This window comes from Desmodus rotundus, chromosome 5, assembly GCF_022682495.2.
Source record: "Desmodus rotundus isolate HL8 chromosome 5, HLdesRot8A.1, whole genome shotgun sequence".
Classification (NCBI taxonomy): domain Eukaryota; kingdom Metazoa; phylum Chordata; class Mammalia; order Chiroptera; family Phyllostomidae; genus Desmodus; species Desmodus rotundus.
The window spans coordinates 116,592,120-116,704,255 of record NC_071391.1 but is presented as its reverse complement, the minus strand read 5'-3'; the positions used below and the strand labels follow the sequence as shown (position 1 = coordinate 116,704,255).

At 43.8% G+C, this 112,136-nt stretch overlaps 4 protein-coding genes across 7 annotated transcripts in view; 3 read left to right on the top strand and 1 right to left on the bottom strand.

Annotated features, from left to right (window-relative positions):
* The window catches only part of LOC128780915 (uncharacterized), a 4,773-nt gene extending 4,112 nt beyond the window's left edge, over positions 1–661 (bottom strand). The window contains exon 1 of the mRNA XM_053924471.1: positions 217–661. Coding sequence (XP_053780446.1) covers positions 217–615 — 399 coding nt within the window. The 5' untranslated portion in view covers positions 616–661. The remainder of the gene's footprint in view (positions 1–216) is intronic.
* Positions 200–24,688, top strand: STAMBP (STAM binding protein). 3 transcript variants are annotated; one of them, XR_011651237.1, is made up of 11 exons: positions 200–293; positions 2,116–2,333; positions 11,483–11,558; positions 11,812–11,907; positions 13,024–13,390; positions 15,567–15,691; positions 16,577–16,714; positions 21,508–21,620; positions 22,172–22,271; positions 23,746–23,912; positions 24,412–24,688. XR_011651237.1 is itself a non-coding variant. In XM_024558445.4 (10 exons), exons 2-10 carry the CDS (start codon positions 2,131–2,133, stop codon positions 23,800–23,802), a joined length of 1,275 nt encoding a protein of 424 aa, XP_024414213.1. In that variant the 5' UTR covers positions 257–293; positions 2,116–2,130; the 3' UTR covers positions 23,803–24,688. The 3 variants fall into 3 exon arrangements, 2 of the variants coding, with proteins under 2 accessions (XP_024414213.1, XP_045049752.1); XM_024558445.4 differs by having other exon boundaries at positions 257–293; positions 23,746–24,688; XM_045193817.2 differs by having other exon boundaries at positions 268–364; positions 23,746–24,688.
* A 22,820-nt stretch (positions 24,689–47,508) lies between these two features.
* On the top strand, positions 47,509–71,058 carry ACTG2 (actin gamma 2, smooth muscle). The gene is made up of 9 exons (XM_024558433.3): positions 47,509–47,632; positions 56,699–56,860; positions 57,779–57,907; positions 62,896–63,006; positions 63,271–63,355; positions 64,967–65,128; positions 66,188–66,379; positions 68,145–68,326; positions 70,839–71,058. The coding sequence occupies exons 2-9, from the start codon at positions 56,735–56,737 to the stop codon at positions 70,980–70,982; spliced, it is 1,131 nt and encodes a 376-aa protein (XP_024414201.1). The 5' UTR covers positions 47,509–47,632; positions 56,699–56,734; the 3' UTR covers positions 70,983–71,058.
* An 8,476-nt stretch (positions 71,059–79,534) lies between these two features.
* Positions 79,535–111,288, top strand: DGUOK (deoxyguanosine kinase). 2 transcript variants are annotated; one of them, XM_024558479.4, is made up of 7 exons: positions 79,535–79,741; positions 92,152–92,264; positions 100,729–100,916; positions 104,039–104,186; positions 109,498–109,613; positions 110,537–110,636; positions 111,067–111,288. In XM_024558479.4, the coding sequence occupies exons 1-7, from the start codon at positions 79,600–79,602 to the stop codon at positions 111,091–111,093; spliced, it is 834 nt and encodes a 277-aa protein (XP_024414247.1). In that variant the 5' UTR covers positions 79,535–79,599; the 3' UTR covers positions 111,094–111,288. The 2 variants fall into 2 exon arrangements, with proteins under 2 accessions (XP_024414247.1, XP_071077638.1); XM_071221537.1 differs by lacking the exon at positions 92,152–92,264 and having other exon boundaries at positions 79,569–79,741.
* Positions 111,289–112,136: the final 848 nt, after the last annotated feature.

Below are 112,136 nucleotides of genomic sequence, written 5' to 3'. Positions count from 1 at the left end.
TCTCTCTCAACAACAACAACGGAGGAGGAGGAAAAGAGAGAGATCTCTCTCTCAACAACAACAACGGAGGAGGAGGAAAAGAGAGAGATCTCTCTCAACAACAACAACGGAGGAGGAGGAAAAGAGAGAGATCTCTCTCAACAACAACAACGGAGGAGGAGGAAAAGAGAGAGATCCCTGGCCCCTGGGTCCTAAATTTTTGGGAATGTAACTTACCCAGGTCAGCGGGAGTGGACAGGGCGGGCGCCGGATGTGACGTTTGCGGAAGCTCCGAGTGTCGTCCACAGGGACAGGTGGGGAAGGGTCCCGGTATGTGGTGGGCCCCGGGCTCTGAGCGTGGTCGGACTCAAGGGGAGCAGCCGCCGTGAGTGTGGGGCTTAGCGCCTGCGCCTCCCCAGGGTCCCCAGCCCGGCCCGCCGCGCGCGAAGGCCCTGCCGGCTCCCGGCTCCCGGCCCCAGCCAGGCCCAGCGCGTCCCCGCCATTCCCACTCGAAAAACCCGAAGACTCTGGATGATTTTTGCCCCGGTTGGATTTTGGGCTTGAGTGCCTCCAAAGAGGGGGCCTCAGGCGGTTGTCAGGAGGCCCCTGTCCGCTGCATACGCCCCCTCCGGTCATTCGTGCTGCTGCTTCTCTCCTCCTCTTCGTCTTTCCCCCTCAGTCCGTTACGACCCCTTCCCCCTTGTTTACGGATGCCGATTTCCTTTCTGGAGAGTTGCTTGGCCCTGGAGTGCCGGGCACCGCTTGCTGCCCAGAGGAGAGGGTTGCAGTCGCGACCCAAAACATCCTCTCCCGAGAGGTACTGAGGTACAACAAGCATCCTCCGCTTCAGTTAGCTTTAAATGGGCCCTGGACAGAGTACTAATTAGGCAAGTCGGGGAGATTTTAGATTTGCTTAGGCTTTCTGAGGTCTTAAAAAGGCTTTGTTAGAGATGGAATGCCTTGCATCCCTGGCAGCAACCACAGCTTTTGTACTATTAGTGAGGGTGTTTTGAAAGGAAGCTTAGTGGAGGAAATGTGACCCAGAGAGAGAGAGAATTGGCCGGGAGAGAACTATCTCTGAGGGAGGGGCTGGAGTGGGAAACAACCACAGTGGGTGAACAAGTGCAGCTGAAATGTGAGGACTTCTGGGCAGATCAGAATCCTGACTGAAGCAAATGATCTCCTTTGGGAAGGGGTAAGGTTTAAGATTAAAAAGACAACATAGGGCCAGGTGACAGAGGGCCTTGAATTCCAAAATGAATTCTACCATAGCTTATATATTCTAGAGCATGCTGGTTAGGGTGTGCTGCAATTCAGTACATATCAAATACCCATTCTTTTTGGACATGATGTAGAGTGATACCTGACTGGAAGCTGAATCTGATTCCGACAACAATATCTACAAAACCGTAGAATTATTGCAGTTTGAGACCCAGGGAGGGAAAGCGCCCAGGTTTTTTGCTGCCAGGTTACCTTTGTGCCCTTTGGTTATTCAGAGAGTCCTTGGTCTGTGAAGATACATGGGAGTGAATTGTTTACAAGATCTAAATTCCTTGCACTGGTATGATGAATGATGTAGATTGACTGGAATAGTGGTTTAGTGAGCAAGTTAGGATTATGAGCATTCATTCCCAGACCAGTTTCCCTAACTAACACCATAGGAAAATGTCCGTTACTCTCAAACTAAATAAAAATAATCAGACTGGAAGTGCATTAACAATCACCATGAAAGTTCATTGAGTGTACTCTGCCAGGTACTGGGGTAGGTAGAATGGGTAGCTGGGAGGAGAAACAATGCCAGAAGTACAAGAAGCTCTCCCTCCTTTTACATAGTGCTGAGAGCAGGGCTACCTGATGACGGAAAAATTAGCATGAAAGGTAGAACTAAACCCCTGTGGCCCAGTATAGTTATATTCCTTGTACCACCTAATTATGGCACAGGGACTGGGTTTTTGAGTCTGCCAATCTTCATCACTGTGGTAGGGGCTTCCGTGTGGCGCTCAGCCGTCTTGTAGGAAAGAGACATTATTTGCTACGAGCCACAGCATGTGGTATTTTCCTCACAGTGTGCTGGGTTGTGCTGGGATGATGTGGGCCATGATGCTCATGCCGTCTTTTTTCTGTTTCCTGCCTCAGAACTTCTTGGCCCTGATGTCTGATCATGGAGATGTGAGCCTTCCTCCCGAAGACCGGGTGAGGGCTCTCTCCCAGATAGGTAGCGCGGTGGAGATAAATGAAGACATTCCACCCCGACGGTACTTCCGCTCTGGAGTCGAGATTATCCGAATGGCATCCATTTACTCGGAGGAAGGCAACATTGAGCATGCCTTCATTCTCTATAACAAGTATATCACGTAAGACACCTCCAGTTGCTTTTTTCTCTTCCGGTGACTGATGCCTTACTCACTCTGCTTTTGTGCTCATTTATTTGTTCAGAATTGTTAAAGCTAGAGAACTTTACATCATTAGCATTAATCATTTTTGCTGGCAGCTCCTACATATTAGCTGTCCTTGATATTCAAAGACATGAGTACTGAAAGTGTTTTTCCATGACTCAGTAATTTCATGAGTCAGCGACCTAGCTCTTTGGCCTGTGCCAGCTGTTAGGCAAGAGAGTTGGTGGTTAAACTGCACATGTTTTGTATCGACGAATGCTTTTCCTCTGCTCTCTCTATTAATCATAAGAGTAATGATAAAGCTTTGCAGAACCAAAATTCCTCACCTCTGCTTATTTTGTAGCAAATTGAGTGATTCAAGAAAAAGTTTTTTAACTTTTCTTGTAACTTTTATTATGCAAGTCATCAAACAAGTATTGACCATCTGCAGTTTGTGTGGCTCCCTTTGCTTGCTTAACATCTTAGGGTTAACAGCATAAATAAAAGATTTCTGTACAATTAACAGGGAGCAGCTCCTACAGCCCCAGTGATAACAAAACCATGTGTAATTTAGGAAGGGAATAATGTTACAGGGTCTCACGTATAACTCCTAGTCTTCTTCTTTGGTAATACCAGGACCTTTTAAAGAAAATAGTAAGTATAGGGTATTCGTATGGCTTTTAATAGTTCCTAGAGCATTTTTCCTGCATTATTTCATTGTATCTTCACAGTTGTGTGTGCGTTTAGTAGAGCACATCACCCTCCCATCCTGCAAGTGTGGAAACGAGCCCAGCCTTTAGCAGTGGACTTTGTACCCTATTTTGGAGTGACAAAACCCAGCATAGATTCTGTCCTTTTTGGTTTCCTTTTGCTAATGTTGTTTTTTGAGGTCATAGTCTTGAGCCACACTGACTATTTTTAAATTATCTTTTATTATTGTTTCTGAACAGGTAACACATACATATGATGCAGAATTCAGAAGGCACAAAAGGGTATAAATATTTAAAACTTAAGTATTTAAAAACTACATCTCCTGCCACTCTTCTTCGCAGGCATTCCCTTGTAGTAGTTTCCCGTATGTCCTCCCAGAGATGATACATACTTATCAATAATGTCACAATAAGTTTTTGATCACATGCCACCCTAAAGCAGGGTATATCAACGTTGGCATCATTTCCATCTTGGGCTGAGTAATTCTCTGTTGTGGAGACTGTCCTGTTCGTTGTAGGGTGTTTATCTGTAGCCCTGGTCTTTACCCACTGGGTACTAACAGCACCTCCTCCCCTCCAAAGATGTCTCCATTTGCAACAACCAAAAATGTCTCCAGACGTTACCTAATGTTCTCTGAGGGGCGAAATTGCCTCGGCTGATAACCAGTGCTCTGAAGAACAGTGGAAGTTAAGAGGGGACAGCCTAGGGTTCATACTGTGACTCTAGAATGGAGAAAAGGGACTGCTGTTGTCCTTTTTATTTAAGTCTAGACGTAGTGCCTGTTTTCTCAAAGATCTTGAATTCCATCCACGCCAACCTGCCTTGTCATGTGGCCTCAATGTTGATAAAGTTTCATAGAATTGTGAATTGTACATTTTGGCCTCTCTTTACTGTTACAAGTTTTTCATTCCTAGGCACAGTGGGCACGAAATTTATTTTCCTGAGAAGTTTCTTTGGCTGCTAGCCCTGTCTTCATATACTCTGCTGCTGGTAGAAATAGTATTGTGTATTTTCAGTAATCTTATAGATAGTTCTCTCAGAATGGAACCCAAGGGCATAATTCCTTTGGGAGACTTCAGTAGAATCATGAAAGGCCTCTATCAGGTATTTTCTGAAGGGCCTTCCAGGTCCTGTTGTCCCACATAAAAAGTGCTTTGAGGTCAAAGACCATATTCATTCAACAAATACATATTGTGTGTACCTACCATATACTTGGCACTGTGCTAGGACCTGCATACATGGTACATAACATGGCCCCTACCTTTATCGGTGTACCTTTTTGGTTGTGGGAAAAGACAACAAACAGGTAAGCAAGTAACTGTGTAGTCACAAAATGAAAAAAATGCTATGAAAGCTACATAGAGTGCTGTGACAGAGAATAACCAATATCTAATTAAGTAGCATAGTCAGGGTAAGGTCTGTTCGAGAAGAAGAGATCTAAACCGAGACTTGAAGGATACAGTAGAATTAGCCAGTGTGTTTGGAGTGTAGCAAGGGAGGGACAAGGATGACTCCAGATGAGATCAGAGAGGCAGGCAGGACTGAATCTTGAAGAACTGTATAGGCCATGGTAATGAGTTGGCATTTTATCTGGAGAGCAATAGAAGGCCATTAAAAAGTTTTAAGTGAGGTTGTGACTTTAAATCTTATTTTACTTTATTATAAAAATACAAATTTTGGCTGCTGTGTGGTGAATAGTTGAGGGAGTATTAAGAGAAGGCAGGGAGATTAGTTAGGGAACAAAACCATTCGGGAGGGAGGCTGGTGGCTTGAAGGACCATGGTGACCTGGAAAGAAATGGATGGATTTGGTATTCTGGAGGCGGAGTCCATGGGACTTAGTTATAGTTGAGGAAAGATTATGTCAAGATTGACCTCAGCTTTCTTCCTTGAGTCATGTGGGATTGTTGGTCTGTTCACTGAGATGGAGAGAGTGGTACTGAAAGGGGGAGATTCAAGAGTTCAAGTCTGGGTTTGGATTGGGGTTTTTTTTTGACATGTTATAATGTTAAGTTCGGGATGCCTATGAGATATCCAAGTAGGGATGTCCAGTAGGAGGCTGGATGTACCCGTCAGTCTGAACTCAGAGAAGTCTGAGTTGAAAATACACATGCAGGAGTCCTCAGCACACAACGGTTCTGGAACCTTGAGAGCCACTGAGACCTTCTCACACAGAGGTTCTTAATCAAGGGTTCAGGAACCCCACAGCGATTCGTAGATGGAATTTGGAGTCCATGCTTGGTTGGGGAAAACTTTCCTTACTTTTACTAACCTCCACCTGAAATTTACCATTTCCTTCCATTTTCAATATGGACCTCAAATGACGGCAGTGTTAATCATGTAGGCGCACCTTGGAGACATTGTGGGTTCAGCTCCAGACCACTGCACTAAAGCGAATTGTGCAATACAGTGAGTCACGTGAATTTTTGTGTTTCCTAGTGCATATTAAAGTTATGTTTACACTATACTGTGGTCTGTTAAGTATGCAATAGCCTATGTCTAAAAAACACAATGTACAATAATCTAAAAATGCTTCATTGCTAAAAATGCTAACCTTCATCTGAGCCTTCAGCGAGTTGTAATCTTTTTGCTGGTAGAGGGTCTTGCCCTAATGTTGATGAAAACATCTGCAAAGCACAACAAAATGAGGTGTGCCTGTATTTGTAATTTTGTCACCAGTAGAAATCAAGATATTTTCATTTTATGGTACAATTTTTACTGATATCTCAAGGTAGCATTTATACTTATCACTACCCCATAATTATAGACAGAGTTACTAAGCCCATGACTAGGTCCTGTTTTTAATGCATTAACCATGCATTAATACATGAATTAACAATGCATTAATAAAGAGCACATTGATGAAGAAGCCCATATCACAATATTTTATATTTTGAAAACAGTATTTCGGTAGAATTGGCTTCTTTTCTAATTCTTACATTGTACCTTAAAAAGTTATTACGAGGAGGAATCTGTAGGCTTCATCAGATGCCAGAAGGATCCATGGCACAGAAAAGGATCAAGAATCCTTGATAATGAGACTGTAGAATGAGAAAAGGAGCCCGAGATGGAACTCTGAGTTTGGTAGTGAAGGGAGGCCCAGGAAAGGAGACTTTGAGGAAAATTTGAGAGGCAGGAGCAAGTCCAGGAGAGGGTGGTATCGTGAGAGCCAATAGAGGTCAGTGTTTGCCAAGAGGAGCCAGCTGGATCCGCTGGGTCAGGTCAGACGGGTGAGGATTTGGGTTTGCTGACATGATGTCATTGGTGATTTTGGTAAGTGACTCACTAGAAGGATTATAAACAAACTAGATTAGAGTGGGTTGAAAGGTGAATGCGCAGTAAGAAAGTGGAGACAGTGACTATACGCCAGCCCACTTTTTTGGTAAAGGGCCACATAGTAAATATTTTTGACTTTGCAGGCGGTTTGATCTCTGTCCCGACCTCTGCTTTGTAGTGTGAAAGCAGCCATAGATAACACATGAACGAGAGAGTGTGACTGTGTCCCAATGAAACTTTATTTACAAAAACAGACGGTGAGCTGGGTTTGACCCACTAGTGTAGTTTGCCGAGACCTGACATAGACAACGCTTTGTAGAGGTTGGATCGGAAGTAAAGTGGAAAAATGAGGAAGTAACTGAAGGGGGACGAGGAGTGCATGAAAATGGGGTATGTATTTTAAGATGGGAGATTCTGGAGCATATTTTTTGCTGATGAAAAAGATCCTGTGGAGGTGAGGCTGCTGTTAGAGAAAAGAGAGTATTTAACTGTAGCAGTAAACTCCTAAATAGGCAAGAGGGGGTTGGATTAAGAGTACACAGTGTCTTAAGGAATTGATATTTCTCTGTGACTTGGTGTTACTTTGAGTGACATAAATGTTAGCGTTAACAGCCAGACTGGTGGGCAGTCTGTCCCTGTGTATGGTTCCCATTTAATATGATGAACTAGGCCTGGAGGAGAGTTGAATGAGAAAGAAGTGGGATGTAGCAGCTCATTAACTTAATTTGTTAAATTTGGGGTTTAATTTGGGATTTGGTTGGATCGACTTGACCTGGATCAATAAATCCATAGCTACCTTCATTTTTCTTGCAGATATCTTTAAGACCCTAATTCTGATTCTGTGAACCAACAAGCCCTGAGAGTAAGAAAAAAGTTCTAGCTCAGGATTCTCATTCTGTTTTTCTAGGACATTTTACTTGGTCTATTTCTGTCAGTAACAATGGCTCACTTTGGCAGTTATTACAACTGAGGAAGGAGGAGGGCAGGCATCCACATCACCACTCCTCTGCCTCCCCCACTATTGGGAGTCATTGTTCTAGACCTTTTGTGGATCCTTCAATTCCTGAGTTTAAAAGGCATGTTTGTTCTTTTCCCTGGAGCAGTTCAGGCATCTGAATGATCTCAAGCACATTCCCCACTCAGAGACTGTCCCTGCTGTAGGAATGCTTTGCCTTTTGCAGACCCTGGTGCAGAAGAAGGGTTTTCAGCATATTAAAGCAGCACATAGTTTCGTGATGAGCACAGCCAATAATCCAGGCAGTGGATTCTCTCACAGCTTTTTATGGTCATTGACTAGGCTGCATAGAAGGTAGTTACAGAAGGCCTAAGCAATTCCTGTCTGTTCTGTGAGCCTCCTAACGCTCAAACGCACTTTCTGAAAATGGTCTGTCACCAGCACTGAAAATGCTTGCAACTGGGGCTGGGGCTTACAGAATGAAGAGGTCTTCATCTGTGATTGTGCTCACTTGGCTGATTAACTCTTTGAGACTGGGAGAAGTGAAATGAGAGTCCTTAATACTCACATGTTACATAATTTCTGCCTGACTTTCCGAATTGTTTTTATACAAAATTAATATTTGTTCAGTGACTAAAACTACTTTTTTTCCAAAACATACAGCAAGGGAAATATTACAGTGAAAAGTGTCATCTCCCAGAGGTAACACTGTTGCATTTCTTGTACATATGTACTACAAGAAAGTGTTTATGCCATGCAAGCACATGGAATCCCATGCTGATCCTTTTTTCTTAAAGCATGAATGAAATCACATTGTATATTTTGCTCTACAACTTGCTTTCTTAACAGCCTGTTTGTCTTTCCACGTCAGGACATACTGATTCATCTCACTGTCTCAGGGCTATTTTTTCTGCCTGGAACAATCTTATCCCGGATCTCTTCCTGGCTCCCTCTCTTCCCGTTTGTACTTAAATGCCACCTTACCAGTGATGCCCTTAGCTGCCCTGTCTACAGTCTCAGTCCTTACCCCCTTCACTTCCTATTTCCCTTCTCTATAATGACTTTTCCTTGCACTGATTATCTGCATACTTGTTTTATTGTCTGATCCCCCACTATAATGTACACCCTTGGGGGAGGAATTTATGACTGTGCTGTTCACTGCCAAATCCCCAGCCTTTACAATAATGCCTGACCCCATAGTAGACACTCGATAACTATTTGTTGGACAAATGGATGGATGATTATGTTGTTTATCACATTTGGATACTCCATAATTTATTAAATGATCCCCTATTATGGACATTTAGGTTTTCAGTTTTGCCTGGTTTTATGAACAATGCCATGTTGAATAAGTCCTTTATATATATATATATATATATGTATATACTTTTGTACTGTTGTGTAGGATAAATTTCTAGAAGTGGAATTGTGAGTTTAAAGAATACACACATTTTAAATGTTTAATAGTTGCCTCCCACCCCCTCACTTCCCTAAGAAAAAGGCACTATCACATTACAGTACTGCTAAGAGTGCATAAGGACACTCATTCCCTACACCTTGCCTACGCTGGTTATAATCAGCCTTTAAGCCTTTGCCAGTCTGACAGATGAAAATGATATCTCATCTTAATTTCAATTTCTTTCTTGGTAAGTAAAGTTGAATACCATTTCATATACTCATTCACCTTTTGTATTTCCTTTTCTCCTTATCTCTTTTCCCCATTGTTCTATTAGGGAGTTTGGCCTGTATTTTTGCTAGCACGTCTTTCTTTGTTTTGGTACATATCCGCTGTCTAGGCTGCAACCAGATCTAACCCCAGAGAACAGTATATGTCTGGGCCACAGCTATTCTGTGCCTGGAACGCTCCTAGTCCTGGTGTTAATGTCTTCATCTCTTCTAGCTCACAGTTTTTATTTTTTACTTATTAGTAAAAACAATTATATAAGCACATAGATGTTCGCTATATATTAGCCACTATGCTCAGAACTTTATTTGTTTATCTCTTTAAGTATCACAGTAATCCTATCCGGTGGTACTATTTTGTCTCCATTTATATAGTTTATATATATAAAGAAACAGGGATGGTGAGATTCTGTAATTTGCCTGAGGTCACAGTAAATGGCCTGGCCAAGCCAGGATTTGAGCCCAGGCAAGGTGGCTCCAGAGCCTGTCCTCCTAACCACTAAGTTCTGACTCCTCCAGTATGGGAAAGGGGTTATGTGGCCCAGTCTCTGCTCTCAAGAGACTTTTTGGCCCATATATCCCCATTCAGAAAATGGGCAACAGTTGAAACAAGGGAAGGTATTCATGTATAGGTCTGCAAGTTTTATCCTTACGTATCAACTAGATTCTATTACCTGGTTCAAAGTCTAAAGAATATAAAAAGGTTTATGGTGAAAAGTTTTATTCCCACTCTTATCCACCCTATTTCCCCTGCCTTCTACTTTTGTTAGTTACTGTATGTACTTCCTATTTTCTTTATATATCTATAAGCAGGATAAATAAATAGACATATATGTAATTTTCCCCCTTTCTTACAAAGTAGCACACACTTACTTATTGACACTTTGGTTTTTTCACTCAGCTCATCCACAGGTTTTAAGTCCATCCTATTCATCAGATATTTATTAAGTGCAGTAAATACAAGGCGCACTGCATTGGCTTTATGGGAATATACAAAGAAGCATGAGACAGAAATCTCTGGCCTCGGGGCCTTTACAGTCTCTTTCTTCAGGTTGAGCCATAAGCAAATGTAAAGCCCGGCCCCTACCACCTGGTCCTTTCCTGGCTGACTCAGCACATTCGGCCTACTGAAGGTGGGGGACGGGAACCTTTGTCTTTAGGGCTAGAGCGAGAGACTTCCTGAATTCTAAGTCTCTTGAACACAAGAACTGTGTCTCGTTTATCTTAATATCCTGGTAGAACTTTATGACTGAACAAATAAATTTGTACTTGTTTTAGACTTCAAGGAAACTGTTTTATATCTTTTCCATAAACCCAAAGGGAAGATTTTTAGAATCCTTTTGATTTTAGGATTTATCCTGGCCTGAGGGGTCTTGGATTGAAAGGAAATCTTCATGCCCAATATAGAACCGAAGGAGACGGACTCATCTGTAGAGGGTTTGTTATATTGGGGGAGGGGGGGTCTTCTTTTCCCCTTACTGAGGTTTCCTTCTCTGTTTTTCTCCCGCCCCTGGGTAGATAATGGAAAAGCCTCAGTTAATCCCAACTATAGCAGAGTATTTTAAAGCTGTGAGCAAGCTCTCCAATTTATTTGTTTTGGGTCTTGGCTTGTATTTTTTACAGATTAATTCTGTTAAAAGACTGCTCTGTTCAGAAGCCCTCCAACAGTTGTGGGCCTTCCAGGAACCATGTGGAGCAGTGTGGTATAGTAGTTAGAAGTAGATTCTGAAGCTGGCACTGAAGTTCTGAGGTTGCCACTCCAATGAGATACTGAACTTCCATTTTTTTTCACTGCCCCAAAGCAGACATTCTAAATGTTAGAAGTCTGTGAACTGAGTCAGTTTGCTTTTCCCACTGAGCTTTACAGCCAAGGACAAGAACTGAAAGAGAAAATCTAGCACTTGTATTTCTCCGAGTCCTTTTCATCAGAGTTCACAATGCATGTTATACATGTAACATGAACATATTACACACAGGTACTGTCAAATCTTCTCCATGCTTAGCATGATGCAAGGAGTATTCTTTGAAGGAATATGAATCGCAAAGGAAAAAAAACCCAAAGTCAAGTTCTAAAGTGATAGGTCACATGGGGCTAAGAGTAGAAATAGAACATGGGTTTCCCTTAGCTTCCCACTGTTGGCTGCCACACTGTTCTCAGAAGAATTACTTGTGACAGAGACCCTTTCCTTTGGAAGCCTGTTGCTGTCACAACAAAAAAAGAATGTCTTTGGAGCTATATTTTTGGGCACAGGATAGGCTTTTTCCCCCCCATATTCTTTGTTGTAGGAGTCTTGTGCTTGCTGCTGCAGGTCTGATTTGGGAGAAGAGAAACACTCTCTTGCTCTTTAGAGGGCTGGAGATGGGCGGGGGAACATGGCCTGTCTGGGTGAGCTTGTTACCCCTGCCTGCAGGGGCTGCAGGATGAGGGAGTTGCATTGCTTCGGAATCTTTTGGACATGTGCACGTTTTCTTTGTATCATAATCATTCTGATCTGTTTCCTTAGGCTCTTCATTGAGAAGCTACCAAAACACCGAGATTACAAATCAGCCGTCATTCCTGAAAAGAAAGACACAGTAAAGGTGGGTCTTCACTCTCACTGGTGCCCATCTAAAAGCTCCAGAGTGGTGCACACTGCCTTCAAAGTAAAAGCAGGAGTGTCTGCTTCTGAGCACCAAATCCTGCAGTGGGAGATGAGGCCAGTCCACCAGATACGTATGAAGGAGCAGGGGTATTTTAAATTGTTTGCAGAAATGTTGTTGCTATTGCCAATTTGACTTCTCTGTTTAATTAGCTGGGAATTATTCTAATTCTCAGTATTTTTGTGTGTCTCAGAAATTAAAGGAGATTGCATTTCCCAAAGCAGAAGAGCTAAAGGCGGAGCTGTTAAAACGATATACCAAAGAATATACAGATCATAATGAAGCAAAAGTGAGTATATAACAACAAAAAAGGGAAATTAATTTGTTTTCTTAGGCTGCTCTGGGATTGTTTCAGCAGATCCTGTGATTTTAATGTGATACTTTACTTTTTTTGGCAAAGGCCAGAACTCAGAAAAGTAGAACGCAAATGTTTAGACTAAGTATTCTAACACAGATTTAGCCTGCTTGCCCAAGAGGGTGACTTGAGGGACAGAAAATCTATTGCTCATCTGCTATCTCTGGAGCGAGAACCTAAAAACAATGAAAATTCTCACTGAAGCATAGGTTTTTAGATCAGAGAATTTGACGGGTTTGATTCACATTTTGTTATACCTGAAACAGGCTAGGCCTGTTTGAAATAATTATTTTTCAAGGCATTTCCACATAATTCTTGTTAGGAAGAGTCAATTCAAGCACGTGGAGAAACTCCAGGGCACTGTCCGTGGTGACAGATGGGAGTGCAGCCTGCAGGCACCCCACGTTGCTTTGCCCCTCTCCGCTCAGCTCTGTTCCGGACTCTGTTGGGGAACGTCAGCAGAGAGCTGAACAGCTATGAGGCATGTATTTCTAAGACACCAAGTATGTAAACACCTTAATGAAGGAGATTATTACCTAATATTTCTTGTTCATTAAAAATGTCACTCTATATTGAACTGATCACCAGAAAATTACAGAGGCTTCATTTTGGGTTAAAAATTCAATGATACCCCTAACACAGCAGGTATAAGTTTGGATTTGGTTCTGTCTTACATCCCTGCTTGGGATAGAGAATGTAGACATGAAACAGAGAATAAAACTGTCTATGATTCTAATTAGGACGTGCAGACAATAAGTCACATTGAGATTTTGTGAAGAAAATACATTAGAGTCGTTGGGAAGAGAACTAAGAGGATTAGGACTGTGACTGTCCTTGAAGAATAGGTATATGGCGGCCAGGTAGACAGCAGCGGCGGCTCTTCCATGTGTGCAGGGGTAGAGGCGCCAAGGGAAGCATCGGTCCTGTTTGGGAAATCAGGCCAGAGCAGAGGTACACTCTGGGAAATCCCCCTGCTTGCACAGCCTTGTCCTCCTGAGCTGTGAAGTCACTGAGTGTAGTGTTAGCCTAACTCCTAGTCTCTCTTTGTAGAAGAAGGAGGCGGAAGAATATGCCCGGAACATGGCCATCCAGCAGCAGATGGAAAAGGAAAGACAGAGGGTAGCACAACAGAAGCAGCAACAGCTGGAGCAGGAACAGTTCCGTGCCTTTGAGGAGATGATCCGGAACCAGGAGCTAGAAAAAGAGCGGCTGAAAATTGTGCAGGAGTTTGGGAAGGTGGACCCTGGCCTAGGCGGCCCACTGGTGCCTGACTTGGAGAAGCCCTCCCTAGATGTATCCCCCACGGCACCTGTTGCGCCCACACAGCCCTCAGACTGTAATACAACCGTAAGGCCTGCCAAGCCACCTGCGGTGGATAGGTCCTTGAAACCCGGAGCACTGAGCAACTCAGAAAGTAGTGAGTCCTTTTGCTCATGTCCTCTTCCAGCTTAGCTATAGCTAAACAGTGTGTCATTCTGGTGGATTCAGCCTAAGATTACCTCCATGATCCCACTCACTAGGCTGTAGTGCCATATTGCGTCCTATCACACTGGCTGTATTATGAGAGTGGCCTTTGCTTAAGCCATATAATTAACCTGGGCCCAGGTCAATTTTCTGAAGAATTAAGACTATGCTTGAAAGTCCCACCTTCAGCTTGTAAAGGGCTATGCAGAGATTTGAAATGTTCAGTGAACTAGAGACCACTATCGGCCTTTTGTAAAAGACACTTGAAGTTTATTACACCACTTTATAATGGAATAGCTGGTTTGGGGTAGGGCGGGTGGACTACTGAATTGTGCTGGCCCCGAGAACATTCCTAATCCTTAAGGAGCTTAGCCAGGTAAATATTAAATACAGTCTAATAATTCAGTCTAACCATAAAAACTGTCGACAGTCTTCCTCCTCCTACCGATGATTGGCCATCTGAGAAAATAATAGCTGCAAAATAAAGAGGATGCATTAATTATTAGAATAGATTTTGGGGGGTGGAAGGTGCTTTCAAGTAGTCATTTGAACAAGTCTGCTTTGCAGAGGACCCGCTAAAAGGACAATGTAAGAGTGGGCGAGGTGTGCTAGACTGTGAAGCCTGGCCGTGAGGGTTTGTTCCCCACACACTTGGCAGACTTGCTGCTCCCTACTGTTCCTTCACATATATTCTGTACTGTGGTCAAATTGAACTCACATTCCCAGAACAGTTCCTGGACTATCTTACCCAAAGAGGTTTGTTAACATTTGCCCTGAACCTAAAATCTCCTTTCTCCATCTCTGTCTTCTTGATTGTCTTGAAGTTTTTCCAGATCCCCTTCCCTTCAACCAGATTGATTCTGTTCTTAAAACTCTCGGAGCTCTTATTATCGGTAATGCAGTTGAGGTCATCACCTGATAGTGTAGTCATTTGTCAATGACTAGATTTTAACTTCTTGTAGGGCTAGGGCTTCATTGATACTCTGTTTTGTGTTTCCTGTGGGCTGAGTACAGTGTCTACTTGGTAAGTGATTATTGAGTTGAAAGGGGAGGACGGTGCCAAACCTTAATTCAGAATCCTCAGATACTGGCATCAGATTACCATGTGACTCCTTGGCTCTTGGTCTGCCATTGTCACCTCTCCAGCAGTTCAGATCTTGCTGTCGAATGTGCAAAAGCAAAATATCCTTTTTTACTTTTTTTTTTCATGAAAATTTGACTATGAGAGGTGCCTCCTGATTTTAGCCTGTTGGCTCTCTCATAGGTTTATTTCTGGTGTTCAGGGACTGGGTCTATTTTTTTAAAGATTTTATTTATTTTTAGAGAGAGGGGAAGAGAGGGAGAGAAACACTGATGGAGAGAGAAACATCGATCGGTTGCTTTTCATACACACCCCAACCGGGAGCCAAACCCACAACCCAGACGTGTTCCCTGACCAGGGATCAAACTGGTCTCCCCTTGCTTTGCAGGATGATGCCCAGCCAACTGAGCCACGCCAGTCAGGGCCTGGGCCCATTCTTGGTATTTTCAGTCAGGCTTAAAAGCTGCTTTCTTTGTGCGTGCCTTTTCTGAGGACCACAATTTTTTTTGTTGTTTTGTTTTACCATTTTAACTTTCTTCTAAATTAATAAATTCAGAATTAAGTAGTAACACAAATTACTTTCCATTATCTAGAATATATCCTGGTGTAGTTCTTTAAAGGCATACTCTTTGATATTCTTATCTTAGATCAAAGAGTTTTAAAATAGAAGTAAAAGTTTAATTGAATGAGATTTTTTTTCATCCTTTGTATTGAATGGTGACAGAGAATTCCTGAATAACTTAGAAACTTCTTTTCAGTAGTACTTTATTTTGTCTTAACTTGAATGATTAAAGCCTCTTTTCTTTTCTTGAAATAATGTAGTCACTCCCAACAGCGGTGGCCAGAGGCTGGAGAAGAGACTTGACAGCCCTGTTTCTCCTGCCATTTAGGATGAGGTTCCCACTCGCTGTCTGAAGCTGGTTGGGGAGAGGGAGTGAGGCGGGGGGGAGCAGTGATTTTGGCATTGCTCTCCCAGGGTTGCCCACTCTGAGTTGGCGTGGGGAGGCTCTGCCCGCGGTCTCAGACTTCTCCCCTTTCTCCGCTACAGCTCCTACAATCGATGGACTGCGCCATGTGGTGGTGCCCGGGAGGCTGTGCCCACAGTTTCTCCAACTAGCCAGTGCCAACACTGCGCGGGGAGTCGAGACATGTGGCATCCTCTGTGGAAAACTGGTAAAAACAAACGCTTTCCTGAGCGGAAATTGTTTCTTTCCCCTTGACGTCCTCTGACTCTCAGAGAAGACAAACAGGGTCAGTTACTCTTTGCACTGACCCCTCTGTGGAAGGGACCGCGGACAGCATAATGCAGATGGTGCTTTGATTTGGGGAACTCGGTATCTGGTTGATTTTCAGAGTCCCTTGAATTGAACTGATTATTTTAATGCTAGTAGTAAGAAATGTCTACTTCCCTACTTGGTGAGAAGATCCAGTCATGACCTGTATATCATTTTTTTCAAGCGCCTGCTCTAGGGTAGGACTTGGGGATATGAAATATGTAAGGCATGTAGCATGTGTCCACAGAAAGTACCCACGCACCTTGGAAAGGTGGGGGATATACGCCAAAAGACAAATAGCATTCTGAATAGCATGTACAATATAAGCACTAAAAACTTTGAGGAAGGAAAGATGGTTAAATGGAGGCACTTACAGAGCTCATTACTAACTGCTGAATGAAGAAACGAATGGTGTGGAAGAGACTTACACTGAGCCTTGAAGGATGAGAAGGACTTAGAGAAGCAGGAAAAGGGAAACCACACCTGAGCAGAGGAAGAGAAATGGTACTATTTGTGGAGCTTCCCGAGAACCACAAGTAGACCCATTTCACTGCAGCAGGAAACTGCCCCAGGGCTGCGGGCATCTGTAACTTTGCAGAGCGCCCCCAGGGGAACGCACAGAAGTACCAAGGTTGTGAACCGCAAGGAGGGGGCCTCGGAGGGAGATGTAGACCTGGGTGGGAAGGGCCTTTACTTACACAGATGTTTAACTTTCCACTGCTGTGGCAGAGTGGAGTTGCGTGAATGCCAGGGAGTTGTGATGGGCTGTTTTATCCTTTGACAGATGAGGAATGAATTTACCATCACCCACGTTCTCATCCCCAAGCAAAGTGCTGGGTCTGATTATTGCAACACAGAGAACGAAGAAGAGCTTTTCCTCATACAGGATCAGCAGGGCCTCATCACACTGGGCTGGATTCATGTAAGCAATTCCGGGCTCTCGGGGTCAATCTCTTCTCTCGCGATGTATGAACACACTGCTAGCTATTTTCTCTTTGAGCAAAGTGAATCGTTTTCAGATTATTTAGATGATTGTGTTTCCCTCCCTTGGATGCAGACTTGACTTCCCTAGCAGACATGACTGCTTGTACTCCAGTATTGATCTCCGGAAACTACTTAGGGCTTTTACATTTTTTTATTTAAAAAAAAACAAAACCAAAAATGTTTTAAATAACAATGAACCTTGTTTTCCTAAAGCCCCAGTTTCCTCCTGAGTGTGAATGGTGAAGGGATGCTGCCTGGACTATAAGTGGGCATGGACTAAGCCTACCTCATAATACTCTATACGTTCCTACAAGTACATAAACCAGAGTACTTTAAAGGAGCCAAGGAAGTTAATTCAGATGTTTGCATTTGGTTTTTTGTTAAAGCAGCATATACCTTCATGTAAACCAGAAGGGCCACCAATACAGGGGATTTTCAAGTGTCTGCCCATGTTGTGTAGTCTTTTGGTCATATTCAGGTAAAATATTATTCTATCCCTAAAGATTATTTCTTAATTTTCCCTCTTGTTCTTTTTCAATTCCTCATTCTCACAGACTAAGCTGCTTTTTATGTTGTGTGCCAGGGTTACATACAAACGAGTCAGCTCATTTCTGGATTTGGGAAGATCACTCACACTTGTATGTTAGAATTTGGGGAACACTGGCCTGTGAGGCGGTCCCGTGTGCCCCTGTCCTTTATTCAGTTTAATTCCATGAGTATTCGCCTTTCATTGTGAATCCCCATTAGAGAGAAAACGTGTTCCTTATCTGCAGGAGGATACACATTTGAATAAGATATGATTTTAGTCTCATGAAGGAAATTAGACATACAAACAAGTTACAACTCCTCAAATGAGGCAGAATGTGCCAAGGTCCTCAAAGAGGAGCAAAGAGCCCTGTGGAATTCAGAGGCGGGAAGGACCACACTTGGTGCGGTTTACTAGGGTGTGGACAGATGGGCCAAGGGAGAGGTCTGCACGGAGTGGGAGGCCCCGGCAGAGGCACACGGTGTTCCTGGAGCCCTGAGTGTCCAGTCTGCTGGCCTGTGTGGTCCGCCTCAGGAAGTGGTAGTAGATGCGCTTTGATGAGATTCATTGGGTGGACAGGCAGAACAGTTCTCCTTTTTAGTAAGTGGAGAACTCTTAAAGTTTGGGGGCTTCTTTTTCTGTATTTGTGACGGTTTCTTTCTTTCCCTCATTAGCAGAGTTGACATACAGTGTTGTATTGGTTGCAACATAGTGATCTGACATTTGGAGCAGAGCAATGACACATCAAAGCCATACTTAGAAAATTTAAAACAAAGGCAATTTTAAGATAAGGTGAGGCAAGGAGATCATGTAAGAGATTAGTGTGGTAATAAGATCTAATAATGAGAGCTAGGGTGCTGTCACTGTGTTTGGGCGGGAGGAGATGAGTGTAGGATTTCAGAGGATGTGGGGACCAGTAAGAGGATGATGAGGCGAAGTCAGTGATGACGTAGACTCGGGGCCTGACTCCCGGCAGTGGCAGCGATCATCTCATAAGCAGAAACAGGCTGCAGGAGGAGGACTGACTTTGGAAGTGGGGTAAATAGGGTTCACTTGTGAGCATGTTCATGGCACCGGTGAGACATTAAGTTGGTGGAGGTAGTTGTCAGACAGTTGCAAATGTGGTGGAACTTGGGAGCAAAGCAAGGCTGTAAAGAGATCTGGGAACCTCTGCATAGAGCTGACCTTGGAAACCTTGAAACTGGTGGAGAGTGGAAAGCAAGGAGAGATTCACTGGCAGCCTAGGGGAGAGGCTCCCTGGGGGAACACAGGAAGTCGGCAGTAGTGAAGCAAAGAGACATAAGAAGAAGGTGAGGGTAGTGTTAAGGCACAGAAGTCAAAGGAGGAGGAACTTTTTAAGAAGAAACTTCAGGATGTTAACTATGTCACATGCTGCAGAGAGCTCCAGAATAGCGAAGACCTGGATGAGCCTGTTGCATCGGGGAAAGTCACTAATGACCTCAGTTTAGTGAGTTTAGGCAGTGGTGGGAGTAGATTATAAGGGTTTAAGAAGTGATGGGAATTGAGGTTGTGGTGATAGTGAAATACACACTAACTTTTTGAAGAGCTCATTTCTAAAAGAAAGAGATGGAATGGTAGGTAGCTGGAGGAGTACCCAGGTTGAGAGAAGATTCACTTGATTTGTGGTTTAGTATGAAAAGCTTAAACATGTGTTTTGTTCTGATTTTGTTTGTTTTTTTTAACCTTTACATTTGAAATACAACTATAAGTATGAAAGTACATAAACTAAATTATGAATCATTTAGCAAACATCTGTGTACACAAACTACAAGAAATAGAACATTGTTCCAGAAACAGAAGGTTGCCAGAGGTGCCCCCCTCCCCACTGTCTCCTGCCCAGTCACACTTCCTCCCTGTCATTACTCTGAGACAGAATTGAAGGCAGAGTGAAATATACAGAGAGATTTTTGAGGTTATATTTAGAGGAATTGAGGGAACTCATTTTAGGCAATCGTGATTTCAGCAAGGTTGGAGTCCAGACCCACTGCCCAGTGGGAGGGAGGTGGGGGTTTCGGACCTGGAGCAAATGGGGGAAAGTGGAGTATTTACTGTTTAGACTTCAGAAAGAGCTTAACCACGAATGAATAAAAGGATTTCTAATATCAGTGAGGGCCCAGGTAGGAACAAATTGAGAGCCTAATTGATAGCACTTCAGCCTTTCTCCCCCCATGATACTTCTTTTCCATTCCTTCCTAACTTGAGATTAAAAATAAACAGAAGCAGATCATAGGTGTGCTCTGATCTTAAAGTTGGCAAGAGGAAGATGCAAAAGATCAGTTCTTCCTTCTGCACCTTGCCAGCCACAAACCAAGTTCTCCAGTCAAATGCTTTGTATGGTCATGCTTGATCGCCAGCTGTCGTGTGGCCCCCAACCCAGTATTCAAGGCGCTCCTTCACCTGGTCCCAGCCTGACTTTGCTCCTGTGGCCACTCTGCTCCTGTCCAGGTGCCCAGGCTGCGCTCAGCATCCACTCCCCCTGCTCATTTCTGTTCCTTTCGTACTTGTTTTCTCTCCATAAAAATGGCTTCCTGTCTCCAGCATGGTGGACACAGTGGACATACCTATTTTTTCAAGAAACTCAATTGTAAAGGGAAGGAGAGAGAGAGAGAGAAGGCCTAGGAGTTAGAGGGAAGCAGAGGCTCAAGGCAAGGATTTTGATTTAGTTTAACAGTTATTTATTGATCCTCTGCTATGTGTCTCTATATTGTCTTTCTAGCCAACCCAACTTCAGATCGGAGGCCTAGATCAGCTTATAGAGGCTTCATTTCTTCCCAGTTATAGTACCTGGTTCTAACCATGGGATAAAATGTGCTGTACTGGCCATTTGTCCTTAGCAGTCTATGGGACCACACTGTTGTCAGATAGAAACTGTTCCTCCCTTGTGCTCACCAGTATTCTCACCTGCCCCGTGAGGACCTCTCTGCATTTGGCTAACAGCTCCTGCCCTGCAGACCTCTTCCACAGCGAGCTGACAGCAGTGTTCTGTGGGCTGCTGCTTCTCAGACAAGGTGGCACATAAAGAACCACTTAATGAGCTTTTTAAAAAAGAGAAGCTCCTGGTATGACTCAGTGGGTTTATCGCTGGCCTACACACTGAAAGGTCGCTGGTTCGATTCCCAGTCCAGGTACATACCTGGGTTGGGGGCCGGCCAGGTCCCCAGTTGGGGGTGTGCAAGAGGCAGCCGGTTGATGTGTCTCTCGCACATTGATGCTCCTCTCCCTAAAAGTAAATAAATAAGTAAAATCTAAAATTTTTTAAAAAAAGAAAGAAGTTCCCTCTCAGGATGGATATTTGCAGGGGTGGAGCGCAGGAGCCTGTGCTTTTAACGAGCTCCTCAGGACCTTCAGCGTCTGCACAGCGGGCTTGAAAATGGTGGTTGAAATACTTACTTATTTCTGTGCTTTTCTGTCAGGGAAGGTTGGTGGTCTTTTTGAGTCATACTGGGTCTTTCTTTTTCCATTCTTGTTATCTAAAATCACACCCCCTCTAAGACGAACATACGTCATTATATATTTGTTCAACTATATAAAAAATGTACTTAGTAAAACATTAAATAATGGAAAACAAATGAGATAAACTGAATACACATTTAGATGGTGCTTTAACCAGTTACCCTCAAATTTCAGTATCTTGGTCCTTTTCCCAAACAAGACTGGGTCCCTTGTGTGATTTAACTACCCACTGAAATCCTGGAAACCCGCTGCCTCTTATGTCCTTGGATGGTGTGCTTTAACCACAGGACTGCCGTTGCCGTCTTTGCCTTGAGAACCCCAGACTCGTGCTTGACCTCACAACACCTCTGTCAGGAGCAAGAGTCACTCGTCTCACTGTGGCTTATTAAGTCCTTGACTCCCCCCATGTTGAAGTATTGTCGGGCAGCTGTACCATCTATTCCAGGAGGGATGACTCTCATTGCGTAGAGGGAACATATGTGGAGTTAAACACTTGGAGGTTATGAGTATCTTCACACACTCATGTTAGATAAGCCTTGTTTACACTGCTGGAAAGGAAGCTCATTACCTATTATGAACTTCATGCACACCCCTCACAGCTACAAATGACTTTGCACTCACTGCCAGATTGTGGCCGGCTGTTGAGAGCTCTCTGACTCCTCCTTCCTGCACGGCTGGGTTAGCTGGGTAGCCTCACTGAGGGGGTCTCTGACTGTTCTTTCTCTTCTCAGACCCATCCCACACAAACCGCCTTCCTCTCCAGTGTTGACCTGCACACGCACTGCTCCTACCAGATGATGTTGCCGGAGTCCATAGCCATTGTTTGCTCCCCTAAGTTCCAGGAGTAAGTACCTAGGACACAGTTTGAGGGGCCTTACAAGGAGACAGTTGGGGGAAAGCCTCAGAGGAAAAGGTCCATATTAAGACCTTGTTCTCTATAAAATAGATTGTAGTATTGACTGGCTGTTCTGAAAGGCTGCCTTTTAAGCCTCTTCTCCTGATAAACCTGTTATGCTTGTTTGAAAAGATATCCAAGCAACAACTTAGGTGCTTTTCTAAGAAAAGGGCATAAGAAATTTGAAGTGTTTGACTTGAAGCAGTAGGAATTTTAAGAGATGGATGTCAGATTGGAAATTTTGAATTAAACAAGTTTCTCAATGTTAACTTCTTTTTCATTTTAAATCCTGTTATTCACTGTGAATTCCCCCAGCAAAACTAGTGTGGTGGCAGTGATGAGTCATTCTCTAACTCTGATTCACTTGCCAGAGAGGAGACCTACGGCCCCCGTCCTTTGAAGCTGTCCCAAAATGAGCTCTGCCATGCAGGGGGGCGGGGGGTGTTAGAGATTGGGGGGCGCGTTTGCTTGATTCTGGGCCTGCCTTTTCTTTTTTTCAGAACCGGATTCTTTAAACTAACTGATCATGGACTAGAGGAGATTTCTTCCTGTCGCCAGAAAGGGTTTCATCCACACAGCAAGGACCCACCACTCTTCTGTGTAGGTGTCTGTGTAGAAGAAATCGGGTCTGTGCCTCAAACAGGGAGGACAGTCAGAGCTGATGAGGTGCAGTGCTCTTTCCGCCCCACAGAGGAGATCAGCCTCATCCGCCTGTCCTCTCAGATCGCCCTGATGAGGGTGGACAGGGGAGCGAGTGTGGCACAGGAGCAGATTGGAGTCAGCTCTGCCGCTCAGGGACCATGTGCCTTTGATCGGGCTACTTGACCTTCCTGGGCCTCAGTTTTCTCACTTGAAAATGGGGGTGATAATAATAATAATACCTACTTTATAGGGTTTTCAAGAGGATTAAATGAAATAATACGCAGAAAGTACCTATGCCATAAGCTGGCTTATTTATTAATGCTTAGGTTTTTTTCTTCATCAACGTCAGTTGCTAAGCCTATACTTCAATAAGAGATTTGAAATCAAAGTTAAAAAGCCACTTAAGGTAAGTAACGTATATTTGATTCTGGAATTTTATCTAGATAATAGAGATTCTTGTGGACTTCTTAGGAAGTTTTGCCCCTAAGTTGCGTTCGGTGGGTAGGAGGTCTCAGTGGCTGGTGAGATCGGTGTGTCTCGGTGTGAGATGTGATGGTGGTGCCCACTCCATGCCGCCCGTGGAGTGTCGTTTCCTTTGGGGTCACTGAACAGCGGCGCACGTGGAAGAGAGACTCAGAACCTGGTCGCACAGAAGGAGCTGGGGTTGTGCAGAAAAGAAACTCCGGGGAGAGTCTGAGCGCAGACTTTGGTGTCGGGGGGCTTGTTGTCTAGAAAGATGCGGGTGCCTTTCTGGGTAGAACTGAAACTAAGAGCTCACGGAATGACAGTCTTCAGCCGAGAATGAGGACTTTCTGACAAATCTGCTCAAAAATAGGTTAGTCTGCAGAACAGCGCACCTGAAATCTGTATGATGTGTTAACCAGGGTCACCCCAATGAAATCAATAAAAAGGGAAAAATAAATTAGGCTAAAAACTCTTAGAGGAAAGCATTAGACTAGAAAAAATGGGCTAGTCCTCCTTGAAATGTCGTAAATGGCTGGGTGCCTTGATGCTGAAACAGAGGCCGCACTGTCCCCCCCAGAACGCCCAGGTTTGCAGTTGTGAAAGCCCCTTTTACATGCCCGGGGGCAATTCCCCATGTGCCAGTAGGCGAGCTTTGTTATCTGGTTGACATAGTGACGCAAAAACTGCAACGCATTCAGTTCTTTCAGATAGATGTGTACCTTTCGGATGACTCTAGAGTGTAGACACGTTTGAAAAATCAATGAGGCTACCCGGGCCCACATGGATTCGGGGTACAGGTGGGGGCTGGGGGAAGTAGTGATTCCCAGGCCCCTTACCATAGTTGCTGGTGAAGTGGCAGTCCGGCTTCCCCACTGGGTCACTAGCCTCATGAGCACTTTAAGAAATTTTAAAGCATGACTTCAGAATTTTCCAGGACTTCCCCTTTCTTTGTTTGTGCCTGTTACAGAGCTGCAGCCACGTGACTGTTGTGGACAGAGCAGTGACCATCACGGACCTTCGCTGAGAGTTCAGCTCAAGCCCCTGTCAAGAACTATAGAACCACATCAGTGTACTGTAGCCCCTTAATTTAAACTTTGCAGAAAGCTTTGGATGCTTGATTAGACAGAATAGAAAGTGAGTATCACCTGGGGAGAACTGATTCTCTATTTCTGGCTTGAAAAGAAATAATTGAATATATTTTTTAGGCAAGTCTGGAAAATAGCACGGTCACGCTAAAGCAACTTTTCAGTTTGCCTGTAACTAAAAAGTTAAGTTGAAAGAATGGTATAAAGCGCTGGCCGGGTGGCCCAGTAGGTTGGAGCATCATCCTGTGCACCAAAAGGTGGCGGGTTTGATCCCTGGTCAGGGCACGCACCTAGGTTGCGGGTACCATCCCCAGTTGGGGCGCATACGGAAGGCAACCAATCAATGTTTCTTTCTCTCTCTCTCTCCCTACTCCCCACAACTCCACTTCTCATTCTTTCTCCCTCTCCTCCTCCTCCATTCCTCTCTCTCTAAAATCAATAAAAAGCATATCCTCAGATGAGGATAAAAAAAAGTAAAAAATGGTATAATGAACACTCCTCTGTTCTTTGTTCTAGATTCACCAACTACTAACTTTTTTTTCTTTCAGCTCTCCTAATTTCTCTGCCAAGTTGTTTATTGTTTACCTCTGGACTAATTAAGGGCATCTATGCAGAAATTTGGAAGCCATTCAGAAAATCTCTGGGTTTTCCTGTGGTTTATGGCAATATTAATGAAGTTTATCACAAGGGCCAGGGACAGCTCCCTATGCCTGACCAGATGGTGAGGCTTGAAAACCCTGAAGAATGATTTTGTCAGGAATTATTGTTATTTAACAAATATTTCGGGATATTTTTTTCCTCTACAATAAAATAACAGTTAACTTATTTGTGTACGTGTGCTCTAGAGACACCTGTTGGACCAAGCATTGTCTAAACAGACTGACTACAAGGTCTGGTGGTTTGGTGATGTGGAATTTGAGAGGGACTGCAGTGAAGGTGTGTCCCAGTTCACCTTTAATTGTCCAGTGTTTTTTGTCCACCTGTTGCCATCATGCAGGGCTATGAAGTCATCTGTTCGCTTTGGGGCTGTCTCAAGTGGGTCGTCCATTCACTTCCTCCTTATGTCCTCAAAGCTTTCAGATAAAGATAACAGAGCCTTTATTTGGAGTTCCTGGTCACGTTCCACATGAATGGTTACATTCCCGCGCCACCCTGCCCTAGCAATTTTTTGTGTTAGCTGTTCTCATCTGACTCTGGCAACGTTTAGAAAGGCATTTAAAGCTGCAGTTGATCCTGTTTTTTTCCTATGAGCTGAGCCTTGTGTTCTAAGGTGGCCTAGAAATAATGTTGCTGTTTGTGACCCCTCGGGTAGGACGCAGTAGTAAATAGCTCGGATGGGAAAGCAGAGATTTCTTTCTACATCAAAATTCTGTGGGAAAAATGTATGAAGTTTTGCTTCATTTTGAAATGTTATGTCCTAAATATGTTGTCTTTATCACTTATGTTAATAGTCCTTGAATTTTTCCCTTAAAAGCCAAGTTTTTATATTCTTGTTCTCTGGGTTCTTAACCCCCAAGGCATTGGAAATTCTGCCTAATACAATTGTAGTGCAGGCAGGAATGTGGGGCCAAGTGGGGTCAAGTCACCTGTCACTGTCCCCTTTTCCCTGCTGTGACCCCAAGGCAGCCTGGCCCCTTCTACCTTGCTCTAATGGTCCTGCCCTTGCCTGGTCCTGTACTTTCCATGAAGTTCGTCCCTTCTGTCCATCTTCAGTGCTGCCTTTCACTTGAACTATCGCAAGAGGCTTTTACCAGTTCCCTTTGTCTTCAGTATTTCTTGACTCTAGTCTGCTCTGCCCAGTACATTCGGGAGAAGCTTCCTACATTATAACCATTCTCATCTCCCCTCTCTTGCTCAAAAACCTGCAATAGCTTTCCATTGCCTAAAACCTAAATTTAGCCTTTATTCAGAAATGTGTACCTATGGTCACATAAAATTCTTACTCCTGGCTACACATTCAAATACCTGAGGAGTTTTTAAATATTGTGCTCCTCCGCACCCCCCCCCACCCAGTGAAATCCGGGGGTTCCAGAGATTGTTTGTGTTTTGTTTGTGTCTTCCTGTCAAGCTGTGAGGGTTCTCAAGCACAGCCAGGGTCAGAAGTCGTTTATACCTAAGATTTGTGTGCCTTCTTTTAAATCTCTGCAAATCAGAGGCACTCAGCAAATGTTTGTTGAACCCAGGCGAACTGAATGCATCATATGTTACAAGCACATTATTTACCAAACTGCCATATTTTCTTACCTCTGCGCCTGTGCACAGGAAAGCTCAGTGGCTGGACGAGCTCAGGAAATCAGTGCAGGTGCCCTCTGCACCTGCCGCAGTCTGGCCACGGCGGAGGCACTTTGCACAGGACAGCACGTGCCTCTCTCTTCACCCCACCTCTGTGGGAGAGACTCTTGCAGTGTCAAGCCAGCCCACAAGGAGGCAGGGAGGCTGCATAAACCGGTGAGAGAAAAGGGGCCAGAGTTGTAGGGAAAGGACGAAAGGAATGTTGCAAATAAAAGGGAATTGGACCATGACCTAAGGAAAGATTATAGTACAAGTAACAACTCCTCGGTAAAGAGACTGCCTCCTGGGCTTCCGAAAGCCTTCCCACTCTCCCCAGCCATACAGGTGCTGAGGAGAACAGAAAGGCCCTGTCTGGCTGCGGAGACACAGCCCCTCCGAAGTGCCATGGACCAGGTGCAGAGAGACTGGGGAAGCTGCTTTGCCGGGGGTGGGGGCAGGGCTGCATTTTATTTGTTTGTTTTTGATGATCACTTTCGAATACTCCTAGTTAAAGGAGGCCGAAGAGAAGGGAGAAAGGAGGGAGCTGCCTCACACACAGGGCACTTAGAAGGCAGCCTGGGGAGAAGTGGTCCCCGGTGGGGCTGGTGTCACAGTGGATATTTGTGGCTTCGAAGGCAAGGATTTTAACTCTCGTTTTGGTAGCCCAGGATTTAAAATCATAACGTCTGTCCCCTTTTGACTGTGGACTGCTTCTTCTGGGTTTGTTACCCCAGTGGAAGGGAAAATTGTTCATGCGAGGTTGAGAGGAATGGCGGTGCGAGGAGCAGAGCTAAGGGCGTGAAGGCCCAGTGCATCCTGCAGCTTTGCTCTGTTTCAAATGGATTTTGGAAACAATTTTAGGACCAGACCAGATGATGTTCTCCAGAACACAGTTTGCCTGTAGGTGTTGTACCTCCCTCCCCCTCCACCAAGCATCTTGGTGCTTTAACCCCACGTGGGTTTGGAGACCAGTTTGTCCAAAGATCTTTCAGTCCCGTGAGCCCAGAATGGTACTTCGGAGTCAAGGCTCATTTCTCTTTGTGGGGAGCTTCATTTCAGGCACTGAGGAGGCCTGTTTAGGTCAGGACCCTTGAAACATTTAAGACTTTGTTTCTAGGCCCAGCTGTTCATTCACCAGCACGTCACTTAACTTCACAAACTTTATAATCTGTAAAATGAGGTCAGTCTAACACACCTACCTAAAATAAGGGCAGACTGAAATCTACATGCAGCTGTGAGAGTTGTAAGATGATGCTATAAAGACCTAAAATACTTGTTACTTGTGTCTCAAAATGATAGAGTAGAGGTGCAGTTGCTTCCACCTACTAGACCTCTACCCCATCCAGCTTCCAGCTAGAGGACTCTTGTTTGTAATCAGCTGGCCCTCAGCGGCAAACGTCTTGCCTGGCCTGCCCTGGTATTCTGAGCTGGAAAACTGAGAACCTCAAGAACCAGGAGAAACTTTGTGAATGTCCACTCATATTCCCAAAGGCTGAGAGCAGAGCCAAGACCTGGAGATTACACCATGTCTTTTATCCTTTGGCTCCACCCCGCTCTGAATTGAACCTCTCACTATTGTTCCACCTCCTTCTTGAGATGAAAGAAGAAGAGAACTTTGACCTTCTTTACAGAAGTCTTCACGCCTTCATCCCGACTTGAATTTTTTGTTAACCTTAGTTTACTTGGTGTTAAAGTGGGGCCTTACACTTACAGGCTGTGTCCAGTATCATTCATTCTGCCAGTTAGACCCAGAATCCAGCCCAGTCAGAATCCAGCCCTGTTGTACTGCGTAACCAGGACTCAGTGTCCTTGGTGATCAGACCTGCTTCCTTTAGGGGTTGGTTCAAGTTCAGCCTCCTCCAGTGTCTGCTGGTCAGTTCTCTCCAAGGGCTTCTCCTTCTTTGAATTCCGGTGGCGTTTATAGCATGCGTCTCACAATTTTGTGTGTGTGGTTTGTTTATATATTTTTGTTTTTGTTTGTTTTGGCCGGCTTGCAGTGTTTTCTCATTATCTTCTCACACCAGTCTTGTCTCGGAGCTGTCACGTGCACTCTGTCCAGGGAGGGGCCGTGTTGCTTTCTAGCACTGTGGTGAGTGCCCTTCAGCCGAGCACTTCCTTACTGCTTTTTGCTCAGCCCTTCCTTGAAGTAGTCGCCTTGGTGTTGAATTATGTTAGGAAGCCAGTTGGACCTATGCCCTAACCTTGAGGAGCTCTACCTTTACCTTGTAGGGAGGATCTAAACGCCACAGCTCAGACATGGTATCTTGGGCCTGTGCTGCCACCCCAAGGCCACCTGTGCCTAACGTCTGAACACGAGTGTGAGCTCTCAGCAGAGAGAGCCAGTGGTTGAGCTCTACCCCCAGCTGCCAGGACAGATGGCTTTCCCACCCAACAGGTTACTTAATGGGTGGTCAAAGGAGGCATACCTGCAATGAAGACTGAAAGGGAGAGCTTGTAGAGGTGAAGGGGGACCAGGAGATAGTGACACCACTATACTGTTACAGGAACCATGGAAGACAAGAGTTTAAAGGAAGGAGGAGAGTAGTGTCACATGGCTCAGGAGAAATTTTCTGGGCTGAGGACAAAGCTGAGCCCAAGATGGGATCTGGCACTTAGCAGAGGTCTCCCCTGACATCCCCACCCAAAACACTTCCACTCCACCACCCTACGACAGCTGCTTGACTGTCTGTACAGCACTGTCATTAGCTGAAGTCATCCTGGTGGTTTGTGTCTAGCTTACGAATCTCCTTAAGTGACTCCTGGAAAACAGCAACTTTGTCTCGTTCACCCCTGCATTCTCAGCTCCCATCACAGTGCCTGCCACTGAGTAAGGTAGAACATGCATAGACTTGTCCAAAGCGACCCAGTTAGCAAGTGGGACAGCTTTGGCCGGGGGTGAGGGACAGAGCAGTAAATATGCACACATTTTGAGTAATGACTTTAAAGACTGTACAATTTAAAAATCAACAAGTTAATAATCATACAATAGGTTAACTTTTAGAAGGTAAAAGGAGAACATGAGAAAATAAATACTACATATATAGTCATTTGCCTTTATTTAGAAATGAATGATAATGCAATATCATAAGTCAAAACTTCTGAAATTTCCACAAATTGTACAGAGAAGGAAATTTAGAACTTTAAATGCTTTAATTATTTAATAAAGAATCAAAAGATATGAGCTAAGCATTTGACTCAAATTAGGAAAAAGAAGAATGAAATATACTAGGAAAGCCAAAAAGAAATATGAAAGCAGATATTACTGAATTTTAAAATGAGAGAATTGGTAGACATATTGATAGTCATTCTTTGGGGGGGGGGGAATAGTAAAATAGTCAAAGACAGAAAAAAATTAGATACAACAAATGCACATTATAAAAAGCCCTATATGGGACTTCCAGTCAAGATGGAGGTATAAGTAAACACACCTTGCCTCCTTGTACAACTTTGGCAAAAATTATAACTAGACTACAAAACAAGTATCACTCAGAAACATCAAAAAATCAAGCTGTGTGGAAAGATTAAATCCAACAAGCAAGGATTTAAAGAAACCACATTCATCCAGATGGGTAGGAGGGACAGAGATGCGCAGAGAAGCACAGAGCGGTGGAAAGGCCAGAGACAGGCACCAACTTGCAGAATGGGTGGTCCCACATCCATGTGTGGTGGATAGAGCTTGAGAGGGCTATCTTGGCAGTGAGGGATCACAGCCCCAGACCACACCACCTAGCCCAGGGTTCCAGCACCAGGAAGATAAGTTCCCATAACTTCTGGCTGTGAAAACCAGTGGGGGTTGGGGCAGTGGAAGAAACTGTGGGATTCTCAAGTCCCTGCAAAGGACTTAGGACTCACGCAGACCCAACCTCTCTGGGATTCAGCACCAGGGGCAACAGCTAGAAGGGCACCAGTGGCGTATGGAGAGAAAGTGAAGTGACTGGCAACAGGGCAAGTGCCAGGATACAGCTTCTTCCTGGGCAAAACTCTAGAGGCCAGGCAGTGGCATTGTCCCCTTGTGCGCCCTCCCCCACACAGCAACAGAGCGGTGACATGAGTTGCCCTGCCCTGGTGATTACCTAAGTCTTCACCCCATCCAGCTCACAGGTGTGATTTTCTTCAATAGGCCATGCTACTAAGACAGGGAGTCAGAGCAGCTCTACCTAATAATACGTAGAAACAAACACAGGGTGGCTGCCAAATTGAGGAGACAAAGAAATGTGGCCCAGATGAAAGAACAGAACAAAATTCCAGGAAAAGAACTAAATAAAATGGAAATAAGCAACCTATCAGATGCAGAGTTCAAAACACTACTTCTCAGGATGCTCAAGGAACTCATTGGGCACTTCAACATCATAAAAAAGACTCGGGTAGAAATGAAGGTTACATTAAGTGAAATAAAAAAAATCTACAGGGAACCAACAGTGGAGGGGATGAAGCCAAGAATCAAATCAACAATTTGGAACACAAGGAAGAATAAAACATTCAATCAGAACAGCAAGAAGAAAAAAGAATTTTAAAAAAACGAGGATAGGCTAAGGAGCCTCTGCAACATCTGCAAATGTACCAACATCCGAATCATAGGGGTACCAGAAGGAGAAGAGGAAGAGCAAGAAATTCAAAACTTATTTGAAAAAATAATGAAAGAAAACTTTCATAATTTGGTGAAGGAAATAGATATACAAGGCCAGGAAGCAGAGAGAGTCACAAAGAATATGGGCCCAAAGAGGACCACACCAAGAAATATAACTAAAATACCAAAGATTAAAGATAAATAAAGAATCTTAAAAGCAGCAAGAGAAAAGGAGACAGTTACCTACAAAGGAGTTCCCATAAGACTGTCAGCTGATTTCTCAAAAGAAACCTTGCAGGCTATAATGGACTGGCAAGAAGTATTCAAAATGATGAAAAGCAAGGACTTACAACCTAGATTGCTCTATCCAGCAAAGCTATGACTTAGAATGGAAGGGCATATAAAGTGCTTCCCAGATAAGGTAAAGTTAAAGGAGTTCATCGTCACCAAGCATTATTATATGAAATGTTAGAGGGAATTATATAAGAAAAAAGATCAAAACTATGAACATTAAATGGCAATAAATTCACAATTATCAACTATTGAATCTAAAAAACAAACCAAGCAAGCAGAACAGAAATAGAATCATAGATATGGAGATCATTTGAAGGGTTATCAGCTGGAGGGGGAAGGGAGAGAATGGGGGAAAAGGTGCGGGGATTAAGAAGTACAACTGGTAGGTACAAAATGGACAGGGGCAAGTTAAGGAAATGGAACAGTCGAACTAATATGTATGACCCATAGATATGAACTGGTGGTGGGAATTACTGGAGGGAATGAGGGTACATGGTGGAGGGGGACAAAGGGGAAAAATTAAGACAACTGTAATAGCATAATCGATTTTTTTTAATTTTAAAAGAAAGTCCTATACATAACTAGGCTAATGAATTTGCTACTCAATGAAACAGATGATTTTCTGGTTTAAAAAAATACATATGGATGAAGCCACAATTATAAGTAAAGGACTTGAAAAATCAGTATTAAATGAGGAAGTGGAAAAAAGTACTATCTCCAGGTGCTTCTATGAATGAGTTCTTCAAACTTGCAAGGAACAGATCATTCTTACGCCATTTTTATTGTTGTAAAAAAGAAATCACATAACCTAAAATTTGCCATATAAACCCTTTAGGTGTACAGTTCAGTAGTGTTAGGTATGCTCACATTATTGTGAAAGCAATCTTCCAAGCTTTTTTGTCTCGCCAAAGTGAAACTCTGCTCCTACTGAACAGCATCTCCCCTTTCCCCTTCAGATTCTGGTAACCACCCTTCTTTCGTCTGTCTCAGTGGCTTTGACTTCTTTAGATCGTACAGTATTTTTCCTTTTGTGACTTGCTTATTTTACTTAGATAATGCACTTAAGGTTCACCTATGTTGTAACATGTCAGCATTTCCTTCTTAAGGCTGAATAATGTTCTACTGTTGCATATAACACATTTTGTTTATCCGTTCATCCAACAGTTGACACTTGGGTTGCCTCCACTTCCTGGCCATTGTGAATAATGCTGCTGTGGACGTGAATGTATAAATATCTCTTGCTGTTTTAACTGTTGTAGAGCACAGGAAAATAAGAAAACCAATATAATTGATTTCTGTGACATACCTAATAAATTGTTTATACACACACACACACGCACACCATTTCCAATAATATAGATGCAAAAAATCCTAAATAAAGCCCTAACAAATTCATCAATATAGTAATGGAATAGTTTCATAACTGCGAGCATTTACTGTATAGCTCTGTTTAGAATTTGCCCGCCCATGACCCCTCAGCTAGTAAGTGGCGGAATAGAAAGGCAGCTCAGGCCTGCCTGACTCCAGAGCCCAGCATGCATTTGGTGAGTTTGTTGAGAAGGTAATAATGGACCCATAAAGGAAATCCACTGGTAAGATACATCACATAAGCAGGTCAAAGGGGAAAAAAACAGACTCAAGAGTCTCTCATAGATAATAAAGTATTTGAAGATGAAAGTCAATATTTATTATTTATTTTAAAAACTCCCCTAGTAAATTAGGGAAGAAAGAAGTTTCGTTGACATGATAAAACGTCTTCTGATACAACACCTAGCATTGTTTTTAATAAATAATGTCAGGGGCAAGACAAACCTATCCTGAGTACTATTCCTCAGTAGTGTCCTAAGAGGTTAATCTAGCCAATGTAATGAAGCAGGGTAAAGGGGTTACTACTGGAAAGGAGATACAGCTTTTGGCTGCAGACTAAGTATCTACCTAGAAATCTGAGTATAATCATAAAAAAACAGACCTAACGAGATAGCAGCAAGGATGTCCAGTAAAATATATACATAAAACTTCTAAAACAGCTTTCTAGTACAGGTAATAGTTGTGACTGGGAGAGGAAAAAGTTCATTCACCCTAGCAACCAAACTATGAACTACCTTGGAACAAAATTAACAGGAAGCGTGCAGGACTTACATGAAGAAAACTACCTACTAAGGTTTACAGAGGAACCTGAAGAAAGCAAATAGACAGGTCAGCTGTATTCCGTGAGGGAAGACTTACTGCTTAAAAGATGTTAACCCTTCTTTAATCCGTAAGCTTAAATGTAAATCTACAAAAATATTTTATCAACTCGAATATTTTTAAATTTATCTGGAATAAGTGAAATAACCATTTTTAAAAATTGAAAGAAGAAGAATGTTGGGGGAAATTTTATTATCAGATCACTCTTATAAACATGTTAGAATAATATCATACTGCTGGAGGGCTAGATTAAGAATTTGCAAACTTTATTGCTGAAGAAGGTAAGACTTAAGTTGCAGAAATCCACAAAACTAAAAGTGGTGTCAGATTTCCAAACCACATTCTTTTCTTTAAATTGTTGTTCAGTTACAGTTGTCTTCATTTTTCCCCCATGACTCCCCTGCCCTGCCCACCACCCACCTCACGCATTCAATGGTCCCCCCCCCGCCCCCACTGTTGTCTTTGTCCATGGGTCCTTTGTACAGGTTCCTTGACCTTCATTCCCCTTGTCTCCCCCCCTCTGGTCTGGTCACTACCAAACCACATTCTTAACCACAATGCAATACTGCCCTCCTAAAATATACACAGATACACCCGTGAGTAAAAAGTCTGAGAAGCAAGTTCACCAAAATATTAATACTAGTCACCTGTAGGTGGCGGAATTATGATCTTTTTTCCACTCTATGCTTTTTTTGAATTTGCCAAATATTCTACAGAGAGCATGTATTGCTTTTATAGTTGGACAGAAGAAAGGACATTTCTAATATTTTCAGAAACCAAAGCCCCACTGCCCTGTCCATGTGGGAATCCAGCCATGACCTTATCCTTGGACAGCATCAGTGAAGGGGCCCTGGGAATGCTCTCGGGCACAGCCACAGAAGCACGTCATATATGGAGGCCTTCCATGAGGATGACCTCACCGCTGGAACCCACTCAACATAAACCTCGCCTGCAAGAGCTAGTGGCGATCTTTGGACAAAAACCTGGAGGGTGAAGAGCCAAGAAGGAACTGACCCCAGGATGACCGCTGGGCTGACAACCTGAAGAAGGCCTGCGTGCCCATCTGGCCTTAGTCCCCTGTGATGAGTGCTAGGGAAGGACTACTTTTCCCCACTTCCGTGTCCTCCAGAAAAGAACCCCCACACTGGTCCAGGGTTATTCCTTTTTCCTGGGCCTGAGGAGGAGCAGAAGGTGTTATTGTCATTGGACCAGTGGCGATGGGTTACCAGTGGGTGAAAGAAGTGGGACCATCACCTAGACTGAAAGAAGAAACCATTCTAAGATAATCCTAAATCATTCTCTGTAACTGGCTTCCTCATGCCTGTCAGCCTTGTCTCTTTACCTCACTTCACCTTTTAAAAAGCCAACAGCATCCTACCCAAGCACGTTTCCATTGAGATATGGTCCGGCCATCTACAGCGCTGGCCCCTTTGCCACCTTGGACAGCTCTGAAGTCCCCGGACCCACCATACGTCAGCATCCACATCTGCAACTTCTCTCTCCCCTCATTACCCCATGAGTGCTGGGCATTGAAGGGCCGTAACAGGGCTCTAGTCAAAGACTGGCCTCACATTTATACAAACCGGGGCAGTGGGCTTGTGTCGAGTGCCACGCGGGAGGAGGCACACTGCCTAGGCGCCACCCCGTGTTCAGCTCCCCACGATCTCACCTCCCAGCGTGCAGGCTGAACCGCTGCTCCCGGAGCCCGCCCTCCTTGCTGGAGTCCCTTCTCACCGCAAGGTGCTATCAAAGTAGTCTTCTTAATACAGTGAAAAATGTTGTGTAAACTCTAACTCTCATAAGGTCCTGAGTGGTCTCCTCCTATTTTGGTTTTTCACCTTCTTCACTGGACTGGTTCAAGGGTACTTTGGCTTGCACAAGTCAAAGCCCAGGAATTCTTACACCAACTGTAGGAAAAGCGGGATCGGCATTTGCGGTAACACTTTGAAATTCAGACGGGTTCTACATGATCTGCATTGTGTTGTTATGGGAAAACCATACCTTCAGAACGTAAGTGATGCCTCTAATAGTTCTCAGCTCATACCAAGCTGCAAGTATATTTTTTCCCTCAGCATCGGGAGAGGGTGTGACGCTGAGATTTAAGAACAGGCTCTGGAGCTAGACGGACCTGGGATGATGGGTTCCTGGCTGCTTCTGGCTGTGTCACTTCAATAAGTGTCTTATCCTCCCCAGTTTCACAGTCCTCAACTCTACAAAATGTGAATAACACTAGGATTAAATAAGAACATGCACACACAGGGCTTAGTACAATGTGTAGCACAAAGACACAGCTCAATCAATGGCAACTATCGATAATAACAATAATGGTAATTAATAGCAAGGCCTAAGGCCTATAGTCTGCTCCAAATCACCCTTTGGGGACTCTTGTTCTTGCCTAGAGAGATGGGCAGAGCACCCTGACAACCAGGCTCTGCTGAGTCCCTGTGTGCTGCCTTTCCCAGGGAAGCCACAGCACCTAATCACAAAACGCTTTCACTTAAAAGCCACCCTTCTGGGGGTGCCGGCCTGAGTGTTAAGTAGAGCTTGACTTTTAAAAGAACTGTCCGGTAGGGGGGTTACCAACCTAGCTTTAAAGCTCTCCAGTCCTCCCCTGGCTGGCGTGGCTCAGCTGGTTGGAGCATTGTCCTGTAAACCAAAAGGTCATGGGTCCAGGTCAGTGCACGTGCTTAGGCTGCAAGGGATTCGGTCCCTGGTCCCCTGGTCAAGGTGTGGCCAAAAGATGTTTTTCTCTCACATCGATATTTCTCTCCCTCTCTCTCCCTTCCTTCCCATCTCTCTAAAATCAATGAGCATGTCCTCAGGTGAGGACTAGAAAATAAATAAATATAGCTACTCCTGCTGCAGGGATGAGGATAAGGATGAGGCTAGAGATGAGGACAGGGATGAGGACAGGGATGAGGACAGGGGTGAGGACAGGGATGAGGACAGGGGTGAGGACAGGGATGAGGATAGGGATGAGGATAAGGATGAGGCTAGAGATGAGGACAGGGATGAGGACAGGGATGAGGACAGGGATGAGGATAGGGATGAGGGTAGGGACATGGGGCACCACAACTCAAGGGCTTGCCAGGAAGGAGGAATGTGGGTGTCTGGGGAGAGAAATGCCTGATAATAAGTATGGAAGGAGCTGGGATCCTGGGGCACCTCCCAGGCCAGCCCACAGCTCAGGGCACTGGGAAAGCTGAGCGTAGCCTGTTTCTAGCTCCTGCAGAGTTGGGGTCATCCCATAGGGCTGGTGGGAAAAGGCGGGTGACTTTTTCCTTAGCTGTCTAATAGGTTTTAAAGTTTCCCCTTGGGCTGTTACTTCTCTGTTTGGCACTGACTCTCCGAATGCTAGCTTCTCGCAAGGGAAAATCGCTGGTGTACCATAGTTCAAACACTTTCATCCTCCCTTATTCACACCCCTCCAGTGGGACCCTGTCTTGGCTGGGGTACTGACAGGAAGGCTCCTGCCCAGCCACCTTCCCTGTGCCCATTAGACTTGTGAGGCTGCCCCAAGTTGGGAGGGGGTCAGTCGGCCCCACCCCCACTGCCTGCCCAGTCCCCCCAACCCATAGAAATGGAAGAATCCCCCCTCTCCCCACCACACTGCTCTGGGCACAGTCCGAGGACTCTGAAGGGAAGACTCAGTCTATTCTCTGTAGCTTCCTTGCACAGACACCTCGGAACGGGCCCAGCAGTTAAGCTACCCCTCGGTAAACCCTGGTGAAGCGTCGGACTCCCTTTTCAGCCTCTCCTAGAGCCTGGTGTTTGCAGCTGGGGCCATGGAGACAACTTCAGGGAAACAGAGAAATGTTCACATTTTGAACACAGATAAAATTTAATCCTGTTTTTCAAATCCTCTATCTTCTTCCTGATGTTTTTGTGCCTCCTTGCTCAATCGGTTACTGAAAAAGTTGGGTTAAAATCTCCCAGTATGGTCACAAATTTGCGTTTCTCCTTTTTGTTTAGAAAATGCTTGTTGTTTCTCTCTCTCTCTCTCAAATGTCTCTCTATCTTTAGGACAGCTCCTTGCCTCAAAACCTGCTTTGTCTGATGTTGCCATAACTTCATTTTGATTAGTGCTTCACTTTCAATCTCACACTTATAATCAATTATAAGTGCATCTCTTGGTCAATTTAATATTATTAAATATCCAGTCCAACAATCTTCATCTTTCACCTCACAATTTGCTTTCTATTGTTCCCACCTTTTTTATCTTTCTTTTTCTCTCCTTTGTTGATTTCCTTGGGATTAATTCAGGTTTTTTTAAAATTATTCTAATTATTTTCTCCTCTATTAGCTTATTAGTTACACATTCTTTTTCTTTTAAAAATTACCCTAGATATGAGATCATATGGTATTTGTCCCTCACCGCCTGGCTTATTTCACTTAGCATAATGCTCTCCAGTTCCATCCATGCTGTTGCAAAGGATATAAGCTCCTTCTTTCTCTCTGCTGCATAGAATTCCATTGTGTAAATATACCATAGTTTTTTGATCCACTCATTTGCTGATGGGCACTTAGAACATAATCAACAGAAGAAAAAAACAAACAAAATATAACCAGAGACATTGAAGTTAAGAGCAATCTAACAATAGCCAGGGGGGAGTGGAGTGGGGACAGTGGGGAGAGGGGATTACAGGAACTACTATAAAGGACACATGGACAAAATCAAGGGGGAGGGTGGAGGTGGGGGAGGGAGGTGGGTTCGTCTGGGGTGGGGTGGAGGGATGGGGAGAAAAGGCATACAACTGTAATTGAATAACAATAAAAATGTTTTTTAAAAATTACCCTAGGTATTATAACACTCATCTTTGCCTCATTAACATTTCGTGTAAAATGGTAACTTTCTCCTTCCAAGACAATGCAAGGATCTTAGAACATTTTGACTCCATTTATCTCCCCTCCTGACTTTAATGTTACCGTTATTATGCATTATAATTTTCCACATATTTTAACCCCCACAGGACATTACTTTTGTTTTATGTAGTTAATATGTATGCAATTTATGCACATATTAATCCTTTCCATTGTTCTTTATTCCTTCTCGAATTTCTGTGCTTCCTACTGGGATAATTTTTCTTCCTCCGGAAGCATTCTCCTTAAGGCAAGTTGCTGATGATGAGTTATCACAGTGTTAGACTCTCTGGAAATGTCTTTTTTCCTTTTTCAGGATATTTTCACAGGATATGTAATTACAAATTGCATCTGTTTTCATTCAGCATTTTAAAATGTTCATTCCATTGTGAAAAGTTGGCTGTAAGTCTCATTGTGATTCTTTTGAAAGAAACATTTTTGCCCTGATCCTTCAAAAATTTTCTTTTCTTTTAGTCCCGCCCCCACACCACATACCTTAGTTCCAGTAGGATGTGCCTAGGAGTGGTTTTCTTTGGATTTTTCCTACTTAGGATACAGGGTATTCTGAAACCTGTGGCTTAATGTCTTTCATTAGTTTTGGAAATTTCTTGGCCATTATTTTTCAAATATTCTTTCTGTCCCATTCTTTCTCTCTCCTCCTTCTGGGATTGCAGTTGCAAACATTTTAGACATTTTCACCACATTCCACATTTATCTTTTTGTATTTTGTTATACTTTTCCAAAATATAGATTATCTGTGGTCTATTTCTACTGTTTTCGTTTTTCTCTTTCAGTCCTATTTCCTGATATTCCTGATAACTTTTAAATTAAATGTCAAATGGTATGGGCAAAAATTTGTAAAGGCTCTTAATAGTCTTGTATTCCTCTAGAGAGGACTCACCCTGATTTTGGCAGGTAATTAGAGATCACCTCGTTCCAGTCTGGAACCGAACTTATTCAAAGCTGGGCTCATTTCCTTCTGGAGTCTGTTCTGTTTCTGGCTTGCCCTTGCTCTTGGAGCCCATTGTTTAAAGGGACCTGTATCAGTCAGGGTCGTCCAGAGAAACAAAACCAATAGAGAGAGAGAGTGTGTGTGTGTGCGTGTGCGTGTGTGTATACAGCCAGCAGGCTAGGGACCCAGGGAATAGTTCCCGTTTGAGTCCAAAGACAGTCTGTTGGCAGAATTCCCTCTTCTTCCAGGAAGGCCAGTCCTTTTCTATCAAGGCCATGTACTCATTGTATGAGACCCACACACACACAGAGGATAATCTATGTCACTCAAAGTCCACTGATTCAAATGTTAATCACGGAAACATTAATATTTGACCAAATACTTGGATACTGAGGACTAGCTAAGTGGACAATAAAATTAACCATCACAGGTCCTGGTGGGAAGCTTGGAATGTTTGCAGGGCTCCTCCTCAGAGGGCTCTGAACTCCAGTATCTTTCTGCCCAGGCCCATACATCTGCCAAAAGTGCCACGAGCTTCTTAGTCCCTTACTTACTGCTTCTCGCTCAGCTTCTTGGCTTCTGCCCTGTGCAGCATTAATATTGAAAGGTATGTCAAAAGGAAAATGGCTTAGAATGTCAGGTTACCCCAACGACTCTTCTCTCTCTAGAAACCTGGCCTCTCGCACCCTGTCTGCACTGTGGTTCTCTGGGGCCTTCCAACACTTGTTTTTTCGCATGTTATGCTGGAGGGGAGGTCACTGAGATGCTGGAAAGTCATTTCATTAAATTGAATTCCCAATGAATGACTAATAAATCTAGAATAAAATAACACTTGCTTAATGTAAAAATAATGCATGTTGTGTGGAATAATATTTAGGGGGACACACGAGATACGGCCCTCAGTGGTGTGGCGGGAGAGGACATGCCTCGGTACTATCTGTGGCACTGACAGAACAGAGTTTCTGGGTCTCGTCTCAGATTTGTGAATTAGGAGCTGAGGGTTGTAGGGGATGCGGTTAAGAATAATAATTAGAGACATTCTCGTTGAAGACAAGGATGCCAGCTATCAGGGTTAAACATCCAGCATTGTTCTAAACGTTCTCAATAGTGACATAAAAATAAGATAATAAATAAAAGGTAGAAATATTTTTAAAATAAATATTATTTCCAGATGATGTTATCTACCTAAAAAGAAAAACATCAAACTGATGAGTTAGCAAGACAACTAGATAGATATGTGTGTATAATAATGTATTATATATCGTGTGTATATAATATACATATTTTCTGTCAGTAATCAGTTAGAAAATATAACAAAAATGTTCACATAGTAGCAACAAAAAATATAAAATCCTAATTAAAAAACCAGAACTGTGCAGGATCTGCGTGATGAAAACTTTGAGATGTTACCGAGGAACATAAAGTCTTAAAAAAATGAAAAGACACGAGTGGAAAGTTGAACAATGTAAATATATGAACATTTTCTAAATTAGTATATAAATTCAAAGCAAATCCAATTAGGATCTAGATTTTCTCAGAGTAGGTGATGACAGAACTCCACATAATGATTTTAAAGTTTGCCTGGAAGAGTAAATGTGCAATAATAACCAAGAACGTTTGAAAGAGAATGATGATGCGATATTCACTTCGGCAGGTGTTAAACCTGGAGTTACATTTAAAGTGGTGAGATACTGCTGCAGAAGTGAACAGACAAATAAAGGGAGGCAGCAGAGTTTAGAAAGAGGGAATATTTCAAATCATGGACATGGTGTTGACTAATTTACAGGTAATATTGGCTAATTAACTAATGGTGTTGGGAAATAGCCCCTGAGGGAATAGAGAAGGGAGGAGAGTTCAATCCCTGTCTCATTGTTTAGAATGCATTTAAAATACATTAGAATACATTTCAGCTGGATTTCCATATAATATATTAAATTACCAAAGTGCCAGAATGACACGTAGGTGAGTACTTACAGAATTATGAGTTGAGGAATATTTTTCTAAAGGTAACTACCGTGAAGGACAGAGAGATGTTATCATAATAACAGGTAAAACTTTATCAGAGCGGTGCTCACCTGGGGAGGAGAACTGACTGGAAGAAGTCACCTGAAAACCTGGCTTAGGTCGTGGCTGTGTAGATAGAAAGACTCACTGCACAGTTAAATTTGTATACTTTTCTCCCTCAGTTTAAAAAAATAAGTAAAACTTCTGTTTGGAAAAAGATACAAGAAAATAAAATAAAAAGAAATGACAAACTAGGAATAAATGTTTGCAACATTCATAACATACAAGAGGCTAATAGAAACTAGCGCAGCACTATTTTTTATGTGTTAGATTACAAAGATTAAAAAGGTTCGATGCTCTCTAGCTGGGTTGTAAGGAACTGAACACTCCTATACCTCAGTGGGAGAATAAATTGCAGTTACTTCCTGGACATTTGGCTTAGCAAAATGATTTATAATTAAAAAGTGCATTCTACTTGATTAAGAAATTTCTCTTTTTGAAACCACCGAAGGAGATGATTCCAGATACACAGACATAAGTAAAAACATACTCATCACAGTATTATCTATAATAGTGATAAATTGGAAACCACTCACCCAGCCAATCAGTAAGGGACTGGTTCAGTTAATTGAAATATATGCAGCCAATAAAACAAATCAAGCAAACCTATACTCATGGGCACAGAAGAAAAGAACTTCTAAGACATTTAAGTGAGAAAAGTGGAGTTTATTAATTTCTTCACATAGCAGATATCTATCGAGTACCCATATGTGTGAGACCCCTGTAGGCACGGGAGATAGAGCAGAGAGCGGAAAGAAAAGAAATTACTGCTTTCCTGGAGCTGACAGGCTGGTGACAAAGGAAAGGTAAGGAGTGAAATGAATTATGTAGTTTATAAAGTAGTGTTTACACTAGAGTACCGTTTTCTTGAATGTGTGCGTATTGAAAAATGTCCGCAAAGATTTTAGCTCACGGTGGTCATCTGGATGATGAGGATATTTATCTTTACTTTATACTTTTTCCTGAAATATTTTGAATGTGTATTCCTTTTAAATCAGAAGAAAATAAATGAATTTCCACTTTAACAAAAATAAAATGACAAAAGCTTATTTTTAACAGTGTTTGAATAATTGATATTTGCTATTTTCTTCTCTCGAAGAAATTAAAAGATCAACAACTGTCAAGTGGCAGGTTTTGCTATTAAAAAGAAGTGCTGACATGCACACTGAAACCGCAAGGCGGAGCAACGGGAACTCTCACGCATTGCTGAGGGAGTGCAGGTGGTACGGGCGCTTTGGAAAGCAGCCTGGGAATTTCTTACGAGACTAAACATACTCTCACCGTATGACCCAGGAATGGCACTCCATGGTCGCAACTACGATGCCCTTTAATAGGTGAACAGATGAATAAATTGTGCTTCATTCAGATAATGGATTATTCAGCACGAAATATAAAGGAGTTATCAAACCATTAAAAAATGAAGGAAACTTTGATGAGTATTACTAAGTGAAAAGAAGCCAGTCTGAAAGGGCACAGACTGTACAATTCCAACTACATGACATTCTGGCAACGTAAAAACTATGGAGACAAAGAAAGACCAGTGATTGCCTGCAGTTGCTGAGAGCGGAGAGATGCGAATAGGGGGGCAGAGAGCGATTTTAGAGCAGTGGGACCATCCCGTATGATAGTGTTATAATGGATGCAGGTCATTGCACATTTGTCAGAACCTATGGAGTTTACAACACAAGAGTGAGCCCTAATGTGAACCATGGACTTCAGGTCTGTAGACTGTAAAGCATATACCGCTCTGGTTGGGGGGGTTGCTGGTGGGGGAGGCTGTGCATTTGACAGTGGGGAGTAGGAAGCATATGGGGAATCTGCATTTTCTGCTCAATTTTGCTGGAAACCTAAAACTATGTTAAAAAAATAAAAGCTATCTAGTTTTTAAAAACCACTTCACACCCATTAGAATGTCTACTATCAAAAAAAAAAAAAAAAGGAGCCAACAGAAAAGAACAAGTGTTGGTAAGGATGTAGAGAAATTGGGGCCGTTGTGCCCATTGGCTGCCATGTAAAATGGCGCAGTCGCTGTGGAAAGCAGCACGGGTGTTCCTCCGAAAACTAGGAACAGAATGGCCATGAGATCCAGCAGTTCCACTTCGGGGTAAATGCCTAAGAGAACTGAAAGCAGGGGCTCGACGAAATTTTTGTACGTCATGTTTATTGTGGTATCACTCACAATAGCCGAGATGTGGACATAACCCAAGTGGTCCTGATGGGCGAATGGGTGAACAAAATGTGGGGTATACATAAAATGGAACGTTCCTCACCTTTAAAAAGAAAATACATTCTAAAAGGGGAAGTGGCAATATTGTTCAATGGGTACAGAGTATCAATTTCTTTTTCTGCATTGGTTTTAGAATTTGTAGTTAAATGTATTGGGCCGACATTGGTGAATATGATTATATAGGTTTCAGGTGTACAATTCTATAATGCAGCATCTGTATATTGCATCGTGTGCCCACAGAGTATCAATTTTTTCAGATGAAAAATTCCTGGGTATTGTACAACTGAGTACACTACTAAACTGAACACTTAAATGGTTGAGGTAGTAAATTTTATGCTATGTGTATTTTACTTCTTAAAGAAGAAGTGCCCAGCCTTTCTAAGGATGTTATGAAACACAGACACCAAAATGGAAAGACATTTGATTAAACTTCAGTAACGCGAATGCTACCAGGCAAAATAGAAAAAGCAGTAGTTAAATAGGTGGGGGAGTGGGCTGGAGTGGGGAAAGGGAGGAATATTCACAACCTTGTCCCAGGAACAACGCTAAGAGTATCACGAATTCAATATGCTGAGAACGCTTATAACTCTAGAAGGAAAGGGTGAACAATCTAAGAAAAAAATGAACCAGCCACTCTTAGAGAAAGACAAAAAAAAAAAGGTTAATAAAAGCCAAACATGTCCACTTTAATTAGTTAGCAACTCATTTAAATTTTTAATTTTAAAAGAAGAAAATGCTAAGTGTCTCCTTTTGGATTAGAAACAGATTTAAAAGACGGATAATGGGCGATGTTGTACGTGATTCTTTCGGGCACAGGGAGAGCCAGCTAAGCAGAATGGCTCAGTCGCCGCCTATTTTCTTCTTTTTTTTTTAAATACTTTGGGTGTGTTACTTTTATAATCAGGAAAAATATCTAAACTGTTCTTAGGAGGTGAGTCATGAAAATTACCGTGTTTCCAAATGTACTCAGCACGTTGGACAAAACCGGTGACGCCCAGCATCTGAAGTGTGTGAAGAAGAAGGTGGTCGCAGATGTTTCCGGCAGGAGTGCAAACTCACACAGCCTTTTTGGAGGACAATTTGGCAGTTTCTGTCAACATTTCAAATGTTCTTGCTTTAACAAACCTTTTCACTTTAATTTACCATATAGATATACCCACATGCACAAAGGCACGTGTACGTTTTATGAATTGCAGCAATGTTTGCATAAGTCAAAAACTGGAAATGACCCAAAAACCTGTGAATAAGATATTGGTTAAATGATTCGTGGTGTACCCCTATTTGTGGAAAACGATGGTTGGGTTTTACAAATTATATAAACTGATTTGGAAAAACATCCAAGAGTGTTACTAAGAAAACATGGCAAGTTTCAGAACAGTTGTAGAAACATATAACATGATCTCATTTTTATAAAGTAATATATATAAATTACATATAAAGTAATAGAAAAGTGGTAGAAAAAATCTGAAAGAACACGCATCATACTATTAACCGTGGCCATCTCTGCTCAGGTCTGTGGGAGGTACAGGAGACATTTGCCTTCTAAAATAAACATTTTTGTGTTCTTTGAATTTTTGCATTGATATTTGAAACCAGGGTCGGGGGCCGGGGGAAGAAAGAAAGAAAGAAACATCAAGGGTGGTTTGCTCATGTGAGAAAAACAAAAGTACTCTGGCACCTGCTTTAGCCTGGCTCCTCCCCCACCTCCTCCTCTCTATCAAAGTCAAGGCGGATCCTGCTCCCCAAGCATTCCCTAACAGGGGTGTCCAATCCGTGGCCCATGGGGCGCATGCAGCCTAGGATGGCTACAAATGCAGCCCAACACCATTCGTAAATTTACTTAAAAGACTATGAGATTTTTTTTGTGATTATATCTCACAATGTATTTAATGTGTGGCCCAGAGACACCAAAAGGTTGGACACCCCTGCCTAAGGGTTTCGTTTTACTCAGACAGCCTTCCATTCTGATCTCTGGGCCCTGTAGACCCTGAATTACAGCCGTCTCCTTTGGTTACAGGCTCTGCTGTTTTTCAGCTGATGGTACCGGCCAAGCTGTGAAAGTCCTCCTGGCCACAGAGCGGAGTGATTAGACGAGAGTGGAGCCAACCCTGACACAATGGCAGGAAATATTCCCCTCTAGGTCCCTGATCAGGGCAAGAGAGACCGGCACCTTGTCCCCGCCCGCCTGAGAGGGGCAACTGTGGGGAGGGGGACTCACGAACTGGGCACTAGCTCTTAGCTGCTTCAGCCAGCCAGCACTGACAGCATTCCATCCCTGCTGGACAGCTCCCACCTCAGTGGCTGCTTGGGATGCCCCCATCAACAGGGGAGGGCTTGTCCAAAGACGTGGGAGGCTCGGGAAACCTTCCCAAGAGGTCTGGAGTTTGGGCTTAACTCTGAGCACTCAGGGCAGTGGTCAAAAGATGAGGAAGTGCCTGTCATGACAGCTACAGCGTCCCTTCTCTAAGGGGACGAGCCCAAGCCCTCATGCAAAGCCTTCCCTAATCTTTCCTCTGGGCTCTCTCTGCAGCGGGCACCCCTTATCCACACCTCTGCCCCCCTCAGTCCTCACTTAATGGGAAAGACACACCTGCACCAAGCCTTCACTCCAGGACACCCAAAGCCAGCCAGGACACCCAAAGCCAGCCAGGACACCCAAAGCCAGCCAGAACTCCCATGCAGGGTCCCCAAAGCGGATGCAGCCATGCCTGGTCCGGTGCAAGCCCAGGACAGCTAAAAGCCACAGGGAAATGCCATCCATACCTGTGTCCTACTCACCTGCTGCCCCTCACACAAGCTCCCAAGCCCTGACTGAGTCCTCTAGGGTCCCGAGACACCTTCCGCAGGTGTTCAGTGCAGCTTTCTTCTGGTGAACGGTAGATATTCTAGGCACCAGGGTGGGGCAGTTTTGTAAAACCCAGATAGCCGAGACCTACCTACCCCCAGGATTTCGGATTCAATCCGTCCCGGTAAGGCCTCAGAATCTGTGTTTCTAATACCATCCCAGGCCATGTTGCTGCCTTCCAGTGGGCCTGGAGGCCACACTTGGAGAACCACTGGGTTTGAAGATGGGAGAGAGTCAGGGAGGCCAGTCAGGGGGCCATGGTGGCTCCAAGCCGGACACAACCAGAGCTCAAAGCAGGACAAGGCCGACAGGGATGGACCAGAAGGGCCAGAAGGGCAGATGCAGAGCTGGAGGCGTTTCTGAGTGGAGGGCCACAAACAAAGCTGCCCAGATGGCTGTGGAGCATGGGGAGGAGTGAGGAGTCAGACTGACGAGGGGTTGTAGCTTGAAGGGCCGAGGGGAAGGACTCTGAGGGCGGGAACCAGGGAGGCTCGCCCGCACTGACGTCAGGGCAGCGTTGCTTTGGCGCGCCCTCTGTGTGGGGATGTCCATTGCACAGTCAGTGATTTTAGTCTGGGCCGGGCACGAGGTATTGGGACTGTGGGAATGTGGAATCAAAGGTAATGGCCACAGAGCTGGTAGCTGACGGAGTGGGAAAGATGACAGCTACCCGGGGAGAGTACGTGAATTACAAAAAAAAAAAAAAAGCAAGAACCACAGGGCTGTGGAAAGTTCTATAAGCTTCTGAATCTTGCTAGCTATGCCTCAACCCTAAGGCAGCTCCCTTGGTCTGTAACTCCCTGTATTTAGGGGCTGGTAGAGGGAATCCAGAAAGGAAAAGTAGGAGGCAGTGAAGTTCCAGGGACAGCTTGAGGTGTCCTAGGACCCCAAGTGACTTAGCCCAGGTGTTAGAAGCTTGTGTGAGGGGCAGCAGGTGAGTAGGGCACAGGGGATTTCTTTCCCAGGTGTGGATGGCATTTCCCATCAGCTGTTAGCTGTTCTGGGCTTGCACCAGACCAGGCACAATTGCATCCGCTGCACAGGTGCCCCAGGCCGACCTAGAATGGCAGGCTTCTGGGCCCGAGGAACAGAGGCATGGAGGGAGGAGGCCCACTGCCATTCTTGGTATGGTTCTCTGCTCAGGAGCTGGGCTGCATCTGGCCTCACTCTGGGCAGCTTATAAGGCCTGGTGTGAGGCTTGTTTATGTGAGTACAGCATAAAAGGAACAAATCCACCAGCAGCAGGGGTGTTGCCACTCAAGTCCTTCTGCATACATTTTTCTAATGATAATTCACTCTACCCAGGCCCCCCTTCCCCACCCCCAAGGCCAATTTATTGAAAAAAACACCTTATATGGTAATATTGCTAACACACCGTCAGCTGGCCTTTTTAGGGACTCTGTTTAAAGAAGATCCGCCTCTGGGGTTTTATATTGCTCTGGTACTTATGCCAAAGACACACCAGCCCTCAGTCACTGGGAGAAGGACCTCTCATACATTTGGTGAGTACCGTACAGCTTCTGCAGGCTCTTTCTGCCTGGGGCTGCCAGGCCCCCTGGCTGCAGGAGGCGCCTCCATTGGCCTGGCTCCCGTGACGTGACGCTGGCCCAGGTCACACACGTCAAGGCCCTCAGTGGACAGCGGTGCCTGTGAGCACCCTGCTGCCTGCCAGGCAGGAAAAGGCCTTTCTGGCCAGTGGGCATTCTGGGGCAGGGGCTTTCTGAGGCTGGATGGGTGCTCCCCGCCCTCGTAACTGGGTGATGGGCAGGATTTTACACCTGCGGTCTCTACTCATCCTGCTGCCAGGAGCGGTGCGCATCTACACTCCCATGTCCTTCGTCACAGCTCCAAATGTCTGGGAGACTGTCTTAGGTGAGCAGGTGCTTTTCAAAAAGCCCACATCTTCTGAGGGTATTTGAGTCAAAGCTAACGGTGGCCCCAGTGTCTGTGAGATGTCTGGGTTGGGAATAAGAGTGCATTTTCTTCAGTCCTCTGTGGGTCGCACTATCCTTGGATTTGTGCTTGGCTGAGGTGAACAGAAACTTTTCTCAGGCCTTGAAGGCTCTGGGATCACCGGGGAGGGAGGGGTGGGAAGTCAGGGGTGGCGCAGGAACAAGTGTTCTGCGGCATCGAGCAGATTTAGGGCTGGAGGGAACATAGGAGCCGTCGAATTCACTCTCTGATGAGGACACTGAGGCCTGGAGAAGTTAAGCAGCTTGTCCAAGAGACACACCCAGCTGTGAAACCACCTGCCAATGCCACTGCCCCTCCCCCGTGCGCACACACATGGACAGACACGCGCGCACAAATAATTAAGAGGAAAATGAGACCGAGGGGCTGCAGCGAAGGACTCTGAGGTAGGGGACCCAGGAGGCTCGCCCGCACTGATGGCAGGGCAGGGTTCAGTTTCGGAGCATCCTCTGTGGAGGGATGTCCAATGAGCCATTGGTCATTTTAGTCTGGCAATGTCCACTTTGTGATCAGAGTCGCTACCGTCTCTTCACGGCTGAGGCAGGTGGTCTAGTGGTGCAGGCCTTGGGAGCAGACTGCCAGCTACCAAATTTACTGAGTGACCTCAATTTGCTCTTCTGCAAAATGGGAGCAATAGTAATACTACCTACTTGGCAGTGCTGTTGAGAGAATTAAATGAGATAATACATGTATAAAGTGCTCAGCTCGGTGCTACAACAGCTGATGCTGATTGCTCAAACTTTAAGAATCACCTGGAGCGCTGACTGGTGTGGCTCAGTTGGTTTGGCGTCGTCCCACGAAGCGAAAGGTCGCCAGTTTGGTTCCCAGTCAGGGCACATGCCTGGATTGAGGGTTTGGGGTGCTTACAAGAGGAAACTGGTTGATGTTTCCCTCCCTCTCTCTCCCTTCCCCTCTCTCTCTAAAACAAAACAAAACAAAAACACCTGGAAAGCTTGTTAAAACACAGACTGCTCTACACCCCACCCCAGATTCTGATTCAGGGGGCTGGGGCAGGGCCCACTAATTTGCGTTCCTAATAAGCTCCCAGGTGATGCTGAGGCTGCAGGTCTGAGACCACACTTTCCTTAGGGAGGCCCTGAGTGCTTGCTTGTATTTTTAATGGGTTTAGACTTCAAGGTTATCCCTTGGGCTGAAAAGAGAGCATCCCACCTGTGACAAAGAAGAGTGGGTGCTGGAGCAACTGTAAGGAGCAGTGACTCCACATGCCAGGCCTGGGAAACCAAGATGGGCAGCATGACATCCTGCCCTTGAAGCATGATCTGTTCCCTCCTTCCCTTTGTTCATTCCACCAACATTTACTGAGCATTTACTATGTATAAGACACTGTCCCAGCTCCTTAGGGACGGTACAGGGACTTCTGTAATCATTGGGAGAGGCAGAAAAACAGAAGAGAAGCATGGAGTAAATAATTGTATAAAGGTATCTAGGAGAAGCCTTTCGACCAGCCCAGGAGTTATCAGGGAAGGCTTCCTGGAGGAAGGGGTACCTGAGCTGGGTCCTAGAGTTGGGGTGGTCCAGGTAGAGAGGAAGCATGGTCTTTGGGATTCTTCAAGTAACTAAACTCTACTGAATTTAGACTTCAAGTCAGGAAGAGGGAGAGATAAGGACAGAGGTCTGGGCAGGCTGGATTATGAGGGCTTTATACATTACACTAAAGGACTGGGCAATGGGGGGCTACAGAAAGGTGACAGCAAGAGATCTGCCTTTTGAAGTGTCTGCTCTGGCAGCTGCGAGCAGAGGGAACTGGAACAGGGCAAGAGTGCTACCGCCATGTGCAGTGGTCCGCAGGTGTCATGCAGGGCGGCATGGAGATCGAATTAAGACACCCTGGGGATTGGTTGGGAGGGAGTGGGGAGGAGTCAGGGTGCAGGCTCCAGGGTGGGTGGTGCACTTCACTGAGGAGCCGTCCCGGTTCAGAGGGCGGTGATGAGGACAGCAGTCCTGGAGGTGGAGTGGAGGTGCCAGGGGCACAGGTTGTAGATGCCCGGCAGGAGCCCAGGAGAGGGTCTGGACTGAGCCAAGAGAGCGAATGAGAGGCCCAGGTAAAAGCCTGCAGAGCAGGTCCAAACAGCAGAATCCTGAGGACCAGAAATATCACTCACCAGTCGTTAAATAAATGTAATTAGTACATATCAACCAAGCCCAGGTACCCCAAAGTTCATTAGAGGTGCTGCTAGAGTTTTCCACTGAAGGAATATTTTTCATGGAATGATTTCACTTCACCAGGCTTTTTGATCATATGAGTATATGTGTGTGCGTGCCCATTACAATAGGCAGCTGCTTGCATGTCATTTAAGGTCTTCGCCCCAAAATATTTCCCCAACTATTGGTTGAAATCTCACCATCTGAGAGACCTTCCTTTTAGGGTTTAAATTTCCTGCTAATTACAAAAATGTCTTTGGAAACAGGCACAAATTCAACTTTCAATCATCATTGATTTGTGAAGTGGCTCGTTCAACTCTGTCCGATACTCAACAGACTTCATCCAGAGAGCAAGTTGCGGTGAAGAAGAGTAGGAGAGATACTAGGAATTATTTCTGCAGCCCTTTACAACAGAGATTGACAAACTTTTCGTGAAGAGGGCCTGATAGTAAACACATTAGGCTTTGTCAAAACCATTCTTAGCCCACGGGCCACACACAAACAGGCCTTAGTTTGCTGAGACCGATTTACAATTTATAAATCACTTTCACTTCCATTATTTCATTTGATCCATCTCCTTGAGGGATGGATGTTAAAGTTTCCATTCATAGTTGAGGATATCAAAGGCCAGAGCAGGAAACATGGGGCTGGGCCGTGGCGAGGGGCGCCTGTGGAGGGGAGAAGGGCCCAGAAAGGAAGGCGGGGGGCACTCTGAGGCCAAACCTTCCGAGTGGCAGGGAGGGGATTTAACGCCTCTCTCTTCATAGTTGCCTGGAGGAGGGGGGCAGGAGATAAGTGAGGGGGCAAATTCTTTTTCTTTTTAATTTTTTATTTACTGATTGTAGAGAGAGAGACACATCGATTTGTTGTTGCACTTAGTTACGCGTTCATTGGTTGCTTCCTGACCGGGGATCAAACCCTCAACCTTGGCACACCAGGAAGACACTCTAACCAAATGAGCTACCTGGCCAGGCCTAGCCAATTCTTCATGCTCATTATGTGTTTGGTTTTGGGCCACCCTTGGGGAGGAGGGAGGAGCTCTGCTTCTAACTTCGTGAAATCCTCAATGAAGCCCAGATGTAGTACATGCTGACAGAGCCAGAACGTTTTGCTCAGCTTTCTGCCAGCGCCAAGCGGTTGTGACCCCGGGAAACCACAGTGCCTTTGGCTCTGGTTCAGCTGACATGCTCCAGTCTAGCCACAAGTTACCAGCAGGCAGCTGAAGAGGGTGTAGAGTTTCTCCAGATAGAGACATTCCAGGAGAGTCTGGCTCCATGGTAAAACCCATGTTCCCAAGGCAGCGTGGGGCCCCACGGAGGCTCCAACTCCAGGCCAGCAGCCCTGACCCCACCTTCGCCTCCCTACTTTTCATCTGAGTCTGCCTTGGAGAAAGTAGATTTAAATCCACCCAAATGCTGCAGAATGGCGTTGCTGACAGCTTTAAGTTGCTGTGTGGCTTGTCTCAGCTGCTGGGAAACAAAGTCCAACACTCTCTCTGTGTGGGGGGGACTCAAGGGGAGACAAAAGGGTTCACTGAAAAGCCAGACAGGCTTGAACTATAAATCACACATGAGAGAGAGAAATGCTGAGGGGACCCTAGAGCAAGACAGTCACCGAGGTGTGGCCTTGCCTCTTGGCTACCTACTACTTTTCAAGGTTGCTTTCCCCTCCAGGTAGACCCCTGCTAGAACGTGGAAACATAAGTGTTTGCTGAACAGCTTCTGTAGAGAAAACTGTCCCCGTGTGGTTTTAAATCAGGCCCATGTGACCACGTTGTCATGATACTGGATTGTGGGAACCCGGGGATACCAGGGGAAGCACAGGCCAGGTCTGGGAGGGAGGCGCTCAGGGGGTGAGGTTGTCATCTAACATTAATTGAGCACCTACTACGTGCAAAACACTGAAATAGATGCAGGGGCTATAAACATAAACGTAGACATAATCCTGGCATCGGAGGGGCCCAGAGAGTCAGAGAGAGACAAGAACACAGACCTTTTTGTTCTAGGGCGTTTGCTGCCAACAGCTCTAGAGAGACAGAAGTGAAAACACCAAACATGGAGAAGTTATGAGAGTTTCACTAAGGTGGTGAGGAAGGTGCAAGTCTATGGAATCTGCCAGCCCTGCCTCTTCCTGGTTAGGAGACATGAGGCTAAGTTCTTTCCCTTCTCAGAGACTTAGTTTTCAAATCTGTAGAATGGAAATAAAGATACCTTCCTTCAGGGATTTGGGAGGATTAAATAGATAATACATGTGAAGGGTCCCCATTTTTTAATTAAAAATACTTTAACTTTTTAAAAAGGGAAAAAGAACATTATTTTCCAAAAATGGAAACAGGAATATACTGCTGTGTTTCACTTAACAAAGCAGCTGTACCTTTTCCATTACATTAAATATTCTGCTCTCTCCATTGTATGGAGGTTTCTGGCAATTAGTTTATAAATCCATTTGTCATTCAGTAACCTTTCAACATTAAAGTTGTTTCTCATCTTGGTTATTTTCCACAAAGCGGTGATAAACTGGCCCCTGGCCAAATCGTTCCACTTACCCATGAGTGCTTCCCAAGGATAAATCCCCAGAAGTGCCTTGGTAGAGTCAAAAGACATACACATTTTTATATCAAAAGATATATACAGTTGTTCATACAGAAAGTAATACAATAATTAATAAATAATAACACAAGAATAAACTCTGGGTTTCATATACTCACAACTGTAAACCTACTTTTGCCCACCCTGTACATTACGCACAAAAGATATGTCTTCCTTTTAAGGCTTTGAATAGTACTTACAAATTCCCCTTCCAAAAAGTTGTACAATTTGACACATCAGCAGTGAGAATGAGCCACTTCCCCACGCTTTTTCCGTTCAGGGTGTCCCCAGGCCCAGGACACGGCTCTCCAGCCAGAGGTGGGGCGAGCTTTCATCTGGGCCACAGCACACTCCCTACTGTCAGCGAGGCCCCAGGTCCCGCTCACAGAGGCTGAACAAGAGCTTTCACAGTTTGGTTATTTAGACTCACATGCAGAATCTCATGTGTATCCTGTTAAATTTAATCTTATTGGATTTAGGTTATTTTCTCTGCTTTTTGAGGTCTGCTTTGGATTTTGGTTCTTCCTTCCAACATATTTAATATTACTCTCCCCTCAGTCTGTTTTATCTGAAAGTTATCAGCATGTGCTCTGTATTTTCATCCAGCTCATTTATTAAAATGTCACATAAAAAAACAACACTGTCTCCAGGTTGATGTGGATCCATCAATTAACACACTTCAGTGACTGATTTAGGCAGCTACAAATATGCCTAAGTGATTTATTGTTCAGCCCACTCGGCTTTATCAATAGAGATGTCACAGGAGACCTTGTCAGGTGCCAAGATCCAGTTAAGGTCAAAGTCTTCTGCCTTCTCCTGCCCCGTGGTCCTGAGAGAAAATGGAGGGCTGTTACTCTGACAACATTTGCTCTTCGTAAACAATTACCAAATATAAGAAATCACGGCTTCTTTAAAATTGCCTTCTTTAATAATGCCTCTGGAAACCTAACAGACTTGCATATCAAGATTGCCTGAGGTTTTAGAGATCTGCCTTCTTCCCATTTGAACATTAAACAACATTTGCCCATCTCTAGGCTTCTACCATCTCCTCGCTTCTCCATTCGTCCAAGATGGTAGGAGGTTGGGGGATCTTCTCCGCAATCCAGAAGCTCTTCAGGCCCAGAGACAGGACTGTTCTGAGTAGCTAAGTGCTTTCCTTCAATCACCACTTCACCTCAGACCTTGATCCCTCTTAGCAATGTCTGTCCTTCCTTTGTTGTTCTGGAAACCTTTCTCCCATTTTGATCACAAACATGTAAGAGTCCACTCTGTGCCAGACATTATGTTAGGCACACTGAAGAATCACTGGGGAATAAGGCAGATCCAGCCTCTGTCTTTACAGAGCTATGCGTGAGCCAGGATGTGCAGAGCCGATCGTTCCCTGTGCAAGTTCAAGGTGCTGTGGGGCAAAGAGGAGGGGCCACTAACTAAGACCACTGGCCAGAGAGCCCTCATGAAAATGCAGTGTCAACACAGAGGTCTGACAGGTGACAGGAATAGCAAACAGGTAGGGAGAGGAACTTCCAGATGCTGTGTGTAAAAGTTCAGAAGGAAGAGGAAGTGACATGGTTCATTGAATAGAGAGAAAAAAAAAACACCTCTACATGTGAAAAGGATGAGACAGGGCCGGAGGGAAGACGAGCCTGGAGACGCAGGCCGCGGCCAGACCCTGACGGCCCCATGAGCCCAGCTGGAGAGCTGGGACTTGATCTCCGTGGCCAGCGGAGGTTATGAGGACGAACAGAAACAGAAGCAGAACTGGACTTAGTAGCCACAGTGGGCCTCTCCCCCAGTGTGCACACTGCTTCAAACACAACAGGAAAGGGCCTCCTTTTAGTCTTAAATTTTTGTTAATAAGCTCCTGCCCAGTCTCTACTTAGCCCTTCTGAGCTCGCATTCACAGGCCTGTGGCTCTGTCTGCTCTTTGCTGTGGTCATCATCTTCACTGGCCATTCCGGCACATCGCCGTTGATGGGCCAAGGCCACAGGTTCCCACAGCACCCATCTCTTTCCCTCCCGTGGCCTCACATCCTGCATGAAGCTTGACTGGGGCTTCCTCTGCCACCACCACCTTCTCCTTCCACACCTTGGGTCTCTTTCCCTGGACTCCTGAAAGCTGGCCTTCCCATCCCCTTAGCTAGCACCCTTCCCATTTCCATTCATACTCTCTCACCCGGTGCTTGCCAGGCCAGAAGGCCATCTCCTCACTGTCTCCGGAGTGTCTGTTGCTTCTCTTTTATCACTAAGTGCCAAAATTTTGACAGATGTTGTCTTTCAACCGCCCCCCACACACCCCTGCAAAAGAAAACCTGCAGCAGATGTTGGAAAAGTGAATTTGCTCCTCACTCAGCAGCTGCCCCAGGTCAGGTAGCAGCGTGGGAGGAGGGACTTCTGTGTTTTCTCCGTCTGAAGCCGCAGGGGGCAGTGAGGCTCATGGGGTTTCCTTGCTTCCTCTCCTCTCAGGTTTCCCCCTCTGCCCCAGGGGCTTCTACACTTAGGATTGTATATCTCCCCTATAACTACTACATCTCTGTTCCTTAATGATATGGTATGTTGATTTTAATTGTAAACTATTCATGAATAGAGTCTCCCTGTAAAAATTTGAAACATTACTGCTGTGACCAGCTCCTCCTCTCGCAGCCCCTTCCCACCTCCAGAGGTAATCACTACGATCAGTCTTAGACTTTTTTCCAGGACTTTTTGCTGTGTTTACATCCACAAATAGAATACTGTGGAATATACACGATTGTGGGTTTTTTGTTTTAAAAAGAAGGTACAGAAATTGTTTTATGCTGTACATTCCAGAATGGTTGAGAAATCTAGCCACGTGAGTCCGTAAACATAGGCCTGGCTCTTCTCTTAACTTTAGAACAGTATCCCATACTTTGGACTGTTGGGTAATTTCAAATTGTGTGTTTCTCGAAAGAGTGCCAGTTTTTCCACACTTTTGCCAACACCTGTTATGAAACTTGGAATCTTAACACTATGATGGGTGAAAAGGTCTTTCTTCACCTGCACTCCCCTGATAACTAGTGAGGCTGCGAGTCTTGTCATACAATGGTTGGGTGTCTGCATTTCCTTTTCTGACAGTTACATGTTCATCATCTTTGTTTTTCTCTTGAGCTGTTTACTTCTTCCTTATTGATTTCTAAGAGTTCTTTATATAAATCCTTTGTTATATATTCTGCACATTTTTTTCAACTCCTTTCCTAACCTTCAAGTCTTTTAAGATTCTCTCTGTTGGATTAACGCTTTGTAGCCATTTCAGGTCCTAAGAGGCAGGCAGATGAGTTTGCTAAAACTGCCATAACAAACTGTCACAGACTGGGTGGCTTAACCAACAGAAATGTATTTTTTCACAGTTCCGGAGGCTAGAAGTCCCAGATCAAGGTGTTGGCAGGGCTGGTTTCTTCTGAAGCCTCTCTCCTTGGCTTGTCGATGGTCTGCCCTCTTGCTCCCTCTTCACGTGGTCTTCCCTCTGCACATCTCTGTCCCAATGTCCTCTTCTTATAAACACACCCACCCTATTGGACTCGTTATATTGGGCGAATGGCCTCATTTTACTTAAATTACCTCTTTAAAGGCCTTATCCCCAAATACAGTCATACCCCGAGTTACTGTAGGTTAGGATTTCAGCATGAGTGTGGGGGTATACAACTCAGTTCATATTAGCACAGCAGAGGGAAGAGGACCAACTGCCAGGGACTGGGAGGCCAGGTCCACGCTTGTGTCTCCCGAAACTGGGCCCTGGCTGCAGGTGGCATCAGGCCCCTAAGTCAAGAAGACCGTCTGCAGCATGTTTTTTGACAATTGGCTGACTAGTTCTCTTCTACCCCAACCCCCAAGGTGCTCCAGCCCCCAGATCACTTGGCCACACTCACCATGTGTGAAGAGGAGACCACTGCCCTTGTGTGTGACAATGGCTCTGGCCTGTGCAAGGCCGGCTTTGCAGGAGATGACGCCCCCCGAGCTGTTTTTCCTTCCATCGTGGGCCGCCCTCGCCACCAGGTGTGTGCTCATCTGGACACAAGGATTCAAGCCACTAGGAGTAAGCACAGCATTGTGGAGACTATGCCGAACTGTGTTTGTGAGTGTATGTGTGATTGAGAGAGAGAATGAATGTGTGTGTAAGAGGGTATGAGTGTGTGTGAGTATACGGGAGTGTGTGTGTGTGTGTGTGTGTGTGTGTTGAGGGTGGGGTCCTCTCTTCTAACTAACTAATAGAGGAGGCCCCTTTAAATAGAAATACACAGAACCAGAAACACCTATCAGACATGCAATGATGGTATTATGCCTGGCTTAAGTCTTTGGGATTGCTAGGTTTGGAAGAAACCTTTAAAAAATATATATGCAATTAAACAAGTCCCTTGCCTTCAAGCAATTTATACTCTGTGAAGATACACTCACAACTAATTTGAGATGATAAGCTGAAATTGAGGCAAAATATTTCACCAGGAGAGGGAGAGATTAAATCTGAATGGAGAGACAAAGGAAGGGGAAGACTTCGTAGGAAAAAAGCAGTTGAGGCCAAAGAGGGTCTTAGCATTTGGAAAAAACAGCAGGAGCAAAGATTTGGGGATTTAAAGTGTGAGCATAGAGTATCTGAGGAGGGCAAGTATAAGGGGTGTGCGTGTGTGTGTCTGTGTGTGTGTAGTAAGCAGAGGAAGTGCATGGAGGGACCCTGCTCTCTCTCTCAGAAAGTGACATTGTCTTAGGACAAAGAAGAGAAATAAGCCCACACGATATCCTCCACTTTCTCTCCTTATCACATCCTTATTCATCCTTATCCATCCTTATCTCCTGCTGTTCTGCTTCCTGGGGAAGGACATTTTTCCTGTCTTCATCTTTCTTCAGAAACCCTCTGATGCCTGATTGCCACTGAGGGAGCCCTCCGCCAATTCACATCTCTCCTCTTTTGTGTTGCAGGGAGTAATGGTGGGAATGGGCCAGAAAGACAGCTACGTGGGGGATGAAGCTCAGAGCAAGCGAGGGATCCTGACTCTCAAATACCCCATTGAGCACGGCATCATCACCAACTGGGACGACATGGAGAAGGTATTGGTGAACTCCCCCTTTGACGTGCTCATTTTAATGGCAATACATCATCGTGACCCTCATATCCCACTGCCCTTGGTGCCCTGTCAACTCTTCCTTTAAAATGTTTTTCACACCCTTCTTTTCTTCCTCTGTCCCCGTGGCCACACTCAGTCAAAATGCTGATGTCGCATAGGACTCTTGCAGTGGCTTCCTGACTGATTTCTTTGTCTCCTGTCTCACTCACCCAGTCAATTCCCTACCCTGCTGCATAGCTTATCTTTCTAAAAATAAATCAGATCATGTCGTTTGCCTCCTCAAGAACCTTCAGTAGCTCCTCATGAGCCAACAGCAGGTTCCTAACTTCCTGCCTGGCATCTGAGGACCTGGTCCTGCCTACTTCCCAGCTCCATCCTTTAGCACAGCCTTCTCTTAAACCCGTGCGTATGCCTTCTTGCAGATGCTGCCGTCCCTAGAGAGACAAACAGTTTCTCTCCTTTTTGTTTGCTCTGCCCTGACCTCAGATGGGTGCATTGATGCTACATTATGATGATGATGATTCCCTGATGAAAATTCTAAGTAAGAATCCATCGGGGTTTCTAGAAGCCTTTTTGTGTAAGAAAATGTGGGGAAGGGACAATTTTTAAATGGCAGTTTGTGATCAACAAAATCATGTGTGCAAAATGCTAATAGAGCCTTTTTAATATTCTTTTGATAAATTCTGCTGATGGTTGTCTGAAGTGCTTGCTTTGCAACGATTGCCTTTTGAAATGTAATGGAGGCTTATTGAGCAGACTGCCACTGGGAATAAAGAATGTTGATTTGAAATCTGTGGTTCAAAATACTTTTCTCTCAACCCTAGATTCAGGCACTCTGCATGTGAGATAAATAGGTAAAATAGAATAACGTTTGCTTCACACAGCGGAACGGTTAGGAACACAGGCACAAGTCAATGACAGGGAGACCTGGGAGCAAATTCTTCCCCCTAAGCCTTCGTTTCCTCATTTGTGGAGATAAAAAGACTTTCTTCACTAGGTTGCTTTGTAGATTGAATTAGGTAAATATTTAGTATAATCTCAAGGCATGGAATACACTTAATGTTCAATAAATGGCATATACAATTTGTATATATCTAGCAATGTATAATTCAAAAATGTAACAAAAACATTTTATTCATAGTAGTAACTATATGAACTCTTTAAAGAAACCCCTAAAAATATATTATGTGCCTTCAAAGAAAAACAGAATAAGATAAATCTTCTAAAATTAATTTATGGGCTCATAGCCATTCCAATAAAAATCTCACAATTTGCCAATTGTGTGCACTTAAGGTACACAATTTGATAAGTTTATATATATATATCACTATATAAATCATATAGCATATGTGATTTACATATACACTATATATACATCATGTAACAGTCACCACACTCAAGCTAATTAACATTCCTGTCACCTCACACAGGTTTTTGTTCTTGTACTGAGATCAATTGACTTCACTTTCTTAGCAGCTGTTACGTATGTAGTACAGCATTGTCGCCTGCAGCGGCCCTGCTACGTGTTAAGTCCCCAGAATTTATTTTCTCCTACGTCACTGAGACTTTGCTCCCCTTGACCAGCCTCTCTTCGTTTCCCCAACTCCCCCACCTCCTGCTAACTCTTGTGCCATTTTATTCTCTGCTTCTATAAACAACTTTAAAAAATCTCAATTTTTAATTATGCAAGGTAATCATAAAGTACATTTGAAGAAAAAAAATAAGACAAAATTTGTGAGAACAAAATGAATAAGAAAAACTATGAGGACACCTGCCATATCCCATTATTAAAATATAGTTATAAAAATTAAAACAATTTGGTACCAGCACAAAGGTAAAGACAAAATGCACGATAAATGAAACTTCTAATACCAGGAAAAGATTACTCAATGAATTATTCTGGGACAACTGATTACTTATCTGGAGGGTGAGGAATATTGTTTATTGCCCTTACTTCATACTATATCACCAAACACATATCAATCGAATATAAAAGTTAAATATAAAAATTCAAATATTAAAAAAATACAATATAATAAGTATATTTCTCAAATTTCTAGTGAAAGAAGTCATAGAGAAAAAGAATGACAAATATGATTTCTTAAAAATTGTAATTTCTGCCCTGGCTAGTGTGGCTCAGTGGACTGAGCACTGGCCTGCGAATCAAAGGGTAACTGGTTTGATTCCCAGTTAGAGCACATGCCTGGGTTGCAGGCCAGGTCCCCAGTAGGGGGCGTACAAGAGTCAACAACCTACTGATGTTTCTCTCCCTCTCTTTCTCCCTCCCTTCTCCTCTCTCTAAAAATAAATAAACAAAATCTTTAAAAACAAAAACAAAAAAATTATAACTTCTAGCATGTAAAAAATAAAACCACATTTAAAAGGCAAACTACAAAAAATATTCACAAGTGCATTGAAGGATTAATATAAATGACTAGTGCAAATTGATGAATAAAGATAAAAAGTCCCCACCAGACAAAGGGTATAAACAGATAATTTCCCAAATAAAAATTATAAAAAGTTGCAAATCTGAAGAAATTTAAACTCTTTGGAAACAAAAAAGTCAAAGTGAAACTAGATATTATTTTTATCTATAAAATTACTTCATATTTTAAGGGCGAGAGCACTGAACGTAGGTTAGGATGAGATGGGCACTTTCTTATTCTGGAATAAAGAGTAATTTAACCTCTTTGCTGGTAGTAAAAATCAAAAAGTTGTACAATTGCCATACTCTTTAGCCCAGTAATCCACTGTTAAAATTCTTTTCTTTGGAAAACAATCTGAACAGAAAAAAGAAACTGCAATATGCACAAAGATAGCTATCATGGGGCTATTTATAAATAAAAATGGAAGAGATCACGTGAATAGTAATGGAATTAAATATATGATGATATACAGTGAAATATTGTATCAGCATCAAAAATACATGTTCAATGTATAAAAAATAAATATTTACTATGAAAAAAATATTTATGTTATATTAACTAAAAAGTGGCAGGAAACAAAATTGAATATAAAAGTATAATAATAGTATTTGTTAATCCTCACCTGAAGATATGTTTATTGATTTTAAGAGAGAGGAAGGGAGGGGAGCAGAGAAAGAGAGAGAGAGGGAGAGAAACATCAGTTGGTTGCCTTCCACACACACTCCGATTGGGGATCGAACCCGCAACCTTTTGGTGTATGGGACAAGGATGCAATCGACTGAGCCACCCAGGCAGGGCTAATAATAATATAATAAATAAATAAATAAGAATATATGAAAATAAATAGTAACAGTGATAAATTTGAAAATACATAAAGGTGAAAGACTAGGAAGAAGAAAAAAAGACAAAATGTTAGCTGTTTATTATTCAGTAAATGAAATATGGGAGGTTTTTATTCCTCTTAAAAATATTTTTTTCTAATTTTAACTTTATTGATATCTTTTTTTAAAGTACTTTATTTAAAAAACTCCACTAAAATGAAGTACAGATGTTCAGGTCCGACACTCAGAGATTCTGAGTGATGGCTCTGGGCTGTGCCTCGGGACCTGCATCTGTAACAGTTATCGCAGGTGATGCTGAAAGAAGGCACCTGGGGACCACATTTGAAGAAAAACTGACATCACCTTATTCAGACTGTCATCTCCTTCATGTCCCTTGTGAAACTTCCACAGTCCAGGGCCTCTGCTTGTGCCATTTGCTCTGCCTTGAGTTCCCTTCTCAGCCTCTGCAGCCCCTTCACCCTCAGGGCCCATCTGCATCCCCCCCCCCCCCCCCCCCCCCGAGAATGAACTGCTTCTGCCTCGTCCTTCGCTTAATGTGCAGATAGATGTCTTTGTATTTAGTTTCTGCCTGTCTTTCTCCCTCCAGACTTTGGAACTAAAATCTAAGGGCCATGTCTGTTTCATACCTACCCTTCTCACATTTAGCTCTGCCCTAACACAAAGCCAGGGCTCCATAAATATGTGGGTGCAATGGAATCAAATGATCCTGTGCCCCACCTCTGAGGAGATCACAGCCCTAGGTCTCTGGTACTCCTTGCCAAATGCCGCCGAAATTAAAACAACAACAACACCACCAACAACAAACCACCCCTGTTTTTGGGTCCTGGGTCACTGAAGAGGGACTTGGACTCAGAGACAAGAAATGCCTTCCTTTAGATTGGTGGTTCTCCACTGGGGCCATTTGGCCTCCCAGTGAGTATTTGGCAACGTCTGGAGACGTTCCTGCCTGTCTGGAGCTGGAGATCTAGAGGGTGGGGGCTGGGGATGCTGCTGCACATCCTGGAACGCTCGGGTCAGCCCCCTGCAACAAGGGATTGTCCCACCTAAAACAAAGGGCTGAAGCCCTGCTGGATTTATACCAGCCGATCAATAGCACACATGCACAGGGAAGGTCCAAGTGTGACTGTCCGTTTCCCAACCAGAGACAGCATACACTTAGTTGGGGCTTGAGAGGTGTGAGCAGAATTAGGGAACCAGAAAGGGATGTTGAGGCACCCAACTACTAGCAAGAGAGGGAAGCTCTTACATCCCTCATGTTGGGGGGGAGCAATTTCAGTAAAACTTTGTGAGAGCTGGAGACCTGAAAGAGGGGCCACCAAACAGGAGCAGCACTCAAGAAAGGCCTGACTATTCCCAGGAGACACCGCTGACCTCTCTCCCTCCTCCCACTCTCCAATTTCTTGATGGTATCTTCTATCAGCCAAACATAGCCAGCAGCCAGAAAGCAAGGAATGCAGATGTAACAGACCTGGCCCCCCAGGGCACCAAGCAGGGAAGAGAAGAGAAATTCAGACAGAAATAACACCTTAAGTAGATTAGCCCCAGATCTGACTCCTGTCTAGGGCCTTGTTGAGAAGAAATATAACCTCTGACCTTTAATCAGAAATTCCCAGGGCTAACAGTTCTCTCCTGTGCCCTACTCCCCTAACATGGACATGTCAACCGGGAGTCTGCGGGACTCATCTGACTTTTGTCCCTACCAGATCTGGCACCACTCCTTCTACAATGAGCTGCGTGTAGCACCAGAGGAGCACCCCACCCTGCTCACAGAGGCCCCCCTAAATCCCAAGGCGAACAGGGAGAAGATGACCCAGGTAAGAGGCCGTCTAGGCTTGAGCCCTGGCACAAGGACGCAACATGGACGCTCAGCCAGATGCTTTCTCCCACTCATACATCAGTGCAACCGAATTTTTTTGAGAACCTGTTATGTGCATAGTCCATGCCAGGCCCTATATATAGGAGGAGGGAGTCGGGTAAATAGGCATATTTCCTGCCCTTAGTAAGATTCCAAACCGTTCTTTTGACTGAAAGGTGCTGCTATTTCTGCCAGACAGTCTAATTCTGCATTGTCCTTTCAGATCATGTTTGAAACCTTCAATGTCCCTGCCATGTACGTCGCCATTCAGGCTGTGCTCTCCCTCTACGCTTCCGGCCGCACGACAGGTGGGTAGCCCTGTCACTGTCATTCATTCCCTTTCTGACTTCAGAGGTAGGAAAGGAAAGCGGTTCCTGCTCAGAAGAATTAAAGGGACAGCCAAAGTCCAGGGGAAACCCTGCTTTGGTATAACAGAAAGGAAGCCATGTGGATGAAAGTACGCCCAGGATAGATGGAAAGAGTTCACATGAGCAAACCATGACCAGTACATCCAGCAAGGGCCATTTCCCTCACAGTAGTCAGTCCGAGAGCTCACACACACCTCCCGACAACAGTGGGATGTTTCTGCGCAGGAAGCAGCAACAGCAAAAACTGTGATGGTGAATATGCAAGTATGTGTCTTTGGTATGGAAAAGTGCTCAGGGAAACAGAGGGACTTCAAAATAAAACAGTTTTTAATTGGAACTTGACAGCTTCCATGAATATCATTCCAACATGTATTTTTTTGTCTTCATTTTTTACTAATATTCATTCATGTATTCATTGACATGTTCATTCATTCATTCATCCGTCAGTATTTTCCAGTCCTGCCCACCATGTGCCGAGCGCTGCACCACTGGCAAACAAGGCAGACCTGCCATTGTGGAGCCGACAGTTCAGTGGGGGAGAGACAAAAGTAGAAGGTCCTTTCACTCCGGGTGATAAGGGCAGTAATAAGGAAGTACAGGGTATATACAGTTTTGTATCCTGAGCTTTGCACTTAATTTTGTTGCAAGCATCATGTTGAATGGCCACGTGGTAATCATTGTATGATGGATCCATAACTTATTTATTTATGTTACCACTTGTCAATTGCTGGGCCTGTAGGTTGTCTCAAATTTTTATTTTTTATTATAAAATATGCTATGATCAACATCTTTGTACAAGAGTAAGCTACTTGTCCCTGGAAATTTATTTTACCTCCGGCCCTTATAAAACCATCTTATTAACTCTAATCATTTTTCAGTTGATTCTCTTGGGTCTTCTAGGTAACAACCACATCATGTACAAATAATGACAATTCTGCTTCCTTTTGATAATAATACTTTCTATTTCCATTTTGTGTTTTATCGCATGGGCTAAAACACCCAGGACTATAGTAAAAATAATAATAAAATAACAGTATTATGTTTCCCCATCGATTATGATGTAGCTGTAGGATCAAGAGAGGTTTCTTATCAAGCTGAGAAAGCTTATTTCCTTTTCTGGTTTACTAAAAGTTTTATTAGTAGAGAATGTTAATTTTTTTCAAATTGGCTGGTTTTTATAGTCTCCTTCAGATCTAACATTCCACATTCATGTACACATGTGTTAGTTCGATACCTGAAAGATGTACAAATTATCCTGTCTCGTTTAACGAATGTGCACCCTAGATGCAAACTGACAAGTGTGCATCACCCTGAAAGTGTTTCAAGGAGTATGAGAAGAGGAGGCATTTTACTGGCTTCCAGTGGGCTGTAGTCTCATTTGGGAGAATAAATCGATGTGTACAAAAATATGATTGATTATTCTTATGGAGAATGAATTTTCTCAGCTACCAAAGAAAAATAAGGTAATTGAAGCTCATAAGTAAATGGTCCCAGAAAGAGAGAGAAGAAAGACAAGAAAGGTTTTCATAGGTCCTATCCCTCTGTCCATAGGCATCGTCCTGGATTCAGGGGATGGCGTCACCCACAATGTCCCCATCTATGAGGGCTACGCACTGCCTCACGCCATCATGCGCCTTGACCTGGCAGGCCGCGACCTCACGGACTACCTCATGAAGATCCTCACAGAGAGAGGCTACTCCTTTGTGACCACAGGTATCCAGCCCCTTTCCCAATTCTGAGCTCAGCTCAAAACACCAAATCTGATCTAGGACCAGAAGTTCCCAGGACTAATGAGAAGGCCGTGGCTCTGTATCCTCCAACTATCTTGGGGTAGATGGGGAGGCCCTGGCCTAGGGCTGGGCCTCTGGACAAAACCAGAAAGTCAAGGTAACCGTATTCAAGAGGAAGGTTCCCAACCAATACACTTGGGGTGGGGGGGAGACAAGGCTTAGGCCTGCTTATCCTAAGCAGCACGCAGCTGAGCCCTCTTCAACTGCCTTTTCACAGCAACTCCCCCTTCCCGAGGGGCCTGCTACCTCTGTCCATGTCCACACCAGATAGGAGCTAGTTTTTAACAGTGCTGAATGGTAGTAAGATCTGGTGATGCATTGCATTAACTAGGGGCATTTATAATTTGTCTGAGGACACATAGAATACGTAAGGTCTGGATATCTAAGGGGAAGGTATCATGCCTCAGTGGTCACCCTTGAATGCTCACCCTAAAGAGAGTATTTAGGTAGGGGCCTTCCTGGATTCTGAGAGATCACAACGTACAAGCCTACATCGAGACTGGAAATGTGTCCTGCCCGGCCCTCAGGAAGGCCTGCAGTGTGGTCAGGGCAGAGTGAAGACAGCAAGGAGAAAAGCCTGTGCGACATTTTGCTTGGGAATCAAGACTTTGACCTCCCACTTGAGGAAGAGGAATGAAAAAAATTAACATTCACCCTGGCTGGTGTGCCTCAGTGGGTTGAGTGTCGACCACGAACCAAAGGGTTGCTGGTACAATTCCCAGTCTAGGGCACATGCCTGGGTTGCGGGCCAGGTGCCCAGTTGGGGGCACATGAGAGGTAACTGATCAATGTTTCTCTCTCTCTCTCTTTCTTCCTCCCTTCCCCCTCTCTAAAAAGTAAATAAAATCTTTTTTTTTTAAAAAAGAGAAAAATTAACTTTCATCCTGAGACTGAATCCAAAGAAGAAGGAGGTTTTCACAGAGATCAAAATGGGACAACCAAACTAACAGTGTCTGCTCTCTGTCATTTCCACTCTTCCCAGCCGAGCGAGAAATTGTGAGAGACATCAAGGAGAAGCTGTGCTATGTGGCCCTAGATTTTGAGAATGAGATGGCTACAGCAGCGTCCTCTTCCTCCCTGGAGAAGAGCTATGAGCTGCCAGATGGGCAGGTCATCACCATTGGCAATGAGCGCTTCCGCTGCCCTGAGACCCTCTTCCAGCCTTCCTTCATCGGTGAGGTGCTGCCCGCAGTTCTGCCAATCAGGAGGGCAGGGTGGGGGGTGGGTGGGCAAGGAATGGAAAGAGAAACAGCAGGAGTCACGCACACTTTGTTTATTGTTATACATAGCCCATATTTTTCCAGGAAGAGCCAAAAATATATAAACAATACAACTAGATAAAAATCTAATTTTAAATAAAAGAGTAAGGAAATCAAGATAAAGCAAGAGAGGGATATAATATGAAACTAAGAATGAGGTTAATAAACAAAACACTTCTTGGATCGCTCAGCATTTAGGTCATGAGGTTGAAGTTTACAGCAGTAAACAGGACGGGCTTGGGGGTCAGACGTGGTTTTAAGTCCTGACTCTGCCTCTTCAAGCCCTGTCGCTTTGGACATGTGACCTTTTTTACCCTCAGTTACTTGATCTGTAAAGTGGAAATAATGATAGTACCTACTAAGTAGTATTGCAACAAGGATAAGAGAATAACACGAGGAGTGTATAAGAAGAGATGGGCCTGTAAGCAAAGGTTGATATACAGTGTGGTGGTAAATAGCAAACTGGACCGAGGGCTATAGGCCGAAGAAACCAGGGAGGGCTTCTTAGAGAAGGTGGACATTTGACCAGAACTGTGAAAATGAGCATCATTTTATTTTATAGCATCTGGGGATGGAGGGAGTGCAGAGTAGGGAATGGTATGCAAGGCCGACGGAGTGGTATATGCAAAGGCATGTAGGTGAGAAACGATTTGGGACGTGATGAAAGAATTCTGTGTGTGCACATGTTTGTATGTGTGCGTGTGTGTTATGTCTTTGCACACACAAGAAACTGGAGCGAATGGCTGGACCACGCAAAGAATGTGGGGGTTAATCATATCGGCAATGAATATCCCCTGAAAGCTTTTGAGCAGCAGTGTAGCAAAGTCAGGTTTGCATTTTAGGAAGATTCTTCTATCTATTGTGTGAATTATATCACATGGACAAAAGACTGGAAGTGGGGGAGGCCTGGTAGGTGGGCATGAGCTGGTTTGGTACGTGGGAAGATCTTAGTGGCAGGCTAAGGAAGTTAAATGTCAACCTGTAGGCACTGAGGACTATCAAAGATGATGTAATATCCACGCAGTGGAATATTATCTGGCAATAAAAGTGAATGAAGTACTGATACATGCTATAACATGGATGAACCTTTAAAACATGCTAAGTGAAACAAGCCAGACACAAAAGGCCACAGAGTGCATGAGTCCATTTACATGAAACGTCCCAGGTAGGCAAAGCTATAGAGACAGAAAGTAAAGTAATGGTTACCTAGAGCTGGGGAAGGGGGAAAGCGGGAAATAGGGAGTGTCCACTAATAGGCATGGGACTTCTTTTAGGGTGTTAAACAATGTTCTAAACTTACATTGTGACAAAAGTTGCACAACTTTGTGATTATACTAAAAACTTCTGTACACTTTAAAAGGAAGGGTGAACATTACAGTATGTGAATTATATCTCAAAAAAGCTGTGAAAAGAGATGACGCAATGCACGTGGTCCTTTGGAAACATACCTCAGGCAACGATGTGAAAGATCGATCAGAACAGAGGGAAACTAAAGGCAGGATGTTGACCAGTTAAAGGGTCTGATCTGGTAATCCATTTGGGAGTTACTAAGGGTCTGAACTAGGGTAGTTGCAACACCAGAAGGGTCACTTGAGGAGCTGAAGGTGCCGGTGTTTGTGAAGGATGGATGTTGAGTTTCCTTCAACATCCATCCACAGTATCTACTGTGATTTCTACTAGGCATGGAGTCTGCCGGAATTCATGAAACAACCTACAATTCCATCATGAAGTGTGACATTGACATCCGCAAGGACCTATATGCCAACAATGTCCTCTCTGGGGGTACCACCATGTACCCTGGCATCGCTGACAGGATGCAGAAGGAGATTACAGCCCTGGCCCCCAGCACCATGAAGATCAAGGTGGGTCTTCACCCGGTCCCCTCCACCTTGTTCTTTGTGCAATGACCTGTGTACTTGGGAGCTGCTCAGAGTTGAGCTGACAGGCCTATAGCTCAGCAGTCTTCTGGGTCCGGTGTCATTCTGGTCTGGGACAAATTTCGCCTTGTGGAGTTACATTCCTTGGGCACTGATGAGTGAGAGACACTCAGCATGAGCTCTCAAACAAACCCACCTGAGGTCACATAAGAAGGGGGGTGAAAGACTTTGGGATGAAGAGAACATGGAGCTGGTTGAGGAGGAAATCAAGAGGAGGGAAATAGAGGGGAAGAAAAGAAGGAGGTGACACTACAGCATCTCTAAACTTTAAAAAGGCCTTGGGTGTTACCCCAAAGGAGGGTGAAATTTTCAAAGAGGTCAGGTCTGGCCATGGGGCAGGCTGCTGGTTCCAATTCAGGAGGACATTCCTTGATTCCTGGACAGCCTGTTGTCCCAGCTTGGCCACAGCCCTTCCCACACAGCTTCTCACCAGAGCTTCTCACCTTGTAGGCCTCAGCAGAATGGGAGCCCACTTGTCTTACTGCTTCTACCCAGCCTCTGGTCCCCGAGCAATCAATAACATAGTCCTTTATAAGGGTTTCTAGGAACTTTGCTGCTAATGGGTTTAGAAAGAGTTGGGAATAGAATAGAGATAACAAATAGGTTGAAAGTTACAAAGTGTCACAATAAAGTTGTTCTCTGGGGAGTAGACCTGACTCAAGGAAGTACATTCTCTATGTCAGTATTCTAAGAACCTTCTTTGCAAAGGAAGGCTGCCCCAGACCTTCCTTCTGCCTAGCAGGTTGTGCTCAGCACAGGGAAGCAAAGCAGGCCACTAGGAAACAGGTCAGAACCTACGGGATCCTCTCCTCACCTGGAGATACTGAAGCCTGCCACATGGGGCTTTTGACCAGGACTACGTGTCAGGATATCATACCTAGCCTCATCCCCAGATTCCTGTTCATCAGGTCTGAGGCTGAGGTAGGTGCTAGTCCTACCACCTGCACTGATAAATGAGCACCAGTGATTTGATGCGTATCCCAATATGTGAGCCACTACCCTGAGTTTAACAATATCCGCCAGTCCTCAGGAGTCTAGGATCTAATTAGTAGACATGATTGATGAACGGGTGACTTAAATAAGATGAGAGGAGGGAAAAAGTCACTCCAGGCAGGGGAAATAGAGTAAAAAAAGATGTTGGGGGTGGGGGCAGGGGAGCCTGTTCAAGTATAAGCATCCCAGCCAAATTGGACAGCAGGATTTGTATAGAAGAATTGGGGGAGATGAAGCAATCCTGGGGGAGATGAAGCAAGCCTCCAGGATACGAAAGAAGGAATATAGGGTGGGGGGGTGGCTGAGATGGAGGACCTCTAGCCCAAGATAGCCCAGAGTTTTCTCACAACTAGAACTGTCCAGCAATAAAATCACTTACCTTCTTAGTGTCTGTGCCAGTCCTTGAGGTATCTGTTCAAGGAGTGATGGGGTGACTTTTGTCTGCCTAAACAAGATAATTTCTAAAGGCCCTTCCTATTCTGCAATTCCATGGCCTCTGTGAATTAAGAAATAGAGAGAGAGATTTTAAGGAGACAAAATAATCAATTTAATTTCTGGATTGTTCTGGCACTGAATTCTTAGACCCCTCAGAATCTGAGAAATTAGTTGAAGAATCTCAGTCCTTCTAGATCTACTTTTAGGTGGAATTCAAAGGTGTTTAACAGGACAACCAATTTCTAAAGGCTAAGCTCAGTGGCAAGAATGGATAATGTATGGATGAGTTTAAGAACTTCTCAGATACAAGTAGCTGTTGACAGATATAGCTCAAGACAGGGTCTGAGTAGACTGGCTCACACTCAGGAATAGACAGCGTCCAGCCTGAGCTGCTCATGCATCCAACTCCAGGCAAGAACAGAAGAGCACTTCCCCTGCAGATGTTTGAATTGGTCAGCTATTGCTGAGTAACAAGCAACTATGAGATCACAGGGCACATAACATTAGCATGTATTGCTCGTGTACCTGCAGGTCAGTTGGGAGTCAGCTGATGTAGGTCAAGCTTGGTTAGTCAGCTCTGTAGATTCAATCAGCTCAGGTCAGGTCCATATCTCTCATTATGGGACCCAAGCTAAAGGGCCAGCAGCTTCCAAGGGAAGTTCTTTTCATGAAGTTGGCAGAGGCACAGGAGAGTATGCCCAACTGCATGCCTAAAGCACATTTCAAGCTCCTGGTTGGGTCATGTCTGCTAACATTTCATTGGCCAAAGCAAATGCAGAACTGAACCCGAAGTCACATGGTGGAACATTACACTCTTCCTATGGGGGTGGGGGTGGTGAAGATTTGAGCAATAATCCAATCTACCACCAGTTTCACCCTGTTACTTTTTAACTGACCATGGAGTCTGTCCTGTTTCTGGGGCAGCCTAGTAGTGTGATGAGTTGATTCCTGAATCATCTCCCTATTCCCTTGGGGACTGATCATTATTCACCACATTTGCTCTTTGCAGATTATTGCTCCCCCGGAGCGGAAGTACTCAGTCTGGATTGGAGGCTCCATCCTGGCCTCTCTCTCCACCTTCCAGCAGATGTGGATCAGCAAGCCAGAGTATGATGAGGCAGGGCCCTCCATTGTCCACAGGAAGTGCTTCTAAAGTCAGAACAGCTTCTCTGGGGATCTCCTTGATACTGCTGTTACCAATCATGAAACATTAAAACCTGCAAGTCTTACTTCTCCGTGTGGAGCTCTTTCCCCCTCCCCACCCCGTGCTGTGTCTCACACACCGTGTGAATGGCTTTTCACACCTTATTTCTAATCCACACATGAACCTGTGAGATAGGTACTATTATATTATTAACCCCATATTACAGATGAGGAAATTGAGGCTTAGAGAAGTTAAGGACTTACTGAAGGTCACCCAGAACCAAGATTAAACTCCAAATGTAGCTGACTCTAAAGTTAGTACTCCTACTACAGCACCTTGATTCCTTTTCCTTGAACATGAGTTTAAGGCTAGATGATAGGGGTGGGGGTTGGTAAGGAACAAGGGCTTTCAGAGATGTAAGGCCTTGTACTCAAGGGTAATGTGCAGTGAATACAAACAGAAAGGGAAACACAGACTTATCAAGAAAGCGGCAGCACATGTAGAAAGAATATTTTTTTCTACCCTTCATCTCCTCTTCCTTTTTCTTCCTCCTCTTTCTTTTTTTTTCTTTCTTTTCCTTCCTCCCTTCCTTCCTTCCTCCCTTCCTTCCTTCCTTCCTTCCTTCCTTTCTCCTCCTCCTCTTGTTATTCCTCCTCCTTCTCTTCTTGTTTTTTTAAACATATATTTTATTGATTATGCTATTAATTTGTCCCATCCCCCCCTATTCCTCTCTGCACTGCACCTCCTCTCACACATGCACCTGCCCCTTAGTTCATATCCGTGGGTCATACATATACGTTTGTTGGCTTCTCCATTTCCTATACTATCCTTAACCTCCTGGTCTATTTTGTACCAAACTTTTATGCTTCTTAATCCCTGCACCCCACTCTCCCCTTCCTCCTCCCCACTAATAACCCTCCATGTGATCTCTATTTCTATTATTGTGTTCCTGTTCTAGTAGTTTGCTTAGTTTGTTTTTGTTGTTGTTGTTGTTGTTTTTAGGTTCAGTTGTTGATAGTTGTGACTTTGTTTTCATTTTACTGTTCATATTTTTGATCATTTTCTTCTTCTTAGATAAGTCCCTTAAACATTTCATACAATAAGGGCTTGGTGATGATGAACTCCTTTAACTTGACCTTATCTGAGAAGCACTTTATCTGCCCTTCCATTCTAAATGATAGCTTTGCTGGATACAGTAATCTTGGATGTAGGTCCTTGCCTTTCATGACTTGGAATACTTCTTGTCAGCCCCTTCTTGCCTGTAAGGTCTCTTTGGAGAAATCAGCTGACAGTCTTATGGGAACTCCTTTGTAAGTAACTGTCTCCTTTTCTCTTCTTGCTTTTAAGATTATCTCTTTATCTTTCATCTTGGGTAATGTAATTATGATGTGCTGTGGTGTGTGCTTCTTTGGGTCCAACATCTTTGGGACTCTCTGAGCTTCCTAGACTTCCTGGAAGTCTATTGCCTTTGCCAGATTGGGGAAGTTCTCCTTCATTATTTTTTCAAATAAGTTTCCCATTTCTTGCCCTTCCTCTTGCCTACTGGCACCCCTATGATTCAGATGTTGGAACGTTTAAATTTGTCCCAGAGGTTCCTAAGCCTGTCTTAATTTTTTTGAATTATTTTTTCTTCATTCTATTGTGGTTGAATGTTTATCTCTCCCTTCTGCTCCAAATTATTGATTTGAGTCCTGGTTTCCTTCCCTTCACTGTTGGTTCCCTATACATTTCTCTTCATTTCACTTTGCATAACCTTTACTTTTTCCTCCATTTTGTGGCCATACTCAACCATTTCTGTGAGCATCATGATTACCAGTGTTTTGAACTCTGCATCTGATAAGCTGACTATCTCTTTTTCACTTAGTTCTATTTTTGGAGCTTTGATCTGTCTTTTACTTGGGCCTTTTTTTTTTTTTTTTTTTTTTGGTCTTTGTGTGCCTGTTACGTTGTAAGTGGCAGAGCCTTAGGTATTTGCCAGGGCAGGGCAACCCTCTTTGCTGCTTCGTGGTGCTATAAGTGAGGGAGGGGACAAAGAGGGAACAATGCCACTTGCTCAGCTCTTGGCCAGCTTTCAGTCACTTCCCCCTGCTACCCACAAGCAAATTGGGCCCTTCTGGTGCTGATTCCTGGGTGGGTGGGTTTGTGTATGTTCTAGGACCCCGTGGGTCTCTCCAATGAATTCTCCTGTGAGGCTGGGAGTTACTCCCACCACAACCCCCACAGGTTTTTATCACTAGAGGTTTTGAGGCATTATTTCCCAGTGCCAAAACCCTGAGTTGTGCAGTCTATCTCACTCCCCGGTTGTTCCTCCCAGTTATCCACGTGCAAATGTGAGACTGCCTGTGGGACCATCCATCTGCCAGCCTCCCCCTTGCTCTGCATTCTCTCCACTCCGGCTGCCCATCTCTGCCCCTCCTACCTGCCTGAATGAGTGTTTCTTCTTTAACTCCTTGGTTGTGGGACTTCCATACAGTTCTATTTTCTGGCAGTTCTGGTTATTTTTTGTTTTAAAATTTGTTGTTGTCCTTCTTTTGGTTGTACGAGGAGGCAAAGTGTATCTACCTATGCCTCCATTTTGCCCGGAAGTTGTCATCTTCTTCCTCTTCCTCCTCCTCTTCTTCTTTTCTCTCCCTTCCTCTCCCCACCCCCATTCCCTGTCCTTGGTTAATTCTGTTTAATTAATTTCACAAGTATTTACTAAATTTTGGGTAAATATCCATAATTACTGGGTAAAGCCACATGGAGTTTATGTACCCCACAAAGATGATCTACCCATCAAGGTCTCACTGCATAAAGTTGGGAGACAGACACATACATGTAAGACAATAAGTTGAGGTGAAACAGAAGCACACACAAAGTAATATGAGAAATAAAGGATAAGGATAATGGCTAACATAGATTGAGTTTTTAAAGTATGCTAGGCACTAGATTAAGAGCTTTACATGGATTTCCTCATTTAATCCTTACCACAGCCCTATGAGGCAGGAACTAGAATCATTCTCATTTTATAACCAGTTTACTAGTTAACTCTGTCACCTAGCTAGTTAATGGCACAACTAGGTTCTCACTTCTGCCTGGTGTACTTTTCCCTCTCTCCACCTCTCCAAGTCCCATTTTGGATGCTACTGAGCAGATCCCACCTGGTCCATGAACCTTCCCAGGAATACCTGTTTGGAGACAGTGGAACCCAGTGGAAGTGCAGGTATCTCAACATCAGACATGCCTCCTACACTATTTCTGCAATTTCCCTCTGGAGATGAGGTGGAAAAGCTTGTTTTCAACACCCTCCCCCCTCCAGAGGATTTATTTGCATGTCTCAGGAAGGGCTTCCCAGAAACAGACTCTAAAATAAGGATCCACATGCAAGTGATTTATTGAGGAAGTACTCAAGGGGAAACCCATGAGCAGAGTGGAAGAGGCACGGCAGGAAAGAGAAAGAAGCTCAGCAGGGGACTTCTCAGGCATAGCTTCAGCTGTCCCCAGTGAGCCCTGGTGGATAAGCCTAACTGCAGGCAATGAGCTGGGCTTTCACAGCCCCCTGTCAGTGAAGGTGCACCCTGCACATAAAGCCCCAGGCTTTCCTCGTGTGAAGGGAAAGAGCTCCAGTGGGCTTAGGGCAGTCCTGCAAAGAAGAGCTGCAGGCACTGGCTATTGGGAGAGAAATCACAGGGAGGAGGTTGGCGGGCGCTTGCATGCACACAGGGATCCATGGAGATGTGGAACACTGATCCTCCCTGCTATAGAGGGGCACACTGGAATCTCCACATGGGGGAAGAAGGGGAAGCTGACTGGCCATGCCCTTCCCTCCTCTATCTGGTCTTGCCCCACTTCAAGAAGTCCGTCCTAGAATTATTTAGTGGATTGGCTACAATGGCTTAAGAAGAGAGGACATCCAACAGGAAGTCTACTAAAAATAAATAGAAGTTATGTCCCAGGCACTGAGGGCCAAGCTGAAGGAGCCATTACCCATTATATAATGTCTGTTGGGTGGTAGCTGTGTGGCATGCATTGTGTTAAAAAGCTGCCTGTGATCTTTCTTAATCTTCACCCCTGGCTGTCTGAATCCAGAGCCCACACTCTTAATCACCTCCTTGTATATCTCTCTTTATGATGAGGTATATCAGTCAGAGTTCACTCAGGGGAGTAGAGCCACCATGCACATTGCAGAAATAAGGGAGTTATTAGAAATATGACTACTCAACCCTGGCTGGTACGGTTCAGTAGATTGAGTGCCAGCCTGTGAACCAAGAGGTTGCCAGTGTGGCATATGCCTGGGTTGTGGGCCAGGTCCCCAGTTGGGGTGCATCTGAGAGGTGTGAGAGGCAACTGATCCATGTTTCTCTCTCGCATTGATGTTTCCTTCTCTTTCTCCCTTCCCCTCTCTCTAAAATAAATAAATAAATAAATTTTTTAATATGAAATTACTCAACGGTGAGAGGAGCTGGGGAAGTACAGGGCAGGAGGGAATTGTGGGATGATTGGAGAGGAGTCACTGAGGTCTCAAGGGCTAGCTGGGATCTATCTGTGGGCACATCTGTCCGTCACAGTATCTGACAATGGAGATCTCCCCAGAGGAATTGATGAGGCTCCCGTATGCCTTCCAAATATCACTAGGTCCTCTTTTGGCCAACTCTAACTCTCACAGCCAGCCCTATCAGGAGGGGATTCTGTAAGTGTACCACCCAGCCTCACCAACTTGAGTCAGTATAATCCAGTGTTAGGGTGCCCAGTGATGCAGGCGGTGAAAGAATTCACAAAGAGAAGAAAATGTAAAGAATAAGGTTTTTGTTCACTCTCCAAGAAAGGAGAGGGGCCTCGTGTGGAGGGATATGCCAGCACTGAGGGGTGGGAGCTTTGAGCTTTTATTGGATTATAATTGGATTAAAAAGGGTGAAGAGGCCGCTCTTTTGTGGCTCCTGGGCTGTTAGGACACTGTAACAGGGGCTGCAGTTTGTTCAATGTTTTCTTCTGCCCGTGGCTGTAGGGAGTCATTAGTTCTGTTCTTGCTTTACAGTAATTTCTAGTCCTGGGGACAAGCTCAGAAGAGTAAGATGGCAGTCATGTTTAACAAGGTCACAGGCCTGCTCAGCAAATGGTGTCACAATAGCAGATGGCTCTGGCTTTACCCTTTCGACCAGCACATCAGAATTTCTTTAATGTAGATGAGAATATAACTGACCAGACATCCAAGAAGCAGAGGAAATCAGGGTCACATTTTTAACAGCTGCATAAGCATTTTTGTATATATGAGTCAGTATTTTATTTGTCACAATAGCTCTTACAACATTTGAAAATAATAATTTCTTCAGAACTGTACTCCAAGGACTAAGCAGAGTGCATGGTACGTAGTACATGCCCAGTAAATATTGGATGAAGGAATGATTCTGAACGGCTAGAGTTCATGTAGGACAATGAGCTCTTACTCATAAACTCCTGCAGATATCTGACAATCCCTGAGGAGCAGGAAATGGACCAGTCCTCCAGGCAAGTGGGACATCATTCTGCATACCTAGTTGCCACTACTTTCTGACCTCTGGCCAACACCAGAGGTGGGATGATAACACCCTCTTTACTATACTTCTAGGAGGAACTAATCGCCATCATTTTTAGGTGTCTTCCTTGCTCACGACAATCCCTTTTTTTTAAAAGATTTTATTTATTTATTTTTAGAGAGAGGGGAAGGGAGGGAAAAAGAGAGGGAGAGAAACATCAATGTGAGAAACATCTGTTGATTGACTCTTGTATGTGCCCCAAATAGGGACTGAACCTCAGTCCAGGCATGTGCACCAGTCAGGAATCAACGGGCAGCCTTTTGCTTTGCAGGATGACACCCAACCAACAGAGCCACACTGGTCAGGGAACAAAGATCCTTTTAATTGCCCTTCTTCCTCCCGCATATGGGTGGGGACCTAACACTCCGGTTTGTTCCATGAGACCCTATCTTTTGGGCACAATGGGCCAATCAGTTTCTCTCTTCTGGGAATTTGGAATTAAGACTAAGAAAGATATTAAATTTTTATGCATGGTATAACATAATAAAAGAAGCATGAAGAAATGAAGGGGAATAAAAGAATTATGGCTAATATTGAGATAACTGACAGACAATTCAGGCAAAAAAGCATTTTAGTTTCTTACTTTATACAATACATCAAAAAAACTTAAAGCTTTTAGAAGCAAGAAATAAGCAAGAAGCAAGAAATACTTCACAGAGATGAAGTATTCAGAAAGGACTCATGCAAAATATATAATGAACAATAACAGTGAGTAAAAGACACAGTCAGGAAAAATGGGCACAGGATTTGAACAGGTCCTTCACAGTCGAGGTCACTAACATGGTCAATAAACACGAGAGGGTGTCTTACTTCCTTACTTGTTGGGAAAATGTGAGATAAAACTATAAGAAGATACCACACTATACAGCAGAATGAATAAAATGAAAAAAACTGACAATACCAACTGTTGGTAAGAATGTGGAACCAGAGCATGTGCTCAGTCATTGCTGGTAGCAGTGTTAACTGGTACAATCCTTGTGGAACTGTTTCTTATTTGGAATATTTACTAAAGTTGAGCATACAAATAGCCTATCGCATAGCACTTATGCTCATAAGTATCTACCCAAGAAAACTGTCTATTTATTTTTATCATAATACGTATTCAAGAATACTCATAGCAATGTCATTCATAATAACCCAAATCTAGAAACTCTCCAATGTCCGTCAATAGTAGAATGGATAAAAAACACTGTGGTAGAGTGGCGTAGTGAACTACTACCCAGCAATGAGAATGAATAAACTACAACTCCAAGTATAATATATAGCAATCTCACTGATACTATGTTGAATGAAATCAGTACTCACTATATAATTTCATTTATGTAAGGAACAGGCAAAACTAGTATCTGCTGGTGGAACTCAGGCTATGGGTTACCTTTGGGTGGGGGAGGGGTAGTCACCGGCTAGAAAAATGGATTGGGGGCGCCGGCAGTGCTCTCTTTCGTGATCTCGATCCGGGTAACAAAGGTGTGTGTTCAGTTTGTGAAAATTTTCATTAAACTGTGCACTTACGATACATGCTCATTTCTTCACTACATACTATACCTCACTACAGTTTTTAAAAAATAGTAACTGAGGAGCAGGTTAGTTGCCTGTCTGCACAGAAGTCTGCTGACAACTTCCTCATTTAACCTTCACAGAGACCCCGAGGGCAATGAAGCAACGAAAACATGGGGGCCCAGAGAGCCTCTCAAACTTTTTTGGATTAATATTTTCCAAGTCTGGGTTTACATAGATAAAAAAAAAATGTAAGTAGTAATTTTACACGGAAGTGGCTTGGAAAAGGGGGTTGGGGAATGGGACAGACTTCAGCGCTCCACCTGGGTTATCCTAAATAAATTTACAATCTATTTTTAAAATAACATTTTTAACATATAAATGTCACTTCGACCATCAATATAGGAAAAAGGAGTTGATTCCCAGGTTGTGCTTGCTATGCAAAGAACTTCAAGACAGGTGTCCCAGCAACTGACCTCTCCCCACCCCTTTGCACCCAGGTCGCTGTTTCCTAAACGCTCCCACCTCCAAGAGTGGTGTCTGAATGCGGGTTTGCCTGTTGCCTTTAGTGGTTTAAGCGTGAAAGGTGTAAGCACCCCCTGACAACAGGTCATCAATCTGGGGTCGGTTGAGACCTTTGGATGTGGCAGGACAAAGCCAGTCAGGGCCTCACCCAATGGCAGCAGCTCAGAACCGGCCCTGCTCCTCTGCAGAGCAGTTGTCCACCGACAGCAGGACACGGGTTTTATACACCAGCTCGTTAGTTTCTCTCTACCCAGCCTCTGCCTTTTACGAATCTCGTTCAGAATCCCCATCACTTCACAGCCGCCCCGCTCCTCACCCGCGCTGTTCACGCCCACAGAACCCAATATATCAAGTTTAAACCAGTTCCAGTCACATCCGAGCCTCCACCCACTTTATTCTAATGGAATTTTTGGCTACTGTGCAAATCGGTTGAGCGAACGTTTATTTATTCATTCAAGAGACAAAGTAGGAAGTGGGATGTAATCGAATTCTTTTGTTGCTTTATTAAATAAGGTGCCAGCGCTGTGCTGCTGCGTTGCAGGGAATGGAAAAAAAGTTAACCTGTGTAATTTATCACTTTGCATCATTTTCCTACTTAAAACAGTCCAATCTAATAAACACCAGACAACAAACACCTGGGGAAAAAATACCTTGTTTGAAATTACAATCATTTTGATTTGTCTTTACTTATGAAAATTATCTTAAATGTATAAAAATGCAAAGGAGATGGCATTATTAGAATTCTTTTGAAGTTGGAAAGTTATTTTCCAATGTGCAAATATAGAAAGGTTAATCACGCCCTTCCAAGACTAGTCGTCAGCAAACTTTCCCCGCATCCCAAACTAGGCTTTCTCCCAACCCTTCTCTACAAACAACGCGAGAACAAAGAGGTCCCCCCCACGGCCCCACCTTCTCAGTCAGATCAACCCCACCCACTTCCTGCCTGACGTTCTCGTGACGTCAGAGGTGCGCCGAAGCGCGTGGGCGGCTGCCGCAGGAGAAGAGCGGAAGTGCTCTCGGCGGAAGTGCTGGTTGCGCGGTTCCTGGCTAGGATGGTCTCGGGCAGGCTGTTTGTAAGGCTGCTGCGCGCACTTTCCAGTTCCATGTCTCAGACCCCCCTCGAGGGTGTGCCCCTCTCCAGGGGGCTGCACGCGGGGCGCGAGCCCCGAAGGCTCTCCATCGAAGGCAACATTGGTAAGGGCCGGAAAGGGGCTGCCAAGCCTTGGCCTCCGCTGAGCAGGTGTCCGAGAGGTTGGAGAAAGGGAGCTGGGCCCGGAAGCCCTCCCCTCGCCCCTCCTCCTTACCTCCTCCCCCGGTTTACTGCGGCGGGACTGCTTGTCTTGACCTGCTAGGGCCATTCCCCTCCCAAAATGCCCCGTGGACTTCTGTGTCTTTGATATTTAGAACGTCCTTCCTCAATACTGCCCCACAGGGACATATAAGCCACGCAGTTTGTAGACAGGACAAGAGTTCGACTAGCTTGTAGGAATAGCGATCAGTGAAAGCGACAAGAAGCTCGAAGTAATTTCTATGTTTGAGGGTTGCCAGGTTTAGGAAAAAGTAAAAAAAACAAAAGGATGCCTATTTAAAATAGGTCTTCGGATAAGGAATAATTTCTTAGTGCAATTGTGTGCCATGCAATATTTGGGGCACACGCTAAAAAAATCAATTGTGTGTAACTGGGTGTGCTGTATTTTATCTGGCAACTCCTCGCTAAGAGAGTTCTTCGCCTTCAGTCATTCAGGCACCGCTTTCACTATTTTTGCCACATTTCTGTTAGTCCCACTGTAATTTATTAACGTTTTTCTTAAACTCACTTTTTAACCTTAAAAACATGTATTAAGTTAAAAAACTGTTACAAGAGCAAATAGAAACTCAGTATCTTAAAAAGTAGTTAAAAACTGAATGAAAACAAAACATTTTGGTTTAATGTTACTAAGTTCTGCCTTGATACTTTCACGTGCTAACTTCCTGAGACCTAGAAGAGGATTAGCAGTGTTCAGTGCCGAAGGCATACTAGCAGTAAACTGAGATTTCTCCGTTTATTCATTTCTCAAATAACCCTTTGAGCCATGTCTGCAGGCCAGCAGTGCTGTTGGCCCTGAGGCTGCAGCAGTGAAGGGAACAAATAAATACCTGTTCTCATGGAACTTAAGTAGGGGGAGACTGACAGTGAACACTATAAATTAAGAAAAGTAAACCATATACTAGGTGGTCATGAGTGTGATGAAGAAATTCAGGGATTGAGGAAAGTTGCAATTTTAATTAGGGTATCAAGACAGTCAAGACTTGGAAGATGATATTTGAGCAACACCCTGAAGAAGGTGAGGGAGTGAACCATGTGGATAACTGGGAGGAGACTCTGCCAGGCGGAGAAGACCAAGTGCAAAGGCCCTGAGGTGGACAGTGTGTTCAGGGAACAGGAGAGAAGCCATTGTGGCTGGAGTGCAGTGAGCAAGAGGGAGAGTGGGAGGAGGGAGGGGTGGCCATATTGCATATAGGCTTTGTAGTCCTCAATGCATGTCTACGCTGAGTAAGACAGGAAGCCATTGGAAGGTTGGGATAGTCAGGTGATACAATTTGACTTAGGTTATAAAAAGATCAGTCTGGCAGATACGATGAAGGTAGAAAGTTCAGGAGATTATTGAAATGGTGAGTTTCAGTGAGTTGGACCAGGGTGGTAATACAGGAGGTGGTGAGAAGTGATCGGATTCTAGTTCGTTTTATGGTAGGGCTGACTAGATTCGTTAGCAGACAGACATGGAGTGAGATAAAGAGAGGGTTCGGTGATGACTGCAATCATTTTGGCCTGAGTAACTTGAAACATGGATTTTGAGGCAGGGTGGTTTCAAGATTTTGTTTCTAGGCATGTTGGATTTTTACATGGTGGTTAGATATCTACAGGTAAGTGGAGCTGTTGAATAGGCAATTGGATGTGTGAGCCTGGAGTTACAAATATAGTACATATTTATATCCAGGAGACCGTGCGTGTTGATGGAAAGGACCAAGCCCTGAGTATGCAAATGCTAAAGAGATTGGGGAGGTGGGGAGGAGCCAGCAAGAGACTGAGAAGGAATCCGATCACTGAAAAACGAAAAGAGAATGATATCCTGGAAGCCACCTGAACCTGTTTGAGGAAAGGAATCATCAACTTTGTGATGCTCTCTCAATGGAGCTCTTTGGTGATCTTGAACAATTTTTAGGAGCAATAAAGGTGAAAGTCTGATTGGCGTAGGTTCAAGGAGAATGGGAAGTAAGGAATTGGAGACAGTGGGTCATGCAACTGTTCGGAAGCTTTCTTAGAAAGGAAAGACGTGGGTGGTAACTGAAATGGGAAGAGGGTTTCAGACCTTTTTCTTTTTCTAAGAGAAATTATATTTGTAAGCTGGCGGAATGGTCTGGTAGAGAGGGAGGAAATGGTGAAACAGGCGAGAGGATAGAATTGCTGGAGTGATGTTAGTAAACAAGGAATGGAATCTATAGCCCAAGCGGAGCAAGGTTGGTTTTAGCCGGAGGCACAGTTCATTTCTAATAATGGAGAGCATGGCAAATAAGTGAGTACTGACTTAAGTAGATTTAGTGGGAACTTACAGAAGGTCTTTTGGTTGTGTATGTTTTCTCAGGGAAATGGAAGAGAGTAACTGGGGGGAGCGTGGAAAGACATGAAGTATCCAGTGAGCGAAAGGGAGAAATACAGAATTACTGGGCAGCACTAAGGACGCATTTGGACTTCGTAGTCAAGAATTTAAAGTGGGACCAGCCACCTCCGCTGTGTGTTTCTCCAGGCAGATCAGAAACATTGGGAGAAATGAGAAAGGAGGGTCCTGCTACCTGCCCGATGGTGTTATCGAAGGTGTTCTGTACGGTACTTTGAGAAATATGCCCTCAAAGGAAGCTCTACCTTAGAGCTCAGAAAACTAAAAAGTACTTTACAAAATAAGTGCTTTGGACAGGCCATCAGGTGAGGTGTGAGCTGCCTGTCCCAATTTTCCTGACCTTTGCTTCTTAACATTTCCAGATTTCTGTGCTGCTTCCTTGCTTTTTCGTGCAACCAAGGCTCACTGAGTGTGTCCTATGAAGGGGAACACATGTGTGATACAACTCCTGTCCTTTAAGGAGTTCACAGCCAAGTGAAAGAAGCAAATCTCTAAACACGATTTATATGTCATGTGATGAGTGCCATGTTTGGGCATGGAAACTTGAAATCTCAGGGGTAGGGATTCCCAAGGGGGAGAAGAGGAAGGGTGTTCCAGGCATAGGAAGTAACCTTTGCCAAAGCAAAGCCTGAAGAAACGTGTAGTTTTAATGATAGAGAAGTAGCCGGATGTGCCTGGAGTTTAAAGGGCCCAGGAGAGGATGCCAGAACAAGAGGTGGGAAGGATAGGATCTGCCAGATGTTGAACATCCTTGTGGGCCGTGCAAGGAGTTTTCACCTGTAAGCAGTGAGAGGCTACTGAAGACTTCAAGCCAGTATGTGCCGTGACTAGATTAATTTTAAAAAGAAAATTGGCTAGAATGAGCAAATAGGAAGAAAGGTTCAGAAAGCCAACACTTTTCTTTGCATGTCTTGTTTGCTGTAGTACCCATAATGCCTTGCATGCAGTTGGTTGAATGATTAAATAAAAACCGTTTGGAGTAGACAGACTAATTCTGTGGCTCTTACAGTAGTTGGAGGGAGGAAAGATGCAGGCCTGCACAGAGGAATGGAGAGGCAGAGAAGTAAGTGCTGGTTTGAGAGGGATTTTGAAGCAGGATTGATAGGCCTTGGTAGCCACTTGAAGGTGAGGGATAAGGACACAGAAGATGGCAATGAGGTTTATACTTTGGACACTGACTCTGAAAACTGAGGATGGGAATAAAAGAAGAAGAAATCGGGGGAGGTAAGAGAGAGATACAGAGTCCAGCAATAGTAACACTTGTTTCATTACAAACTCTTTTATTACAAAGTCATAAGCATGTAATTCTGTAACATAACAACATCATACTCAGTCACACCATATGACATTTAGGTGAATGTTCAAATTGCTGTCCATCTCGTGTGAGACATTCATGCACCCTCCCAACCACACTCAGGCAAGCCCCACTTTTGCCAGACCCTGTATTTTATGTGAGATGCCTTGAGACAGACAGAGATGGGTGTTCTGAGGTGGGTTAGAATATGTGCCTGGAGTCAAGAGTTGGAAGCTGAGATTTCTTATTGTTGACTTCAGGGTAATTGTTGAAGCCTTGGAAGTGAATGCAGTTGCCCGAGGAAAGTGACTAATGAGAAGTGGACTGGGATTCTTTAATCTGGCTCTCTCTGTATTTCCTGTTACTCTCCATCACCCCACACACTGATGACTCTCCCCAGACAAAATTAGTCACTGCCGCCTCTGTATGCTCTCATAACATTTTGTACCCACAACTGCTGTAGCACTTGAGTTCTGTTGAGATTGTTTGCAACATTCAACATCTTCCCTGGGCGTGTCACTTAGTGTCTTGTTCATCTTTCTGTCACCTGAACCTGGCCCCCTTCCTGACCCATTGTACTCATTCAGTGTTTGCCAGATGCTTGAATCCTATGCTGTGATACCCGTATGGAAGTTAGTCATTGGTACCCACAAAGGAAATATTTTAAACTGATTGTGTAATCAAAAGAGTTATTTGATATTGTAATCACAGGTGGCATCATTAAACAAATCAGAATGAAAATACCCAATCGGGAAACCTGAACAGAGCAAGGTCAGCCCCTGTCCTAACTGAAGTTAAATATCTTTAGCGTGGCTTTTAAAAAAGATTTTACTTATTTATTTTTAGAGAGAGGAGAAGGGAGGAAGAAAGAAGGAGAGAAACAGCAAGCGGTTGCCTCTCACACGCCCCCAACTGGGGACCTGGTCTGAAACCCAGACACGTTCCCTCACTGGGAATCCAACCGGCAGCCTTTCAGGTCGTGGGCCGCACCAGCCAGGGCTGGAGTGGCTTTTCTTGTACTGTAGTTCTCCTCTACATCTTGCTGCTTTGACCCTGCAGATGTAGCTAGCAGCATGTGTAAAGGAAATGGGTCAGTGAAGTAACAACTAATGGCAGCCAGCATGAGTTGTGAAGCCATAGGCCTGTGTGGTTGTAAGTGAAAAGCTTTATACCTAGACTTCCTTAAGGTCTAAAAAATAAAACACCTAGCCTACCTTTTTAAAGTATATTCTTCACCAAAGTATAGTATCACCTTTCAAATCCGTTATTTTATGATTACAAACCTAAATTGAAGAAAGGAGTGTTCTTTGAAATATTGTCAGTAGTCATCTCAGACTATTCTGACTTTGATTTGAAAGACCCTGCCAGAGAGGAGGAAGCTGTTTTGTGCTTTTGCAGTCTGGCGACTTGGACCTAAAGCAGTGGAGAGTTTCCCTATGACTTGTGTCCTCGGGCATTCAAGGTTAGTGACTTAAGATCACTAATACGCATCTTTAACTTTCATTGAGTATAAACAATTGGACAAAGACTCCAAGGTGGGGGGGCGAGACCTATTTATTCCAAATATTGTGAATTGGAGTCTACTTCTGTGATTCAACTCATTCCATGCATCCATCTCCATTCTTTGTACCTGGCTGGATACTCAGGGTGTAAAGAGAATAAAGTCAATCTGTGTCTTCAAAAAGTGAGCTTCCACTCTAGCTGGAGAGAGTGGTGAGTCAATAGCAATTACAGTGTAAAACCTTGGTAAACTAGAGCAGGCAGTAATTAACTCTGCCTAGAGATGAAGGAGGTGGAGACAGTTAGAGAAGGCAACAGTGAAGGGATGAATCAACCAGTGGGCAGAGTGGGGAGGAGGGCATTCCAGATCAGGAAGGGTTTCAGGGAGAATGGATGAGTTTGGGAAGTACTCGGAAGCGGTGAGAAACTTTTGTGTTTTTTTAATGGTAAACATGGTTTCCCATGAAAAAGAATCAGGGCAAAAATGTACTAAGTTTCATTTCAGCAGCTGCATGATTTTTGAAAGTTTTCCCAGAATGCCTGTAGGCTCACAGCCTATGTGATCCTGGGTACTTAAGATTCAGGACTGAAGTGTAAGTTTCCAAAGGGCAGGATCTCAGCTTGGTCCTTCATTTAGCTGTAGTATCTACCACTTAGTAGCTACGTTTATTGATTGAATGACTGAGTGAATGAATGCACCATCAGATGAGGTTCCTGAAATAAAGTCTTTAATTTTCTTTGAAGAATTTTTGTTTAAAAATAGACATTTTAATGTTTAGGCCATTGGTTTGTTTTTGTTTTGTTTTGTATAAAGTTTCAGAAATGGATTTTTCCTATGTTTTTCATTTTGTTTTAGAGAAGAAAATGCTTAGAAGTGATATATATAAGAGGCTCCCATGAGATACAGCTGTATTACATTTAAAGTAACAGATTATTTGGGGTGTTCATCAGATACTATTTTACTATTAGATTTTAGCATAATGTTGTTATAGCAGGCATTGTAGTGCATAGAAAAATCTGTGGGAGGAAAAAACCATGATTTAGGAATAAGATGAACATTAACAGTGGAACTCTTTGGTCCAGCAGGTGGAATGATAATTCCAGTGCTAATAAAAATCAACATGTTGAAGTAATGGACTCTCAGAAAGTAGCTTCCACCCCTTTTCAAGTCATGGCACATTAAGTAAGGTAGAAGGATAGCCAAGGCCCTAAGGGAGGGTTTGATGCTGAGATCTGGTGCCTCCCAAATTTTATGATATTAAAAAGTATAGTGATAGGTAACAATCAAGCTGGGATATAACTAAATTGCAGTAATGATATCATAAGAAGCTGGTGCTCTGCACAGAGACCAAACAAATGAAGGAGTTCGTTGGTTTGCCAGTGTGACATGGAGAGGAGTGGCTTCCAGGGGACACGGGTGTTTTGGTCATCAGGAGGAGGCCAGTGTAGCAGTGGAGAGCCAACCCGCACCACCAGAAACACCACTGGGAAGTCCCTGGAAACACTTTAAAAACATTTATCTTTAAAAATCAAAACCCAGGCAGGAAGAAAAAACTATTATGATGAGATATCACAGCACTAAAAAAAGTTATGCTGTGTCTGGTTTTAATAGAAACATGTAACTTCGAATTTTTTTAAAAGAAATTATTTCATATCTGGGGGTGGTGCCTGGCACAGCCGAGGTCCATTACAATGCAGTTGAAGAAATTCTGCGCTGTATAAATGACCCAGGTTCTCCAAGCCCCACAGCAATGTGGATGGCACAACTCCTGGGACCCCTCACCACCACTTACTGCCATCCTTTGCTGAAGCCATCTTCTGATTACTAACCTGGCTTCCAGGAGCTTCGGAATGGGGAAGGGGTGCAGGGTGGAGGTGTTGCTCTGGTGTGATCGTTCCAGTCATTGGAACTGTGTATTTCCCATTACATCTAATTTGTTGGCATTCCGGGTTTTGTGTGTTTAAATGGCATGAGTCAGTTTCTGAGAGTCCTGACCACTCTTAAGTGAACTAATAGTGTCTGATCTCAGAGGTAAAGTTGGCACTCTCCAACCCACAGGGCCCTTCCCATATGCAGTAGTTTCGGATGTAATTGTTTTGTTTTGTTTTTTAATGGTTGTGTGCATGTCTTTTTCTTTTTTTAATTGATTGTAGAGAGAGAAAGAGAAACATTGACTTGTTGTCCCACTTGTTTATGCATTTATCGGTTGCTTCCTGTACGTGCCCTGACCAGGGATGGAACTGCAGCCTTGGCTGATGACACTCCAACCAACTGAGCTACCTGGCCAGGGCCATTATTGAGTTTAATTTTTTTTAACTTTAACAGTTATTCAGCATCACTCAGCTAACAATTGCCTTCATCTTTTCATATTAATTAAAATAGCTTTTCAGCTGATAGCAGGGAGCATGTTTTAGACTTAAATCAACAACATGCAATCTAAATATTGACCATCTTTGCCAGATGTTTTAAACTAGGGGCTGCTCAGGGTGGGCAAGTATCTGATAATATACAAACTCAACCAATTTGTAATTCCTGCCAGTCTCTTAGATACTCCATGACAAGCACAGAGGGTTTTATTTAGTAGTTTAGTATGTAATTTCAGAATCTATATTTTTTATGAACTACCTCTGTTGATTTTGATCGGATAGCTCTGGATGGCATTCTCAAAAATAAGCATGGTGCTGGCCAGATGGCTCAGTTGGTTGGAGCCTTGTCCTACATACGAAAAGTCTGTGGGTTCGATCCCCAGTCAGGGCATGTGCAGAAGGCAGCCAGTCGATGCTTTTCTCTCACATAGATCTTTGTCTCTGTCTGTCTATTCCTTCCCCTCTCTCTGAAATCAGTGAACATATCCTCTGGTTAGGATTAAATTTAAAAAATAATAAAAATAAGGATGTATCAGGAGCACTTGGGGCATACTTTAAAATGTGCAAGCGTGGGGCCCAACCCCAGAGATTGAGATCCTGTTAGGAAACTAAAACCGAGATGAATGAAATGATCAAAACAATTAAATGCTAAACAAATTATAGGTAGTTAATAAATGTATCTTGTTTGATTCAACTGCTCAGTATGTTAGAAATCTGGTGTGAGTTAGGGAAGTCCTGAACTTACGGAAGAAGTGAGACCTTGGGCCTGGAAGGGGAGAAGGCGTAGACACAGGCCTAAAGGAGCAGGGAAGGCATTTAGTCACTGAAGTGTGGGAGGAGCAGAGGCTGAGCACATGTGCAAAGGCACTCAGAAGTTCGGCGGAGTGGGAGTGAGATGAGCGTGACTGTACAAAATGCATAGATTCACGTTGTTTGTTCTTAGCCTGTGAGTGCAGAGAGGAGTTGGAGTGCTGTGTGATAAATGTCACATATTGGATGCGTGGGCTCTTCTGCTGCGACAACTCTTCACTCCTGATCAGTAGCCTAGAGTGGCTGATAAAATTGGCTGGAAGGGTGCCTTCCTCTCTTCTCTTGGTTCTATTGGGTTGGCCAAAAAGTCCGTATGGTTTTTTCCATAAAATAAAAGACATATTTTTCATTTTCACCAATAATTTTATTGATCTGGATATTTTGAGTATGTCAGCTATCTCCTGCATGGTAGTACTGATTTGAATTCATGGTAGAATTGATTGTTCTCAATTACTGTCTCGATTTGATCTCTCAACTTCAATTGGTCTACCCGACTGTGGAGCATCATCAGTGAGAAATCTCCAGCGTGACATTTCACAAACCATTTTTAAAGTATATTTTATTGATTATGCTATTATAGTTATCCCAACTTTTTACCCTTTTATACCCCCTCTGCCCTGCACTCCCCCTGCCTTCCAGCATTCCCCTTCCCTTAGTTCATGTCCATGGGTTGTACATATAAGTTCTTTGGCTTCTCTATTTCCTACACTATTCTTAACCTACCCCTGTCTATTTTATGCCTACCAATTATGCTTCTTATTCCCTGTACCTTTCTGCCCCCATTCTCCCACTCCCCACTGATAACCCTCCATGTGATCTCCATTCCTGTGATTCTGTTCCTGTTCTAGGTGTTCGCTTAGTTTTTGTTTTTTAGGTTCAGTTGCCGATAGTTACGAGTTTGTTGTCATTTTACTGTTCATGGTTTGACACGTTCGATGTCACAGCACCTTCTCCATACACTGCACAAATCTTTTGCGTTTCACTTGTGTTTTTACCTTTCTTTAAGTAATAAAGCATGATATGCCGAAAATGTTGCTTATTTTCTTCCATCTTCAATATTAAAATGGCTACACAAAAATTCACTGATTTTGATAAGTTTTTTTAAAATGCAAGCTGATATGACAGGTGTCCCAATAAAATCTAACAAAATTGTTTCAAATGAAGTTAAAGACAGCTAAGTGCTACTAGAGCCACCTTATGGAAAAAAACAAACTTGTTTTTTGGCCAACCCAATACTTGAACTTATCCTAAGAGTAGAACTTACTTAAGAAAAATCAACTCCAATAGAGGAGATTGAGTTCCAAAAGCACTCTTAAAGTTTATTTTATTCTTTAAAAAAAAATTTAGTTTTTTAGAGGGGAAAGAGAGAGAGAGAAACATCGATGTGAGAGAGAAACCAGTTGCCTCTCGTACACACCCCAACTGTAGGGAGATACCAAATCTGCACCCCAGGCTTGTGCCCTTACTGGGAATTGAACTGGCGACATTTCGCTTTGCGGGATGATGCCCAACCAACTGAGCCACACGGGTCAGGGCATTCTTAAGGTTTATTTTTGACATTTAACAAAGGTAGGTTTTAGAGGGAACTGAAATTAATAATATATTAAATGTTTTATTCATTCAGTCAGGTCATTGGGCTGGGCTTTGGTTCCTGCCATGGAGGACCCCTGTCTTGTGCCTGGCGAAATACAATGGCAATGGCAGTGATGGAATCTTACCCAGAATGCCAGGCCAAGCACGAAGGAGGATTGGCCAATTGAATAGAGCTTTGGTTCAATTGGTTGCCTCCCATGTGTGTATGTGCCCAGACTGGGAATCTTATGTACGCACAGACCGGGGCCCAGAAATCCTAAGTGCCTGGACTGGGGATCTCACGTGCACAGACCCGTGAGTGAACCCACAACCTTTTGGTTATGGGATGACACTCCAACCAACTGAGCTGTACCAGCCAGGGCCTAAGCAGATTCTTGAAGATTGAGTTGGAGTTGGCCAGCTGAGGAGAGGAAGTGTACCAGGAAATGGTAAAGTGTATGAACAGTCACATTTACTACAGAATACATGGCATGATTGGAGTTGGAAGGAGTTTGGTCCAGAAGGAGCTCAGGGTGCCTGAAATGAAGCTGAGGCCGGAGAGGTATATGCAGGGGCCAGATCATAATGTCTTGCAGGCCATGTTAAGGTGTTGGGTTTTGTCATGAAGGCAATGCGGAGCTGCCAGAGAGTTTTAAGCAATATTTTGTGTTCATTGTGGCTGCAGTATGAATGATGGATTGAAGAGGGCAAGAGCAGAGTTGGAGAGGCAAGAGATGTCGAAAGGCTGGTCTTGAATGGGAGGTGGAAATAGAAAAGGACAGATGGGGGAATGTAAAAGGCAGGTACCAAAGCATTTGGTGGCCACCTGAGGTTTGTCAGAGGAGAAAGTGCTGACAGTGAGTGGATGGTGGGATATGGAAAAGATAACGGTTTGGTGGGGAGAATGGTGAGTTCCTTTAGGGAATATATTGACTTTGAGGTGTTTGTGGGACATCCAAGTGAGAGGTCCAGAGGACTCTTGGAGAGTGAAGTCTGGAGCTCAGGGAGGTATGGGCTTGACAGTGGTGGAAATGGGAAAAGATAGCTTGAATGTTGTGGTCCTAGGTTGATTTAATCTCCAAAGTATTTCTCAAAGCATCTGCTATTTTCTACGCCTCTCCCATCACCTTGGTTCAAGCTACTATTGTCTTCTAACTGGTCTGCCTACTGCCATAGCAGTCTGTTCTTACATAGCTAACAGTGATCTTTTAAAAATGAGATAGAAATTTGTCATTTCCCTGTGTAAAACCCATCACCACTGACTTCCCATTGTTCCTCCAGGAGATTCAGACTTCTTCCCATGGCTGCAAGGCCCTTCACAACCTTGCCCCGGCCGGCCTGCCTCTCCACACATCTTGAGTCACGCTTCTGCCTCGCTTGCCCACACTATAGTTACACTGGCTTCTTCAAGGCCACACGTAGACTTCTCTGTCTTATTGTGTGCCTAGTTCTTTCTCTTGTCCCGCCTTTGTCCGTGCTGCTGTCTCTGCCTGGATCGCTGTCCCCCAGCCCTTGGCCTGGCTAACTCATCTTTCAGGCTTTACCTCAGGTGTTTTTCAGAGGAGGCTTCCCTGACCCCCTGAGCTGTATTAGCGCCATCCTGCATTTTTCTTTTCTAGCACTTAACACAATTTGTTACAAGTTCCTTCTGTGTTTGTTTAGTATCTATCTCGATACAGGCCGTGAGGGCAAAGTCCATCCTGTGTTTGTTTATCATTACACTCCCAGGGTCAGACAGTCCTGAGCGTTTGGTCAGATTGTTGAATGAATGAGGGTCATAATCTATCATGAAAATCTTGCAATTTTTACACCATCACAGAATAAATAGGATTGTGATTCAAGCTTTACAACATATGTAGCTGATTTCATCAACTTTTGACACTCTTACATTTTAAAAAAATATTCTTGTTATCCAAGGACATTTTTGTCATTGCTTTTAGAGAGAGAGGAACGGGGGAGAGAAACATCAGTATGTGAGAGAAACACTGATTGGCTGCCTTGTTGTATGCGCCCCAGCCTGCAGCCTGGGTGTGAGCCCTGACCAGGAATCAAAGCTGAGACCTTTTGGTCTGTGAGGTGACGCTCCAGCCAACTGAACCACACCAGGCAGAGCTGGACTATTACATTTTTAACTGTTATTAAATACTATTTGCCTCTGGGAGATTGGGACATTAAAATTTCAAATCAAATGTTAGGGGTGTTTTTCCTCCCTGTTGCCTACATTCACTAGGGTGCTTCCGGCCCTAGTCAGCCTGACCCATTGTCAGCCTGACAGTGGATATGGCTGCTGCTGAGTTTTGAAATTGTAAAAACTGATCATTGTTCCCTTGAGTTGGGCGGGATAGCCGCCTTTTCCTTCATCCCTGATTTGGGAAATGTCCCAATGCATGCTGTTTGCATTGCAGCTGTGGGAAAGTCTACCTTTGTGAAGTTACTCGCGAAAACTTACCCCGAGTGGCACGTAGCTACAGAACCTGTAGCAACATGGCAGAACGTCCAGGCTGCTGGCACGCAAAAAGTAAGTTTTCAGTCGTGGTGGGTACTTGGCAGGCATGAGCGAGTAAACTAATTGTAATAACCTATTTGCTCTGAGGGGTGAAGTAGCCCAGTTTAGTCTCCTTTTTAAAATACCTTCATTCCAGCAAGCAGACCGTGTATGCAAGAGAGAACATGACTTGTTTGAGTATGTTTAACTTTCATTTTTGTGATAATTACATGTCTGCATAAGTGACTGCTTCTGTTCTGTGTGGTTTCCCAAAGTATGCCCAACCATTCTGGCTTTGAAGATTAATTTTGTCGTTCCTACCCTTAAGTATATTACTGAGGCTCACCATCAAGATTAACAGTTAATTAAAGTGATTTTAACTTATTTATGAAGTCTTAAAAATTGGAAAGGACCTTAGAGAGCAGCTTACCACACTTTGAGTCAATGCAGATATAACTAACATTATAGAGCACGTACTATGTACCAGGCACTATACTGTGCCAGGCACTGTACACTTATACCTCGTGGCTTAGACCTTCGGTGCAGGTCTGCCGCTTTGGGAGAGGCTGTAGGGTTGGTTTCAGCACCAGCCACAGCAGTATGAGTAAGGAAATACCAGTCTGGACAAGAACCTTAGAGGTAGCTGAGGGAGTGGCAGCACCATGCCTTAGTCACCACAGACTCCTCCAGCCAATGGGAGCATTCACTGAGTGGCTCATTTTGGTTTTTAACAACTAATTGTTAGAAAGTTCTTGTATGAACCACTTTGCATACCTGTGACTGACTGAGTCATTGGTTTAAGTTCTGCTTCTTAAGCCTCCTAACTTTTCCACTTGGCAACTCTTTATATAGTTAGTTGAAGGCAGTGATTTGCCTCTTTTTCTCCCTCCAGTCTTCTCTCTTTCAAGCCAATGTTTTTGAGTTTTTCTTTAAGAGGGTCATATAACTCTATTGTTACTTTTTTCAGGGACCGCAATACTGTTTTCCGTAGTGAACGAGGGCTCCTTTTTCCCACAACCTCTCCAACACTTGTCATTACCTGTGCTGTTGATAACAGCCATTCTAACAGGTGTGAGGTGGTACCTCATTGTAGTTTTTATTTGCATTTCCCTAATAGCTAGTGAAGTTCAACATCTTTTCACATATCTGTTGGCCATTTGTATGTCTTCTTGGGAAAAGTGTCTGTTCAGACCCTCTGCCCATTTTTTAATTGCACTGTTTGTGTGCTTGGTTTGGAGTGGTACGAGTTCTTTATGTATTTTGGATATTAACCTCTTGTCAGAGCCGTTGCTTGCAAGTATCTTCTCCCGTTTGGTTGGTTACTTTTTTGTTTTGTTAAGAGTTTCTTTTGCTGTGCAAAGCTTTTTAGTTTGATACAGTCCCATTCATTTATTTTTGCCTTTACTCCCCTTGCTTTTGCGGTCAAATTCATAAAATCCTCTCTTAGGACCAAGGGCCATAAGTTTAGTACCTATGTCTTCTATGTAATTTATTGTTTCAGATTTTATATTTAGGTCTTGGGTCCATTTTGAATAAATTTTTGTACATGGAGACAAGCTGTAATCTAGTTTCATTCTTTTGCATGTGGCTTTCCAGTTTTCTCAGCACCATTTATTGAAGAGGCTTTATTTTCTCCACTGTGTGTTTTTGGCTCGTTTGTCAAAAATTACCTGCCTGTATACATGTGGTTTTGTTTCTGCTGCATTCCTGTTTATTAACAATGAAATTTCAGAAAGAGAAATGAAAAACACAATTCCTTTTGCAATTGCAACAAAAAGAATAAAATATCTAGGAATAAACTTAACAAAGGATGTGAAGGACCCATATAATGAAAACTATAAATCATTTTTATTAAAAGAGATTGAAAAAGATACAATGAAATGGAAAGAGATTCCATGTTCATGGATTGGAAGAATCAACATAGTTTAAATGCCCATGTTACCTAAAGCAATGTACAGATTTAATGCAATCCCCATCAAAATTCCAATGACATTTATAAAAAAATATAAGACAAAAAAGCATCAGATTTATGTGGAATCACAAAAGATCCCAAATTGCCAAAATAATCCTCAGAAAAAAACAAAGCTGGAGGCTTCACACTACCTGCCTTCAAATTATGCTACAGAGAAACAATAATCAAAACAGCATGGTACTGGCAGAAAATCACACACGGACTAATGGAACAGGATTATTGTTATGTTAAAGGAAAGCAGTCAATTGTTGTATTTGTCTGCATAACAATTCTCAAGTTAATAGTTGGTTTGGTTTTGTTTGTTTTTTGCTGTATCTGTTTACCTCTTCTATAATTTCTAATCATTTGTAAAAGTTTTCCAATATTCATCTCATTTCTATTTTCTTGTTTTCTTGCATTGGGTAGAAGCTCCAGAACTATGTTAAATAATAGCAGTGATGGTAGTCATCCTTATTTTGTTCTATCTTTAGTCCAACTACCTGTACTGTATCAATGTTAAGTTCTAGGATTGTTACTCACTTTAATAGACCACATGGAGGAGGATTTTTCTATTACTAGGACATTAACTTTTTTATCAGAATCAGATGTTGAATTTTCATCACAAGCCTTTTTAGCATCTAGCAAGATAACCATGGGGTTTTTGCTTAACTCTTAGTCATAGATTTGATAATGGTGCCATTTTCACATTTCTAGAATGAACTCTCTTGGTCTTAGTGTACTGTTCTATTAATTTACTAACATGTTGTTTGGAATTTTGCATATATATTTGTAAGTTTAATTGGTATTACTATTTGTGTGTAAAGTTTTTGACAGGTTTTATCATCAGGGTTACGAAAATCAGTTGAGAAGTTTTGCATCGTTTTTAGCATAGGAATTATCTATTCCTTGAAGGTATGACAGAAACCATTTTTTAAATGCCATGAATTCAGTGTTGTTTGGAGGAAATAGTTATTGGACAACTGTTTATTTCTCAATTATTATTCAGGGCTTTTTTTTTTTTTTTAACCTTCTTGAGTCAATTTTGTTTGCTTAGAAAACTTGCCTTGTATTGAGATTTTCACATTTAATCAGGTAAACTTAGTACGTTTTCTTTAATACTTTAAACTCTTCTGTATCCAGAATTATTTTTATCTCATGCTGCTTATTTGAATATTTTGGGGAGGGATAGATTTGATAGATTGTCTGTTTGACCTTTTTAAAAGAGAACTAATTAATGGATTTTATTTTTAATTCTATGGGGGCTTGCAGTATTTCTGCCTTTATTCTTTTCTTTCTCAGAATTTCTTTGCATTTTTAAAGCTCTTAGGCTTGAATGATTAGTTTGTGTACTTTTCCCTTTTTTTCTGCCTTAGTAATAATAATAAAATCAATTGCAACTGGAAATTTTTTTCAGATAAGCTTTGGCCCTGTCTTCTAGATTTTGACATACAAGATTTTAACTGAAATTTCTAAAGAGTTTATAATTGTATTTTTAATGTATTCTTTGCCCAAGAATTATGTTTAAAATATTTTACATTTTCTGAATAGATTTTGTGTGAGCGTTTCTTTGCAGTTCTAATTTTGTTATGGTTAGACAATGTGGCTTATATAGTTTCTAACTGAGAGAACTTACTTAGATTTTCTTCATGGCTTATGTATGATCAGTTTTTATGTATGATCAATTTTGGTAAATGTGCCATGTATTATGTAGAATATGTATTACTTGTAAGGTGTGGAGTTTGATATGACATTTTATAAATTCTAAGATGCCATTGATCATAAGGCATAATGAATTTAATAACCCTTCTCTATGTAATAATTAAAATATGTGTTAAGTTTAATTTAGTGAACATTGTAAGATATATATCCCAGTGTCAGATATGTGCAAAAAAAGATTTAGAATTTTATTCTCCAAGTTCTCATTTCTGGAGTCTACCTTTTATTTTAAAATCTGAGAGAAATATATTATTTAAAGTTTTATGTTTTTATGTTTTGTCCATTTCTCCTTATATTTTTAATTGTTTTTGCTCTATATTGATAATATTTCAATGCTTTAATATTCCATATAACAAGGTTCATGACTTCTTTGTGGAGTCTTTATTGGTTTATTAGTATTTTAAAAAACTCCCCTAGCAGTAAATGCCTTTTTCTTAATACAGTTTTGCCACATCTGCCTTCTTTTTATTTGCATCTGTTGGGTTGGCCAAAAAGTCCATTTATTTTTTTCCATGAAATAAATGACACATTTTTTCATTTTCACTGGTAACTTTATTGATTTGGATATTTTGAGTATGTCGACTATCTCCCACGGTTGGCTTCTAGTGGGTAGAGCCCAGGGGGGCTGCTAAACATCTTCTAATGCGTGAGACAGCCCCACAGCAAAGAATTATTTAACCAAAATGGCAGTAGTACAAGAAACTTCGCAAATCACTTTTGACACATTCTGTCAGTCACAGCACCTTCTGCATACACTGCACAAGTCTTTTATGGCATTTCAGTTGCATTTTTACTTTTCTTGAAATAATAAAGCATAAATCTCTGAAAATGTTGCATATTTTCTTCCATCTTCAATGTTAAAGTGGCTGTAGAAAAATTCACCAATTTTGTCACATTTTTTAAAAATGCACACTGAGGCCCTGGCTGGTGTGGCTCGGTGGTTTGAGCACTGGCCTTCGAAACCAAAGGGTTGCCAATTTGCTTCCCAGTCAGGGCACTTGCCTGGGTTTCGGCCAAGTCCCCAGTGGGGGGTGCATGAGAGGCAACCACTCATTGCTGTTTCTCTCTTTCTCCCTCCCTTCCCCTCTCTCTAAAAATAAATAAATAAAATCTTTTTTAAAAATGCACACTGAGGGGAAAGAAGGGTAAGGGTGAAGTCAAGGAACATGTATAAAGGACCCACGGACAAAAACAATGGGGTGGGGGGAGGATTGAATGTGGGAGGTGGGAGGTGGGGGTGGGTAGAGCAGGGGAGGGTAATAGGAGGAAAATGGGGACAACTATAATAGAATAACAAAAAATGTTTAAATAAAATAAAAAACATTTTAAAAAACTCATGCTGATATGACCCCTGTCACAATACAATCTAACAGAATTGTTTCAAGTGAAGTTAAAGACAAAACTAAGTGCTAGTAGAGCCATTGTATGGAAAAAACTAAACCAGATTTTTGGACAACCCAATACTTGGTGGATTTTTCTGTCCCTTTGTCTTCAACCAATTTGTCATCTTGTTTTAGGTTTTTTGTATTTTAGGTGTTTCTTTTGTGAACGGGAGTTTTTGTTTTTATCCAATCTTAGAGTTTGCCTTTCCTGGGAATTTTTCTCTTTTATTATGATTATATTTATTTATTTCTGCCACCTTATTTTGTGCTTCCCTCTCCATCTTTTTCTTTTTGCTATATTTGAAGTTTTCTTTCGTTTTTCCTCCCCTTCATTCATATGGCAAATTTGAGGATAGACTTGAGAAAGAGAAACTTTAATGTGAGATAGAAACAGATCAGTTGTCATTGCACCCCAACCGGGGATCAAACCCGCATCCAAGGCTTGTGCCCTGACTGGGAATCGAACTAGCGACCTTTTAGTCCAGGGGACAGCACCCAACCCACTGAGCCACACCAGTCAGTAAAGAAATTAAAAGAAAAACCAACCCTATCGCTATATTACAGTACATACTGGATCTTCTGACTTGCATGTCTTTTCATTTCTTTCATAATTTTTTGCCTTTTTTTCCCCCCTCTTAGTTTAGGGAGGATTTCCTTTTTTTTTTTTAATTATGATACTTTTTTTTAAAGATTTTATTTATTTATTTTTAGAGAAAGAGAAACATCAATGTGTGGTTGCAACTTGAGTGCCCCCTACTGGAGACCTGGCCCTCAACCCAGGCATGTGCCCTGACTAGGACTCGAACTCACAACCATTTGGTTCGCAGTCCAGTGCTCAATCCGCTGAGCCACACCAGCCAGGGCTGGGGGGCATTTCTTGAGCTGATATTCTGTATGATATGCAATCATTAGGTTTACTGCAGTATAGTCTAGTTACCGTCTTCATTGGGTGTTTTGTTTTAGCAAATCTATTTTTTCTCCTCTAAGAATGTTCTTTTCTGTTGCTCCTTTTTTATGACTGCCTGCTGTTATCAATGTGGCACTCTTTTGAATCTCAATGAGATTCTTCTGTTTTTTCCTGTTCCTGGCAACAGCTGTCTCCTAAGAGGCTGCTTGTCTTGAGCGCGCAGATTGGTTCTATCCTTTTGAATTGCTGAATATTTTTACATCCAATGATTATTCCTCTATTTGTTTATATGTTGGAAGTAATGTTTGCATTTGTTCTATAGCCAAGATGTTTCTTTCAGAAATTGTGTAGGCCCCTGTGCAGTTTTTTGTTCTGGAACAGTCTCCTTTTGGTAGCCCAGAGCCTGTTGGTAGAATAGCCTCCACCCAGTCATCCTAGTACATCTGTCAGCGCAGAGCCCACTCATTCAGTGGGCTGCCATGCAGTCTCAGAACTGTACCACACAACAGTCTCTAGTGACATCAGAGGCTCCAGTTGATTCAGATTTGCACCCCCCCCCACCCCCCGCTTCTGCCTCCAGCTCCTACTGGGGACCATTTATGGGGCTGGTGTGTGTTTGTGCTTTGGGGTACGGAAAGAGGGAAATCATTTTGTGATGTGCTCTGCTCCATCTGTATTGCTCCTGCTGAAGCCTTCCAAAGGGCAGGACCCTTCTTTAGAATGTAATGGTGGTGTTTAGCCAAACTGCATTACTTGTTGTTATCTAACCTTGTTTCCCTCCTGTATCTTTGTCTCTACCTGAAATTTCCATCTGAAAATTTTACATATCAGCCCTGGCTGGTGTGGCTCAGTGGACTGAGTGCCAGCCTATATACCAAAGGGTCGCCGGTTTGATGCCCAGTCAGGGCACATGTGCCTGTATTGCCAGCCAGGGCCCCGGTGGAGGCGAGCAAGAGGCAACTACACATTGATGTTTCTCTCCCTGTCTTTCTCCGTTCCTTCCCCTCTCTATGAAAATAAATAAATAAGACCTTTAAAAAAATTTTTTTACATATCATTCCATATAGCTTAATGCCACTTTTTTCCAGAAACTTCCTCAGATTCCTTCCATCATAAATGATCAACCCTTCATCACATGTTCTTCCTTACATCCCAGCTCTTTTTTTTTTAAATACAGAATAGCTAACATTTATTATGCATCCTGTATGGGCACTACGCTAAGCACTTTACATGTAATATGAAATGCAATCTTTAAATTTTTTTTAAAATTTTGACAAATATATATTTTGAAGATTTTATTTATTTATTTTTAGAGAGAGGGGGAGGGGGAGAGAAACATCAATGTGTGGTTGCCTCTCGCGTGCCCCTCACTGGGGACCAGGCCTGCACCCCAGGCATGTGCCCTGACTGGGAATCGAACTGGTGACCCTGTGGTTCGCAGGTCCATGCTCAATCCATGGAGCTACACCAGCCAGGGCACATCCCCCCAGCTCTTTATCTCCTTGTCTCACCCCCTTTGCTTTTGCATTGTGAGCTCCTTGAGTTCTGGAGCCTGTCTTGCTCGCCTTTATATAGAGAAATAGTAGAAGGAAGAAGTTAGAGGAAGCCAGGGTTGAGTGCCCATTTAGTACCTACTCACCATGAGACCTTGGACAAGTAAGTTACTTAACCTTTCTGAGTGGATTTTCTCCTCGAGAAAATGAACGTCACAACTGTACCTTACCTCATGAAGCTCTTTGGAAGATTAAATGAGATAACATAGCATAGTGAACATGGAAATAAACCTTAGTTTTGTTTTCTGTACCCCTTACAGCACCTAGCTCATGTAGTGCCTCATTCACACAGGCCTTCAGTTAATGGTGACTTCGTGGGTGCAGATCCAAAGTGCTTTCCACAAAACTCACTTTTGCGTTGAGTCAGTGGCAGAGCCCAGGAAAGAATCCAGGGTCCTGCGTGGCCCACACATGCTCCCACCTGCACGTGCTGAGTGAGTGGGTCCTCAGATGCCTTTCATAAAGTCTGTAGGATGGAGGGGGTTTTGCTTGTTAAAAAATTGTAGTCCTTCTTTGAGAGAGAAAGGATTTTATTTAGTCAGATTTTCAAATAAACAGTTGCTTTCTCACCTGGGTTGAAGTTTTGTGAAGAAAGAGCCACAAATGGAAGCCCAGAAGGGCGGCAACATAGTGTTAGAATGGAAAAATTTGTTTCCAAGTAGAGTTTTAGGTGGTTGTTGATTGATAACCCCCCCTCAGACAGTTTCCACAGATGCATTAGTAAGTAAGTAATATTCTAATTCTGTGTGCGGCCCTTCCTCTGCTCTTCTCTTGGTACGTGGAAGGTGGCACATCATCGCCCCGTATCAGATTCTTGTCTAATAAAGTAGGAAAATCTCTTCCTTGATTATGTAGCGATGACTAAAGGAAACATTTGTAATTGCTTCTCTCATTGATTATTAAACCTGCAGAGGGGTGGGGAGAAGGTGAACGCAATGAAGTAAATGTGCCTTCTAGGAAATTCGCCTCTTTTGTCATTTCCCTCTAGGCCTGCACCACCCCAAATCCCGGGAACTTGCTGGATTTGATGTACCGGGAGCCAGCACGATGGTCCTACACATTCCAGACGTTTTCTTTTATGACCCGCCTGAAAGTAGGGCTGGAGCCCTTCCCTGAGAAACTTTTACAGGCCAGGAGAGCGGTGCAGATCTTTGAGAGGTCTGTGTACAGTGACAGGTGAGACCCTGAACCCGCCGTCAGTCGGAAGCCCTGTGCTCAGCGCTGTCGGTGTTCTCTTCTTGCTCAGACCCTGCACCACTGTGGTCACTGAACATTGTACTTTTAAAAACTGTCTTCTTTTTTAAGACAACACTATATAGATTTGTTCAGACTTAGAATTCCACAGGGCTATCATATATGTCAAGAAAGAAAATTATACTTTTCATAAACTAAATGCACTTAATTTCCCACATCGCCACTAATTATGTTTTCCTGTTCTTTTCTGGCACAGAGGCAAGCTGGTAATGCCTAATAGAAACATTACATGCTAAAAGGCACAGAATAGACACTTAAGAAGCAGTGTATGTGCTAGGAAACCAAATGAATCAGTGGTCAGTTATCACCTTGAAGAAGAAAGCAGATGGAACTAAAAATTTGTGTTTCTAAAATGATGGAGATACAGTCTTTTTTTTTTTTTTAATTATTCCTCAAGAAAGGCTTTTTAAGAAGAAATAGCACATCTGTGAAATTGGCTTCTATTTCAGACTTACCCTTCTTATTTTTTTAATCCTCACCTGAGGATATGTTCCCTAACTTAGCGAGAGAGACAGAAACACTGATTGGTTGTCTCCCGCATGCAGCACTACTGGGGATTGAACCTGCAGACTTTAAAGCATGATAGTCTATCTCAAATATCAAAATGGGAAACGCTGCATTTTCACTGTCCATTCACTCCTAAAGACACTAAGTTAGTTACCCCTTTTAATTCCAAGTTAGACAACCTAGTTCTGCTTCTTAGTGCTCCCATAAAGCCTCCTGGAGGGGAAAAGTAAGAGTACATTCGTAAATGTAATGTTACTTGTTTTTATGCATTCCTTCTCTGTGTACTCGAAGAGAGAGCCTCCTCTTTATAAAAGCTAAAGTGGTGAATTACCAATGGTTGGTCTCTAGATTTTGCCGCTTTTTCACCTGTTGGGTGTACTGCTTCCCATTTCCTCTCCCCTTCCCAAAGCCATGCCTTCTGGACTAGGAAGATGAGTTACATAGAACCACCTAGGCTGCTTGCAAGTGTACTCACTATTGGTCTTCTTATTCCCAGCCCACTAGTAGGGTAGGCACGTGAGAGGCTCCTCAGAAGTCAAAATACTACTTTGTTTAGAAGCTACAAGATCCTACCGTTTTCTTGGAAGAGATGAGAATTGATTGTACTATAGGCAGCTACAACATCCTAGATGTCTTCTTCAGAGGGGTCATTTTTAAGACAGAAAGGATAACTAATTATACATTCTAATCCCAATGGTAATTTAGAACCTTTCCACTCTTTAAAAATTCGTTCATGTGTGCATTCACTCAGCACAGATACCTTGAATGGCACCCGTGTTCAGATGGCAGGCAGGGCTGGGGGCTGTGGCAGGAAACAAAACAGACCCAGTCTCCGCCCTCACAGTGATGAAGTGTGACGGGGAGCTCTGAGACTGCACATGTGCTCCTGTGTCATACGCGTTCCTGAGGCGGAACGCAGTTCGGTAGAGTGGATGACAGAGAGGGAGAAACCTGAATCTTCTCTGTTTGAGTTAAAGAAACAATAGCTTGTGGTTTTGGAGAGGGACGCTGCCGCCTAGGTCCTTAAGTTGACTCCTTGCAGCCCCTGCGTTTGGACTGCAGTGGTACCCTCCCCTTAGCATTCAGCTGCACAGCCTCCTGCTCCCACTCCCCCGGCAGTCACCACCAGCTTTGGAGAAACAAAGAAGTGCTCAGGAATGTGAGGGCTTTTTGTAGGGCTTATTAACAGATAATTAAGTTCTCTTTATAAGATCTTAATTTCCATTTACCTATGACACAGCTGAAAACATTTTTTCAGAAACTGAGTGACAGAAGTCATCTCTTTTTCTTTTTACCTTAGCTAGGCTATAGCTCTACCATTCCAGCCTGGAAGAGTGGCCTCTGGAGCTCTCAGATGGGTGTCTTCATAGCCTAGCAAAGAAGGAGTTACAACGAGTAAGACACCTTGAATACAGTGTGCCACCCCCTCCTCTAAGTACAACAACTCCGTGAGTTAGGTTCTACTGTTCTCTCTTTGTGTAGAGGGAGAAATGGGCTGAGTGCACTGACTCATGTGCCCGTGGTGACACAGCGGTGAATTTTTGGAGCTGGGGTCCTGCTCAGGATTGTGGTTCTGCAGCACATTCCCTTAGAACACGCAGCCGTGCAGTCTTTACTTCCAGAGCCATTCGTAGACAAGGATTTTGAATTTCATTTTCTCAGAAGTGGCCGGTTGCTGGGCGTTGCCTTAGAAACTGGAATTCATTATTTAGGATGTAAATTGTGTTTTGTATCAAGATGCCTGAGGTTTGAAAGCAGAATTGACCCTTCTGAAGCCATGGTTCTGGTTACCTCTTATTTCCAATTTTCCAGATGTTCCTTTAGTAGTGGAAGTAAGATAGGGGCAAAGCCAATTGGTTTTAGATTTGGCTTGCTTGTGTCTAGATTAGAGGCTCAACAGATGAAGCAAGTAAATGAAGAGCTCATGTGTGCATTGGAGGAAAGTCTACATTCTTGGTAATCCTGCAGTTAGGGGGAAATGCATTTCCTGCTCCGTAGGTGATGCTGCTGAAATACAGCTCCTTCTGTACTTCTCAACTAAACAAGGGATGGCTCAGCAGCCTGGAGATTCAGAAGCCCTGTTTTTAAATAAAATGCTGTGGGTGCTCTATACTAGATCAGTTTTTGTTGAGGGGCTTGCTACAATTATAATAAAGAAATCTCAAAAGTTTGAGTGTACACGTACCTTTGCTGTGTGTCTGACTGGTTTCCAGCAGGAAAAACTGTTAGCAACCAATGATGTAATGTGCTCTTCTGGTGCCCTTTTCTCCCAGTGTGTTAATCCATCTGGGGAGCCGAGATTTTGGCCTCTAAAGTCCAGATGCTACTTTCCATCTCAGTGTTGAACAAGGAGGAAAATATAGGTTAAAAATTCAGATTTCTTCAAAATTGATAAGGCACTAAAAGGGTTAAGTGGTTTGAATAGCCATGGAACAAGTTGGTTATTGATTTTTCTGCTTCTTTCTCTCCTTTGCCCATCTCATTGCCCATTCTTCTTCCCTCCCTCCCCGCCTCCCCTCACTGACATTTCCAACCAGGTATATCTTTGCAAAGAATCTTTTTGAAAATGGTTCCATCAATGATATGGAGTGGCATATCTATCAGGAATGGCATTCTTTTCTGCTGCAGGAGTTTGCCAGCCGGCTTCAATTACACGGCTTCATCTACCTTCAGGCTACTCCCCAGGTAACGCAGAACCGAAAGCCTCTGACTTGAGGGCCATATGAACCTTAAGAGGAGACAGTTCCCAAGCCCCTCATTTCCTGGTTGGAGAAATTAGACTGTGGGTATTATCTGGACCACAGAGAGCAGTAGGTAGACACCCTCCCACCCTAGTGTCGAGCACCCTGTTTCCCACAGGCCTTCTGCAGCAGAGGAGTAAAACAATTGACTGTGCACAGAAAGGGTCCCTCTTGATGTACCAAAGCAAATTGGACGTTCTTTTTGTCACCCAGGGTTTATAGGTTGGACCCTCTGACCACGTAACTTATAGCCAGTTGCCTCAGCTTTTCCCTCCCCCTGTGGTTTCCTGAATGGGGTGTGGGGAGCAAAGGAGGAGGGTTGCCTCATCTCATACTGGTACTGCCCTGATTTATAGCCCTGTTTCGAACCTTGAGGATGCCACTGGTAAGGCAGCATGGACTACAGAAATTGCTTTCCATGACTCTCTGACTTGGACCACGGAGCCAGCCTAGCACAGATTCTGATAGGGTGGTGTCATAGAGGGAGCACCAAAGTCTCTGGAGCCAGCAGTGACCTTGGGCAGTCCCTGGAAACCTTTCCCTGGAGGGGTTCTTACCTATTAAATACAGTGGCTCAGACTAGTGGTGCCTAAGGGCTCTTCTGGAGTGGAATCCTGAGTCAAGGCAGGCGGTGTTTTTTGAGAGATGTGTTGCTCTAAGTCTTGAGACATACAGGTAATGTATAGTCAAATTCCAGATATACCACATGCTCTTAGGAGGGAAAGCTCTCTCCAGACCAGAGGCCTTGCTTTTTAGAGAGAAAATTGAGCCTTGTAGACAAGAGGAAGCCAGAGGTCAGACTGAGTTGTGTCCTAAAACAGGTGGAAGAGCCCTGTCACACAGGCTCGCAGGAGCCAGGGGGAAGAGGACAGAAAGAAGGGCCTCACCCTGGGAAGGTAGCAGCCAGGAGAGAGGCCAGGAGTGTGACTGGGACCAGCTATTGGGGTCTTTGTACCAGGAGTTTCTGGAGATTGTGAGGCAGAAACTAGATCATAGAAGGAAATAAGAAAAGGATTCAACAGACATAAATAGGATCTAAGGTTTAAAGTAAAACTGAACTAGAGGTGTAGTGAGGCCACAGGGCTGAGAACCTGTAGTGAAAAGAAGCAAGCCGAAATGAGATGTATTCATCGCAGGTTGGCTAGCTGGGTCACATCCGTATGGCCTTTTTCAATAGTCTTCCTTGCCTGGGAGCATTAATAGAAGAGGCGTATTAGGAAGGTGTTTTTACTGGGTTGGGGGGCAGGGATTGGTGTCAGTGATTAGGGGAAAGAAGGCCCCTGACAAAGAGCGTGACTTAAAGTAGCTGAGTGTGGGGTTCAGGGTGAGAGGAGTGGCCTGGGCCAAGGAGGAGGGAGAGGCGGTGGGGCTGGGCCTGACTGAAGACTGTAGTCGGGGTTTGAAGAGGTGCAGGTTCCGGTGGGAGTGCTGAGATGGCTGGCTGCACGACGCAGCGGGTCGGAGGGCTGAGCATTAGAAGGACCGGGAGTGCTGACCTGACCTTTTCCAGAGGAGCAACTTCATCATAATCGGTGCCACGAAGACAGTGTTGGTGACGAGGAAGTGGGGTGGACCGGTTCCTGAGAGCGGAACGGGGCACTTGGCTAGCTGCAGAGGCTTTATTTCTGGGGAGTTGAGTTTGAAGTGGGACCCAGCAAGGAAAGCACGAAAGGCCTACTCGCTTTTTTGTGCATTCGGATGGCTTTGTGATGGGGGGCAGTGATGATGACGGTGGTGGTAAGTACTGTTATGATGCTGGTGTGGCTGACGTGTCTTTTTGGAGAGACTGAGGTATTTCAGCTGAGGGAAGTTGAGGGATTATTGCAACCTAATGACAGAAAAAGAAAAATAGTTTAATTCGTTTTGAGATTGGATGGAGATTTTGGTGCTGGCTTGATGGCATTAGAGCCTGGGACCCAGGAATCCTGATACCCTTTCCATGAAGTCAGGCTGACCTTCTGTGAGACCGAGAGGTGACTATATCCAAGAGAAGAGCGGAACAGAGGTTAAAACGTCTGTGTAAAAAGCTGTGTGCGTGACCAGTACTCCGGGTGTGGAGCCCTGGTAAATGCTGATTCGGAGCACGGGAGATGGACCTAAACTAAGCAGGACCTTCTGCTCCTTTCCATCTTTCCCCGAAATTCTAAAAAGCAAGCAAGCCAACAATAACAAACATTAGAAGAAAGGTGGCTGGGCCTCAGTGTCCCCACCCAAACCCACGGACTCAGGAAGAGAGAGCGCAGCCGGCCAGTGTGCCTCAAAGAGCCAGGCCCTGCCTGGCAGTTTGCAGCATGGAGACAGCCTGCAGAAATGCCTGGGAACAAATGGCACCTGGGTTTGGGAAGCGCAGGGGCTGGGCCCACTCGCAGTTGCCAGTCGCCGTCCAGTTGCTGTCTCATCGAAGCAGTCTGAGCAGCAGCTTTTTCTGAGGGGGTGAGGGGGACGGGGGCAGACAGGCAGAAGGGTCCGTCCCTTGGCATTTGCATGGACACTGCCTTTCCTGCTTACATTCAGGTGTGCCCGCCCACTGAGGAAGAGGCACCAGACTAAAGTACTGTGTGCACGGGCTTCTTTTAAGAAGAATTTTTGTAACCGTTACCAGTAAAGCAAGAATGATGCCACATTCTCAAACTTCTGCAGGGAAGAAGTGTGCTCTGTTAACCAAATCAGCAGTAAAAATGGAAATGTTAGCCTTTTTAATAGGAAAGACCTTAGCATCAATGTTTGCCTGCCAGCGGAGAATGAATAAATATAGCTTTTATTAAAAGAATTGCTCTGCCCTTGGTGTAATTGAAAACATGAAGTCCCACTTTTAAAAATACACGTTTTTATTAATTCTGATAATATTTTTCTCTCAGAGAGGAAGGTCAGGTAGCTTTCTATGTGTAGAGATCCTGGAGCTTACCTTGCTGGCAGGAGTGTGAGTTGCTTGGCCTCTAAGGAGCAGTCCGGCAGTATGAACTGGCAAGTACACATACCTTTTTACCTACTAATTATGCTCCTTGGAATTTACTCCATAAACACGTTCCCACATGGGCAGAGTGTCTCATGCGCAAGGCAGCAGTGTTTGTGAGAGCAAATGAATGGGAGCAACCCAAGTGGTCATCAGTAGGGACCAGCTGAATACATTGTGTTCCGTCCATGCCCTGGAAATTCTGAAGTCCTGAAAAAGAATGAGAAGGTACTTTACTGACATGTAACAATCTCCAAGGTGCATTGCTAAGTGAACAAACATAAGAATGGAGTATATAGGAAGATACCTTTTATATGTATGCATATGTTTTAGAAAAAAGGTGGGTAAGAATGTGTATGTGTGTAAAATATTTCTGAAAATGTACAGAAAGTTAGTGATATCAGTTGGTTGTCAGTGGGGTGCAGACCTGGGCAGCTGGGAGTCAGGAGTGGAAAGCTGTGTGATTGCAGAGGGAAGGGAATAAGGGAAAATGTATTGAAGCCATCAGCTGTTGAGTGGGGATGTAGGGGCAGAAAGATAGAAGGGAAAAAGAGGCAAGTTCATAGTGAAGGAAAGTAGAAATGAAAAAGATGTTTTAAAAGTAGTAGAAAAAGGAAAATGGATAGAGAGAGACTAAATCAGATATTAAAACATTAAATGAGTAGGTGCAACGAATACTTGATGACCTTCTGCTCTGCCAGGCCGGGGCTCAGCCCTGAGCAGGGTGGGTGGACTCTGGCCTGCCTCCTGGGGCCCCTCATCGCTGTGCTCTTGGAGTGCCGTGTGCAGACCTCCCTCTGTCCCCTGATGCAGCTAAAATGCCCCTGATGGTCTTTGTGTGCCCAGGGCCTTTCTAGGACAAGGACTTCATCTAAGTTTGGGACAATTATTGATTGAGGGGAGAGGGAGAGACCAGAAGGGATAAGTTCTAAAACTATTAACATCTATCTCTGTTAATCAGTTTGAAAAGTTGGACATAAGATCATAAATGAAATCTTTGTACATGACTTTATCTCCTTAGAGGAACGATAGAACAGGAGGGAAATAGCAAAGACTCTGTGCTTCAGGAATTTTGTGCACTATATTTGGGGATTAAGTTTACGTTTGGGAATAAAGTTTTTTCAGTGTTCGGAAGACAGAAGTCCTAAAGTCAGTGGGTTAATCCACCTATTCTTCCAGGACAGGTGAGGTTGAATAATGAAATGTTTGCTACACAGAGAGAGAAGGGAAGACAACTGAGACAAAGCAAACATTCGGAGCAAGAGTTTGGAGGTGTGAAAGAGCTTGGTCTGCCCTGAAGGCAGGCAGTCAAGTCTGGCTAAAGCAGTTAGTCCAGGAGAGGGGCTAAGGAAATTGAGAGTGGGGATATGGGAGGCCAGACTCTGGGAATGGCCTTGTGACAGGTGAAGAAGAAGTTGACATTCTCTGAGCCATTGTGCTTCAAACTTGTCTACCATGTGAAATCAGAAAGGAATTACGCACACTCTGGAAGTAGGGAAGGAAGGAGAGTTAGTCCCAAACCTCACTTGTTTTTACTTCTTTGTCTTTGACCAAGGCAGATTTTGCATTTTCCTGCAGAGAGTGTTTGCTGTGATCTGAAAGGGACGTTTGCAATTACTTATACTTTCATAAATGTGATGCTTCTCATAATTCTTTGAACCCAGGGCCGGTGGCTGTAGGCGATAAGGAGCCTGTGAGGTATTTTAGGCAAGGAGAGTGAGGCCATTATATTGGAGTCCTATGGAAGGGTGGACTGAGTGGCCAGAGTGGGAGGAAAGAGCAGCCTTTACAGGAACTTGCCGTGCCTTACCTGACGAGCCCGCACAGTGACCTGTGGGTGAGTAGAGGATGAGGAAAGGGAAGCCCGCAGAGACTGCACCACTGCATGCAATCTCATGCATGGTGGGGACGGGGATTTAATCCTGGACTTTCTGACATTAAAGCCTGGGCCCCTTCCATACCCTTCACCATCTCCAGGAGGCAGAGCCAAAAGGCTCTTGCTGTAGTTCAGGTGAGAGCTGATAAGGACCCGACCAGGCCAGAGGTGAGAGAGAAGCAAGGAGAGATATGAAGGAGCATTCAGTGACTTCCTAGAAAAAAAGGAAAAAGAAGGGTAATTCCAGATTCCTAGGTGCATGATGTTTGCCCTTAACCTGTGATTGAATAAGAAAGCAAGACCCCAGAAGCAAATTCTGGGCATGTAAGCATCCAGGATAGACATATGAGTGGGTCTGAGAGCCCCCCAGGACTGCACTCTAACAGCCAAGAATGAGCTCAGCAGGGCCTGGGGATTGTCTTTCAGGTTTGTCTGAAGAGACTACACCAGAGGGACAGGAAAGAAGAGATGGGAATTGAGCTGGCGTATCTCGAGCAGCTGCATGGTCAACACGAAGCCTGGCTTGTTCACAAGACCACCAAGTAAGCAGCTGAGAACAGCAGCAGACAGAGGCCTGCCTCTCTACAGCCAGCCGTAAAACACAGGAAGTTCGGCACGCAGCCCCATAAGAAGGTTCAGAGTGTGCTGGAAGTGGTTGGAAATGTCAAGCACTTTCCAGCTCAGAAGTTCAATACTGGGTATAATCTGTATATGCCAAGAGACTTTGTTAGATTGTATTTCCCCAGTTTTCTGTTTTAGAACATTCCACTGGGTTGAACATGGTGATTGATGATGATTATCTATTTGGCTCAGGGTGAAAGGCTGAAAAATTTTAGAGAAATTAAGTTGACACTGCTAGTTTTGGCCTTTCCTCCCTAGGCGTGGTATGCTCTCTGCTTAAATGTTTGGGGCTCTCGCCTTCAGGGTTAGTCTTAAGACTTAAGAGAAATTTTAGCCTTAGTCTTGCCAGCTAACTTTATTGAATTCCTTTTTTTTTTTTATGACTGACATTTCTTCTAGTGATAGAATTTTGCATCCTGGTCACAATTTAAAACATATGAATTTATTTGGTTATTTTGTATTGAGTTTATTGGGATGGCATTAGTTAATAAAATTGTACAGGTTTCAGGAGCACAGTTCTGCAGGCCATCACCTGTGATTGCGTTGTGCCTCCACCGCCCCAGGTCCGGTCTCCTTCCATCACCGTTCATGCCCCCCTTTCCCTGCGGTGATCACCATGCACTTGTCTATGTCCATGAGGTTTTTCTCTTCTCTCACTTAATCCCTTCAACCTTTTCACCCAGCCCTGCACGAATTATTTTTTAAATTGCTGTTTACATGCCATTTCATTGAGAAGCCATGTGACTGTAGATCTGTTCTCTGAATTATGAAGACGTGGTGAGTATGTGAAGCTTGGCTCAGCTTTTTTTTTTTCCTGTTCCCTAAATGGTCATGCTCCTTATAGGCTCCACTGTGAGGCTCTGCTGACCATTCCAGTGCTGGTGTTGGACGTCAACGATGATTTTTCTAAAGAAGTAACCAAACAAGAAGAACTCATGAGAAAGGTGGGGAGGATCTGAACTCCTGCTTTCTAGTGGCGTCCTTTAGTGCGCTCTTACCTTTGCTTCGAACCTAAACATAATGCCTCAAACTACGTTTCACGTTCCAAAGCCTGTGGAGCCCCGTAAAAGTTACAAATACAATCCCAATTTTCTAAAGTATTTGGGGCCAATAATTGTTAAATAATTGACTTATAATATGTGCTTCCCTAACTTCCTCTAAGGTATTCTAGAACTAGGGAATGGAGACTTCTGGATTCTATTCCCAGCTCTGCCACTTGATACCATATGACCCTGGGCAGGTCACATTTCCTCTCCATACCTGTTTGCCCTTCTCAAAAAACTCCTGGGCTACTTATGCATTGTGGGTGGACTATTGTGTAGTCAGTCTGCTGACAGTGTGAAATTTTACTGTTGGGTTTTCTCTTTCCCACAGGTAAACACCTTTGTAAAGGGTTTGTAACCAATGCCAGGATGTTCCGCTGTGATACGGGCTCGCTGACTCTGAAGCTAGAAAAGCACTGAGTAAACCACCCCCCCCCGCCTTGTACCTTTAGAGTGCCGACACTTCGTGACATGGTTTCCGTTACTCGTAGACTTTGCCATGGTCTTCTTTTGTATCTCAGAAGTCTTCTACAATAAAGCTGATTTAAGTGTTGCTTATTTTGCTAATCTGGTGGTTCATTTATTTCAGCATGTATCTATGGGTGCCTGCTCTGAACTCCCCTCTAAACTAGCCATTTTCACCTGGGAAAAGTCTTAGCTTTTCTTCTTCCTGAATCCTTCACTGAGCAGACATGCCAGGGCAGGAATCGCTCTCAGGACCCTACCCGGGCCCTGCCACAGTGTGAAGAAGGGAAGTGAGTGGCTCAGGAGTGGGTGGGTGCTCAAGTGCAAGCCCCCCAGAGTTCGGAAATGGAGCCCGAACTCCAGGTAGCTCCTTTATCTCTTTACATCCAGCACTGTTGGTACAGAGGATACAGTGGAGATTTAGACCTTTGTCCTAGAGCTGAAGAGCCCGGACAAAAGAAAGAAACGGAGGAGGCAGAGAACAAATCAGGAGCATAGAGCGCTCTCTGCATCTGACATGTAGGGTTTGGTCATCCTGGCACTACAGCCTCCTCCAAGCACCTCACCCAGTGAGTTTCAGATGCCTTAATGGAGTGAATCTGTTTATGCTGAAAAGAAAGAAAAATTTTGTGCCGCACTTCAAGCTTCAAAAACAATTTACTGTTAAGAGAGAAATATACATGTCTTGATCAAATCAAATTGCTCCATTGCAAGAAGCTTGCAGGCCCGTGAGTCGTGGAGAGCAGAAGCCCCGCCCCAAGCCCTTGACAGCTGTGCAGGCACACAGGAAAACGAAGGAGCTCAGGACCTATCCGGTCCGGAGACAAACCTGTTTCCTTCGTGCTTGGGAACGTGACTGTGATTGGTTTCTTACAAATGGGAGGTTTTGAAATAGCAGCACATCATTTCTTTTTCTACTTAAAAAATTTTAACAGC

Bases quoted from the DNA above. Each gene is read 5' to 3' on its own strand.
- DGUOK (XM_024558479.4), top strand. From the start codon at position 79,600: ATGGTCTCGGGCAGGCTGTTTGTAAGGCTGCTGCGCGCACTTTCCAGT. The intron at 92,265-100,728 runs GTAAGTTTTCAG...ATTTCCCTCTAG, and splicing joins AGGCTGCTGGCACGCAAAAA to GCCTGCACCACCCCAAATCC. The intron at 109,614-110,536 runs GTAAGCAGCTGA...TGCTCCTTATAG, and splicing joins CTTGTTCACAAGACCACCAA to GCTCCACTGTGAGGCTCTGC.
- ACTG2 (XM_024558433.3), top strand. From the start codon at position 56,735: ATGTGTGAAGAGGAGACCACTGCCCTTGTGTGTGACAATGGCTCTGGC. The intron at 56,861-57,778 runs GTGTGTGCTCAT...TTTGTGTTGCAG, and splicing joins TGGGCCGCCCTCGCCACCAG to GGAGTAATGGTGGGAATGGG. The intron at 63,356-64,966 runs GTGGGTAGCCCT...CTCTGTCCATAG, and splicing joins CGCTTCCGGCCGCACGACAG to GCATCGTCCTGGATTCAGGG.
- STAMBP (XM_024558445.4), top strand. From the start codon at position 2,131: ATGTCTGATCATGGAGATGTGAGCCTTCCTCCCGAAGACCGGGTGAGG. The intron at 11,908-13,023 runs GTGAGTATATAA...CTCTCTTTGTAG, and splicing joins CAGATCATAATGAAGCAAAA to AAGAAGGAGGCGGAAGAATA. The intron at 13,391-15,566 runs GTGAGTCCTTTT...TCTCCGCTACAG, and splicing joins ACTGAGCAACTCAGAAAGTA to CTCCTACAATCGATGGACTG.